The following is a 144,179-nucleotide window of genomic DNA, read 5'->3' on the forward strand; positions in this document are numbered from 1 at the left end:
CCAATAAGGTGGTGAAGAGAGAAATTAGGTTTTTACTAATTAAATCCAAAAACACTTAAAAAATTTAGAGATGGAAGGATAGAAAGTGCCACAGATGAGGGATATTGCAAGCACTTTCAGTTGAAATGAATGTATTGTTACTTTTGCTTAATTGTTCTACTTTGTTAAAATAGAACTCTCATAGAATGGAGGAGGATCTAGAAAGGTTTGTAATGTTAATACAAATCAGGTTAATACAAATCAGGTCAATAAAACTTTATAACACTTTGATGCCTTCCTTCCTTGTTGTTGCCAATCTTATCCAAATTTTTGATATTCTAAAGTATAAATAAATAACCCTTAATGAAATTGGCATTGCCAGTAGATTTTTTGTTTGTTTGTTTGTTTGTTTTGCTTTGTTTTTAGAGAAAGCATTTTTCTTCACATTTGGGATTCCATTTACAAGATATATGAAGGAAATTTTCCCTGTGTGAACTGTCATTATGTTTGCTCAAATAAGAGACTATCCTGACCTTCATTTACTGAAGGCCAAGAATGTTACATTTCAACTGCCTCTCAGAGTTCTTTAGTATCCTTAAGATGGCCTGAGGTATCTATGCTCTCTGCCACTGGCTGTACTCTCTACATATGGTATTCTTCCAATCATATGGGGGGAATCTCCTGCATCTCACTTCTGTTTCACCACTGAACAGTTTTTGCTTTTACAAAGAAAGTTTTACTTCAAAAATATAATAAGTATACAGAGACTCCCTAGTACATGAGACATACATCCCTCTCATATTCTGGTGACAACTGGGGGAGGGCATTAGGTTCCCAGTTTAGTTCAATTCTTATACAGCACAGTCCCAAGATCCAAGTCCAAAACCCTCTTTGGACTTAAGTCCCAAGCACAATGGCTACTCCAAGCTTCCCCACTGGACTGACTGTTTTTAATGTCTTGGAATTCTGAATCCAAGGTTGCCATGTTTTATGTTCTCAAGTTCCTGGAGATTGCTTTCTATACCTAAAAAAATCTCTTTCTCAGGATCATGGGACCAAAAGAGAAAGCAGGAGAAGGAAATCTTTTCCCTGACATCAGTTCATCAGTTTATGGCACTCTCACTGTGCATGATTTTCACTTTTCCTAGCACTCTCTATAATCTGCAGAGAGCATTTTGCAAGTGAGTGTCCCAATCTAGTAATTTTAAAAGATGAAACCTGTTCTGGCTAAAAGCTAATAGAAATGTGCTATTTCTCCCTATAAAGTAGGGGAACACAGGATGTCTTCTTCCAAAAGCAAGGTACTCCACATTAGGTGATCTAGGAATGATCCCAAGCCCCCATTATACTTATATAGTTTGTATATTTTTATGGAAATATCATGACATTCTAAATGAAAAGTAAACAACAAATTTTTTGTGGAACATGATGCTAGTGCAATTTCATTGAAATACTTCAGGCATATTACTTTGTGTATATTAAGGTGCTAAAACACTTATTTTGCTTTAATAAAATTAAACAATAGCAACAAAATAAAATAAATCTTGATAAAGAAATACACAGTAAGGCTAATTAGGTCATGGCATTTTTTTAATTTCAAAGGCATTTATCTTTCAATAGGAAAGAAGAAAAGACACTTTCTAAATTTCGAGTCTAATATCTTATTCAAAAAGCTCAAAAATTGAGTAATAAAAGCTAAATGTGGTAAGCATTATCATTTATGAAAAAAGGCACTGGCTTCCTCAAATATTATTTCTGGTCATGGATTATGATTAAAGTGATGGGTCATTGGGTTGTACAACAATTCTTAGAATTCCTCTCTCAAAGGCTTCTCTATTGGCATTTTCAACTTCCATATTCTCAATCTCATCTCCAAATAATTAAAATTCTCTTTGCTTTTTATTTTTTGATCTAGAGTGGTATTTAATTAGTTGGGGGCTATTTGTGAGGAAAATCCCTTTAACAGTGGTGATTGGCTACTATTCTTCAATGTATATAATCTCAGAAAAATAATTGGGGGCACTAAGAGGTTTAAGGGATGTGCCTTGGGCCCAGAATTAGTGTCTTTCTGACTTCAAAGTCAGATCTCTACTTTGCAGCACAGTCTTTCCAAAAAGAAAAACAAACAAACAAACATTACATTATGGGAAAAATAAAGAATTTGTATTTGTCTAGGGCCAAATTAGGTGCTTTAAAAATAGTTGTTGATTATTTGCTTATAGAGGTTAGAGTTAATGATTGTGTACTTTTAGTGTAACTTCTGGGTAAAGATAACTCTACTGTGTGGTCATATATACTATCATGTGCATGTGAAGTGTGCAGGGTCTTCTAGAGAACAGAAAGCTTGCCTTAGTCTGAAAGATCAAGTCTTGCCTCTGGTCGAAAATAGCTGATTGATCTCTTAAGCAAGTCGGGCCTTTTAGGTTAAACCTAGCTAAAAGTTGTAAAAGTTACTCATCTGTATCAGTATGAGAAGGCCAGAAATGACTTTTGGACACACACGAGTGTGTTATATAAGTGAAGACACACATAAAATGAAGAAATAACATTCAAGTCAATGAGAAATTGCTTAGCATATTGAAGGTATGCTGATGGGAATCATAGTTGCAAAAGAATTACTAGCCAGAAGAAATCAATATCAACATGGAATTTTGCATGGGATCAAGTGATTACACAGTCTCTCAGATAATAATAATAACTAGACATAAAATAACATGAGGAGAAAAGGCAAGGGGAAATGTTAAAAAGCAATGATACAATTGAATCATTTTATAATGCCATCAGCTCCATATCTAAGGACTGAATAAATAGCAATCACAAATTTTCTTCATTCCTACTTACTTCAGAGCAGTGTCACATATAAAGAATAAAAAAGGAATTTTGATCTAATTCCTATTGCCTAGAAATTGAATATCCTGAAAATAAGTGGGTTTTTGTATTTTTAGCTAAACTAGAATAATAATAATACCTTTGAAATAATAAGGCATAAGCCTCAAGTATAAGCTGTGTATCTGAGGAAGAAATTCTTCCACGGTTTTGAAAGCTGAAGAAGTCCACTGAAATCTAGTCATAAATATCTGCTATCCATTGAAAAATGTGAAATTTAATTTACTCATTAAAGTGAAATCTAAATATGTTTGTTTACTTTGGTTCTGATGGCTTATGAAGGGGGAAATAACTAAAGCAGATAAAATAAAGAAGGTTATTTATGTTTTTTTTGTGAGTGAATGTAAATGTCTTTAATGATAACTGGTTTAGAATTATTCTGGCAGGAATAATTAATAATTCAGAACTGCTATTTTCATGGCAGCACAGAGCCTGAAACTCAATTATAATATTTTGGTTTAGGACAGCTTTTTCCCCTTTGAGAACTGAAAGATTTACAATTAAGGCATAAGACATAGGAATTTGGAACATGGGGATCTGAATGATATAAAGCAAGAAAAAATGATTTGATTCTATAATATATATAGGAGAAAACCCTGCCTTGAAGTCCTTGTTGTGTTTTTCACTTAAACTGTTAGTGGTAGACCCTCAAATCCGTTGGGTCTGGATCAGGATAGTCATTTCCAGCGATGCTGGACTAGACATGATTCATCATTGACTAAATTACGATCTCGGGAGCAATTCAGAGAACAGAATGGAAATAACAATATGATTAATACAAGGAAGATAATTCCACACAAAGTCATAAGAGCATATGAGACAATCCACAAAATGGGTTCATTTGAAGTTGAAAAAGAGATGCAGCTGCTTGCTATGTCATCTGTTGAGAAAGGTCCTGAAATCTCAGACACTGGAACACCATCAACTTCTAGAAAGAAAAGGAATAAAAAAAAAGTTTATAGTATTGTAAAAGTCTATATTTTTAGGATAAAAAACAATGGGATGTTTCTTATCATAATAACAGTATAGACAGGATAGGGACCTTTGAAGTCAATAGCTAATACTATTACTTATTGAGTAATTAATCAGGTTAGGGATTATCCATACTTAATTTCATTCTTTCCTTGACCTTTTGGTTAAATTGTTATTTACTTATAATTGTGAACAGATTAAGCAGAACTAAAGTGAAATCATAACCTATTTCTAAATATTCTTTTATCCTGATATTAGTGGGTAAGTTTGATAGACTCAAGCTTCAAAAATATTCATGAAAGCAATCTTCTAGTTTCTTAGAATGAAGATGTAATGAGGTCACAATGGAAGCAAGTAATCTTAATTTTAGATTCCCCAACAGGTATGACTATTGCTTTGGTTAAAAAAAAAAAAAACCCAGAACTTACAGTTAAGGAACTAGGTCTTGCTCAATAACAATACCATGGGAAGGGAAGGGAGCAAGATGATGGAAAAAAGCCAAAAAGTTGTCTGAATTCCTTTCCTTAAAACTGTTAAATCAAGCCTCTAAATTAATTCTGGGCTAAGATGACAGGAAAAAATAATGATGAGTGTTGGAGGGGATGTGGGAAAACTGGGACACTGATACATTGTTGGTGGAACTGTGAACGAATCCAACCATTCTGGAGAGCAATCTGGAGTTATGCCCAAAAAGTTATCAAACTGTGCATACTCTTTGATCCAGCAGCGTTTCTACTGGGCTTATACCCCAAGGAGATACTAAAGAAGGGAAAGGGACCAGTATGTGCCAAAATGTTTGTAACAGCCCTGTTTGTAGTGGCTAGAAGCTGGAAACTGAATGGATGCCCATCAATTGGAGAATAGTTGGGTAAATTGTGGTATATGAATGTTATGGAATATTATTGTTCTGTAAGAAATGACCAGCAAGATGAATACAGAGAAGCTTGGAGAGAATTACATGAACTGATGCTAAGTGAAATGAGCAGAACCAAGAGATCATTATATATGTCAGCAACGATACTGTATGAAGATGTAATCTGATGGAAGTGGATTTCTTTGACAAAGAGACCTAATTCAGTTTCAATTGATCAATGATGGACAGAAGCAGCTACACCCAAAGAAAAAAAACACTGGGAAATGAATGTAAACTGTTTGCATTTTTGTTTTTCTTCCCGGGTTATTTCTACCTTCTGAATCCAATTCTCCCTGTGCAACAAGAAAACTGTTTGGATCTGCACACATACATTGTATCTAGGATATACTAGGACATATTCAAAATATACAGGACTGCTTGCCATCTAGGGGAGGGGATGGAGGGTGGGAGGGAAAAATCTGTCAATAAAAAGTTACTATAATAAAAAAAAAATCATGGTTGGGAGAGTCTTGGGGGACTCTCTAACAGGGGAAAAGTCATATTTACCCCATGGATTTTTACGAGGATCAAATCAGTGAATATAAAGGACTCTGTAAATCTTAAAACGCCATATACAAATGTTCACATTTGGACCAGAAAACAATCATACCTGGGTATTCTATGAATTTTTTTCTCAGTGTTATATTTTTCCTTCTCAATCTCATTATGAAAGAATTTAGAAGAAAATAACTTATTGACAAAAATAAATAAATAAATTCATTCTGGAATGACAGAACATACAAAAAAAACAAAAAACAAAAAAAAACAAACCCAAAAAACCCCGAGGTGAAACAATTTTGCAATCCAAGATAATTTAAAAGTACTACAATAAAGATCTGTCTTGCTTAGGTAAAAGGGTAGAGCAGCCCAATTCAGGCAAGTGGCTGGGAGGGCCAGTGGAAAGTCACAGCACAGATTAACATCTGGTTCTGCCCCAGAAGTACAGCAAATGAGCTGTGATACTTCCAGCCCCAGTGTAGCAGGCATAATGCTAGCATTGGGACACCTAGCACAACAGGTGTGACTAGCCTGTCCAGCTTAGCACAGTGGACAAGTCACCAAGCCTGGAGCAGAAAATCAATGGCCAGGCCACCAACCCAGGGCTAGAAACTTGGGACAGTGCCCCTGCACCCGGGAACAGAGTTGAACTTTAGAAGTTATAAAATAGCCTAGAAAGTAAAAAAAATTAAAAAATAAAAACAAACCCTTAAGTTACTATGGCAATAGGGAAAGTCAAAATCAAAATCAGAAGAGGATAATAATGTCAAAATGTCTACATGTGAAACCTCAAAGAGGAATATGAATGGGTCTCAAGCTCAAAAAGTCCACTTGGAAAAGCTCAAAAAAGATTTAAAAATCAAACAAGAGATATAAAAGAAAAATTGGGAAAAGAAAGGTGTTATTTAAGAAAATCAGTAAAAAAAGAGTTAACCAGTTAAACAAAATAAAATACACAAATTGAAGAAAACAACTCGTTAAAAAGTAGAATTAGCCAAATAGAAAAGGAAGTACAAAAGATAACTGAAGAAAATAATTCCTTAAAAAATTAGAATAGAGTAAGTAGAAGTTAAAGATTCTATGAGACATCAAGAGTCAAATAAAATCAAAAAAATGAAAAAAAAGTAGAAGAAAATGTCCAATATCACAATGGAAAAATGACTGACATGGGAAATAGACTCAGGAGAAATAATTTAAGTGTTAGATTATCTGAAAGCCTTGATAAAAAAAAAAAGCCTCAATAGTATTTTTCAAGAAATTATTATGGAAAATTGTCCTGATATCCTAAAACCAGAGAGTGAAATGGTCACTGAAAGAACTCACTGATTACCGCCCAAGAGAGATCCCAAAATGAAAACTCCAAAGAATATTGTAGCCAAATTTCAGAATTATCAGGTAAGGATAAAATATAGCAAGTAGTCAGGGGGAAAAACACAATTCTAACATCAAGGAGCCATGGTCAGGATTGTACAGAACTTGGCATTAACATATCAAAAAGATTGGAACATGATATTTTGGAAGGCAAAGAAGCTTGGATTACAACCAATAATCAACTACCTAGCAAAATTGAGCATAATCTTTTAGAAGAAAACATGAACATTCAAAGGAATAGGGAACTATGAAAAGACCAGAGCTGAATAGAAAATTTGATATTTAAATACAAGACTCAAGAGAGGCATAAAAACAAGTAAGAAAAAAATGTTATTCAACAAGGTTAAACTGTTTATATCCTTACATGGGAAGAAACCTGTAACTCTTAAGAACTTTATCTGTATGTATCAGGACACTTAGAAGGAAAATAAATAGAGGGTAAGAGTATAAATTTATTTTGATGTGATGATATAAAAAATTAAAGGATGATAAAAATATTGTACTGTAAGAAGAGGAAAGGGGGAAAAAGAATGGGATTATTTATATCATACATGAAGAAGTATGAAAGACCTATTACAGTAGAGGGGAAGAAGTTAGAGAGTAAGTCTTGTTTAGTTAAAAGAGAGAATAACATACATTTTCAGTATGAGCATAGAAATTTATTTTATCCTACATGGAAGAAGGATGGGAAAAGGGGAAAAAAGGAGAGGTGGTAGACAAAAGCAAAATCCTGGTGAGTAGGGACAGCGTGAAAGGAGAAAAAAGAACATAAAAAGGAGAAAAAGAGGATGAGGGAAATACATAGTAATCATAACTGAATGTAAATGGGATGGACTCTTCTATAAAAAGGAAGCAGATGGTAGAGTGAATCAAAACCCAGAATCCTACAATATAAAAAGACATACACAGAGCAAAGGTAAAAGACTAGAACAAAATCTATTATATTTCAGCTGCAGTTAAAAAAAATTAGGGGTAGTAATTACGATTTCTAAGAAACCAAAATTTAAAAAAAAGATTAGATTTTAATTAGATCTAATTAAAAGAGACAAGGAAGGAAATCACATCTTTGTAAAATGTAGCATAGATAGTGAAATAATATTAATACGAAACATATTTTTTCCAAAGATTTCTAAAGAAGTTAAATAACTAGGGTTGGAGCCAAGATGGTGGAGAGTAGACAGGACTTTCTGGCTTCCTTCATAATCAACACTAGATAACCTGTGAACGGATTTTGGAATGACAAAACCCAGAAATATCTGGAGTATAATAAATTTCCAGCAGAAGATATCTTGGAAAGACTTCAGGAAATGTCTATCTCAATTGGGCAGGGGTCAGGGATGTGGCCCAGCTCAGGTGCAACCCAGGGAAGCTAGGGAGGAGAAGCCCCCTATGGGGAATCTAGTGGGAAGCTCTTAGCTAAAATACAGTAACACTGGCTACTCTGTCATAAATATACTGAAGAAAGCCACTAGTTCACAAACTAGTTTGCAAAATGGAAAAAGAAAACAACTCCTTGAAAAATAAAAATGGTGAAACAGAAAAAAAAAATCCAATGAATAAAATAACTCCTTTAAAAGTACAATTGACCAAATGCAAAAGGAGGTAAAAAAGTTAACTGAAAAAAATAATTCTCAACCTTTCCCCCCCCCCCCCCCCCCCCCCCCCCCCCCCCCCCCCCCCAAAAAAAAGGAAAAAAAATAAAATACTTCATTGGAAAAATAATAGACCTGAAAAATAGATCCAGGACAGACAATCTAAGAATTATTGGACTATCTGAAAACCACAATGAAAAAAAGAATCTGGACATCTTTCAAGAAATCAATAAGGAAAACTAACCTGGTATCTTAGAACCAGAGGATATAATAGCCATTGAAAGAATCCACCTACCACCCCCTGAAAGAGACCCTAAAATGAAAACTCCAAGGAATACTGTAGCTAAATTCCAGAATTATTAGATCAAAAAGAAAAATACTACAAACAACGAGAAAGAAACAATTCATTTATTGAAAAGCCACAATCAGAATTACTCAGAACCTAGCAGCTTCCACTTTAAAGGACTGAAAGGCTTGGAATGGGACATTCTGCAGGGTAAAGGAGTTTGGACTGCAACCAAGAATTAACTACCCAGCAAAACCAAATATTATCTTTCAGGGAAAAAAAGGACATTCAATAAAATAAGGGATTTTCAATTATTTTTGATTAAAAGACCAGAGCTAAATAGAAAATTTGATCTTCAAACACAGAACTCATGGGAATCATAAGAAGGTAAAAAGGAAAGGAAACAAAAAAACGTGTTTTTTAAAGGTTAAAATGTATATATCCCTGTATGGGAAAATGATATGTGTAACTCTTAAGAACTGTATCTTTTCTGGGGTATACTTAGAAGATATAATTATAATTTGACTTTAATGAGATGATATAAAAAAGAAACTAGGAGTGAAAAAAAATGATTGAACTGAAGGAAGAGGAAAAGGGAGATAAAATGGGGTAAATTATATAACAGGAAGAGGCAAAAAAAAGACCTATTATAGTTGAGGAAAAGAAAGGAAATAGATGAGCATTGTAAGAAGCACTGTAAGAAGTGGAAAGGAGGAGGAAATTGACAGTGAAACTATACTAGTAGGGGATCTCAACCTCCCCCTTTCAGAACTAGATAAATCTAACCTCAAAATAAGCAGGAAAAAAAAGTTAAGGAGGTGAATAGAATTTTAGAAAAGTTAGTTATGACAGACCTCTGGAGAGAACTGAATATAGACAGAAAGGAATATACCTTTTTCTCAGCAGAACATGACATTTGCACAAAAAATAACCATGTATTACTGCATAAAACTTCCGCAATCAAATGCAGAAAGGCTAAAGAAATACTAAATGAATCCTTTTCAGATCATAATGCAATAAAAACTACATGTAATAAGTGTCATGAAAGATAAATTAAATGTTAATTGGAAAGAATTAGTGGGTCAAACAACATATAGAAATAATAACTTCATCAAAAACAAGGACAAAAATAAGATAACATCAAAATTTGTAAGATATAATAAAATCAGTACTTGGGGGAAATTGTATATCTCTAAATGCTTACATCAATAAAAAAGAAAGAGCCAATCAATGAATTGGAAATGCAACTAAAAAATTTATAAAAGAACCAAATTTAAAATCCCCAATTAAACACCAACTAACACATTAAACACCTGAAAAATCAAAGAAGAGATTAAAAAAACTGAAAGCAAGAAAACTAATAAAGTAAAAAATAAAAATAATTGCTGGTTTTATGAAAACTCCAATTAAATAGATAATTTTTTATTAATTTCATTAAAAAGAAAGAAGAAAACCAAATAATCAGCATTAAAAGTAAAAAAAAAGAGAGATGAAATCACCACCAAGGAAAAGGAAATTAAAACAATAATTAGGAGCTACTTAGCCCAACTGTATGCCAATAAATGACAATCCAACTAAAATGGTTGAATATTTAAAAATCTATATAGAAATTGCTCAGATTAACAGAAGAGAAAATAAAATACTTAACTATTTTAGAAAAAGAAATTGAATAAGCCATCAATGAACTCCTTAAGAGAAAAGCTCTAAGGCCAGATAGATTTACAAGTATATTCTACCAAATATTTAAAGGATAATGAATTCTAATCCTATATAAAGTGTTTGGAAAAATAGGTGGAATACTATCAAATTCTTTTTTTTTTTTGACACATATATAGTGCTAATATCTAAGCCAGAAGAGCCAAACAAGAGAAAAAAAAATTATAGACCAATTTTGGTAGGAAATATTGATACAAACATTTTAAATAAGACATTATTAGAGAGATTATAGCATTTTATATCATCAGGATTATACATTATAACCTTGAGGAGGGTAGGCTTCACCAGGAATTCTAGGCCTTTCAATATCTGGAAAGCTATCAGCATCATTGACAACATTAATAACAGAACTAACAGAAATCTTATGACTATCTCAATCATATAGGAAAAGATTTTGACAAAATACAGCACCTATTCCTATAAAAAACACTAGAGAGCAAAGTAATCAATGGGGTTTTCCTGAAAATAGTAAGTAGTATTTAAACCATAAAAAAGGATTATCTGTAATGGAGATAAGTTAGAAGCATTTCAAATATAATCAGGGGGGAATAAGGATGCTCATTATCACACCTATTATTCAATATTGTGCTAAAAATGTTAGTATTATCAATGATAGAGGAAAAGGAAATTGAAGGCATTAGGACAGGCAAAGAGGAAACAAAACTATCACTCTGCAGATGATATGATGATGTATTTAGAGAACCAATTAAGAAATTACTTGAAATTTATAATTAAATATTATATATATATAATATATATAAATGAAATAATTTTTAGCAAAGTTGCTAAAAGTTGGTCCGAAGGTTGTCTCTTTACTAGCATTGAGGAAGGACTCTGTTGCTTTAGCACACTAGAACTTAGACACAGTAAAGCAGAGACCCTTTCTACAATTCTAGGATATAAAAGTGTACTTGTGGTCCCTCATATACACTTCTTGGATCATAATACTTTGGGAGAATTGAAAACTTATAGGTCCCTAGAAGAATATTTGAAAACAGTTGTACAAGACTCCTGAAACTTGGGAAATTGCACCCTCTATCTTGGAAAAAAGTCCTACTTTAACAAAGAGTTAAAAACCAAGAAAGAGGTTGGGAAAACAACAGAAAAAGATTCTGACCATAAAGTTATGATGATGACAAGGAAGATCAAAATGCACACACTCAAAAGATGACAAAATCACAGGTCCTACATCCAAAGCCTCCAAGAAAAATAAGAATTGGTCTTAGGCCATGGAAGAGCTCAAAAGGGATTTTTGAAAATCAAGTAAGAGAGATAGAAGGAAAATTGGGAAGAGAAATGAGAGTGATGTAAAGAAAAATACAAAAAAAAAAAAAATCAATAATGAGAAAAATGCCTTAGAAAAGCAATACTGACTAAATGGAAAAGGAGGTATAGAAGCTCATTTGAAAAAAAATTGCCTTAAAAATTAGAATTGAGCAAATGGAAGCTAATGACTTTATGAGAAATCAAGAAATAATAAAACAAAACCAAATGAATGAAAAAATAGAAAACAAATATCTCATTGGAAAAGCAACTGATTTGGAAAATAGATACAGGAAAGAGAACCTAAAAAATATTGGAGTACCTGAAAACTGATTTTAAAAAAAAGCCTATATACCATCTCAAGAAATTATCAATGAAAACTATCCTGATATTTTAAAATCAGAGGTAAAATAGAAATTAATCCCCCCACATACACTAATCATCTCTTTTAAGAGATTTTAGAACTCTGAGATCAAGGAATAAATATTGCAAGCATAAGGAAGCCACAGTCAGGATAATATAATATTTAGTAGCTTCTACATTAAAGGACCAAAGAGTTTAGAATATAATATTCCAAGTTTATATCAGTATACTATATATCAAATATATATTATCTATATATTAGTTAAATATATTTGGTCTTTAGAAGGGAATATTTATTTATAGAAAGTTATTGGTATAAAACATTCCTCTCTCCCCAAAAAAAGGATGTGGCATAGTTTCCCAAAAGTACATACAAAGTTAAGAGAAAAGTACACTCAGTCTTAGAGAGTACATTGGCAAAAGATTATATTATATCTTTAGTTTTTGGAAATAATTTTCTTTCTTTTAAGGGATATTCATGAATTTTCTCTTAAGTATGATGTAGCTTCTTACTTTGGTGTAGCTTTCAGGATTTCCTTTCCTTAGTTTGCCTAGTTTATAGTTGGCTTCCAATGTTACAACTAGACACTGACATTTTGTGAACACTTCTTGGACAATGAGGAAAACTCTGAATCCCCTCTAAAGTTAACCAAGTCATATTAGGTTAAAGCAATGGTATGAATGGAGATTGAAACTGAAGCCAGGATCCTTCCCCCCTTACTTCAAGGGATTCTTTGTTAGCAGTTTGGTTTGAATGGTGTCCATCATTAATATGCTGGATAGTCTATTGAATACAAGTTTTCCCACACATGACATAACCAGGTATCCTCAACTAATCCAGACAGGTATCTTGTACAATCAAGCCATTACATCTAAAATGATTTAGGATTTTTCATGCCTAAGCTAAAGAATTTGAGTGAATCAATGTAAATGTTCTCACCTGGTTAAAATATCTGGCTGTAGCATCTTTTTTTAGTTATTTTAGGAAGAGCAGGGGACTGATTGATTCAATTGATCCTTACACAAAGGGATGCAGTTTTTCGGCTATTTTTTATATAGTGTTAGAAATGCTAGATACAGAAATCATAACAGAAAAAGAATTTGAGAGAAGAAGCATAAAGAAAGAAGAAGTAAAAGTACCACTTTTTTTCAGATGATATAGTATGCTTAGAGAAATCTAGGGAATCAACAGAAAAATTATCTGCAATTTTAACAACTTAAATAATCAGTCCTCAAAAATTATGATCTTTTTTTTTTTTAGAAATATTAACAACAAAACTCAGTAGAAATAATAAAAAAATTCCATTAAAAATAACCAAAGAATATATAAAAATTTGAGAATCCAACAATTGCAGTATATATAGAAACTAAACAAATATAACCTACAACATATTCTTTATAGAAATAAAGTTAGTCCTGACTAAATGAAGAACAATTAACTGCTTGCTGTTGAATTGTGATGATATAATAAAAATGACAATACACTTAAGTTAATTATGTGTCCAAAGACAGCATTTTGAAATAATTACATTGTAGAGCTTGAAAAATAATAAATTCATTCAGAGAAATAAAAGGTCAAGAATGTCAAGGAAAATAATTTTTTAAAAAGAAAAAAAGAGGGCCCAGCAGAAACAGATCTTAAACTATTTTATAAAATGATAATCATCAAAAATAATTGGTAGATTAAAGTATCGAGAAGTTGATCAGTGGAATAGTTTGGGTACACAATAGACAAAAGCAAAGGTAATACATATAGTGTTCCATAAACTCAAAGATCCCAACTTCTGGGGCATGGATATATTATTTGAAAAAATGTTCTAGAAAAACTGGATTGTGGCTTGGTAGCAATTAGATTTAATTAAATTCCAAATGGATAAATGCTTTGTATATATAAAAGGATTGTGATGATTGTGTTCCATCTTATCAATATTCCTTTTAAAATGTGATATTGCAAACTGAATAGAAAAGTACAAATTTGGTATAATCAGGACATTGGATTAATGTGGGTTATTTTTCACCTCTTAGGCTACCATGTTTTCACATATGTGAGATCCTTTCTTTGGTTTTCCTTATTTCCCTCAAATAGCTTTAAAACACATCACTCACCCTTTTTGTTGTCCTAAACTTTCTTTGCTAGCTTCACTTTATTCTGAGCTTTGACACTCCTGACACTTTTTACTGTGCTATGCTATTATCCTTAACATTTCTGCATAAGCCTTTTAAAAACATAAATTAGTTAATTAGTAGTTCTCTGTGCATACAAATATCTTTCTTTAAACAAAAATCTTACAAACTAAAATTTTCAGGAGGTTTTGAACCAATTTGGTAAGTATAAAAACAGGTGAATTTCAACAAAAAAACCTTGGTATAATTGGTAAGATTGAAAAATGAAGATAATGACTGTAAGTATAGTCAATAATGTGTTTTCCATGTGAAGATCAATTTGTGAGTTATTTTTCAGTTATCTCAGCCATGAAAATCAAGTACTGAAATAAACTGAACTCAGAAGCACAATGCTTTTCTTCTCCACATATGAAGACATGCTCCTCCCAAAGATTTACTAGAATTCATTATTATAATTTAGAGGTGAACTTAAGCTCTTGAAGGTTATACCAGTGGAGAACAAAATCTGGGAAGCAACACTTCGAGTGTTGCTCCACCAATAGACTGAGCTTGTTGTACAAGAAACAACCTGTTATGTATTTATTTATTTAAAATATTGTCTAATTACATTTTAATATGGTTCTGGAGAATTTGGGAGTGTTTTAGACAGTGTGTTTGACAACTTTAATTTAGGGCATTTTAAAAATATGATTGCTGATGCAATGGATTTTTTTTTTTTTTTTAGAAAACTTCTAGACACTATCTTGGAAGCTTCAAAAGCTTGCAAACTTCCAGAATTACTTCTGAAAAGAGCAGAGTGAAAAAATCTGAGGCTTATCACAGTCCTTCCCCACTCATAAGTGAGCAGAACACACCTTTAAAATAAATTCCAAAATCAAGAAATAAGCTGGGAAAATGAGCAAACAATAAAAAAGTATTTGAGAGTGATGCAAGAAAATGAAAAGAAAATCAAAAGCTTGGTAAAAGATTAACAGAAAATTCTGAAGAAAACAACACTTTAAAAAACAGAACTGATCAAAGGTAGAAGAGACATAATAATATACTGAAGAGAAGAATTCATTAAAAAAGCAGAATTGGCCAAATGAAAAAAAAAGGTATAAAATCTCACCAGATTCAGGCAAGTAGAATCCTCCTATGAGATGTCAAGAAACAATAAATCAAAGTGAAAGGAGTGAAGAGATAGAAGAAAATATCAAATATCTCATCAGAAAAAGAACTGGTTTTAAAGTAGATCAAGGAGAGGTAATTTAAGAATTATTAGAGTACCTGAAAATCATTATCAAACAAAGAGCCTAGATATCATGTTTCAAAAAACTATCAAGGAAAACTGCCCTAAAATCTTATACAGAAAGGAAAACAGAGGGTCACAAAAGATTTGGGAGCCTTTTACATTAAAAGAGTTTAGAAAGACAAGGAGCAAGGAAGGCAAAAGATCTACAATTACAACCAAGAATAACCAACCCAGCGAAACTAAGTATAACTCTCCAGGGGAAAAATGAATATTTATTGAAATGGAAGGCATTTAAGCATTCTTGATGAAAAGACTAGGACTGATTAAAAAAATTCAAAATTCAAACATAAAACTCAAGAAAAGCATAAAAAGTTAAACATGAAAAGATAAAGTTAAATTGTTTATATTCCTATATAAGAAGATGACTCATGTCACTTCTAAGAACTTTACCATTATTGAGGCAATTAAAAGGAGTTTACACAGACATAAGGGATGTGAGTCAATTATGCTAGAATGGCCTCCATAAAGGAGAAGGAATTAGAAAAAAAAGATGCACTGGAAAAGGAGTAAAGGAAAAAGTCAATGGGGGAAATCTCACATAAAAGATGCAATGAAGAGCTTTTACAAGGAAGGGGGAAGTAAGGATGTGGTACCAGGCAATATTTAAAACTTCTTTCATCAGAATTGCTTTAAAAATGGAGAATATACACCCAAGTTTGTGTATGTATTCATACACATGAGTTGAATATATATGAGTTGTATCTAGAAATGTAACTTACGCAGTAGAGAAATAGGAGGAGGACACATGTAGGGGTACCATAGTAAGAGGTGAAGATAAATTAAGGGAGGCAATGTTTAAAAGTGAAATAGACTTTTGAGGAGGGACAGAATAAAAGAGAAAGAGAGAGACAGACAGACAGAGAGAGACTGAGAGAGAGAGAGAGAGAGAGAGAGGAAATAGACTATGGTATGTAGGGAAGTATAGTATAGTATATTTTCATCTCTGGAAAACTGAATGAAATGAGATAATAGAATATATTAGAAACCAGAGTCCATCACTACATTGTTTATGAGTCACTCGAAACAGAAAAACATTTGGTTAAAATAAGGAGTGGTTCCGAATTTAATGGAAGATTAGAAGTTTGAAGTAAAGAAAAAAAAAAGTGAGGTAGCAAACATGATATCAGAAAAAGCAAAAGCAAAGATATAATTAAAAGAGATTATCAGGGAAACTGCTTTATATAAAAAAGGTACCAAAAACAATGTAGTAATATCAAAATTTACTATAGAAATTTTCCCTGATAAAGGCCTCATTTCTCAAATATATATGGAATATAGAACTGAATTGAATTTACAAAATAAGAGTCATTCCCCAATTGATAAATGGTCAAAGAATATAAAAAGGTAGTTATATATAAAAAAGTAGTTTTGATTTCAAAATGTTAAAAAAAAATTCCAAATCTCTATTGATTAGAGAAATTCAAATCAAAGTAACCTTGAGATACCTACTCACACCTATCAGAAATAATAAATACTATAGTAATTGAATAAAAAAAAATAACTATAATAATGAGCTATTAGTGAAGTAGTGAACTGGGCTAAACACTCTAAAGGACAATTTGAAGCTATGATTAAAGGGTTATGAAATTATGCAACAACATCACTAACAGAGAACTATATTCCAAAGAAATCAAAGGAAAATGAAAAGGATCTATATATAAAAAAATTTGTAGCAGTGCTTTTTGTGGTGGCAAATAATTGAAAATCAAAAGATGCTCATAAATTGGAGAAATGCTGGTTTCAGAAAAACATGACAAAATCTGCATCACCTGAAGAAGTGAGAAGAATTGGGAAATCATTGGATATAGTAACAACAATGCTTCAATGATGATCAACGATAAAAGATTCAGCTACTCTGATCAATACAATGACCTAAGATAATTCCAAAGGACTTATGATGAAAAAATGTTATATACTTTCAGAGAAAAAACTGATGAACTCTGAGTGCAAATTAAAGTATGAATTTTTTCATTTTATTTTTCTTGCTTTTTTTGAAATGTGGATATATGTATGCTTTGCCTGATTTGACATATATAATTGATATCATATTGCTTGCCTTCTCAGTGAGTGGGGCAAGTGGTCAGAGAGAACTAAGAACTTCAAGATTTAAAAAGAAAATAATATAAAAATTAATTTTTAAAACTGCCTATTTATGTTCTTTTATTCTTATCTAATAGTGAATGGTTTTCTTAGTCTAATAAATTGGAATCAGTTCCTTTTATAGCTTTGATATGAGAACTCTATAAAAGAAATGTTACACGAACTTTTCTTAGTTGTTTCCTTTTTAATTTTAGCTAAATTTTTTGTTTGTGAAATTATAAAAATATGTAATTAAAATTGTTTATTTTCCGTGATTTTCTCCAACTTTAGTTATTATTTCTTTACCTATTTATAAATAAAAAAGGTAACTTATTCATTTTCTCCCTATTCTATTTAAGATGTCACTCATATGTCTAAGGCATACAAATATTTGAGCTTACATTGGTATGTGGTGTGAAGTGTTAATTTAAACATAATTGGTGGCAATTGTCTTTATCCCAATAGTGGAGGAGAGGGAGATGGGATTTAGTAAATCTTAGATTATCAGGTTCATTTTCTTTTTATGTTCCATACCTAGTCTCACCTACCAATTGGTATTCTATTCTATTTTACTTTTTTAAATAGTAGCTTTTTATTTTCAAAATATATGTAAAGGTAGTTTTCAACATTCACCCTTGCAAAACCTTGTGTTCCAAATTTTTTTCTCCCTCCCTTCTTCCCATTCCCTCCCCTAGAGAGCAAATAATCCAATATAAGTTAAACATGTATAATTTTTCCATACAAATTTCTACAATTATCATGCTGCACAAGAAAAATCAGATCAAAAAGGAAAAAAAAGGAAAAAGAAAACAAAAAAGGTGAAAATAATATGTTGTGATCCATATTCAATCCTTTCTTTCTGGACGCAAATGGCTGACTCCATCACAAGTCTATTGGATAGTATTCTATTTTATAACAAATACCGAGCCATTTTCATGAATATTGCTTTGTAATATAATTTGAGATTTCGTACTGCCAGGCCCTCTTCTTTGATATTATCTTATTATTTCCCTTGAGAATATGTTATTATTTTGTTCCTCCATATGAATTTTATTTACTTTTTTCTAACTCTATAAAAATCATTTGATAGTAAAATCAATCATTTGATTGGTCTGGCACTGAATAAGTAAAAAAATAATTTGGGTAGCATTGTCATTTTATCATATTAGTATGAACTAATCAAGAATAATTAATTTCCAGTTATGTCTATTTTTATAAAAATCAAGTGTTTTTTCTTTTTTATATTTGCAATAATAGAGAGATGTATTTTATACAGTCTGTAACTATTTTGAATGAAATTTCTCTTTCTACCTCTTTCTGTTGAACTTTATTGAAAATATAGGAATGCAAAATGGTTTTTATAAATTTATTTTGTATACTGAAACTTTGATGAATTTATTGGTTATCTAATTTCAACTGGGCTTTCATTTTACCAATTTTCATTTTACCAAGACAATTCTTTTACTCCTCCTTAATTGACTATTTAACTCATTATAGTTGGTGTTCCAAATCTATTTTTCTCTTTGTCTACCATATAACCTTTTTTTTTTTTTTTTTTTTTTTTTTTTTTGTTATCCTTACAGTTGAGGACCTCACCTTCCTTATATTTTGCTATGAAAATTGAGGCTATTCTCCATGTTCTCATTGGGGAAACTGTTGATAATCCCTTTCTTCCCATATATGATTTCCTTCTTTACTTTAACCTGTGATCAAGAAATGGCATTTTTTCTCATTAGGATTAATTCCTATACCTGGATCCTGGATGCTATCCTCTCCCAAATTTTCAAAAAGATTGTTACTTTTGTCACCACTCATCTTTACTTTCCTTATGTCTAAGAATTTCTTTATTATTACTACATACAAACATACTCAAGCTGCCCTTATTCTTATAAAAGCACTCATATTATCATCCTTGCTTTGTAAAATCCATATTTCTCCTACCCAATCTAAAAGTTTCTTCCTAATCCTTTTGCAATGTAAGCATTTCTTACCAAGAATGGTCCCACTTTTCTTGCATATGTTTTTCCTATTTGAAATTTGGTGAAACTGTTCTCTTTTGATTTTCCTGATCATTCCTAAGTCTCCTCTGAATAATAATTGTGAGTATACCAGCAAGATTATCCTGAGCCATCTTCTCTTCTCTCTTTATATTCTCTCATTTGATAATCTTATTTACTTCTATGAGTTCATATCTATGAAAATGATTCCCTTATCTTGTGCTATTCTCTCTTCTATTCTCCAGTCTCATATTGTAAACTGCTTATTAGAAATTCTGGAATGAAGGTCCTATAAAGGTGTATGAAACTCAACTGTTGAAATCAGAACTTATTTTCTTTTCCCACAAACCAATCTTCCAATATTGTTCTTCACTTCCCAATTATTGCTGAAGGCATTGTCTTTGTGTCATCCTTGCCTCCTAATTCTTATCCTCCTGCCAAATCTTATTTCTATCTCTATTATATCCTTCACATCTATGTCCCTATCTTCATGTACAAAGACACCACCCAAGTCTGAATAATCCTCCACATAGGTACCAAAAAAGTGACTTTCTTAAAGTGCAAATCTGACCTTGTCACTTTAGTTTCCCCTACTCATTAACTTCTGGTGGCTTCCCCAATTTTAGAATCATAAATAAAATCATGTATACCTTTAAACATCTTTTCAATCTGGTCCCTCCTACCTTTCTAGAACTCTTAAACAATTATTTTCCTATAAGCATTCTTTGGATCAAGCATACTGGCCTAATTTTCTATTCTTCCATATAATACTTAATTTCCTTTTATTTCATGTCTCTGTGTAAGGGCTGTGACCTATTCCTAGAATGGTCCCCCAACTCACAAAATTCCTCAGAGAATTTTTTTTTAGCATGCAGTTCAAGCATTACCTTTGTCAAGATGTTGTTCATGATCCCCTCATTTGATAGTGCTTTTCCTTATAAGGTTACCTTGGATCTATTTTGTATGTTGCTTGTATAATCCTATATATGCATGTTTCCCCTTTTGGAACCCAGTAGTTGTTTTACCTTTATCTTTATATTTCCAATGTTTAACACAGTGACTAGCCCTGAACAGATACTTCATAACTGAACCAGAATTAGTTTAAATGACTTTATATCAGAAGTGTTTTATTATTATCCATGAAGCAAGTGAACATGTAGGCCTCTTTTTCTCCTTTATCTCAACAACTATATATTCTCTTCTTCTCTATTTTCTTTTTTTTTCTGAAGCAATTGGGATTAAGTTATTTGCCCAGAGTCACACACCTAGTAACTACTAAGTGTCTGAAGCTGGATTTGAACTCAGGTCCTCCTGATTTCAGGACCAGTTCTCTGTCCACTGAGCCATCTAGCTGACCCTCTATTTTCTTAGAAAATATAACTTTAGGGAGACTCAGGAACCAAAAACATCTTGACATTCTAGAACAATTGGTCAAAACCAATTTTACAAAGGTAAAATTTAAGAAACAGGTATAAGAAAAAATCAACTGCAAATTGATTCATGATGAAGTTCAAGATAAGTCCAAGATGTCAAACTATATTATAAAATAGTATCATCAAAAATTTGGTACTAATTTGCCAAATCAGCAATTTTATAGAAAATATTTTTGGTGAAGGCAAAACTAACTTAAGCCATTAGATAATTTAAGAATTACTTACTTGCACAAGAACTCAGTGCAAATCCTATCCTCTTCTGAGCTCTATCAAACACAACATAGAAACCTTCCATTACGGTAGCACCAATTACGAGAGAATTAGCAGAAGATGAGATGCCAAACCGGTAACATTCATAATTTGAGTCAATTCCCAATACAGGAAGAATATAAAGCTATAATTTAAAAGAGAAGAAATAAACAAGAAACCATATTAGTCTATCAGTAACAAAGAACTCATATATATATATATCACTAAGCAAGTTATTGAGGACAATTTCTTTTTAAAATAAAAAAAAAAATCACTTGACTATTCCCCCTAACAACAAACATTATTTTCCCTCCCATTTCCTCTTCTTACTAATGAACAATGAAATAAAACAAAAGAAAAGATAACCCATATAATAAATATGCATAGCAAAGCAAAATAAAATTTCTCACTGGTCATGTTCAAAATTGAATGTCTTGGTCTTCATGTTAAGTCTCTTACTTCTTTGGCCAAAGTGGTACATAGTGTACTTCATTTTTAGTCCTCTGGAATCATGGTTGGTCATGTTCATTTTTCAGGGTTCTCATCTTCTAAAGTTGTTTTTCTTTATAACATCATTTTATAAATTGCTCTCTTAGTTCTGTTCACTTTGTTCTGTATTAGTTTATAGAAATTTTCTTAGTTTCCTCTTATACTGTCCATTTAATAATTTATTTATGGCAGAATATATTCCATTTCATTTGTATGCCATGCTTAATTTATCCATCTCCCATCTGGTAGGTATCCCCTTAGTTTCCAGGGATTTTTTTCCCACTAGAAAAGAATGGTTGTAAAAAATTTAGTTCACATTTCCTTTTCCTCTTTCTTTGATTCTTTGGGGAACAAGTATAATAGTAATGTAGTTGGATGAATGGGTATATTCAGTTTGATATTTTTGAATGGCAAAGTTCCAAATTATTTCCAGAATGACTAAACCAAGTCATAGCTATATCAACTGTACATTGGTATGCCTGTTTTCTCAAAATTTATTATTTTTATCATCTTTAGCAATCTAATAGGAATCTAAAAGTTTTTTAATCTGAATTTCCCTATTTATTAATGATTTAGAGAATTTTTCTCCTTATGGCTATCCATAGTTCAGATTTTTTTTCAGTTCTTTATATAGCTTTTCTCAATTAATTTTGGCTCATTTGTATAAAACTTCTATGTTTCATGTAATCAAAATTTTAAATTTTCTTTCCAGTGACTCTATCTCTTTTTTATTCATTAAAGTTAATATCTTCTCCTAAGAAGATATTATACCAAATGATTTTGATGATACTATTTTATAAGATAGTTTGACATCTTAGATTTAGCTTAAGGAAAATTTCAAAGAAACAAGACAACAGTAATCCTATCATCTATAAGCTGATTGCTTGGTTATTTATACCCATGCCTAGGTAACTCTACCTTGAGTCCCTGATTGTGTTCTAGTCCTTATCATTTTGTTTTCTAAAAACTGATCAAGTGGAAAACTTGAGAAATGGATAACTTCGGAGTTACCTCCTCCTGAATACCAGTCAACCAAAATGAGATTTCTATAACAAAATACTTTCAGAGAAAAAGCATATCATTTACAATATCTCCATGAACTTGAAAGAATAACTAAAGCCATGCTTTTACTCAGCAGTTCTTTATTTTATAAAATGCCATAGTAATTGCTGAATTTCTAGAACAGTTATGCTCTAGGGTATGATATCTGCTCAGCAATCTCACAGAAGGCCTTTACTTTTTAGGGAGAGCATATGTGTGTGAATATACATACCTCACAACCTAGGAAACCAGATTGGATTCTCCCTCATTTTCTGCCTTTGTCTCATCCTCAGTATAATCCCAAGTAAATCTTCAAAATAAAGTCTACTTATTTCTAATATCTACATTTACTAGAAGGAGATAACAAATTCCCTTTTCACAAAGGTTGTCATTATACAATATAGAGATCAGGTAGGGGGAAGGTATTTTCTTTTTCCATTACTGAAACTGCCTAAGAAATCAAATATTCTCAGTTGTTAGTTGTTCATAGATAGCAGAGAGACTGTTGTAAGAGCCCACACAATCAAAATATTTATTTATGCTTCTATTATGTGAAAATCCCTTTGCAGAATGTGCAGGAATGTAAATGAAAACCTCTACTTTTTAATTGTATTTTATTCATGCTTAAATGTTATCAAAATTTATTTGTACAGCCTTCCAAAAATATATTCTAGGCCATTTATATGCACTTCAGACTGTTCTATTCAGTTCATTTCCAAAAACAAGAAAACTGGCTATTTCCAAATGAATTATTTTTATTAAGTGCTATAATGGATTTTCATGGCAAATTGATTGGTCTAACACTAAAATTATAAACTAAATTTTGGAGTATTATCATTTTTTGTTAAATTGGTATGGTTTAGTCAAGATTATTGAATATTCCTCCAGATATTTAAGTTGCTTTTAATTCTTTAAGGAATATTTTGCAAATGAATCTATTTGAATCTCTCATGTGCTCTAGTAGATTAATACCTAGATATTTGATGCATTTTATGGTTAGATGAAATGGAATTTCCCTTTTTAATTTTATTTCTTGGGTTTTGTTAATTTTTATGGAAATAAGGCTAATTTTGAGGATTTATTTTGTAGCCCGCAACTTTGCTGATTATTAATTTTCTCAAGTAGTATCTTTGTTGATTCTCTAGAGTTTTCCATCTTAGCAAATAGAAATAGTTTTATTTCCATTTTACCTATCTATATTCCTTTATTTAGTTATTTTTGTATGATAGCGGTTGCCAGCATTTCCAGGACTATGTATAATAATAATGAAAGAGTAGTATCCTTACTTTAATTCTAAATTTATTGAAAAAAAATTTTTTGTCTATCCTTGTTGCATATGATCCTTGTTTTTGATTTTAGATAGATGATTAGTATGATGATAAAAAGGTCTCTCTAGGTCTATATTTTGTGTGTGTGTGTTTTTTTTTTTTTTTAGCATAAAAGTATTGTAGTTTGCAAAAGGCCTTTTCTTCATCTATTGAGATGATCATGCAGTTTTGGATTTTTTTGTTTTTTAATATAATTATATGGATTGTTTCTGAATTGCTTTACTGCAAGTCTCCTCCTCTCCCCAAAACACACACACACACACACACACACACACACACACACACCCCTTTTCTTGGTATTCTGTTGCTCTTCTTGCTTCTTGATTTTTCAGTACAGCATATTTTCTTTTAATATTATTATTTTTTAAAAATTCTCTTTCTAGATTATCTTTTACTTCTGTATGTTTTCATTCTCAATCTTACTTCCTATTTTGAATCTTTGGTAAGACTTGTTATCACAGATTCCAGTTTTTCTCTTCCCATTATTTATGCTGTGTAGTCCATAATTTTTATTTACAATATCTCATTTGTCTTTTGAATCATCCAGAAACAGTGTGTTATGTTTCCATGTTCTCCTCACATTCTACAGGGGTTTCTGTCATCAAGTCCTGAATCATTTTCTTTTGTGTTGCTTATTCATAGATGTCTGAAGTAGTTTTCTAGATTGGGAGGCCATATTTCCTTCCTTTGTTCATGTTTTGCCTGTTGATTTATTTGCTTATGTTCAAGATTTTTAAGTCTTCTCTTCCTGAGATCTTTGGTAATTTTAGTCTCCTCTCACTCCCAATATTTGTCTATTCACTTTCTGACACTGTCCCCTCTGGTGGTGATTTCCTTGGAGGCTGAATCTCAAACATCTTCTCCTTCCTCCATGCTCAGCAATTCAATTAATGTCTCTGTCCCATGTGACTTTTGGAAGGTCAAAATGGCCCCATCTGGATGTTGGGTTCTTTCTCCCAGTTTAATAGAGTTTTTTTACAAGCCCCTTCCCTCCCCCCAAACACACACATATACACACACATCTTGTCTTGGTATCCTGTCCCTCTTCTTCTGTTTCTTGGTTCTCCAACACACCACTGGTAGTTGAAAAGCAGCTACACTGGTGCAATAGAGTTGTCTGGCCTGGCACTTGTAATTATAAACTATTCAATTCTGGTGACATGGTGATATGGTTCTTGAAGGGTTTTAGAGAGGATGGAGAATAGGAATCAGAAAGTTGATATCCCTCTATTTTGCTGCTCATGTGACCCAGAAGTGTGCAAATTAGTTATTAACAACCATCATGACAAATTACCAGCTTACTTTGCTTACAGACTTGTACCATTATGCAAAATAACTGAGATAAAGTTTATATTATAAAATAAATCTTATACATTTTATATCATATTTTTAAGTTACAGCTTTTGATATATAAGTCCTCCATTTGCAGCAATCAATTCCCCTCTTACCTTCCTCCCCACCCATGCCAATAATTTGGCAATCTCTTTATAAGATTTTGGTGTTGCTATCCAGTTGTTTTGCACTCATCTGACTCTTCATGCTCCATCTAGGGTTTTCTTGACAAAGATATTGGAATTATTTAACATTGCCTTCTCTCAATCATTTTATAGACGAGGAACTGAGGAAGACAGTTAGGTGACTCGCGCAGGGTCACATAGCTAGTAAGGATCTGAGATAGGATTTGAACTTATGAAAACGAGTCTTCCTGACTTTAGGCTTGGCACTGTATCCACTGTGCCACCTAGATGTCCATAAGTTTTTGGTACATATTCTTTATTATATAACCACATATCATAGTGGATATTGGATATATCTGTGACAACCTATTTTTCTAAGACATGAGATTTAAATAATGCAAATTCCTAAGCCATTGAAATATATTTATCACCATTCCCTGGATAAAATTCTTCAGCTTTGGAATGATATAAGGTCATGTCACAGTATTTCTTCTCTATCTCTCTAATTCTATAACAATACTTCTTGTTACATTCATATATTTATGAAAGTAAATCATTTAGATAATAGAGATAAGACTGATAAGGAATTATTAAAAGGCTAAGGCTTCTACTGTGTTGGATAGACTTTTTCTTGAAGCTTTTGGAAGGAAATGACATGAGAAAATATGAGGGAGCATTAGGGGTATGAGAGCATAAATGGGCTACAATTAGCACCACTGGATAGGATACCCACATCAATGGAATAACTACCCCTTAGATTTAATAAACATCTATTAAGCACTTATCACCATCAAGGCACTGTGCTACATACCATAGATAAATAAAGACAAAAATTAAAACAGTTCTTGTCATCAAAAACAATCTATAGTGAAGGCTAATACCTATTTTAATTTTAAATCTGTGAAACTTATGAAATGATCCATACATAGAAAAGTACATTATACAATACTGAAATATTTCTACAGTGACAAGTTGATTCAGAAAATTCCATACAAGCCTATGGACTTGAAGTGATTTTTGGAAACTTGCCAGTAAAACAGATTTTCCCAATGGGTCTAAGAACAATAAATTTGAACATGATCACAATTAACAAAGATAAAAATAGTTTTGTTTCACTTGTTAGAAGTGGCCATTTCAGGAGTTAATGCGGTGAGAAACCAGTTTACTTCATAATTTACCATTGTTTGGATTAATTTAAATAAGCTTCTTGTAGAGAAATGCTATTTATTAGACTTATTAAAGGTTTCTTCATCTCCTATTTTAAAATTAACATTAAGGAACATGAAATTAAGATGTACTGTCATGGAATATCTAGCAGTAAGGAAATGCTCCTGCTAGAAAAATTGCTAGGAATGTTTTTAGGTCCTAGACCCAAATAATAATTGGGTTTCTTGACTTGCTATGTCAGAATACCGAGTTCCTCAGCAATTTCATATTAAAGAACACCCTATATGAAGCTAGAAACACTGATGCTAGGAAAAGAACTAGTGAAGTTGGAGAAAGGACAATAGAAATAAATTGAAAAAAATCTGAATGTGGCAACTTGAATAGCAGTTTAAAAATTTTTTTATGTGAATGTATGAGAATAGTACAGAATATATATTAGAATTCCTCTCATTTCTTTATTTCTTCATCTGAGGTTTGTAGAATGTGCATATTTTTATAGTGTCTGATCCTATTTATAGTGCCTATCCTAACAATCCTGATTCCTAATAATAATGATAATTCACATAAATATAGAGTTTTAATATTTATAAAATATATTCTTTATCCTGGTGAGATAAGTAGTACAGATATTATTTCTTCTAATTTAAAGTTGAAGAAATTGAGGTTCAAAAAACATAAATGATTCAAATCATTAACAACTAGTACATAGTGAAGCAGGCACTCAAATCCTGGTCTTCTGACACTATGATTGGTGGTTTTTCCTATGTACCACTATATTTTTAGATTTATATTACAAATATATTTAAAAATATTTCTATAAATCACACTGAACAAATAACTGTTTATTATTTATTTATTATTTATATATTTATTATATATATTATATATTTATTATTATTTATGTTGAGTACAGACAGAGTAGGGGTACTGGGTTAGAATTATAACTATCTTCTTTCTTAAACATTACTAGTCTAGGGGAATGTTATTATCAGGTCAATATAATTTCTGATCATTGTTCATTATTGGAGCTTTCTTTTCAAGACTTCACAACTTTCCCACTAAATAAGAATTTTTCACTGAAATTGTAAATAGTAAAGAAACTTATTTAACTAAAATATAGTAAGACAGAAATCAGAGAAGACAAACATAGCAGAATATATAGTAGATAATGGGAAACTCATTGGAAATGAGATAACTGAGCTCAACCAAGAGAAAGAGAGAGAATCCCAGACCTCACCAAAGGAGAAATTCCTCAACATCTCTTCTGTGGCTAGCTGGACAGAGAGACATAAAGGAGAATGCATGCTTCTCCCATGTCTTCCTAGAATCTTTTTCTTAATCATCTTGAAGTGGGGCTGGCCTCTTCCATTTTCCCTCTTAAAGCTGGAAGCCAGAAGTGTCCAAAGTAACTGCAGGTCCTGAAGTAACTTAAAACTAGAAAGCTTGAGGAGACTGAAAAAGGCTGGAGCTTTCTTACTTTTGCCAACTCTTCCTCACTCCTTATGTAGGGCAGGATCTTCAATTACACTAATAAAGGGAAAGTCTCCTACCAATGGGCCTTGGAAATTGGAATTATACATTAAACAAAAATTCAAGTTCATACCTGAGGTAGGACAGTGATACGGAATGATTTGCTGGAGTTCTCATCTCTAAAGTATATGGAAATATTGGGAAAATATGACCAAGGTGTTTCATATTTCCAGCATGCAAGCTGCGAACCAGTCCAAAATTCTTCAGAAAATTCTGAAATCTAATGGGAAAAGAAAGACAACATGAAAAAAAATGTTTTAACTGAGTATTTTTAGCTGCTTAAATCTATTGTCTTTCTCATCACCTTGTCAATTATCTACATGACTTCAAATATTAATTAGTTTAAGCTGAGGATCAACCTAACTTGAATAGTTTGCCTTTAGTTTATGGTAGAAAGTAGGATATCCTGATTTTAAATCTATCAATAGGAATGTGTCAATACTGTAGACCGATAATGTGAAACTTACATAGAAATAGGCCTTAATCCAAACAGAAGTCTTCTTGCAGGCTGTAAACTGAGTTAGTTAAAAAATGTTTTATCTATGTTTTATTGTATTTTTATTTATTTTATTAAATATTTCCCAATTATATTCTAATCTGGATCAGGAATCACACTCCCATCTTGTGTTTGATAGATCTGCTTTAGAGGGTATTAAAATAATTATTACTAAGGCAGAATATGTCCTTCAAAAAGTCTTACAGCTGGATAAATAGATAAAACTTCTAATTGAACCGTATGGTACTGTAATATAGAGTCTGTATGTTTATCAGTTGTTTGATTTTTAAACTAATTTTTTCTAGGCAAAAGTTAAAGAACAAGTGAAAACAATGGAACCATTTTCAATGAATAGTCATACAAGCCAAATTCATAAAATTTACAGAGGAAATTTTTTAACTTCATCCCCTAGCGATTATCAGGTCCCTGTTTTTTATTAAGGTATGATACATATTTACCAGAAGCTAGCTCTGAAAGAGTTCAGAAATTCCAAGTATTCTAAGATAATTTTTAGTACATTGTCCAGAGGAGAACAAATGTAGAAATAGCATTGTACTTAGAGTCAGAGGACCTTGCAATTCATACCACCTCTCTGGGGTTTAGCTTCTTCGTCTCCAAAATGAAAGGGCTGTACTAAATAGTCCCCTAAATTCTTGCTATTGTAATTTAAATAAATATAGGAAGTGTAGGAAAATAAGAGAGAGCTTGTAAAAATATCTGGTGATCTTGGTGGACTTTGTCCATGAGAGGGTAATGAAGATGGTTGAGGGTAGATCAGGTCACATGAGGATAGACTGAAAAAACTAGATTGGGGAGGTCAAGTGGGGAGAGACTTTCAGGAGGAAATATACTAGCTGTTTCTACGAAGCTGAAGGATTCTGAAAAAAAAATCCTAATGCAATTCATGAAAATAGAATATTAAGTCATGCAGTCAAAGCAGTCATATCATAAAACAATATCTCTTTAACCACTTTGAAGAATGGACTGCATTATATTCTATATAAATGAAAATTTCTACTACAGCACAGTGACTAAGAACTGTTTTATAAGCACATCCTTGTAATATTCCATATGAATACAATTTTTTACATATCAAAGTACTATAGCAGTGCCAGTTGGAGGTATTAAGTGTAGAGTTTATTAAGTGTATATTTATTTATTATTTTTAAAATTGTGAATTTGTTTTTGTATTTATAAAATTTATACAAAGACAAAATTCCTTAAATTAAAAAAACAATTACTGTGTTTTTTATTCCTGTAAATTTTCCTAATGATCTGCCAAAAAAGGCAACACCCTTCCTTTCCCCAGGCAGTTCTTCCATCATTAAGTAGGTTTTACAGAAAAAAAACAAAGGAATATTATATGGAAATAAGATTATATTTGTTCTTTGGGTCCAAGCAATACCATTAGGAATAAAGGGTAGAAGAGTCAGAAAGGTAAATTTAGATCTGCTGTAAGAAAAAGGTGGTATTGAAAAATTGCCTAAGAAGCTGTATATATCAAATTTTTCTTCTTTCTCCTTCTCCTCCAATTATAGCAGCATTTATAGAGCACTTTAGATTTACAAATAATATCTCGTTTATTACTCATGAAAAACCAAGGAGATAAAGGCTTTTATTATTCCTTTCTTATAGATAAGAAAACTGAAGCCACCAGAAGTTAAATGGATGTGGGTTGTGGTCCTTTTAAAAAACTAGATTGATTTATTCCTTTCTGATTCCCAACCCTATAATAGCAATTCAGGAAGCTAGGGCCTTTGATTCACAAATCCTGGTTAAAAGCAGCCCTTAGAATTTCAATAGGAGATCTGGGCCTGTCCCAGCCCCCATGGGATCTGAGCCAACTTGGGCTGTCCCATCCCCCATTCTAATGATCTGTTCAGGTTTCCCAACCCTCACCAAGCAAACTCTAGTCCCCACTGAAACCCAGCGAGGAGCCAACTTGGGACTCTACCCACAGGCCCCTTTAGCTAAATCTCTCAATATAAAAGAGTCAAGCTGGAGCCCTCTCTTTGCAGAGGGTCAAAACATGTCAGCCTTATGCCTGGCATGCCAAGGAGCCTCTGTCCACTGGAACTCTGTTTCCAGTGCCCTCCTCTCTTTATTGTCACCTATTTCCTTAACTAGACTTTAAGCTTACTTCCAAACCCCATAATAAACCTCTTTTATCAATCTAGCTTTTCGGGCCTGTAAATTCCTTTACAAGGGACTCTTGTGCAACTTCTAGACCTCATTTAACTCGGCATTCTTGCGCTGAATCCAAAGGGGTTGCAGGGGAGCTCTATTTGACTCCCTGTACCCCAAACCTGCCACTAGACCTCAAATAAACCCTAACTTCATTTAGGTACCCCAAATCTAGAACTCATCAAAATGACTTGCTCAGAAACAGAGCTAGTCATTGTCAAAGATGGACTTTGAATTCATTTCAAAATTATGTAAAAATATTTAGAATTTACACACAATTGTGTAAAAATGCTAACAGTTATTGAATTCAGTGACAATTTTTTTTTTACAATGCTTTTGTAGACAAAAAAGAAAGCTACCTTTTTGATGATTCTCCCCTGATTGAATTGCAAAGTAACTGCTCAGGCTTCCTTCACTACATAACCTTCTGAGTTGATGTATCTATCAGCAGTGGAGAAGAGAATTATAAAACTGTAGAATTGGAAGGGAACTTAGTACTCACCTAGTCTAACTTATTCATAGAAATAATCTCCACAGTACTAAATCCAACAAGTGGTCATCCAGTTTCTGCATATCTCTATATGTAAAGAAGGTCACCATTTTGGGATATTTCACTTTTGGACTACTACAATTTATAGGAAGTTTAACTTGACATCTGTCCTAAATATGCCCTTTTTCAACATCTATCCTTTGTTACTGAATTTACTCTGAGATCAAAGAGAACAAATTTAATCTTCCTTCACATAACAGGTCTTCAGACGCTTAAAGAAAGCTATCGTGTCTACTCTGAGTGGATTAAACATGACTACTTCTTTCAACTGATGCTTATATGTCATAGGCTTAAAGTTTTTTTTTTTTTTTTTTTTTTTTTTTTTTTAAATTATCCTGGTTGCCTTCTTCTACATAACGGTTCAGTTTAAAAATTATTAAACACAATATTCTAATGAAAGCACAGTACAGTGGGACTCTCTCTTCCTTGTTCCTGGAAAATAAGCCTCTCTTAATGTTGTCTAAAATAACATTAGCTTTGGCTTTAACATCACATTGCTGACTCATGCTGCATTTCCATTAGAATCCCCAGATCATTTTGAGAGAAACTGCTATTTTACCATGCCTTTCCCATCTGGGAAGGTTAATTTTTTTTTGGCACCCAGGTGTAAAACTTCACATTTATTCCCTTTGGACTTCATCTTATTATATTCTGCTCAATCTTTTGCAAATATATGAGCATGAGCCTTAAAAATGTTAAGTTGTATGTGATTTTATTTTCTTAGTATTTAACTTACTTCCATTTCCCCCTTTTATCTAACCTGTTCAAGATGAAGTATATCTATTTGGAGCCATAGTCTGTTCATGGGTTTCATTACACCAAATCTTAGCAGAATCTATCATGTCAAATTAACCCCTTCATATTAGAACTTTAGTTCTTGATTACTGAGTAAACCTTGGGCATTTGTATATAGAAATTGGTTTTATTATTTCTTTCTTTCTCAAATTTTGTCTCTTGGTATTTCAAGCACTGTTTTTTCTTTTTTTTTCTCTGAAGGTACTCTCTTTGTATTTTCCCTAATCTCTGTGATTTGGAGTTAGTGTTAGTGGCTCTCTTGAGCCAAACAGAACAAAATGAATTTCTCTTTCATATAGTAGCTTTCAGATACTTGTAAACAATTATTTGTGTCTTCCACCCCTAAGTCTTTTCTTTTACAGGAATATGTAGCCAATGACAATGACTACATATATAAATGTAAATAAGATATGATTATTCATGTTAAATGTAATAACTAATCTTGACAACACTGAACTAATGACAAAAGTTTTCCCCCTGATCAAAGAGATAATTGACCACAGGTATAAAACATTGCCTAAATTGTCATATGAGGTCATTGTGTAAGTTTGTTTTTAAATGTTTTGATTTGCAATAAAAAAAAAGATTTTTATGGGCCTAGGAGATAAGCCATTTATTGGGAAAGAAGAGTGAGATTAAAAAAAAAAAAAAATCCAAAAGAATAAATAAAAGAAATTCCAATAGGCATTTATTTTAGTTTCTACATGATTCTTACAGAATTAATTTCTGTTTTCTCTAAGAAGATAATGGTAAACATTGATGATCACACTTACCAAAGATGTTTGGGAAATTGCTTTAACCACAGCATCAAAAACTTTCTGAGGAAGATGCAGCAGAGTAGTGCCACTATCCACGATAGCTTTATCTACATTGTACTAAAGAAAAGAGAGGGGAAAATAACATGAGGAACATATGGTATTATAGGTACACAAAATGATTCCTTTTTTCCAAAGGAATTGTCCAAATAAATTCCATTTTAAAAAATGAATAGCTATAACACATCTTGCTTCTGTAGATTTAAACAAGGATATGTGTATGTGTGTGTGTGTGTGTGTCTGTACACACACACACACACACACATACATTTATATATACACTAACACATATGCATAATTATATACATGTACATATATATTCATATACAATCTATGTAAGACTGTACTATTTTTTTTGTCCTGTTTCTCTGAAGGGTGATAATATATTCCTTCATAAGTGCAAGTCTTTCCATATTTTTCCATATCTAGCAACTTATTTTCTACACCACAGCAATAATCCATCCTTGTACTGTCTTGTATTATCCCATCAAGATTCCTTTTCTCATTGTAGATTTCAAGTAGTTTCTTTTTTTAATCAATAAAAATTTACTTTCTTTCCCCTTTTCTCAACTTTTCTCTCCCTCATTGAGAACGAAAAGAGGACCCTTATTACAAATATATACAGTCAAACAAAGCATTTTTTAAAAATAAGTCTTATTCTGCTTTCTGAATTATTTATTTTTATCAGGAGATTGGTGGTGTGTTTCATCATTAGTGTTTTGGAATCATGGTTGGTTATTATGCTGGTGAAAGTCGCTAGTTTTTCCAAGTTGTTTGTCTTTACTAAATTGCTCACTAAATAAATTATTCTCTTGGTTTCATTCACTTGACTGCATCAGTTCATATAAGACTTTCCATCTTTCTCTGAAACCATCCCCTTAATCATTTCTTAAAGCACTATAATCTTCCATCATGTTTATATATCATAACTTCTTGTTATTATTCTGTAATTGATGGCATTCCCTAACTCCTGCTTCACTGCTACCTCAAAACAAGTAATAAATATTTTTGTCTATTTTTAGATTTTTTCTGATTATTAATAACTCTCCTTAATTTTCACTCCCTCTAATTTTTCTTTCTCCTTTTCCCTCTTCTCTCTAATTTCCCTGTAAAGAAAAATGTATTTGTATAGTCACTTGTGTGTTTGGGGGTTCTTCCCTTCTTTGATCATTTCAAATGTGAATAAAGTTTGTGTCATCTATTCCTTCCATTCTCTTTTCCTTGTTTATATAGATGTCTATTTGGGCACTTTGGAAAGATAATTTTCTCTAATCTTCAGATTTAAGAGCTCCCAAAGTGGTCTGATACAGGGCAAATCTGTTTGTTGCCACCTTGGTCTGATATCTGCTAGTTTCTAATCTGGATTTTTGTCTGACAGTATATTGCTGCCAAGCACAGTTGCTGTTAGACATGCAGGGAAGTTCTGTTGATTTAGTGCGGGAGAAGAGCAAGTTCTCCTTGGTTTGGAATTCTTGCCACTTTCTCTATAGTCTTTAGAGTGGCTTGGATGCTGGAATTGTGTTCCTATTTTCCTCCTGAATCACAGAAGCAGGTTACACACTTGCTTCTGAATTTCTATGTGTCCTGTTTAGAGTGTAAGATTACTGATAAGGAGGAAAACTTAGGTTCCCTCATTAATCTGCCCTGAATCTGTGGCCTAGATCTTGGTACCAGGCAACAAAGCTGCCATTTTCCACTAGCCTCTATTATGGTACCAACAAGGGTTATGGAATCCCCTTCTTGCCCTGATTTATAGCCTCCTTCTAGGCATTAATGTGCTCCAGAGTAGATGCCATTCTTACTGTCCAGACTTTTCTCTCTGCTTCTGTCCACAGTTGGAAAAATAATATGCAGAATTTGTCTGCAGGAGGTTTTTTTTTTTTTTGGAGCAAGTTTGCTTCACTGCTTCCCACTATTCTGCTATCTTGAAGGCATCTATGATTTAAAAAATACAATCTAAGATAAAATTATCTTTTTTTGACTGCCATTCCATTTTGTTGTTTCATAATGAGTTCACCACTCAACAAAATTTCCATTGGTTTTTCAGGGAAAAAAAACAAACAAACCCCAAAATTATTGCATATCTAGAATTAGTAATTCAGACATCTTGGGTAAAAGACAGCCAAGATATCCTCAAAAAAAGGTGAAAGACAGAGCATGTAGAATGTAGTCAATGGGAGAGGAGGAGCTCAATATTATGAATAAAAACTGGGTTTTTATCTAAAGCAATCTAATTAAGTATTTAATACACTCAGTCCTTATTATCTGTAAAATTCACATTTGTGAATTCACTTATTAAAATTGGTATGTAGGCCCAACACCAATATTTGTAGCATTTTTGCAGTCATTCACATATATGTGCAGAATGGTAAAAATCCAACTCGTCAATATGCATGTTTTTAGCAGAGCTCATACAAGACAATACTCTATTTTGGTGTTTCAGCCTAGTATCCTTGTTGAAGCCTATTTAGTAGCAAATTTTTAATTTTTTTTTTTTTTGTGCTTTTTATCGATTATTTAGCTGTTTAAAATGGTTCCTAAGCATAATGCTGAAGTGCTATTCCTATATACATAATATAATTTTGAAGCTATTGTTAGAGAATAATTTTGTTAATTTGACAAACTATATGTGTCTAATGGCAAATCAAGAGAATTTTTCAATTTCGTTGACAGATTTTTAAAGAATAAAATTGCATAATCTGAAAGAATCACATTGGATGTGAGATCAATTTTTGTTAATATTAAATCCAGAAGAGCAGACACTAAGTTAAAATATGTAGATATAGATGAGTAAGGAGCTACTTGTAGTATTTCGAGTCATAATAAGAATAATCCACTTAATGAGGAATAGTTGATTGAATGGAAGGCTCTTTTCAATATCATGTGATGATAAAGGTACAGAATGTAGAACACTTTTATATTATTGATGACAATTTTTTCATGGCAATGCACTTTGAATGTCTTTGAATTAAAAGAATAGATAATATTGTCTTGTCTGATGTCTTCATAAGCTTCTATGGTTTCCATTACCATTACCAGATATCATGTTTCAGATCAACAAGCCCTAGTCACTTTCCAAAGAAGGGATATCCTCTAAAGCTTTTCCAGCTTTAAATCTGCCTATGGTTGTCCTTCTTTTTTAGATTTTTACCTTCACTATTCAGGTTATATATCTATTTCTGTGAAACAAATTTCTAGTTTTCCCAGCAATCAAAAAGAAAGTTTTTTGCCCAAGTAATTTATTTTCTTGGATTTGTTAAACCTGATACGACTTTCTATCATATCCTCTAAAACGGTTTTTCATATATTCTCTATTAACTTGAACCCTCTAATTCTACTTCCTTTTCCTCTCTCTTTCTTACACTGAACAGATTACCTCAATAACCTGATTAATTGAAAAAATTAGATCAACTAATTTGAGCAACATCAACTCAAGATTTTTTCAGCTTGCCTTCAGTGATCAGAATCAGGGGCAATGGGTAGAAGGTAAAAAGGCAAATTAGTCTTGATGTTGGGAGTAGGAGATAGTTCCTAGCAATTAGAGCTATCCAAAAGGAAGTAAGCTTAACTACAGGCTGTGGGTTCTTTTTCTTTCAAAATTTTGAAACTTATTGACTACTTATCAGTCTGTTATAAGGGAGTTTCTTTTTGTGTGTGGGTTAAATGAGATGGCTACTAAGGTCTCTTTCTACTCTCAAATTCTGTAATCAACTTGTAGAGGGCTGGAACTCTGGGAAAGTATACTTGAGACCAAGATACTTACAACAGGGTATTTACTTACTAAAATTGATGAGATAATGGCTCTCTAGTTCACATATACTTAGTACTTAATAGGTGATGCAATGGTTCTACAGTTGACACATGTTCAGTGTGCTGTAGTGATGTAATTGTACAAAGGTATTTAAGGGCTGAGAGAACTGGAAATAAGCAGACTCGAGAAAGAGAGAGACTCGAATGTGTGTGTGTGTTCAAGCTTAAGATCAGACTCCAGACTCTAGAGAAAGCTGGCCCAGGCATTACATCAACTCCCTCAACATCTCCTATTATTTTCATCTATATTTTCTTCTTTCTCTAGTCTCAAAGGAAAATATAGTCCTTCTTCTTACCAAAGACTAATTTTCTCCAGTTCAATACTGTCGATCCTATATTCTCTATTTCTCATGACTTTGCTTTTCATTGTCATACATATTTTCCATTCTTCTGTACTTGATTCTTTGAACATGTTCAAGTCAGATTTTCTCACAATGGTCTGCAACTGATGCACAAGGCTGAGAGAGGGAGTATTGTGCCTAAAGTACTCATGTCTCTTGGTCTCCCTATCCCTCACCCCTGAAAGGTCTTCCCATCTCTCTCCAAGTTCTGAGTGTGAATTTAAATACTTCATGAAAAACTATGCTTTTTTGTAATATTGCAGAGGAGTCTTTGTTGTCATGTATTCATTTTTCAATGCTTTTGTAAATGAGAAGATCTAGATTAAAAAAAAAAACACACAAAAATATTGAAGAAATTTGCTGAAACTTTCTCTGCCAAAGAGAAGAAAACATCAAAAAGCTGCTAACCTATATATGCAAGCAAGTAGGAAATAAGTAAGTAGAGACACCTTTTGTAGATGGATTTGAGCTAAAACAAGTCAGAAGAGATAGAATCATAATGAGAGTAGAAGGATCAAATGAGGGTTTTTTTGAGAATGGGGGAGATAAAAAAGTATATGTAGGAAGAAGACAAGGGACTGTGAGGGTAAGTAAAAGAATGACACAGAGGGGGCAATCTGGTTGGAGGAAATGATATGAAATTATAGAATTTTAGGCCATATCTAAATATAGGTGTCTTTTTTCTGGGCCCTTTGAAATTTATACTTTTCAATTAGACAATACATATCACCTCTATTAGAAATAGATTCTCAAAGATGACAAATAATGTTAGGAGTCACCTAGTTGAGCCTAGTTCTGAGTTGCAGTAGAACTAGAGTTGTATAGAAGGCTATGAGGAGTACAGGGTCAATAAGTTGCTTAAGGATGGGAAATCAGCCCATTTTAGAAACAGAGCAAGGCAGTTTCTCTCCCAAATAGTAGAATTACAGCTGTGAATGATGGATTTTACACTTCCAGTCACAATGACATAAAAAAAAAAAGTGTTCACATTTTGAAATGATTATTTTGTTCATTCTTGAGTTATTTCAATTTAACATTTGAGGTTTTTAGTGGAACTAAAATATTGTACTTTTCACATCAGCACATACATATATGTGTGTATATATACACACATTTAAAAATTACAGTTTCTACACTATTAAAATGAAGCAAGCTACACAATACAACTTATCTTTGTCGTGAACCTATGGTGATTGATTGTGACAGTGCATGTCCATGTGGATATATATGAAAACAAAAGTTTCTTCAATTGTATCTTTACATTAAATAATTTTGCTATATTCATGGTAAGAATACCATGGTATTCATGGTAAGAGACAATATACCAGATTATTCTAATTTTGGTTGATTTTTATTTTAACTTTGTTTTCATTAAAAACATTTTTAAAAAAGTGAACTTATGTGTTAATTGTACTAAAACTATGCAATATTTTGATAATTATTTTGTACCTCAGTTTTGAAGATTGGGGAAAAAGAAGCCATGACCCAAAGTTTAAAAATCTCTGGAATAATGACTTAAAAGGGTAAGGATAATCACATATTTGTGCATAAGGGCAACATATTTAAGGGTAAATGAGATGACATTTGAATGTCATATAATAAGATTAAAAATATGCCTTCTTAAATATGATTTGAAGAAACTGAGCATATTCAGTCCCTGATTTTCCAGGTTGATGCAGTAAATAAGAAATATGATCATTAAAAAAAAACAAAAAACAACCAAAAAACTATGCATATTTCTTTTGTAGGTAGTCAGACTTGATAGGAAATACTAGCCTCATCTTCTCTCCTCCCTCCCTTCTAGCAGATATAATTCATCTCTAATCCCAAACTATTATCAGCTACATAACAACTGTCAAACCATTTTAATTGGAATGATCTGACAAGTTTTCTGGAAAAAAAGAAGCAGTCTTTAATTGTTCTGGATAAATCATCCATAGAAAATGGGATATAGTATAACTATATGGTATGATTTATAGGATTATTTCTAATAGAAACAATAAAATAAGAAGGATTATTATCTATGGAAACTGTCATACGAATTCATGAAGACAGACTGAAGTATTCAAGTAACAATTTTTACTTCGAAAATTTTAAGTTAGATACAGGACATACTTGTCACATGAGAATAACATGTGTCCCCAAACCAGAGAAATTCTGAAAGCTGGAGGAGAAAGAAACTGACAATGGTTTTGCTTATTTCTTTTAAGGAGAAATGGTTATGTAACAGTAAATCAAAGACTTATAGCTATCAGTTGTTCATTAATAGAGATATTTCAAAACTGAAAATAAGAACTGAATCATGTTATTGGGTTCTCCAAATAATAATGATGAGAATTGATTTGTTAGCTCATCCTGCCTTTCTTTTTGGTTTTCTTTTCATAGGAATTGGTATCTATTTAGAAAGAGAGAATGGAAATTAAAGATAAATGAAAAATCAAATCTGAATTTCTGCATTTTATCAAACTTTTTAGAAGGTTGCTTTAGTCTATTTTTTAGAAGCCCCCAAAAGCAACTGGATAATTAGAATGAAACTCTTTTAAAATTTAATTTTTTAACTTACTTTATCTTTAATTTGTAGAATAAGATATTTCCACAAGATAATATAATTTAAAAAGCTGATTGTACATGGAACTGCAAATCTGTTATATACAACCTGCTATTCCTTTTAATTACATAATAAAGTTATCATCTTAGTTTTTTTCCTTTCTCCTCCTCACCCTAAAGATGGCTACCATTAGATACAAATATGTACATGTATATATATATATATATATATATATATATATATAGAGAGAGAGAGAGAGAGAGAGAGAGAGAAATACAGACACACACACATATGTTAAAAATCATTCTATACATTCCTTTTTCTGGAAACATTGCTATCAAATCAAATAAATATAAAAAACTTGCCTTTGTGATTGCTCTGATACAAAAGAAAGCAGCAAAATATTGATTTTGCAGTTTTTTCCCCCTTTGGGGGAAATACTGCAAAAGATAACTCATGAATTTTATAAATTTTTCATTTGCTTCCTTTTCTTTTAACTTTAGCAATCTTTATTTCTCTTCAATACAAATTACTTTCTAGAGGTGTTCTTTAATCCAATATTTAATTGTATTATTTATGAAATTAACCAAAACACAGTCAACTCAGGATCAGCTTTGGAGAAATAATATTAAAAAATCTCCTATTGCCATAAATAGGTATAGACATATCTCAGGAAACATCACTTCAAGATGAATATATAGCAAGTTGGCTTTCAATTTTCTTAATATTAATTATTAATATTAGGAAAAGAAGCAAGAAAGTCACAATTTCTCCTCCTCCCTTCATCTCCTTCAAATCTCTAGTTAATATATTCTATTCATTCTTTGATATAGACATATGTAAATAGAATAAATTTAGATTTCAGATCAAAGCTACAACACTTGAATGAAAATGGACAGATATATTTGTTCATACACAAGAGACCCTATTGCCCATACCTCTCTGCAATCCAAATTGAGGTTTTGTCCTCCGATTTCCAATTTCAGGATTTCAATTTGATAATACCATTCCCTTTTAATTGTTGTATACCATATATCACCTTTATATAAACTTGGTTCAATTCCTCCCATGACCTAGGAAGGAAAATATTCACAAATATAAGGAAAAATCTATAAAACTACCCAGGTAAAACAAATTAATTCAACAATTCAAGAAACTTTCATTATTCCTACACACACACACACACATATATATATGTATATATACACACACACACACACACATATATATATATACATATACACACACACACACACACATACACACACATAAAATTATGCTAGGCATGTGGATATAAAAAAAATGAAAATCAATACCTGTACATAATTAAATTAAATTTTCATATTTTTCTCTTATGTAATAAAATCACATTATATGTTTGTCCTTAAAAATAAATTTGGGTTTTATGTTGAAAATTATGTGTGCCACCTGTCAGATTGACTAGAATGACAGGGAAAGATAATGTGCAATGTTGGAGGGGATGTGGGAAAACAGAGACACTGATATATTGTTGGTGAAATTGTGAATACATCCAGCCATTCTGGAGAGCAATTTGGAACTATGCTCAAAAAGTTATCAAACTGTGCATACCCTTTGATCCAGCAATGTTACTCCTGGCCAGATTTGAACTCAGGAAGTGAGTCTTTTTTGACTCTAAGCCTAGCATTCTAGCCACTGCTCCATGTAGCTGCTCTGATGCATTTTAAAGTCTGAACAATAGAAAATAGTTTTTTCTAGCTCTAAATTTATAATCTCGTAATCTCCAAAATATCCCAAAGAGATTTTAAAGAAGGGAAAGAGACCTGTATGTGCAAGAATGTTTGTGGCAGCCCTCTTTGTGGTGGCCACAAACTGGAAACTGAGTGGATGCCCATCAATTGGAGAATGGCTGAATAAATTATGGTATATGAATATTATGGAATATTATTATTCTGTAAGAAATGACCAACAGAAAGGCCTGGAGAGACTTATATGAACTGATGCTGAGTGAAATGAGCAGGACCAGGAGATCATTATATATTTCAATAATAATACTATATGATAATCAATTCTGATGGACGTGCCCATCTTTAACAATGAGATGAACCAAATCAGTTCCAATAGAGCAATAATGAATTGAACCAGCTATACCCAGTGAAAGAACTCTGGGAGATGACTATGAACCACTACATAGAATTCCCAATCCCTCTATTATTTGTCTGCCTGCATTTTTGATTTCCTTCACAGGTTAATTGTACACTATTTCAAAGTCCAATTCTTTTTGCACAGCAAAATAACTGTTTGGACATGTATACATATATTGTATTTAACTTATACTTTAACATATTTAACATGTATTGGTCAACCTGCCATCTGGGGGAAGGGGGGGGGGAGGAGGGGAAAAGTTGGAACAAAAGATTTTGCAATTGTCAATGCTGAAAAATTACCCATGAATATATCTTGTAAATAAAAAGCTATAATAAAAATAAATAAATAAATAAATAAATAAATTTGGATTTCTCTCATAGGAATAGCTTCCTAATATTTGTCAAAGTTAATAGCAAGATCAAACTCACAACAAATCATATTCCACTATACTTTTCTTCAGAACAACAACAAAAAACCACAAGAAAGAATAGCACCATTTGCTCTCTGAAAATATGGAAATGGCTTTTGTGATGAGGGGAGAGACAACAGTTTATTACAAGCACCTTTCCATTCTATCCCTCATCTCTAGTCTGGTCTCTAGCATCCTACTGGGAAAAAGAGGAGAAATAACAATTCTCTCTTCCTAGAAAGAGAAGAAAGGTCATTCTATCAAGTTTCCAGCTCAGTCTCCCACTTTGGGGAAAGAGGAGTAACATTTTTTCAGCTTCCAGGAGTAGTTCTCTTTCCTAAACTGCCTATTGCACTGAGAAGACTTCACACTGAGGATAAACCTTCATGCATAATGAAAATTTATATGAAGTATTTATTCAATTGTTAACAAATGTCACTCCTCCCTGTTCTCACTATCCAAGTAATTCTGAATCCCTGGTTATCATTCAAATCCATTTATTCTCATTTCCTTCAGTACTATCCCCTCATATCCCACTCTCAAGTTAACCATCTTTTTTACTATATTTACTGGAATGTCTATTCCATAGGCAACAGATTCTTTCAGCTTAAAGCTTTCCCTTTTCTATCATCTGTTGAGTCTCTTTTGATGACACAGTCTCCCAGACTTTATAGAAATGGCTGTATTTTCACTCAATCCCCATCCCACCCCACCCCCAAATGCTAGTTGAGGTGAGGGAGATGGAACACTTTTTGTTCTTCATTATTACTTTCTGGTTCTCAATTTACCATTATTATGTAGTAACTTCTTCCCAACTGAGGTTCACTCAATTCATATTTACCAATCAAAATCCTGTGGGCTACCAGATCTATAAACCTCCAGGACATACAATGCTCCCTCTTTCTCTCTCCCTCTCCTTTTTCTTACCCCTCTCCCTTTTCTTTTCTCCCTCTCTCTCTCTCTTTCCCCCCTTTTCCCTGCTCTTTCTCTCTCCTTTCCTTCTTTTCAATCCTTCCTTTCCTTCCTTCTTTCCTTTCTTTTTTTTATAATTGTTTACTTTAGAAAAGTGAGAACATCAAAGGAAAATTTTCAAACATGATGACATTTACAATTATAAAACCAACAACAAAGGTATTTCCTAATGAACGAGATGAGGTGAGATCTTTCAAGACAGTTGTGAAAATCGAGTAATGCTTCATCTATTTCAAAGTTTAAGTAGGCCTGAAGGACTTTAAGCATCAAGTCAAGGGCATACTTAAGTCCCCTCCCAACTATCCCCTAAAGGCATACTTAAGTCTCCTTGTTATCCTCCTATGACATCAGTGTCTTTCTGTTTAGGTCAAATATGGGCAACTATGTACTTATTGGTCCAAGTTCAATTTTTTGGGTAGTTCTCGTGTTTAGAATGTAAGATCCTCAGCCAATGAGGATGAGGGTCAGCGGTGGGAGGGGGTATTTGCGTTAGGGATAAAAAGTGTTGATCCTGCTCCCTAGGGCGCTTCCTCCCTTCGATTGTCTGCTCGATGGGTGGGACGCCCGATTCTGGAGAACGTATAATAAACTTTGCTTTGCTTCTAGATCTCTCTCCAGCTTTTTTTATTAAATGCTGTCTGAACCACACACTAAATTTAAGAAAAAACACTAAAGGAAGCACATTACTTCCTTTATCATTTCCATTCTCATTTATCTTATGTCTACCTGCTACTTCCTTATTGCCTACAAACATGCTCATGCCTTCTTTTTCCTCAAACCCAACCCATTGCTTTATCCATCAGTCCCCTCTTGATTTCACCTCTTATCTCTCCTTTTGTGGCTAAACTCATTGAAAAGGTCATGGACAATAAGTGCTCCAACTTCCTTTCCTCTCATTCCATTTTCATTCTCTGCAGTACAATTTGTCTTCATCATTCAAATCAAACCGCTTTCTTTAAAATGTCTAATGATTGATTTCTTAATTGACAAATCTAATAGTTCCAATTCCCATCCTTCTTGACCTCTCTGCAACATTTAACACAGTTGATTACCCTCTTCTTCTGTATACTCTTTTCTCTAGGCTTTAGGGACAACACATTCTCCTCATTCTTTTCTTATCTATCAGACCATTCCTTCTCAATCTCTTTTGCTTTATTTTCTTCCAACTCATTTCTGTTATCTTTGTGTCACCAGACTTTAACTTGCTGCTCAGGTGGATTCAATTATCATCTTTATCCTGATACTTTTTAGATCTACTTAATTCAAACTTCTCTCAACACTTTCAATCTCACATCTCCTACTGCCAATTAAACATCTCAAACCAGATATCCTGTAGACATATTAAATTCAATATATAGAAAATCGAACTTAATATTTTTTCACAAAATAACCTTCCCTCCTTCCCCATTATTAAGAACATTACCATATTTTCAATTATCCTGGTTCTAAGCCAAGGTGTCATTTTTGACTCCTCACTCTATCATACAGCATATCCAATTATTTTTTTTTTTTTTTTGCAATAACCTGGGTTGTTTTGTTTGTTTGTTTTAACATTGGAACATTTAAAAAATAACATCCTCTTCTCTCCTCTGACAATGAAACCACCTAAGTGTCATCAATTATTAGTTAATAAGCATTTATTAAACTTCTATATTATATCAGGCGCTGCACAATCCTTCATCACCTAAAAACAGGACTATTGTAATGGATTGTTGAGAGACTGCAAGTCTCTCCTCACTCCATCCATCTTTCACTCAAAGTGATCTTCCTAAAGCTGAAGTTTGACCATGTCACTACCTCACTTAATAATTCGAGAGGCTTCCTATTACTTCTAGGATTAAATATCTTATAGTATTCAAAGTCTTTCCTAATCTGTTCCTTACCCTTTACTTTCCAGTTTTCTTATATCTTACTCCTCTATGTGTACTCTGCAATGCAGTAATCCTTGCCTCTTTGTTTGTTTTTCTTCCCACAATATACTTTATCTTTCAACTTCTTCCTTATTGCCTTATTGCCCCAGTGACCTGGCTGGTCCTTATGTCTTTTTTTTTTTTTAAACCTGGAATTATGTCTCCTCTTCTCTATCTCCTTGCTTCTGTCGCTTCCTTCAAGCTTTAATTAAAATCTCCTATTTTATGGAAAATCCTTCCTAATCACCTTTAAAATTCTAGTATCTTTTCTCTTTGGATAAATTCCTATTTACCCTATATTTAATTTGTACATAGTTGTTTGCAAGCTGTTCCCTCTGTGATCTCCTTAAGAAAAGGCTATTTTTTGTCTTTATTATATGTAATCATTTTGAAAGAGATTAAAAAAGCCCCATCCTCTCATTAATAATTTTCTCCTCTTTAAGACTAAAAGATACCCACAAGACTACCTCCATTGGTACCAGTTCCATCCCTTGGTAGTCCTGCACCACACATCTGTATGGAAAAAATGTTGGAGATCTTTGCTTGCTTCACAAGGGAATCAAAGAATGTCTCCAATGAACTTGATGGCTATGAAAATATTAAATCAAAAGTATGATTACTTCATTATTACTCATATTTTGGTTAAAAAGGTATTAAGTATACAAAAGAAATCAATATCTACCAAATTATATTTTCTTTATAATAAAAATAATGAATAAATTCAAATGAAAATATTTTAGAAATTGTATGCATAACTTCCTATGACTTTTAAATCTCCCTTTCTATGTAGCTTAAATAATATAATATTAATTTATATTTGTTGTAGACATGTCTGCCAGATATTATATCTACTATTACAGCTCATGTGTAAGGTAGATATAAAGAAACCCTGATGGATATGGTATATTTGTAATCTCTGAAACAAAGACATTTGTATAGAAATGGGACTGACCTCTACAGACTCTTTCTATCTTGTTTTTATTCATATATACATACACACACAATCATATACATATACATACACATGTATAAAGTATGACAAAGTTTTAGTCCATTTTAGAGTCTAAGATCTAATGATACACATCATTAATAAGTAAATCAATATAAATCAAATATATATGATAAATCAAATATATATAATATAGAATATAATATAGAATAAAGCAAATATATATACACATATATAATAAATCAAAATAATAAATAAAATAAGTAAATATCTGGAATTCAGTTCCTTTTCCTCTTTTCCTCCAAAGCCCTATTCAAGCCTAGTCTTTTCCTTAAATAAAGCCTATCTTCATCTGTTTGTTACCCTCTTCAATTATCTTGTATTTATTGCATAGATATTTTAAATTTGTGTACAGAACTGTTTATCCTATGATAAAATCTAGACTTCTTGAAGGTAAAAAATCATTTTCTCTGAAATACCAAGCCTAGAACATGGTAAATTATTTTAAAATATGTTATTAGTCTATAAGTATTTTAACTGACATCAATCACTATTCTCTAATCTTATTAGCTTCATTTGTTACAATTTGTTCTGAAAGCATTTCTCTATCTACTCAATAGAATCAGTACAAAAGTTAGCTCATCATATATACTTCTGAGTTTAGGGGAACAAAGTGTTAGTAAAGCTTAATTCAGATTTTGGCTTTGAAAAGTTGCTCACAATAGCCTTGGTTAATACACTTTGGGTTTTAGTTAGTGTTCAGGTTAGAGTATAGTAGGAGTAGAGAAGATGTTTGCCTTTATGCTCGTGGCAGGTGAGAGAATGGTTTTCCTTTAGAAAAGGGAATTGTTCCTTTTGGGGGGCCTTTTTTGGTAACAAGTCAAGTCTCCCTCTTGTACTTAACTCTCTATTCTTCTAGTCCTACTTGTAGGTCTCTCCTTCAATGCCATCAATCTAAAGACACTGGTCAGTGTTTGCCAATCCTATTTTTGATTACTCTCTGTTGTTCCAAAGATATGTTCACATTACTAAATCTCTCAAAACTCTTTGAAGTCCCCTTCCACTCTTTTTAGTCCCCTTTCTGTAAATTATCACTGTCTTTTGGATCCCAGTGAAATATAATTATGTATAGTATCTTTAAAATTTTGATGAAAAATGAAGTCATTATAGTCAAGCATATTAGAAAAATATATTACATATTTATACATACATGTTTGTAATATATAAGAATATTACAAAAGCTTTATATTCTTTAATTTCTAAAAATTATATATTATCCAACATTCTTTGCATTGGAGAAGCATAAAGCCTGTCAAACAAAACTCTTTTTATTTGTCTTGAAAATGAAGAAACACAGGAGAAAAATGTTTTTCTTAAGTTTATGTAGTCACACAAAACTTAAAAAAAAAAAGATAATTACTTGTCTTCAGATATGGAGACTCCTCTTTCTATGGCTATTAGGAAACAATTAGATCAATTATCCAATTTAATTCTATGTGGTCAATGTATTACATGAAGACATTGGCATGAGTGACTCTTCAATTTGCCCCTAAGGAAAGTACAACTTCTATCTCAATTGGGTGGACTTCCATATAAAAAGAGACTTTCTAAGTGATTTTTATTTAACTGGTATAAATGACTGGTTTAAATTGTCACAAGAAGAAAGTTATTTTTTTATTAATTTTAATGAACTCTTACAGAAAGATAAGATACTACCTATTTAATCCGTTTTAACATCTTACTGTTCCATCAGTAGTTTTCTCCTTAAGTTTTCAATTTGCTTGAAATTATATCAGCAATGATGTAAGAATTTTCCTTAATGATACTTTGTTCTTATGTGAAAGTAGTACAATAGTCTTTTAGGACTGTTTCATATTCCTTTTTAATTGATTGAAGTCCATGTTTACTGTAACCAGTAAGAGAAAGATTCCCCCCCACCCCCTTTTTTTAAAATTTTTCCCTTATAAGAGTACACATTCAAGAATTTGTGGTCTTTATCTTCATTGAAAAATTTTAATATAGATTTAAAAAATTAAACTAAAATTATGGTACTTTTTTGCTGTTAACACTACTATGTAACTGGAAAACAACAAATCAATTGTTATAATAACATAACATGACATTTATGTTATTTCTTCCAGAAAGCTTTATAGATATTCTACTTTACATTTCAAGAATACAGTGTATTTTCTTTTAAATGAAGTGTTTTTGTTCATTGCATTTTTTTAATTTCACAGATTTTGTTTTTTAATGAAATAATTTACATGGTTTTTTCCCCCATTTCATCAAGTCTATTTTTTAAGGAGTTTTCTTCAGATAATTTCTGGTTTTCCTTTTCCATACCCTCTTGCAAAGATCTCATTTCCTTTCCCCATTTTTCCTCTAACTCTCTTTTCAGATCCTTTTTGAATTCTTCCAAAAGAGCCTTGTGAAATGGGGACCAATTCATATCACTCTTTGGGACTTTATCTGGAACTGATGTGCCTTTAAGGATTTCAGGTCTGTTCTTCTCTTTCTCCATAAAAGCTGTCTACGGTCAGAGTTCTTTTTTCTTTTTTGCTCATTTTTTAAAAAAAGATTGAGGTCTGGTCTTAAGGCAAAGGGGTGACTGCTGCTTTAGTTTGCCCTGGACTGGTACTTCTGATTGACTTCTGGTGCTGGGTAGGCGGGCCCAGGTCCCAGTTCTTCCAGGGCTCAGTGGCTCACAATTTGCCTTTTGTATTTGTTTTATAGTGTCTCACAGAAAATCTGCTGAACCACTAGCTTGCAACTAGAACAGAGTAGCCTAAAATCTCAAGTAGATTACCTGAGATGCCACAATGCCCTGGCTCTCTGCCTGGGATCTCTGTCCTGTGTTCTGGGCTCAGCAGCCTCTCCTCCTACCTGATTGAAACAGGTTCTTCCAAAGTATCTTTTTCTGGAAATTTGTTGTACTCCAATTATTTCTGGGTTCTGTCACTCCAAAACCAATTCAGAGGCTTAATCTGCGTTGATTTGAGGGACCACTTAGAGGAACTCAGATAGAGACCTGTGTAATCTCTACCGTCTTGGCTCCACCCCCTCTTATAAAATGTATTTTTTAGATATATTTTTTTTCTATTACAATCACTTCTACATTTTTAACATCAAGAATTAATTCCTATCTGCTTTATCTTCAAATTTATAAGAACTATATATTTATTATTCTCATTATTTCATAGAGGCCAAGAATAGAGAATTAATTTATATGACAGTGGAAAGGCTTACCTTGGCTAATGTGGCATAGGCAAGTCCAAGTATTCCATTCCATTTAGTCTTTGGTAAAAAAAAATCTTCTGATTCAAAAATGACAGCAACATTAACAAGAAAGGTACTATTGAATCCCTTAGGAATAGTAACCACATCTTCACCAACTGATCCCGTCCAGCTTCCTTGAGTATATTTAACATTGATATTCAAATTTTTGGACTGATATGTATAAGACCTATAAATTAAATAAAATCAAACCACAGTTGATGCAGTGTTATAATCCCATTCATTTGGTCTTCATTCATCAAACCTTTTTTGAGAAGTGGGGAAGAGATAGAGATAGTCCTTCATAATACACACTAGCTAGGTATTGTAAGATAGTAAAGGCCACCTATATTTTTAAAATTATGAGTTAACAGTTTATAAACATATTCATGATAATAACTCATTTAAATTCATTGATTATCAGTTTTAACCTTTACAAAGGAAGAAACTGGAAATCAAGAAGGTTAAATTAGTTTAATCATTAAGATCATTTTCAATTCTAACATTAAATGTTATAAGTTACTATGAAACACTGTGAGTTTCCTTTCCATGCATAAAGAAGTGTTAAAGAATTAAAATAGGTCCTAGGGTTTCAGAGAATTGTACTATGGGTAACTGGCAGCCAATTAGCTATTTAAAGAAACTCTCCCAATTATACTGGGGCAGAATGAGATGGCTTCATTAGTTGATATTAAAAAACCACAATATAGAAACATATATGATTCATGTGTGTGTGTGTATATATATATATATATATATATATATATATATATATATACAACATATATATGTATACACAAAAACACAAAATTACACACACATATACATATATTTTGATGGATGGATGCACTTTAAAAAGAAATCTCTGAATCTGCTATAGCTTAAATGAAGCAGATGGAATTGCTTCTCTTCCTCTCTACATTTAGTCTTCAAGACTTCCTTTTATGTACATTTAACATATACAAAAATAGGATAGAAAGAAATGAGAATATAATTATTTTTGAAAGGAAATTAATATGATGGATCTAGGAGGTTTACTATGTCAGTATTATATGAGCTACTATAAATATTAAATTTTTAAAAAATCAGATTTTAACTTAAGTAACACTATTCTGAAGAGTACACAGATATTAAATTGATTCTTATTTCTAGGTCTTGTTGCTACCAAAAAACAGGAGGACATGAGTAGGGAAGAAAAAAGCAGATGATCCAAAAATATATTGGATGATGAAAAAAACTAGAAACTAATATTTTATAATAATTTTTAAAAATTATTAGTTGACAACTAAAAGTTATATCTTTCCTCATCTATAAAATGAGTGACCTAGACTTAATGATTCTGAAGATCTTTACAATACAATACAATATTATGTATTCTGTGTAATTATGAACATTCGATTAAAAAAAGATTTGTTTTTTATCAAACAGCAAAATTTCACTTTTCTTCTCCTATACCCATCTCCCCCTTACCCCTGCCAAAGTGAAAATGCAAGAATAAAATTACAGTTAAAAACTTGTATAGTCAAGGAAAACAAATTTCCACATTGGTCATGTCCCAAAAAAAGGTTTTACTTTTCACTCTGAATCCTTTACCACTCTTAAGAGGAAGTGAGTAACATATTTCATCATTAGCCCTTTGGAACTATTTGTTCATTTTGCCAGTAAGAGTTCCTAATGCTTTCAAAATTGATTGTTTTTATTATGTTGTCATCAGCTCCTTTCACTGCATTGTGCATTGGCTCATAGAATTCTCCCTAGGTTTCTCTAAAATCATAATAGTATCCTATCATACTCATACATACATACATACATACACAGATATACACCATACACACACACACACACACACACACACACATATATATATATATATATATATATATATATATATAACACCAGGTGGTACAGTAGATAAAATGCTGGCTGCTGGCTGGCCATGGAGTCAGAAGGATCTGAGTTCAAATGTAGCTTAGATACTTACTATCAGTGTGACCTTGGACAAATCATTTAACCCTGTTTGTCTCAGTTCTGTATCTATAAAATAATCTAGAGAAGGAAATAGCAAACCAATAAAGCATCAGTGGGGGCATGGAGAGTCAGACATAACTGAAACAACCCAGGACAACAACAACTACACACACATACACATACATATACATATACATGTATATTATGTATAAAACATGCATATATATATAAATATATACACTCTAGTGATATATAATATATACACATTTCCATATATATTATATATATTATTCATATACTATCGCCCAAAAAAGTAATGAATATTTTTGTTATTTAAGACTAATCCATTTCTTAATCTACCTTCCCAATAAATTCCCCTTCCCTTCTTTCCTTTCTATGTTTCTGGAGAATAAAATGTCTTTTTGTACATATCTCTGTGTGTATGAATATATATGTCTTTAATGTTCTTTGATCAGTTCAGATTGGAGTGAGGTTCAAGTGTCGGCCATCTTATCCTTCTTGCTTGTATCCTTGGGCACTGTGACTGTATGAGATAATTTTCTCCAAACTTCGTTTCCCTTTCTGCCCTTCCTTCTTTTCAGCATATTTCTCTTTCCTTCTCTTACTGTTCTTGCCTCAAGATAATCAAGACATAATAGAACCATGCCCAGGTCTCTCCTTCAATAACCCTGGGTGGTGATGGGGTTCTAAGGGCCCCATATCATCTCACTACATTAGGATGTGAGCAGTTAATCTCTGTTTTTTTTTTTTCCCTTTATGATTGTTCATTTGTGATTTTTTTTTTTTTTTATGTTTCTATTACTTCTACTTGCTTTAACTTCAAAGTTTCTATGCACCTCTGATTTTTTTATTCAGGAATCTTTGCAAGTCTTCTAAAAGTCAGTTTTTCCCCTATAGCATTTTATACATTTTGGAGGGGCATGTTATTCATGGCATTAAGACTACATCCTTATGGATATTTGTCAATAATGGGAAATGGATACACAAAGTATTACAGTCCTTTAAAATAATCAGGAACACTAAAGCCCAGAAGAAGCTGAGGTTGGTGATCTATGCTAAAAACAACAAAAAGGAATGTTTTCAGGTATGTTTGAATAAAAAAAAAAGCATGAGCATTCTATAACCACTGTGAGAACTGGATGAGATGGTAAGAAAAAAAAGAAAGAAGAACTTCTCAACTCTTATTTTGCTCGTTTTCTCTGTCAAGCATTAGGTAAGAAGAATAAAAATGTTAATAAGTACTTGAAACCCCGGATATAAAGAGACTGTAAAAGAATGTATAACAGCATGCAATGAATGCAAAGTGGTATTGTCAGTAATCTTTCAGAGGCCATGGAATATAAAATAAATGCCATGGCATCAAAGAAAAGTTAATGTCTCACTTTATAAAATGAGAATGTGTATATATAGATACACATATATATGGGAGAATGAGGTAGGGAAAGAAGGAGAAAAGCAAAGAGGAAAGAAAAGGAGGGAAAGAAGGAGAGAGGGAGAAAAGAATGGATGGAGGAAGGGATAAAGACAGGAAAGGATGTAGGGAGGAATGGATAGAGAGAAGGGATGGAAGGAAGAAGGAATGGAGGAAAGGAAGGAGAGAGTGCTTCACAGGGACATTGAATTTAACTTAAATTCTTTGCCAAATTGTAGACTATAATATTAAAAGGATAATTTATGAATATTTGTGAAAGACAATATTTTGCCAATAGGTAATATGACTTCATCAAGAACAGGAGCTCTTAGGCTAATTTAATATCTGGAAAATGAGTTGATATAGATTTAGCTTCCCAAAATGTCATTAAAGATTTCAGTAGTTTTTTAATCTTCTGTGGAAAAGATTGAGTGGTATGAGTTAGAAAATAAACAAAGGAATTCAAAACTGGATGAAGAGCTAATCTCAATAGTCACAAACAGGTAAATATCAACTCAATTCAGAGGGAGGCATTTAGTGCACTCTAAATCTATTTGATGACATCATTTTTTTTTTTTTTAATAGCCTTTTATTTACAGGTTATATGCATGGGTAACTTTACAGCATTAACAATTGCCAAACCTCTTGTTCCAATTTTTCACCTCTCACCCCCTCACCCCCTCCCCCAGATGGCAGGATGACCAGTAGATGTTAAATATATTAAAATATAAATTAGATACACAATAAATATATATGACCAAACCATTATTTTGCTGTACAAAAAGAATCAGACTCTGAAATATTGTACAATTAGCTTGTGAAGGAAATCAAAAATGCAGGTGGGCATAAATATAGGGATTGGGAATTCAATGTAATGGTTTTTAGGATGACATCATTTTCAAATATGTGGATGACATTAAGCTAGAGGAGACAACTAGTATGTTGGAATAAAGCCAAAATCCCAAATAATTTTGACAAACTGAAACACCGGGTCAAATATAATAAAATAATTATTAACTTATAATAGGCATAAATGTAAATTCTTGGGTTAAAATAAGATGTACAAGATGGAAGAGGTAGGGCTATATGCTTTTTATTTTTAAATTTTGGAATTTTTAGTAGGCTACAAGTTTATATAAGTTCACAACATGACATTAAGAAAAAAGGCTAATAAATGATATACTGTACTGCATTAAGAGAGGTACAAAATATCCATTATGCCATGATCAGATACTTTCTAGAATATTCTTTTCAGTATAGTCACTACATTTTAGGAAAGTGTAAATAAGTTACAATATTTTCAGAAGAAGATGTAAGGCTGAAAAGCTTTCCATTAGAAGATAGGTTGAAGAAAGAGTATGGGTGGAAAGGGAAGAATAGTGATGATGTTTATCTTATGGAATAGAAGATAGGGGAAGAAGATTGCTGTTTTCATAAGCATCTGAAGTGCTTTTATATGGAAGAAAGATTAAACTTATTCTGAGTTGGTCTTAGAGGAGACAAATATGGGTTTTTGAGGTAGAATTTGTAGAAGGGCAATTTAAGTGAGCAGAAACTGAAGAGCAATTTGTAATATAGAAACAATATTATAAAGACTTTGTAAAACTTAAGAACTGATAACAGAGAACTAATAACGAGACATTATTTACCTCTGGACAGAGAGGGTATGGACTCAGATCATTGTGTAAGATATGATTTTGTTATGTCTTTTTTTTATTTCACTAATGTAAGATTTTGTTTTGTTTTGGGCATATGTTAATAGGGCTTTCTTTTTCATTGGGAGGAAGTAGTTTGGGAAGTAGGAAGTAGAGAAGATAAATTTTTTTTCACTATTGAAAATAAATACAATTTATAACTATCTGTTGGTAATGTATAATATTTTAAAATAAACAAGTGAATAAATAAAGATTATTTGAGGGGAGAGGCACTAATAACTGGGAAATCAAGAAAGCTTTCATCTAGCAAATAGTGTTTAAGTTGAGTTTTGAAGAAAACAAGGGATTCTAACAAGATGCATCCACAGAATTTAAGAAAGACAATTCAGAAACTTGGAGATAGGAGAGGTAGTTTCATTTGTGAGGAAAAGCAAGAAAACAGTTTTGGTTGGAACATGGAGGGTAGGAAGGAGGGTAGAAACCAGCTGTAAATCCTTTGGAAGACTGAAGCAAGATGAGGTCACTTGGAGGACTTTGGAAGACTTGGCAAGGCCAGTTTCCCAGCTGATAATTCATATCTGAGTTTCTTCAGATTTTTTAAAGACAGTGTGAGTATATTTTTGAGATAGGATGGTTTAAAAAATGAAAACAAATATCAAGATGAACCTTGACTAATAAAATAAGGAAATGTCACAGCCTTATACTTTCTGTGGTTTTCTGGCACTTGTGTAATGTATAACAAAGAAAAATATGCTTACAGTGGATATAAAAGGGAATCTGTAAGAAATAAAAGTCAGTTCAAGATGCATGCTTGAACTTGCCTGGCCCCATTTATATTTATTTCACTCATTGCTTTGTCCAGTACTCACATCAATTGTTGGCACTACACGAAACTGCTTCTCTACTTTGTGTTCCTCTTTGGGACCTCATGAATGTCTTCTTGGGGAAATTTAGCCTTTTTTTACTTTGAAACAGTGACAAGTTCTTTTAATTCATTATTATACTTTAGAAAGGATTATAGTGTCACACTATTGTAATGAAAATCCTTTTAGAACTCCTCAGGTTGTATATCCTTTGGCAAATTAGCTCTTTACTCAACTGGATTCTGTCTGAGTTGCCATTCAGCTCTAGTGTCTGAGAAACAATTGCACAGACTTTTCCTTCTCTATTCAAACAGTAGATAGTGAAGTAGATAGAATGCTGGGCCTACAATTATAAAGCTTCAACATCCTGAGTTCAAAGCTGTCCTCAGACACTAATGACCCTGGACAAGTCACTTCACCTGTTTGCCTCAGTTTCTTCATCTGTAACATCATCTGGAGAAGAAAATGGCAAATCACATCAATATCTTTGCCAAGAAAATCCCAAATGGTATCATGAAGAATTGGGCATTACTGAAAATGACTGAACAACAACAACAAAATTCAAAGACCCAGCAGCTGAAATGCTCCTTCTAACATCTTCTGATTCATCTCTTATTGTCTTTTTATGTAATCCTATTATCTCTTTTCTGGGTTGAATGGCTCAAATCTAAGCCTCCTGGTTCTTAGTGACTCACTTTTGCTTTTATGAGATAACACACACAAAATTCATCTCACTGTTAGTTATGAAATTAAACAGTTCTCAGTTATTTCATAGTCTCTAAATAGTTATTTAGTCTGCCAATTTGTGAACTTTAATTTTATCAAAATTTTAAAAGAAAGTTAAAATGCAAATGATATGTAGCCTCAGTCATTTCTCTGGTCTGAAATAGGTCCCCTAAGTTTTCTATTTGGTCTTCCTAAAATTATGACTAACAACTTTTACTTGAAAAAGTATATTTACAAATTTGAATTTAATAATTTTAGGGTTTTTTTTTTTTGCTTTTTTTTTTAAATAACCAAATTGTTTACAAGCAAAAGGGAGAATACCTTACATTTTCACAAGTTGATTTAATTCTTTTTCTTTATTCAAAAGTTAATTTTTTTTTCTTTTACAACAACCAAACTACTCAAATGTGAAAGGGGCAGTACCCTAAGTTAGTAATGTGCAGCTTTCCAATTTCTCTTTTACTCAATCCTAAACCCAATTCATTGTCCATTCACAGTGCCTTTCCCAGATATTTATTCCGATCTATCATCTCTATGAGCTATTTGTACAACTGCCTATTACAGTCTGGCTAACAAGTATTTTTTAATAATATCTTTTTTCTTGTCTGAACAGTTAGGCTAACAGTCATTTGAAACAACTACTAGATCATTAAAAGAAATCTACTACAGATTGCCTCGCTACAATTTGGGTTAAGTGATGAAATGGAATAGGCATGATGATAGTAATTCTAGATAGCCTCTTGGTCTCAATACTAGCAAAGCCTGCTGATGTGGAAGAACTAGTTCTACTTGTGTTCACAATTTTCTGGATAATTTATGAAATGCTTCAAAAAATGAAAATCATAAAATAGGTATAAACAGTTTTGACCATTTGCTTCCTATTTCCTAGCAGTTCAATGAATACATTTATTATTTATTATTCATCACCATACATCTTGGCAAAAGGTACTTTGCCAAAGCCTTGCCATGCTTTTCATATTAATTAATTTTAGTGATGAGAATTGCAGGTTGGCTTCAAGTTATTTTCAGCTAACAAATCCTAAAGAACAATTAGAGATATTTGAAATTGCAGATACCTTTGTTAATAACAAAAATATAATTTCTAGCCATTTTAAAGTGATTTCTCACCACATGTTAGATTATGAGTGAATATGTATTTAAAAGTTCATTCAATTAAATTAAGGTGAGTTAATCTTAGGATTGTTTATTATTCTGAAGAAAATATAAGAATAAGAACTTGAAATATCTGTGTCTATTCAGATCAGATTCTACTATCCCAAACCAAAAAAAATCATTCAGAGACTGAAAGGTTTAATTCCATTCCTGGATTGCTTCTATTCCTAATCTCCAAATCTTAGATTTTAAAAAGATTCTCTGTAGTATTACCTCTTGTGAAAGGCCTTTCCCAGACCCCCAAGCTACTAATGACTTTTCTGCTAAGACTACTTTTCATTTATTCTGTACTTATCCTGTATATACCAATTCACATATATAGTGTTTAACACTAGATTGTAATATTGAAGGGAAAGATGATTTTTGTTTTTTCTTTATTCAAGGGGATTTAGCACAAGGCCTAGCATATAGTATGTAATAAATGACTGTGAACTGGCTTATCAAATTTCTCCAGAATTCTTAGTTCAACTCTAAGCTGTTGCCTTGTTGTATAGATTTTGGGAATACCAGGTTCTGTTTGTGAGTTCTAGAATCTTGGAGAAGTCTCACTCATTCTCCATTTTTAAAAAAATGGAATATATAGTAAGATGTTGGTCTAAACCTAATCATCTCATCAGTTCCCATGATTTCAATTATCTCTTTGAATAGGATTCTCAGATTAGTTTAGTCAACCACAAATTCTTTTATAAGTTCCAGTTTTATATCTTCAACTGCCTATTGGGCATCTTAAACTTAATGTGCCTTGGGTATCTTAAATTCATCATGTCTAAAAGTGAACTTATATTTACCTACAAACTCTTTCCTGTTCTATCCTTCGTAATTATTTTAAAGGATAACACCATCCTCCCAGGCATCTGGATGCTCAGCCTGTGACAATACCAGTGTCCTCACTCTCGCCTTCATAATTACAACAATGACAACAATAATAAACACCTAACATTTAAATAATGTTTATTTTGGGCCAGGTACTGCTCTAAGCATTTTACAATTATTATCTCATTTGATCCTCATAACAATCCTGGGAAATAAAAGTTATTATTATCCTTATTTTTCAGATGAGGAAACTGAGGAAAACAGAAGTTAAATGATTTGACCAGGGTTACATAGCTAGTATATGTCTGAAGCTGGATTTGAACTTAAGACTTCTTGTTTTCTTAAAGTATGGCACATTTATACTGCCTTGTCTTATAGAAAGTATTATCTCAGATGTAATTATGAAGGTTAAAACCAAAAAAAAAAAATACTTTTTGAATTAATCTTATTCCTTTTCTACAAAAACAGCAGGATAATTCATCCAAGACTTTTTGAAATGCCATTTCAATCAGCACATAAAAATCCAACTTAACTTCAAATCTTATATTCTATACTTACTTCTCAATGTCAAAGTATGAAGTTGTATGTGGATCAGGGACACCTGCCACAGCAAAGTTACTGCTTCCAGTATCAACAAGAATTTGGAGCTACAAAGAAAAAAAAAAGAGAAAAGAAAAGAAAAAAGGAGAGAAATCATTGACTTATTTTTGTTAGATTTAATTGAGCAAGGTCTATATCCCTAAAGTGGTAAATGGATAGAATGACAAGCACGGAGCCAGGAAGACTTCTTTTCCTGAATTCAAATCCAGCTTCAGATAGCTACTACCTATATGGCCCTGGACAAGGCACTTAACTCTGTTTCAGTTTCTCATCTATAAAATGAGCTGGAAAAAGAAATGACCAACACTCCAGTATCTTTGCCAAGAAAACTCCAAATAAGGTCATGAAGAGCTGAACAGAACTGAAAATCTACTGAACAAGAACATAAATGGGTTTTTAAGTTTTCAGGTTTTTTTTTTTTAGTTAGTAAAGATGAGTATCAACTTGAAAAATAAATTTACCCCACATAATTTAAAATATTGAAATACACTTAAATAATTATTTTAAGTTACCACTTATTAAACTGAATCTAACCTCTTTTTCCTTTTTAAACTAACTTGTCATGTAGGTGTAACTAAGAAATTTAAAAATTAAACTAAAAAACAAAAACTAAAGAAAAATAGAATCTAATTATGAAGAGAACCTTGAGATTATCTACACAATGATCTAATATACAAGTATACACATAATAGCAAGTTAATTATGCCTTTTAAATAATCAATATCAAAAACCAAAACCAAAATCCACCCCCTAAAAAAAACATTGAATGCATATATTTCTCCCTATAGCCCTTTACCTGCATGTTTAAACTTTCTGCCTATTTCTCCTAATACAGGATATGATAACTGCCTTGAATTGACAATTAGTAGTTCCCTATTAAAGGCGTAGGGACTTGCCAAAAATATCACAATTCACAAATATGTGACCTGTTAGCAATATCACTCAGGTTTGTTTTCTTCTTTGAATGTCAGTTTTCTAACTGGAATGGGAAAACCGATCATTTCTAGGTGTAATTAATCAAATTGACTATTTAGACTTGTGTTAGGTCACAGGAGACTCAAACTCTGCCTCCAAGGAGCTTAAACTTTAGCCAGAGAGAAAAGGTACATACACATACACACACACACACACACACACACACACACACACACACATACACATTAAAAACAACAACACAAGACTGTGCATTAAAGGAATATGGATAAGTTTATGGATGTTCAAATTAGGAAATCACTGAGGAAGCAGACATGAAGTTGAGCAGAACTTTGAGGAAAGGACAGAATTTAGACAGGACGGAAAAAAATGTGTCAGAATGGGAAAAGAGTATGAGTAAAGTCATGAAGATGTAAATGAGCTATTAGAGGGTTAGAGCAAAGATTTATATAAATTAATGGTAGGAAATTAATTATGGCAGTGGTATAGTTCCTACAGAGGTTTCCTAAATATCTCTGACCCTTTTCAAGTAATTTGTTTTTATTAATATTCCATACCAGGTTTTCTTGTATTAACTTAGACTTTATATCAGTATAATGAATGAGTTAACATACTCTTTAAGCGTGGATACTTTACAAAAACAAAATGGAAAACTTCAAACTGACTTGTGAAAAACTGTATCTGTATGAGAATTCTACTTTGTAATAAAGATCCATCCTCCAATAAATTCTTCCTCTCATGACTTTTAGATCTCAATACTAAGGAATACTTGATTGGATTTATATTCTGAGAAAAGAAAGTTCTTAGTCTTAACACAAGATACTTCATATGCTTTGCATAAAGTTTAAGAATGTGTAAAAGCATATTGCTGATGTCAGGATTAAATCAGGGAGACAAATGTGAATGGTGTCTCAAATGGAATTTTGTATTAACAAACAGATGTCAATATTACAAAAAGGATATTTTTTCTGCCCAACACATATGCAATCTAAAATAACATCAAACATACAATACATTCATTGTTGACATAAAAAAAATTTAGATTATGAGCTTAAAGACTTTGTTATTGTTGTCAACATGTCTCACATGAGGGATTGTCTTTTAAAAACACCAATTATACATTTTAAAAACAAGTATATTTTCTAATCACTAAATTCAATAATCTGAATTTTAGAAATCTTCCTCTCTATATCATTGTTAGTATTGAATGTGTCACTCTCATAAATATTTATCATATATAGATGGCAAATACATATAAAACAAAGCACAAAAAACTGCATGAAAATCACAACCCACTCTACATCCACACAAAAAATTGCTATTCAGATGACATTCTGCACCTACACTATGTCACGCATAATCAGACATAACTGTAGCAAACATTCTTCTATAGTGGTCATGTTAGCCCTGGTAGCTAGGAGTAATTTTCTATGCAGACATTCCTGATATTCTTTTCTTGGTATACAATTCCACCCACAATATTTACATCATACCATGAAGGAACCCTTTTATAATGCCTCATCCCATTGATGAATTATAGTCATCTATATAATGGAAGGCAATTGAGAAATAGGCAGAACCATTTCGATGGAGTGAAGGCAAAGACTAATTTGAGATCTACAAAGATTTCCTTCAAACAATCTTAAATTAACACCTCAACATTCAATTCTGGAGTGGCAGAGCCAACAAAAGATATGGGTGAATCAATTTTCTAACCCAGAGCAATTTAGGAGATTGGCAGGAAAGTCTGCCTTGGAAGTTAGACAATTTTCAGGAGATTACAGGGGATTATTTGCTAGTACTGAGAACTCTGTCTCATTTTTCATAATTAGGTGTAGGTCTGAATGCCAGAGCTAAGAGGAGTATTGGTTCACTAATGCTTGCTGCTTCAGAGGTGTTGGGGCCCTGATTATAGTTCTAGAGCACACAGAACAGAGCACAAATTAGGAAAGCACCTCTCCTTAGATAATACCACCTTAGAAGGATTTAATATTTAAAGACTCCAAGAATTAGCTGTTAAAAGCAAAAAAAAAGTCTGAAGTTAAAAGTGCCAAGGAACAGAGCTCAATTTTAATGTAAAGTTGTAAGTGAAGAAATAGTTTGAAAAATGAGCAAACATCAAAAACACAAACAACGAAACAAAACAAAACCAAAATACCGATCATACAAAATAATGATGGTAACAAAGAAGAATAAAATATAAACTCAAAAGAAAATGAAATCAAAATAAGTACATGCAAAGCTTCAAAGAAAAAATGTGAACTGGTCACAAATCACAAAAAAAGAATTCCTATTAGTGTGAAGACCGCGTATTTTAAAATCAGCCAGAGTCAGGAATTCAGGTTAGGGGAAAATCGTCAATCCTTATTCTCAGTGAAGAAAGATCGGAGGTGGAAGGGAATCAGGGATAGCAATGTGTGCAGCTGAGTCAAGAAGCTAGCTAGACCAGCAGCCACAGGACCAGCAGCTACCAGCATAGAACCCAGGCCCAATCTCTCTCTGCCTCTCTTCCTGTCTCTCTGACTCCACCCACCAAAATCGTCATTTCCTATATAACACATCAGGACTTGCACAGAGAGTGGGCGGGGCCATTCTTTATCCAATCATATATATTAATAGAGTATAGCCCAATTACTATTTAGCTTCACGTGCTTGGGACCTCAGTGCATCAACTCTAGCTCAGCCAATTACATATTAGAATTCAAAAAAGAATTTAAAAATCCAAAGAGAGAGACAGAGAGACAGACAAAGAGAGGGAGGGAGGGAGGGAGGGAGAGAGAGAGAGAGAGAGAGATTGGGGAAAAAATAAGATTATTACAAGAAAATTTTTGGGAAAAAGGTTAATAGCTAGGCAAGGGAGTTAAAATACTTCAGATGTGTTAGACTCTTTGTGACCCCATTGGGGTTTTAACCTACACAAAAATATTAAAATGGTCTGCCATTTCCTTCTCCAGTTCATTTTGCAGATGAGGTAATTGAGGTCCAGGGTCATATAACTAATAAGTTTCTAAGCCCAGGTTTCAACTCAAGAATGAGTCTTCTTGACGTTAAAAATGGAAAAAGAAGTACAAAAATTCACTGAAGAAAAGCATTCCTTAAAAACAAAATTGGCCAAATGGAAAGGTAAAAAGATCATCAAAGAAAATTGCTTAAAAATTAGAATTGGGTAACAAAACTAATGCTTCCATGAAATATACCTCCAAACATCATTAATATTTCTATAAGCCTATCAACAAAACTCAGCAGAAAGATATAGAAAGAAATTTCATTTAATATAATATTAGACAATATAAAATCCTTGGTAGTCTATCTGCCAAGACAAACCCAGGAATTATGTGAACACAATTATAAAATACTTTATACAAATAAAGTCAGATGTAAGAACTTGGGAAAATATTCATTGCTCATGAGAAAGCTGAACCAATATAATACAAATGATAATTCTACCTAAATTAATTTACTTATTCAGTATCCTACTAATCAAATTACCAATAATTAAGAACAATCAAGAGAATGAACAATAACAACAATTGAAGGAAGATGGCCCAGCAGTATCAAACAGATCTTAAACCATTTTATAAAGATTTAATTATAAAAATAATCTCATCCTGGCTAAGAAATAGTATGATGGATCAATGTGTGGGGTTCTCTTCTTTTTCTAAAATATGATTGTTCTTTGGGAGCAGGTTTCTTATTTTTTTTATTTTTATTCTATTTTTTAATTATTATTATTATTATAACTTTTTATTGATAGAGCCCATGTCTGGGTAATTTTTTTTACAACATTATCCCTTGCACTCACTTCTGTTCCGACTTTTCCCCTCCCTCCCTTTACCCCCTCCCCCAGATGGCAAGCAGTCCTATACAAGTTAAATATATCACAGTGTATCCTAGATACTATATAGGTGTGAGGAATTGAACAGTTCTCTTGTTGCACAGGAAGAATTGGATTTAGAAGGTAAAAATAACCTGGGAAGAAAGACAAAAATGCAAGCAGTTTACATTCAATTCCCAGTGTTTTTTCTTTGGGTATAGCTGCTTCTGTCCATCCTTGATCAATTGAAACTGAGTTAGATCTTCTCTTTGTCAAAGAAATCCACTTCCATCAGAATACATCCTCATACAGTATCGTTGTTGAGGTATATAACGATCTCTTGGTTCTGGCTCATTTCACTTAGCATCAGTTCATGTAAATCTCTCCAATCCTCTCTGTATTCATCCTGCTGGTCATTTCTTACAGAACAAAAATATTCCATAACATTCATATACCACAGTTTACTCAACCATTCTCCAATTGATGGGCATCCATTCATTTTCCAGCTTCTAGCCACTACAAACAGGGCTGCCACAAACATTTTGGCACATACAGATCCCTTTCCCTTCTTTAGTATCTCTTTGGGGTATAAGTCCAGCAAAAACACTGCTGGATCAAAGGGTATGCACAGTTTGATAACTTTTTGAGCATAGTTCCAAATTGCTCTCCAGAATGGCTGGATGTATTCACAATTCCACCAACAATGTATTAGTGTCCCTGTTTTCCCACATCCCCTCCAACATTCCATGTTATCTTTCCCTGTCATTCTAGCCAATCTGACAGGTGTGTAGTGGTATCTCAGTGTTGTCTTAATTTGCATTTCTCTGATTATTAATGATTTGGAGCATATTTTCAAGTGACTAGAAATAGTTTCAATTTCTTCATCTGAGAATTGTCTGTTCATATCCTTTGACCATTTATCAATTGGAGAATGGATTGATTTCTTATAAATTAGAATTAATTCTCTATATATTTTGGAAATGAGGCCTTTATCAGAACCTTTGACTGTAAAAAATGTTTTCCCAGTTTATTGTTTGGGAGCAGGTTTCTTGGAGGGCTTCTGGAGGCAGTCTTAGTTTCAGTTCAGAGTAAAATTCATCTCAAACACAGCCAGGGATTTAAGTACAGTCTTTTATTGTCTCTTCCAAAATAGCCCAGTTAGTTTTCTTAGAGGCCTATCTGTCTGCTTGGTTCCAAGAGCTCTTGCAGCTTGTCCTTTGTCATCTCCAGCAACTTTTGAATCTTGGTTCTCCGAATCCTTTGTTCTGTCCGACTGCAGTCTCTAGCTTGTCAATCTCCTGAACTCACTGACTTCTGGCTTTCAATCTTTTTCAACTGACTCCTCCTTACTGAACTCAGCTCTTTTTATGCTCTTTTAGAGGTGTAAACTCAAAGGTTGACTCCTCCTTCCAAAGTGGGATTATTGGAGGTGTGAATTCACAAAGTTACAAAGTTAACTTTCTGTATCACCCATACTTGTGAACTCCAATGTGTGAGCTCTAATGTGTAAACTCTTAAAGCTGCAAACACAAGCATTGTTTCTATAAATTACATTGAGTTATCACTTTGTTTCAAATTCTGGCTCATAACATCAACGGAATAGATTAGGTACATAATACATAGTAACAAATGCCCATAGTATTCTATTGTTTGATACATGTAAAGATCTAAACTTTGGGGATCAAATACACTAACAAAAAATGCTGGGAAGACTGGAAAGAAATTTGGCAAAAACTAGGGATGGACTAAAACTTCATTCCATATACCAAGATAAGGTCAATATGACTACATTATTTAGATAAGCAAGTTGGTGGAACATGGAATATTTTACTTGTAAGATCTAAGAATAAGGGAAGAAATTATGACTAATGAGATAGAGAGCATTAGAGAATGTAAAATAGATAATTTTGATTACATTAAATTAAAAAAAAATCTGTAGAAACAAATCCAATGCATCCAAAAACAGAAGGAAAGCAGAAAAACGGGGGGGGGGGGGAATTTTATGAGAAAATTGTGATAAAGACCTTGTTTCTCAAATATATAGAAAACCGAGTTGAATTTATAAAAATGCAAGTAATTTTTCATTTGATAAATGATTAAAGAATGTGAACAGGCAGTTTTCAGAAGAAAAAAATCAAAGCTATCAACAGTCATATGACAAAATGCTTTAAAGTCATGATTAGAGAAAAGAAGTTTTAAAAGAACTCTGAGGTTCTAGCTCACATCTATCAGATTGGCTACCAGGACCAAAAAGGGAAACAGCACGTGGTAGAAGGGATATAGGAAAACTGGGAAACTAATGCGCATTGGTAGACTTGTGAAATGGATCCAATCATTATGAAGAACAATTTGGAATCATCCACAAAGTGCTACAAAACTGTCTATATCCTTTGCTTCAGCAATACTATTACTAGATCTATATCCCTAAAACATCTTTTTAAAAAGGAAAAGTACCTATGTCCAGAAATATTTGTAGCAGCTCTTTTTGTGGTGGCAAAGAAGTAGAAATAGAGGAGATGCTCAATCTTTGGGGATTGGCTGAAGTTGTGCTATAGATTATGATAGAATATTGTGTTAAAAGAAATGAGCAGGTTTTCTGAAAAACCTGGAAAGACCTACATTAACGGATATATATGAAATAAGCAGAACCAGGAAAACATTGTCCAAAGTAACAGCCACACTGTACAATGCTGCATTGTGAATTTAAACTATTCTCATCAATATAAATATTTATATTGTAGAGACATATAAATAAGGTGTACATTTTATAAAAGAAGATAATGTGTATTTAATTATATAAAGACAGTTGCATAATAAATTCCCAGTAATTAGTGCTGAGGGAAACACTAACAGCTTGGGGTTTAGGGATAAAATCTCAAATCAGAAACACATGAGCTGATCTTTAAAAGAAACTAATGATTATAAATAGAGGTGAGGAACGAGTGAACCAAAGTATGACAGAGAAGTTAAGAGATAAGAGGAATGAAAAATATTAATTATTAAGAATCACTGAATTTCACTGACAGTCTGCCGTTCAGGTTTTATACAATACAAAATTCCCCAGATGTGATGGAGAAGCTTTCATAACTCCCTCCTATCCTTTTGCTCAATCCTTTTCTTAAACAGACACTCTCAAATGAAATTAGATCTTAGGGCGCAGGAACAATTAGCAAAAGCATTAAGAACAATTTAACAATCTAATGAGCTACTACATACATCTACCACCTGGTTTAAAAGTAAATGCAGACTATTCATTTGTTCCATTACTCTTTTCTTCCTCTACTTTTCCTATTTAATTTGGCAATAAAGCCTACTGAAAGCCATTTGCTAATTGCAGCATTAAGGCAAAATACTGTATTAAAAGGGAAAACTAGGTTAGACTTCCAGTGATTAGCAACTAGAGATCTTTCCAGTATCACTCTGTTGAGCAGGTTAATAGATAGGAAAATTAGCAACTAATTTAAATAATGACTCATTTAACAGATTATTGCTAATTACTTTACTAAGCCATCTGGTGAAAGCTGCCTGGAACCAGAATATACAGTAAAAGCACTGATTTTGTTTGTTAAATGGTTCCTTTGAGAACTACAATTCTAGAAATGAATCTCATTTCAACATATTTTTTTGAATAAAAACAAATTATTGTCATGCCATTTTCCCACAACTTGATATTAAACTTATTTTTAATAAGGAAAAACATGTTTCAAAATTATTAATTTAATATAAAAGTATAGAAATTAGCCAAAGAGCTTTCAATGTTACAAAAATACTATTAGATTTCCTATTTAGAATCAATTCATATTAGAGAAAAAATAAAAGTTGAGATAAAATTCTACTTGGTAGCCAATGAGCAAGCTGCAGAGATTAAGTCGTACAATCTTTATTCTCTTAGAATTTATATTCTAGTTAAACTGGTAATAAGTTCTAGAGACAAAACCTTGTTAGAATTCAGAAAGCAACAATTCCAATGCTGGCTACTGTTTGGGGGTTGATAGAAGCTTTTTTTTATTTTTAAGGAACTTATAAAGTGACCATTGAAAATTCAGAACCAGAGATTCTTAATTTAGGAATCTGTAAACTTGGATGGGAAGAAAAATGCTTTCTTTATTTTTGTTAAGCTCTACTGAATTTATAATTTCTTTTAGTTGTTTAAAAAATTTACTAATTACAATTAATTTATAAGTTAAACCTACTATTTTTTTATTGCTTCACTCTGAGTCATTGAAATGAGGCAAACCTAAATTAGTGTCAAGTACTGATCATGAAAACAGCCTCCATTAAAACTAAACTTCTACAATTTCAAACTTAATGCCCCATAATCACTTTGCAGCACAACATTTACCATTTTCCATTCAGATAAATAGGGGCTTCCTCAAAGTGTGCTGATGACTGTTTAACAATTAGTTGTCTGGGGTGGGGGGATGTACATAAGACACACTTTTAAATTTAATTGTTTACTGATAGAAATTATTATAATATTTCATTAACACACAATTCTCCTTTTCTCCTATTTTCTTTCAAGACCAGCTCCGATAAAAGATCAGTTCATCTCTGAAGGACATGGCTGATTGAACACTCAAGGAACATGCTCTTCAATCTTGGTGGCATACCTACTAGGAGATCTAATTTCTATTTAGAGTATAAACAGAATCCAATCTGGGCAAGCCCTTACCCTGGGGAAAGGAGCATTTGTCCTTGTATTCCCTCTATTACATATTAGGGTAACCTAGCTCATGAAGGAAAAAAAAAAACCAGACAAACAGGTCTGGATGGAGATGGATAACCCTGTCCAGATTGCTAGAGTGCTAAGTCTCATTGATCAAGTCATGTTCTTAGCAGGAGGAGCTGAAGATTTCTAGCCCATCTCCTCATTAAATGTACACTAATCAGGGCTAATTTTCACTTTTTGTGGGGCATATTCTTTCAGAAAAATTTGTAGAAAATGCCTTCAGGCTCTCCCTAAAGGTAGGGTAGGGGAACATGGGAGGCTGTTTTTGACCTTCAATTTGTTGATTGACTGCCTAATAAATTGATTGTTAATTACTCAACAACTCTAGTATCGCTAGGGTTTTTTAATTCCTCATATTACAGTGCAATGCCGGAGAAACTGAGGCAATATAGAGATTAGAGAATATTTAATAATTTATTTAAAAGGGAGAGATGTACTGGGACCAAATGGATCCATGGTTTGGTCCCAGAGCTGAATGAGACTGTTGTCTCCAAGAATGCAGCAAATAATGTGCATTCTCAATGACACATACACAAGTGGCTCAGATACAAGGGGGTAGATTGAGGCAGGGATGGAGTAAGAGTGCTGAGAGTGGGAACAGGACTCTGAGAGGGTGGGGCGAGCCACTGGAGATGGGATGACATAATGGAGGGAGGCACCCTGAAGATGAGGAGAGGCATCCTAATAAGATGGTATCTGATATTCTGCTAGCTTGGAATGGGGAGAGGCATTCTGATATTCTAAAATATAAGATCTTTTATCCTTATCAAATATTCTAATTAAGAGGGAGGGATGGTTTTGCAGGATTGAGCAGAACAATTAGGGAAATGCAATTGATGGGCATCCACTCAGTTTCCAGTTTCTGGCCACTACAAAGAGGGCTGCCACAAACATTCGTGCACATACAGGTCTTTTTCCCTTCTTTATGATCTCTTTGGGATATAAGCCCAGTAGTAACACTGCTGGATCAAAGGGTATGCACAGTTTGATAACTTTTTGAGCATAGTTCCAAATTGCTCTCCAGAATGGTTGGGTGTATTCACAATTCCACCAACAATGTATTAGTGTCCCTGTTTTCCTACATCCCCTCCAACATTCCGCATTATCTTTTCCTATCATTCTAGCCAGTCTGACAGGTGAAGCAAGGATATTTATATGTGTGCCACTTGTCCCAGGTTTCCAAGATTGCCAAATATGGTAGGTAGAGTTCTTATTCTAGCATACTCTTTGTTCAGATTCAGAATTGATAAAACATAAGGCATTGTGTGTCAATGAACTTTTAACAAAGAAGTATCCTATGGGGAAAAGTTCTTTTGGGATACTCACAGGGACATAAATGAAAATTCAGCAAAGAATGCAGAGCTGTCGGACAGGTAGGAGGAGAACCAGTATAGAGTAGGGTCACAGAAACCTGGAGAGGATTGATACCAAGGACAAACACTATCAAGACAATGAAAAGGTACATAAGAGTTAAGAAGTAATATTGAAAAAAAGGCTCAGATTTGTCAATCATATCATTGTTAACTTTGAAGGAAATAATTTCAGTTGAATAATGAATATGGAAGGCAAACAAGGTATATACCTAACTTTGTAGGATTAAAATAATGATAGGATTATAAGATTAAGTTTTTGTAAAGGTTAAGTTTCTCTTTCTGAAGCAGGAGGGAACTGTTTCCTTTATTAAAGTTGTGGTCCCTTTAAGAAACTCTATTTCCTTTGGATCTGTGATCCCTTCCAGAGTCTCAGCCCCTCATGGGGAAGTCATATCTTCCCTGCCCCTTTCCTCCCCTCCCCCCCACCTATCCCCTGCTTCACCTCCCCCTCCCCCCCCATAAGTTTTCTTTCCGGGATGCCAGAGCCTTTGAATCAATTAGAAATCCTGGTCAAAAAACACCCCTTTGAAGTGTTGTTAATTCCAATAGGAGATCCGGGTTGAAAACTGATAAGAATTTAAACCTGGGAACCCTGGCTCCTGAAGCTCCCACAAAGAATCCTGGTCTGATCAGCTTGGGCTGTCCCTGCCCCCATCAAGATACACAGTACAACAGCCTCCCTCAACCAAGGTCTTTGTAGAAGTCCCTAGGTAGCTTACTCAGCTGCCAGGACACTTCTGCCCACTGAGAAAGCATTCTCAGTGCCAAAACTCCATTTCCCACTAGAAACTGATTTTTATCCAACGATAAACTTTCATTTTGCAACTAATAATTCAGGAATCAGTGAATTCTTTCATTCCTAAACCTGCAGCTGATTTAAAGGCGGATATTTAACAACTCTCTTATTGCCACTAACCTCCTGACCACCAGGAATTGAGAGCATTCAAACCGAATCATTTCTAGCAGCTAGAGGAAGGGTTGTTGACTAAAGGTTAAGTTACTCTTTCCAGTCTTTATGGTTAAACTTATCTACTCCTTCCCTTATTATTTTTTTTTTTCTTTGAGCTAGCGGTTTAGTTCAAGTTGATTAATGTAATCTTGGAAGATGGGGGAATGACTTTTAACCCCATGTTCCCTTTTAGAGTGAGCCTGATGAGATGTGAGAAAGTAGAAATTCCTGAGATACCCTAAGACTACCCGACCAAGGAAGTACCACAAAGAATGCTAGCCAATCTGTTTGTCATTAAAATGTAGAACTCAAAGATAAGAACTACCCACTCCAACCATTCCTCAATTGTACCAATAAACCATGATATTAGCATATCAACCTAATCTTTGTTTTTCTTTCCAATAAAATTATCTCCTTGATTCTGCTTCTTTGCTCAAATCCCTTAGAATCAGTCCACTGTCAAGCAGTTTAATTTGTTGCTTCTGCCTTTTTTGTTAAACTCCCTCTGCTAAGCTCCTTGGAAATTAGCCTGCTGTCAAGTAATATAATTAATCTTTAACCCTTAACTTGGATATCCCTTAACTGAGTTTGTGAATTCTTTTGCCAAACCATGACAAGAATCAGAGGAATCCTAATTTTGTTGGGGTGTCTTTTTTCTTAACATTTTGGTGTATAACATAGGCCCCCCTTCCTTGTTAAGGTAAGCCTTTTTTATCTGATCCTATAGTCAAGGGATACCCAAAGTTTCTAGGAAAGTTTATCTGAGTTGTCTGAGCTCTATCCTCTGCAAATTTTTCTTGCCAGGAATGCCTGACTGGGAATCTCTTGACATTTCTCTGCAAAGTTCCTTTTTGACTAAGGAAAGTCTGCCACTTTTTTTCACCCTCCCTGGGATGCCAGCAGAAATAAAGGGGCTAAAGGTCTAGGAGTTCTAGGGCTCGTGGCAAAGATGGAACAATTCACCTTTATCATTATATCTACTGGAGGGCCATTGAAAGCAAAAGCCCAAGAGTCCCTTCTGGGACCATTCCTTTATGAAGATCTGGACCCTGTGTCCAGCAATATTTCTTCAACTCAATACCCTTCCTCTGAACCCTTACCTCTTAAGTTGGAGTTTGAAATCTCCTGGCCCTGCACCTCAGTCCCTCCTATACTAAGAGTGCATTCTCCTTTTCTTTCTCTAAGGATCCTGAGTCCTCCACCCCTTCTAAACTCTGCCCATTGAGAGAAGTTATCAGACTCTCAAGGAGGAACACTCAGTGTGCGTGTACCTTTTTCAATGTCAGATCTTTCCCATATTAAGGAAAAACCTGGCCATTACTCTGAGGAACCCATTAGATATATTGAGGACTTTAAAACCATCTCCCTCCAATTTTATCTTACCTGGGGAGATGTTAATGTCATTCTCTCCTCCTACTATATCAGAGAGGAGAAAAATAGAATCTAAGATCTAACCCAGAAATTTGGGGATGATATAGCCAAGTGCTCCTCTGATAGATACCTTACAGGGACTATTGCTGTCTCAGTTGTAGACCCTGGGTGGAATTATCAGAAAAGAAGCAGAGATAGAGAGAGAATGGATCATTTTCTAATCTACATCATTGAAGGTATAAAGGAATTAATCAGGTTAATTATGAAAAACTTAAGGAAGTTACCCAAAGAACTGAGGAAAATCTTGCTGTCTTTCATATGCCTTGTAGAGGTTCTAAAGAAATATACAAGCCTGGACCCCACTTTTTCAAAGGACCACTGTCCTCAGCATGCATTTTATTAGTCACTCTGCCCCAGACATTCAGAGGAAGCTGAGTTAGCTTTGGATCCTCAAACTCCCCAGACACAGCTGTTGAAAATAGCTTTTGGAGTTTTCAATAATAGGGACCAAGCTGAGGCAGAGAAGAATGAATGCAGGACCAGGGCAAGAATCAGGAAGCTCAAATTTTAGCTAATGCCATATCCAGGAGCCATGTGGGTTCATGCCAGAAATGCTATGGTCATAGACATTGATCTCACAATTGTCCTCAGAGGAAACCCCAGAACCCATGCCCTGAGTACAACCAGGAACCCACAATGGGATCGAGCTGATGTAATATAACTTCTAGGGAAGACAGCAATGATTTTTGAAGTCCCCTGACTTTAGGGGGCTTCTATTCTAACAACAAGTCAGTGATTTTAAATTTTCTGGTTTTGGAGTCTGCCTCAGAGAACTCCCACACCCAGTCTAAACAATCTGTCTGATTCTGAACAGACTACTCCTCAGTTCTTTGATAACTGTCTGGCCTCAGGATAGTCCCAAAACCAAACTCCTGAGACAATAAGTGATAATCTGTTGGTCAATGAGAACCAAATTGCAGAGACCACTCCTTGTCCTAACTCTGGGCCATAAAATTAGCATATCTATGACATGAAGAAGTAGATAAATGTGTCTCCTGGCTCTTGTTTCTTTGCTAAATTCTTTTGAAACTTAATCAGCTTCAATTGGCATGACAATTACGATAAACTTAGATCCTTGACCAGGAAATGAATTCAAGCCTGCAAATTCTTTTGAAACAGTTCGCAACACTGGTCTGTGACCCCAAACTTGTGGGGGTCCCTTTTCTAATCTCAACAGAGCCACCTCAGCCCAATGCTCTGTTCCCTGGTCTCCTCAGAACCAAGAGAGACAATGCCTAGGATTTGGCCAGCCTCCACCTTGCTCCATCATTATGTCTGAAACCAGGGTAACTGTAGATGTGCTAGGTAAGTCCACTAAATTTCTGTTTGATTTTGTGGAAGCTCTTTTTCTGTTCTATCGTGGTACTCTACTTCTATCCTATCCTATTCTCTTAAAGAGATGGGAATTGAAGGGAATTGTTTTGATTCCTTCTCTCTGCTTTGTCAGTTTAGTGACTTGTTATTCAAACAGTCTTTCCTTATCATATCCTCCTGTCCTGCCCTCTTGTTGAATGTGAGTTAATGGTGAAATTGGAAACCCAACTTTCTCTTCTCCGACCTTCCAGTGTATTTGAATAGGCACTTGCTAAAGATTTAAGAAATCTGCAACTGCTTAATAGCAGTCTCATTATCTATAGCCCGACCTGAGAGACTTCTCTGGCTGCTGTTATAAAAACCCTTAACTTTCTAGGCTCCTGAGGGTATAAAGTTTCTTTGTCTGAGGCCCACATTGCCTGTCAGTCTGTTAAGTATTTGGGCCATGAATTGGCTCCCATTTCCTATTCACTTACAGAGGAGAGGAAGCAGGAAATCGTGTCACTCCCAGAACCTGCCTCAAAGAAACAACTGCAATCTTTCCTGGGCATAGCTGAATTTTGTAGAATCTGGATACCTAACTTTGAGATTATTGCCAAGTCTCTCTGTGATTCTATTCAAGGCCCTGATACATTTTCCCTCGACTGGGGTCCTGATCAGACCAAGGTTTTTAGAAGCCTACAAACTAAACTGACCTCTGTCCCAGCATTAGCCCACCCTAATTTAGAAAAGCCATTTACTCCATATGTTGATGAAAGGCAGGAACAGGCCCTAGAGTTCTACAGCTTTGTATATTTGCTTGATAACTTTGTATCTAACTTTATTTTTCTTTCAGACAATTAATTTAATTTAATTTAATTTATTTATTTATTTTATTTAATAGCCTTTTATTTACAGGTTATATGCATGGTAACTTTATAGCATTAACAATTGCCAAGCCTCTTGTTCCAATTTTTCACCTCTTTCCCCACACCCCCTCCCCCAGATGGCAGGATGACCAGTAGATGTTAAATACATTAAAATATAAATTAGATACACAATAAGTATACATGACCAAAACATTATTTTGCTGTACAAAAAGAATCAGACTCTGAAATATTGTACAATTAGCTTGTGAAGGAAATCAAAAATGCAGGTGGGCATAAATATAGGGATTGGGAATTCAATGTAATGGTTTTTAGTCATCTCCCAAAGTTCTTTCTCTGGGCGTAGTTGGTTCAGACAATTAATTTTAACAAAGGAGAAAGAACTCTTCATTGTGTTAGACTGGAGTGAATAAGGGGACAGTGGCAGAAGGCATCTTGATGAGGTGAGACAAGGAGGAGGGAAAAAGAGGGAGCTTTCTGAGATTCACTTCAATTTTTTCAGTATAAATAGATGAAGCAAGATTCTCACCTGAGAGGAAAGAGGAAGAAGAAAGCATAGAAGATTTAAAGAGAGATAAAAATGTTTAGAAAAGCCATTGTGGAGAGTGGTAGTGAATTAACTGTTATCCTTCAATTGTTCAGTTGTGTCTGATTCTTTAGGACCTCATGAATCATACTGATCATGGGATTTTCTTAGCAAAGATACCAGAGAGGTTTATTGTTTTCTTTTCCAGTAGATTAAGGCAAATGCAGGTGAAATGACTTGTCTGGAGTCACACTAGTGGCCTGCTTGTCACTTGTATCTGAGCTTGGATTTGAACTAGATCTTTCTGACTCCACCCACTGAGTCACCTAACTGCCCCAATGAATTAACTAAAGTGAGGTAAAAGAATTAGTTTGCCACAATGAGGGGCTACTTGAGATTATATAACATTATTTTGTAGTGGACCCAGTCAGCACAAGTTCATGATTTTTGTCTAGCTTCACTCAACAGTATTTGAGTAGCAGTGAAGAAAGTGGACAGTAAGAGTAATCCAATAACGAGGTTTAGCAGGAAAAGATTGGTGACTGGATAAGGGACTTGAGAAAAAAATCTCACACATAGATGAATATAGCTAGTACAAGGATGATGGCCTGGGGGGTGGGGGTGGAAATCATGGTGAGCTCTCATGATACATATATTCTTCCACTTCAGTTATCCACATGGATGTGTCGTGTCCTTTATTTCATCATCTATCTCCAATATCAAAACTTATGTTTTTCTTTCTGATTACAACTTTCTTCTCTCTCCCTCTATCTCATTCCTTATGAACATTTTCTTCATTCTCACCTTGACCTAGACTCTTCTTTCCTCCTTTGCTGCAACACTTATGCTGAGACAACTTTCTGTTCTTCAAAATTTTCAATTTACATCATCTCCAATCCTCTACTCTTTTGCTTCAATTTCTGAGAAAGATATAGCCTTTCTAATTATGGCCAATCCTTTTATACATGTACTACTGATCTAATCCCAACTCATCCTGTCTCCTTCTGGGGCATGCTCCTTCAAACATTCTTCTATTCATTTTCTGTCTCTTTTCATTTACTGGTTACTTTCCTGCTGCCTTACCAAAATACTCCTTTTACTTATGCTTCTTTATGCTACAAATCAATCACATGGGAAGACATTGCTTATTAGAGGTTATCAGTTCGGCCATACAATGTCCTAACTATCAAGCCAAGACAAATGTACAAAATCCTGTTTAGCATATATAAACACATTCATACAGATCCTAAAAAACTTTGCTTCAATTGTACAGAAGAATTACTACTATTGTTACAATTAAGGTTTTCTCCTATCCTTAAGCTGGAAGAGAATTACCATTTCAAGAATGCACCCAGCACTGGCATGGAGGTGGAGTTTTAGAAACAATACTACTATTGTAAAGGCAGGTTCTTCTCTGGTAAACAGCTGAGTCATCAGTACTATTGCACTCTTACCCAAAATAAAGTTGGCAATATAGGAAGTGTTTCTAAAATCCATTTTCTAATTTGATTTGTTTTAGAGATAATATTGCTTTACTTCCTTGGATTTGTCCCTTTCTGTGATCCAAGAGACTAACGACAGAATGTTGAAATTAAAGTGACTTTAATGCTATGGGGAAAAAATTTCAAGTAGAAAACATTAAATGAAAAAATTCAAACCTGTCCTACAACAATTTCTAATTTTTAGTTATTATCTAGGAATATTTTTCTTGTAAACTCAATGTAATAATAATTTTTATACAGATGAAAGGAATATATTATTTTGATGGAGAGATTGATGAGATTAGATGGAACTAAAATGATTTTAGGGTTCCTGATGGTCAGGGAATTAAATAATGAGGTTAGTGGCAGGTTTGGGGTTAAGGGAACCAAATGAGGAGGTTTGGCTCCCCTAAATCCCCTTGTGATTCAGCGTATGGGTAGGGGAGTTTTGGGAACTTCCGCTTCTGATGGCACACAGTAAAGAAATTCGTAAAGAATTTTCATATGTACATTGGTATGTATATTAAAGAAATTTTTTAATTTACGTAAAGAAATTTACAAATCTGAAAAGCTAGACTGATAAAAAGAGGTTTATTATTGGCATTGGGAAGTCAGCTTTTACTATGCATAAATAGAAAGGCTGAATTCCTTAATGGAAAGGTCCCAACAGGAGAGTAAAGTTTCTAGTAGAGAAATCCCAACAAGAGAAAGTCTTGTTAGGGAAATAGGTGAAGGATAAAGAGAGGGTAACACTGAACCAGCAAGCAAAGTTTGCTAATATGACAGGAAAAGAGAGAGTTTCCTTGGCATGGCATATTAGCTCCTCTGCAAGGATTGGGTTTAAAATTGCCTTTTTTATAATAGAAGCCTTTGGCTACAAGCCAAGGCCTGCTCCCCCTCCCCTTGAGGCTGGTGGGTGAAGTTTGAGCTGGAATTGAATAGAAAATCTTCAATTGAATAGGACTGGAATTCTCCAGCTTAGGACTCAACTAGCCCCACCTAGAGACAAATGTCTCCTTGAAGGAGCATCTTAAGTGCTCTACCTCATGGCTTATTCCCAAAGTCAGAGAGAGAGAAAGAGAAAGAGTTTTGTGGATCCCCTCTTCAAAATGAGGGAAAATGCTAATATATTCAAAGATTTACTTATGTGGAGGGGTTACCTTTGTGGGAATACATACCAAGCATACCACCTAGAAGTTATATTGTATGGATTCATCTGTCATTTGGTGGGGTGACTTTGCATTGGCAGGGACAAGCAGAGTAATTTTCTGTCTGAGATTTCTTGAATCTGTAGGGATTACAGTTATTTACTATCATAAATAAGTAAAAATTTTTTTTTAAAAAATTAATGTCTGACTATTAAAATAATTTTGATTATTTGAATATTTAATTTGTTGATTTACTATGCTTAAGAATTATAAACATGAAGAATAATATAAATAATGCAGATGTGACATATCTATAGTATTGGCGCTTAGTAATGTGGACAGAAACACATAGAGCTAAGTCCTCTCACCTAAGAAATAAAGTATCAAAGATGTCTTATAAAATGATATTTAAATATAGGGAACTATGAGAATTTACCTAAACATATGAAGAAATTTTATTTTTTAAAATTTTATTCATTTTCTATACATTACCTAAATTCCTAGTACAGTGGTTTCAAAGAATGATTGGAAACTTCTAATAAAACTAATCACAGAGGTAGAGAGAATACTTTATAGAATCAAGTAAATGTAGTTAAGATAGAAATATCTAGATAGATATTATTAGAATTAACCTGAAATATAAATCCACCAAAAATGCTAGAAATAAATATAGATAGATATTAATAGTCTTTCCCTAACCACAGACCTAAGTTAGAGTTTTCCTCAGGATAAGAGTCATATTTCGGGGGGAGGAATAAACATGGATTAGAAATGGGAATAAACATTTGGATTAGAAATGTAACTGAAATGTGCATGAAGTCAACATGGCACAGTAGCAGGAAGCAGTATCATGATCTCTACCCCCAGACTTGTAAGAAAGATCTAGAAATTGCACCAGACTGAAACCCAATAAGGAAATTCAAGATAAAGTCACACTGAGTCATTTGTTTATCATAGTAGGCTTTGGGTATGTCTAAAAGTCCATTAGCTGTGGATTATTATCATGTATCAGAATAAACAGAGGCCTAAGACAGTGGTGCTAATATACATACCAAAGCACCTTGGCCACATGGAAACAGATTGCCAACTAGCAGCTTTGTTGCCTATTATCTAGTTCCAGGTTACAAATCCAATTCAGATTGAATAGGATTAGGACTAGTTCACTTCCCGGACAGGTTATGTATGTGTACTGTGGGAATAGAAGGTTCAGAAGCAAGTAGCAACTGATGACTGAAGACTGCAGAGAAATAACCAGGGCATAAATTCTAGACCAAAGGAAAGTCTATTTCATTAGTTCTGAAACAGCAGATATTTGTAGCTGGCTGGCAGGAGCTAGCAGTAACAGTTTACCCTTGCTTAGATCTACATCCAGGCCAAGAACTTGCAAAGCTTATTGAGGGCTGAGAGGACAGTGGGACAGCAATAAGATTTCCCCCTGGACCATTCCTGTGAAAGCTTTGAAAGCACACAGATTTCAAGCCTGAAATATCTCAGAGATCTTGAAATAATTCAAGAGTTAATACCCCAAGAAAGCAACACAAGGACCACTTCTCTCCAAAAGAGGATAGTGCACAGTCCTGATATTAAGTGCAATATTAGATAGAAAGCTGGGGGAAAAAAATGAATAAAATTTTTTTAAAATTTCATCATAAAAAAACTATCATGGTAATATATTCAAAACATAAATCCAGGAGAAGAGAACAACTTCAAAATATCTACACACAAAGCCTCAAAGAAAACAGTTTGGATACAATTAAATTAGAATTGTTGTTAGAAAAAAAAGAGTTTAAAGTGTTTCTGTCAGTGAAATGAGAATTCTTAAGAAAAAGATTGTAAAAGAAATGATCTCTATGAAAGGAAGAATTAGAAATGGCAAGAATTGGCATAAGAAGTAGAAAACTTTACCCAAGAAACAAACTCCCTGATAATCAGAATAGACCCAAGAGTAAGTAATGATTCTAATGAGCCCAGAAAATATTAAAAACAAAATCAAAAGCTTAAAAAATAAAGAAAATTTAAGTTATTTCATAGCTAAAAGAGTTGCCCTGGAAAACAGAATAAATAGGGGAAAAATTTAAGGATTATCTAGACTATTTGAATGCTATGATCAAAGCAAGAGTCTAACTGTTTTTTTTTTTTTTCTTCTCAAATATCTTCAAAGAAAACTGCTTAGAGTTTTTAGAAGCAGAGGGCAAAGTGAAAATTTTAAGAATCCATGGACTATATTCTTAAAACCACAACAATAAATTTTTCAGTAACATTATACCAAAATCCAAACCCTTTTAGGTCAAAGAAAAAATACCGCAACCAGACAGAAAGAATTTAAGTACTGAGGATCACATGAGATTTACAAAGAGTTTATAATATAATGCAGAAGCCAAAGGATATAAGTTTACAATCAAGAATAACTTAACCAGCAAAATTGAATATAATACTAAAGGGGAAAAAATGGATCTTTAATGAAATTGGATTCCCAAACATTCCTAATGAAAAGACCAGAGCTGTGTAAAAACTTTGAAATTCAAATACAGCACTTAAGGGAAATGTAAAAAAGTAAACATTAATTTCTTATATTCTAACATGGGGAGATGATACATGCATTCTCACTGAACTCTATCATCATGAAAATCATAAAAGGAGTCTAATTAGACACATCTTAGAGGGGGTTTTATATATTGACTATTTAATGAGGAAAATGGAAAGAAGTGGAAGAAAAAATAGAATGGTGAAAGGAAGGGAAAAGATAGTTAGGAACAATTACCTCACATAATCAGCATTTGCAAGTTGACATTTATACAAACATGAAGAAAGCTTGTGAGAGAGAGTGAAATTAACTCAACCAAATTGCTCAAAGAAGGCTACCATATACATTCAGAGACGTGAATACAAAGTTTTGTTTCACTTAACATGGAAATAGGAAGGAAATGGGAAAGGAGAGAATTAGTAGAAAGCTCAACGGTGGGATTAGTCTTAAGGAAAACAATTCTAATCAAAGAGATATAAAAATGTATCTCTTTTTTGAGATAGCAGGTATGCCCATCAGTTGCATGAATAGCTGAAAAAGTCATGGTATATAAATATGATGGGATATATTGTATTATATGTAATGAACTACATGGGGTTAGAAAAAACAGAGAAAATCATATGATCTGATACGGAATGAAATGACCAGAAGCAGAACAATTTACACATTGATAACAATATAATAAAGACAAACAACTTTAAAAGAATTAGGACATCTGATCAATAACCATGAACACTAAGTACTAAGGATAAAACATGCTACGCACCACCTGACAAAGAGGTGCAGGCCTCAAGAGTATGGAATGAGATTTTTTTTTTTTTTTTTAACATGGTCAATATCAAATTTGTTGTTCTTGAATGTATATGTTTATAATAGTGGTTTTGTTTTTATTTTGTTCTGATTTGTGGAGCAAATTGGTATGAAAATGGAAAAGACAGAATTTTTTTAATTAAAAAAAAAAATCTAACTTAAAAGACAAACATAACTAAAGCCTACCAACAATGGCAAATACCCAAAGTAGAAATATATGTGTAGATTATTTTTTAAAAGTCTTAAAAACATAGGGTTTTAGAATTAATCATAAATATTTATGACATACTTACTATAAGCCAGTGATTGTTCTATGCATTGGGGAAAGAAAAAGAGGTAAAAGATAGCACTTCCTTTCCAGCTTATAATCTAATAGGGAAGACAACATGCAAACAAATATCTATAAAACAAGATAAAAAATATAATACAAGATAAATAGGAAATGATCAACAGAAGGTAGGCCTGGGAAAGCAGCCAGGAAAAAATGCTCAGAGCTGAGATATAAGGTCTGATTCATAGAACAGCCAGGAGGCAAGTATCACTGTATCATAATGTCACTGTATATATGACTGAAAATAAAACATAAAAGATAATAAAACCTAAAAAGATAGGAGAGGGGGCTAGGATATGAAGGGTTTTGAAGATTATTTTGTATTTAATTTTGGAGGCAATAGGGAGCCACTGAGTTTCTTGATATGGCCAGATATATAGTTTAGGAAAATCTCATTGGTGGCTGAATGGAGGTTGGACTGGAATGGAGGCTGACAAATCCATTAACAGGCTACTGAAATATTCCAGGCATGAGTGATATGAAACATTCTTTGGTGTTGCATCCCTCCTGGCTCAATGACTATGTTTTACACTTCTAAACTAGACCATTCTAAGAATAATCAAGGATCAATGATTGAAAGACCTAGAACTGTTTCATGAAAGATATCTATCATAAGGGAATATAGAGATTTCTTTTGTTATAAATGCGGCTTAAATAGACATAAGATTGATGTATATATTAGGGAAAAAAAAGAATGTTTTGATGGATAAGAAGATGAAGTGCAGAAAAGTAATTTTGGGAAATTGAGATGGAAATTTTGTGAAATTAGATAAAGATCTCCTGTCTCAAATATTTAAAGAACTTTGTCAAATCTATAAGAATATGAGTCATTCTCTAATTGATAAATGGTCAAAGGATATGAAAAAGCATGTGAAAAAATGTTCTACATCATTATTAAATAGAGAAATGCAAATTAAAACAATCTTGAGGTGTTATTTTATTCCTTTTAGATTGGCTAAAATATTTGAAAGAGAAAGCAAAAAACCCTGGAGAGGATATGGAAAAACTGGAACATTGATTCACTGTTGGTGGAATTGTGAATTGATCTATTTGGGAGATCAATCTGGAAGCAGACTCGGAGAGCCATCAAACTAATTAAACTACCTATACCCTTTGACCCAGTTATACCACTTCTAGATCTGTTTCCAAAATTCATTATGGAAAAAGTAAAAAAAAAAACAAAACAAAACAAAAAAAAACTACATGTTCTAAAATTTTTCCAACAGCTCTCTTGGACAGACGTGGAAAATTTGTATAAAATGATGAAGAGCAAAATGAGCAGAACCAAGAGAACATTATATATAATAACAACCATATTGTTTTAAGACTGACTGTAAGTGAATAAGTTATTTTGACTATTATAAATAACTAAATTAGCTATGAAGAATGTATAAAGACACTATATGCACCCAAAGAGAAATGATAAATAGAAGTATATACAGAATAATTTTACATATCTATTTGTGTCTGATGGTGGCTATCTCTCTGCAGAGGGGCTGAGGAAAGGAAGAAAAAATTAATTTACTTGATAATTTTGTTATATATTTAAATAGAATAGCAAGTTGTACATAGATTTGCAATTTACTTGATAATTTTGTTATACATTTAAAAAGAATGGCAAGTTGTACATAGATTTGCTATTTCATGAGCAATCATCTTTTTTAATATTATACTATTTTATGAAAATTCTTATTTTATTCCATAAATTAGTAAGAAATGCAAGATGCACAAAGTTAGAGAAATAACCCCAACTGTTCAAAGAGGCTATTTGTGTATGACTATGGCAGAGAGCATTTCTAGCTCATACTGGTCTAATCAGCCACAGTCCAATGCATTGTAACTGGACACTAATAGAGTGAGGTTATTTTGGCCCTTTTAGAGAACAAAAGACAACAACCAACCATAAATTTAAAATTAAATTAAAAAAAGAACAATTTGGAACTCTGCCCAAAGGGCATATGCTTTTTTTTTTTTTTTTTTTTTTTAACACAGTAATAACCCCAAAGAGAGTGAAGAAAAAGGGAAAGGACTTCTGTGAACAAAAATATTTATAACAATTCTTTTAGGGTGGCAAAGCATTGGAGATTGAGAGGATGCCCATTAATTGGAGTCATGGTGTATTATTATGATGATGGAAATATTACTGTGTCAAAGGAAGTGCTGTAAAGAGAAGCAGGCAGAACCAGGAGACCAATGTACACAATAATAGCAATACTGTTAGGATCAGTAGATTTACAGTTGTGAATGACTTAGCTACTTTTGATCAAGACAAGAATTCATGACAGTTCCAAAGGATCCATGATGAAAAATACTATTTACCTCCAGAGAAAGAACTGATGAACTCTGAGCCAAGACAAGCATCATTTTTCATTTTATTTTTCTTGTTTGTGTGTGTTTATTTGCAATATGGCTATTAGGAGAAAATGTTTTGTAGGACTTCACTCTTATAGTTGAAATCAAATTGCCTTCTCAAAGAGGAGAAAGAGCAGAAGGGAGGGAGAGAACTCAGAACTAAATTTCTGTTAGTGTTAATTTTTTTTTTACATGTAATTGGGAAATAATTTGTGAAATAAAAATAATTTTTAAATATATTTATCCATTTGGGGAGTAAAAGAGTAGGAGATTAGGTGTGGGGAAGGAGGGGAATATACTGAATTTTACAAAATACTTCATATATTCTATAAATATATAAATATATTATATTTCACATAAGAACATAAAACAAAATTTGCATAAAAACATAAAATTCTTAGCTAAAAATTGTATAGTACTTTAATTTCAGATTCCTGCAATTCAGCTCCCAAATTTTCTTCTCCAGAACTTTTTGAGTCATAACTGAAAAGAGCTAAAGGTAACAAAGTCCCTGCGCAACGGGAAGATAAGTACTTTCATACCCAAATGATCAATTATGCAGAATGGCCTAAATACATTGCTCCCCAAAATTGTTTGGAAACTGAATGAAAAAAGCGAGTAGCAAGAATAGAGGTAAGTAATAAGAATGATCAAAGTGAATGTCCGCTTACCTTCTGTGGCGGGGTCCCAATAAGCATCTCCAGATAGTAGCCCAGGCCAGCATCTCCTTGCAAATTATCTATCATGGGTAAGAAGTTGACCAATCCCCTCGCTGGGTCTAGCGCTAACGCCAACCCCTCAGCATCCACATGCCTCAGACGTCCCCCAGAGTCATTCCTAAATGGTGCTGCTCGCGATACAGTTACTGGGGGTGGCCGAGGCAAATTTCCATTTAGCTTTATTGGAGAGACTTTCAGGGGTAAGATAAAAGGAGTTGGAGCCTGAGCCAAAGCCTGAGTGGTCCAGAGGAATAATAGCTGCAGCAAGACCAGTACTTGCTTCTCTCCTAAAGTACACATTGGTAGCAGCTACTTTGGCTACTTTGCTCGAAACAAAAAAACAGGAGGGAGGCAATCACAGCTAAGCTCGCGGGACTGTGGTGGGGAAGGAGGAGCTAGGATGGGAAGACTTCCCCCACTCCCTGCAAGCCAAAACTCACTCCCTGGCTTTACCTGGTCCCTGAGAAGTAAAGGCAAAGTTTTTTTTTGTTGTTGTTGTTGTTTTTGGGTTTTTTTGTTTTTTGTTTTTTTCCTCTTTCTTTCTCTCAGCTCCCATTAGAGACTGACGGTAATTATGAAACCAATTCCGAGCAGTCCTTCCCCACCCACTTTTGTTTGTCTTTCTCCTCCTTCTCTAAAAACAGTCCAGGAATTTCCCCTAGATTGGAACTAAGATTCCGGCCTGAAGAATGTGAGAAAACGTTCCAGATCTCTTAAAAAGATTCAGACCTAAAATTATGACAATTATTCCATTAACCTGTGATCTACTTCCCCATGGGGTTTGCGGATCTTGCACAACAATTCATAAAAACTTTCCGGAGGTAAGGCAGGAACACCTGCTGTGTCACTCTGATAGCAGGGGTAGGTCAACAGTCTTTTTGCGTTGTAGGACGTTGTTTCCGGCTCTCAGGCTTAGGCTGACTCCCAAGTTTTTGTCATAAAAGTAAACATTGTTCTGATGGTGAAAAAGATATATTTATAAGTATGGAATCTGTAAGACTGGATGTCAGATAAAGGGACTGGTGTAACAGAAACACTTTAGATACAGCTCATCTGGCCAGAACCGGCTTTTGGTGGCCTTAAGGTTTTTTCCCCCCTCCTCCCGTTATACAACATTAGCCATTTCTGGACTTGTTTTTCACTTCTCAAAATAACCTTTCCCTTACTTTTCATAAAATCAGTTATTGACTGCTATCCAATGTGTAAATATAAATATTTTAAATTGTGCATATGTAAAATGAGAGTAGACTGTGCTATCTTCAGCTCCTCTTAGCTAGAGAAGTTTGTAGCGACCCTTGAAACTAGAATCCCACCAAATGCATTCCTTAATTTCCGTTTTATTTAACTTATTATTAACTTAGTAAATGGGAGGAGCAATTAGAAAGATGAAAAACCTTGATTTCCACTGAGATGGGAACAGAAAAAAAATTTCACAATTCATTAATTGAATTATGCTAGTTATTTTAAAAACAGATGTAATGGACACTAATGTTTAGATGATTGATCAGAAGCTGGGCTTTCCAACATTTTCACTACTGCAGAACATATTTAAAAACTAAAAAGCACTAGAAGAATGATAAGAAACCTAAAGAGAAACACAAAGAGATACCAAGAAAAAGCAAGTGTTGGACTATAGATTATAAAAGACTTCCATTTCAAGGACCAGAGAAATTATAAGAATTAGAAAATTAGCACATATCACAGTTAAGGCCTACTATGTCTTACCCCAGACCAGAATCAGGAGCTTAGTCTAGTAGATGAATAATCTTTTTTTTTTACCCTAGGATGTTGAAAGTTTTCAGTTTGCTAGTTTAAGCTTGCTCCCAAACTTTTGAAGAACATAAACATATAATTCAAATTAGGATCATTCGGGATTCCACATTTATTTCTTTTGTTATTCGTTTATTTTTCAATTGTGTCTAACTCTTTGTGACCCTGTTTGAGATTTTCTTGCAAAGATATGGAATGGTTTGCCATTCTCTTCTCCAGCACATTATAGAGATGCAATAATTTAGGCAAACAGACTTAAGTGACTTTTCCAGGGTGACATAACTAGTAAGTGTGTGACCCAATTTGTTCTCAGGAAGATCTTTCTTACTCTAGGCCTGATACTCAATCCACTTTAGCACCTAACTGCTTTACCTTTCCTTTTAGAAACATGCCACGCCCTCTGCTGACACAAAAACACAATTAAGGAAATAAAGCCTAAAAATGAATAAAGATAGAAGAGACTGATGATAAAGCTATGGATGCAGAAAGACCCAAGATATAAAACCCCCAAATCATTACAGCTTTTACAAGGAAAACTTCAAAGAAAAACATAGCTTTCCTAAGGCACCTAGTAGAATTATTGGCAGAAATGAAGCAATGGTTTGAAAATGTTAACGTAAATGAAATTAAAGTTATGTAGAACAAATTTGTCAACTGGACTGGAACTGGCCTCTAACCTGGGAATGGCCAGAGCTAACCAGAGTAGGCCACAGGCAGGTGAATCAGGCATCAAGTAGCAGTTTAATTAATTTCAGAGTGAGGAAAACACTTGCAAGCAAAAGACACACTTCCTGAGATGGAAGGCTTAGCAGGCTGGGGCAAAGGCAGGGTTTATATATATTTTAAAAAACCATGGGAGGCCAGGACAACAACACAATTATTCTCAGATCTTGAGTAGCAATCCTCATGATAGGTTCATGCTTAGACAGTGAAGGTGTTCTTGGATCCTATGGGAATAGTTCCAGGTTTTTTGTTTCAATACTTGAGGGTCATTGAATCTTGTGATAATTTAGCTGGGTACAGAACCAGAATTAGAGGGGCAATAACAGGAGTTCAACAACTTTTAGTTCAGTTATACAAGCACAGGAATTCAGGAACTGTTAGCATGTCCAAAGATGTGATGGGTGGCTTTAGGCTGCATGTCACCAACTTTTGGTTCTTAGGTCCTTGGGAAATAGAGGGAGCTCCAACAAATATAAACAGTTTTTGATTAATATGAAAATCATAAATCCTTCAATGAACACCTGGTACTGGTCAAAGCAATACACTTTGCCAGAGGGTGAAATCATTGATAATGCAAAGGATTGTTGTTATATTAAGGTTAGGGCACAATCTGCTTATTGGGCCTTAGCTCTGGGAAATAATGTATCTCCAAATATCTTTTAAAAATTTTTTAATGATACCTTTTTATTTTCAAAATACGTGCAAAGATAGTTTTTAGCATTCACCCTTACAAAACCTTGTGTCCAATTTTTTCCCCTCCTTCACCCCCTCATCCTCCTCTCTTAGATAGCAAGTAATTCATTATCAGTTAAATATGTGCAATTCTTCTAAACATATTTCCACATTTATCATGCTACACAAAAAAAATCAGATCAAAAAGGGAAAAAAAATGAGAAAAAAAGTAAGCAAACAACAAAAAAGTAAAAATACTATGTTGGGATTCACATTCAGTTCTCATAGTCTTCTTTGTGGATATAGATGGCTCTCTTCATCACAAGTCTATTGGAATTGGCTTGAATCACCACATTGTTGAAAAGCCAATCTCAGCACTGTTGATTATCACATAATCTTGTTATTGCTGTTTACAATGTTCTCTTGGTTCTACTTACTTCACTTAGCATCATTTCATGCAAGTCTTTCCAGGGTTTTCTGAAATCATTCTGCTGACCATGTCTTATAGAACTATAATCATCCATTACCTTCATATATCACAATTTATTCAGTCATTCCTCAACTGATAGGCATCCACTCAGTTTCCAGTTCCTTGCCACCACAAAAAAGGCTGCTGCAAACATTTTTGCATATGTGGGTCCTTTCCGATTTTTTATGATCTCTTTGATCATGAATAGAAACAGAGACACTACTGGATCAAAGGATATGCATAGTTTAGCCCTTTGGACATAGTTCTAAATTGATCTCTAGAATGGTTGGATCAATCCACAATTCTACCAATGATGTTTTCCTGTAACCCCTCCAACATTTATCATTATATTTTCTTGTCATCTTAGTCAATCTGAGAGGTGTGTAGTAGTACCTTAGAGTTATCTTAATTTGCATTTCTCTAATCAATAGTGATTTAGAGCACTTTTTTTTTCATGCGCCTAGAAATGACTCATTTCTTCATCTGAAAAATTGTCTGTTCATATCCTTTGACCATTTAACAATTGGATTGTGGCTTGTATTCTTATAAATTTGAGTCAGTTCTCTCTATATATTTTAGAAATGAGGCCTTTATCAGAACCCTTGGATATAAATTTCCCACCGTTTTCTGCTTTCCTTCTAATCTTGGCTGTATTGGCTTTGTTTGTACAAAATCTTTTAAATTTAATATAATCGAACTTATCCATTTTGCATATCATAATGTTCTATATTTCTTCTTTGGACATAAATTCCTTCTTTCTTCACATATCTGAGAGATAGACTATTCCTTGTTCTTCTAATTTGCTTATAGTAACACTCTTGTCTCCAAATATTTTGACAAATTAGAAATAAAATGAGAAATTTGGAGCAAAGAAATGGGAGGAGAGTAAGCAGTTTAGTACAAAAGATCCAAGTCTTAATAAGAAATAGATTTCCTGAAAATTGGAATGTATCAAAGACAAATCAATAATTCCTTGTGATAGCAATGAATAATAGAAAGACAATGAAGATACTAAAAAGAAGATAACCATCACATTTCCTATCACAACCAACTGATTATAAAACAAGTCTAGAAGACATAGTCTTTGGATTCTCTGAGAAATGCAGTCAGAAACAAAAGTCTCAATACCATACTTAACAAAAAATATTAGAACAGAATGAAAAATGAAAATAGAAATAGTCTTTTCTTGAAAGAAAACCAAAGCATAAGCACCCAGAAATGTCATTGGCAAAATGATACCTCAGGTCAAAGAAAAGAGATACCAAAGGTAGCCAGCAAGAAAGAATTCAAGTTGGAGGGAGCCATAATCAAGATCACAAAACACTTGGCTTCTATTAGTATAAAGGAGAGAAGAATTGGAAATACAATATTCAAAAAGACAAAAGAAAATGGCTAACAACCCCTAATAACTTACCTGCAAAACAAAATAATACTAACACTGTGGGGAAAGAAAGGGGTTGGTGGAGGAAGGAAGAAGAAATGGATCTTTAATAAACCAGAAAGCTTCCAAGAATGCCTAATGAAAAGATCAAATCTGAAAAGAAACTTTGAAATGCAGTCAGATGAGTAAAAAACAAAACAAACCAAAACAAAGGAAAATGGATTTCAGTAATTGGAAGGACTATTTGGTGGTATTTTAATTCTACAAAAGGAAGAGGAAACAAATATCCCCATCAAAACCCTAATATCTTCATTAGATGTAAAGGGAGTTATATAAAACAAAATACTATCTTTCATGGTCACAGGGGAAATTAAATAAGACAGAATGCCAGGAAGTGGCTTTATTATGCTTTTATGATATTAAAGGAAAAAAATATTGAGGAGAAAGAAAAAAAGGGGAATGAATTTTCAACCATATATAATTGGAGCACTTGAGAAGAAGACTGAGTAATAGGTGTGCCATAAATCAAACGTACCTCATTTTCATCTGAAGTGGGCAAAAAATGCTTTATAAACAGTTCAGGTGAAATGTAAAATGCCTAATTAGCAGTCTTGTGAACTGCTCTGTATTCTAATAAGACTTAAAAGTATCAACCTCACAGTAGATTGTTACAGTAGCTAAAAATTTAAGTAACAAATTCTGTTAAAGTCATTCTATTAATGTATACTGTGAGTTTTTTATGTTTAGCACTTTTTGTGTGTTCTTTCTCATACCTATCCCACACATGATTCATATTTCATATTGAACACTGTTATTATTTCCTTCGTGCCTCTTCTGATGTGGTCTGGTCTATTTCTTTTGTTTAAAACACATTAAAACTGTTCTTGAGACTTAGAGTCAGGCTGTTGATTTTTGCCTGTTATTTCCCTGAGATCTAGTTTTTTTCTCATGCTTTACAGGTGAACATTCGTGGACATCTCAGAGGTTTCAGCTGTCTTTGCTGATTATATTTGTTGAATATCCTTCCCCTGCTTCCCATTCCCCTGTTGAATGGGCCAGGCACATTTCCATTTATTAACTGTGGATGATATATATATATATATATATATATAAATATAATTTCATTTCACTCTCCAACTTAATTACTAGGATTGAAACATGGAGGAACCCTAAACATAAGCCCTATTTTAAGCTTTGGATTTATGTTATAGTCAATTCAGTATTTTAGGCAGAGGTGGGAAAAAAATATGGAAGGAAGTTTCACTTATAAATACATTATATTTTCCAACTTGTGTCCTTAATCAAAGTTTTCCTCAAGAAAATAAAAACTTGGCTTCTTTTGCTAGCGTTCAGAGTTTCTCTTGAGAACATAAGAATTTAATATGTGTTTTTATCTCTGTAGAAAGTGTAGAAATGGTCCCAATCTTAGTGCAAGCCCTCAAACATGAAATGCATAAAATATAGGCTAGATTTTATTTAGCCCAACAGAAAATATAAAAGGACTTGGACAAGAGAAAATATTCAAAGTAACTTACATCTTCCAGCAAGCCTCACCTTGTATTCCAGGGACCAGCACAGTCCTCTAGACTCAGAATATTTTCAAGGATAAGTTAAATTTAATTAAGGTAAAACACTTGGGGTTGTTAGATTGTCAACCAACCCACTCTTCTAGTAAGCCCTAACTCCCCCTCCATGGACCTATGAAGTCCTCTAGACTTAGAATCATACTATCTGGAGGCTAAACACGATTATCAAACAGAAACACTGAAAATTTCTCCAATCATTTTTCTCCCCTAAATCTGAAGAATTAACACGATATCATATAAGTAAAGCTGTAATTTTGCCCCTTACTGCTTTTATACTTTATGTTTGGCTCCCTTGAGGATCCTAATTCCTCTTTTCTATTCAAGAATTGAGCAATCTAGGAACTATTTTGAAATCTTGCTAGAGGGATAGGGATTGCAGGGAGATGGCATAGTGAAGTCTGAAAAACATTCTGGTAAAACCCTAAAATATACCAGATGTTAAAAAAAAAATTCAGTCTGAGAACATGGCAGGATAGGTTAAAGGTGTATAATATCAAGAGAAAGGCCAAGGAAACTCAAAGAATCAGAGGATGAGTCTCAGCCAAGTGCCTACCATGTGCCAGGCAATGTACTAAGTGCTGAGGATACAAATAATGACAGTCTCTACCCTCAAGAAGTTAATAATCTAATGAGAAAAGACAACATATGAAAGAAGCTATAAAGAATGAGGAATGAGGTTACCACTTGTAGAAGAATGATGAAGTCCTCCAGCTAGGGTGGTAAATGATTTTGAGAAAATGAGAATTTTAGAGCTGATTTCATCTTGCAGAATGATGAGTTTCTGGAGATCATGAAGTCCAAAAAAAGTAACTCTGTGGGAAATTATAAAGAAAATTTCCTAAATGTCCTTTTTAGATGGTAGGGAATTAGGGAAGAGCTCTCAGATATCCCCCCCCCCAAAAAAAAAAACCTTCTCCCTACCTTTTTTCTTTCTTAATATAGATTTTGATACCTCCCATTTTCCCCTATTCCTAAAAATCATCAAAAGGAGCAAAATTATCCCAGACACTGAGATTCTAAGAACAGGTAAACAATCACCCCCATATAATTCATCACATAGTTCATCATAGTTCTGTTTCAAATTATCTATTGAGAACTGGATATTTTTATCAGGATGAGAGCTTGAGTGACTGGGATAATGGGTATGTTCTTGACAATAATAAGAGGATTTGGTAGAGGAGAATATTTTGGGATAAAGAAAATGAATTCAGTTTTGAAGACATTAAGTTTAAGATGTATGTAAGACAGCCAATTGCAGATATCTTATAGACAGTTGGAGATATGAGACTGGAGGTCAGCAGAAAGATAAGGACTAGATAAATTGATTTAAGCATTATCTGTATACCAATAACAGTTGAATCTATGGGAGGTGATGAGGATCACCAATAGAAGCAATATATAGATGGAGAAAAGAAAAGGACCCAGGACAGCGCTTTGGGAGAACCTGAATAAAAATACAGCAAAGAAAATAAGAGTAAAGGGAGGTAAGTGAAGAATCAAGAAAGGGAAATATAGAGAAGAGAATATCAAAATGATTGATATTATCAATGGCTGCATAGAAGTCAAGAAGAATTAAGAAAAGGCTTTGGATTCCAGCAATTAAGAGATCACTAGTAATTTTGTGGAATTGAATGATGAGGTGAGAAGCTAGGCTTCCGAGTTAAGAAGAGAGTGAGAGAAAAGAATTAGAAGTGACAATTGCAGACAACTTTCTCAAGAGTATCTTTAAAAGTAAAGAGAACACACTCCTCAGATTGGCTAGGATGACAGGGAAAGATAATGACAAATATTGGAGAAGATGTGGAAAAACTGAGACACTAATATATTGTTGGTGAAGTTATGATTCAACTATTCTGGAGAACAAATTGGAACTATGACCAAGGGGATGTCAAAATGTGCATACCCTTTGATCCAGCAGTGTTTCTACTGGGATTATATCTCAAACAGATCTTAAAAGAAGGAAAAGGACCCAGATGTACAAAAATGTTTATGGCAGTCCTTTTGGTAGAGGCAAGAGACTGGAAACTGAGTGGATTCCCATCAGTTGAAGAATGGCTGACTAACTTTTGGTATATGAATGTTATGGAATATTTTGTTAAGAAACAATCAGCAGGATGATTTTAGAGAGAACTGGAGAGACTTACATGAACAGATACTAAGTGAAATGAGCAGAACCAGGAAATCATTGTACATGGCATCAAAAAGATTATATAATGATCAATTCTGATGGACATGCCTCTTTCAACAATGAGATGATTTAAGCCAGTTCCAATGATCTTGTGATAAAGAGAGCCATCTACACCCAGAGAGAAGACTATGGGAACTGAGTTTAGATTACAACATAACATTTTTATTCTTTTTGTTGTTGTTTTCTTGAATTTTATTTTCTTTCTCAATTTTTTCTTTTTGATTTGATTTTTCTTTTGCAACAAGATAATTGTATAAACATTTATACATATATTGAATTTGACATATATTTTTACCATGTTCAACACATATTGGATTGCTTTCCATCTAGGGGATGAAATGGAAGGAAGGGAGGAGAAATTGGAACACAGGGTTTTGTAAGGGTTAATGTTGAAACAATATCCATAACATATGTTTAAAAAATAAAAAAGCTATAATAAAAAAAAAAAGAAAGGAAAGAAAGATATAGGATGATAGGTAATGGGGAATGATGGATCAAGTGAAGATTTTTGAGGATAGGTATGTTTGTAAGCATCAGGGATTCAGCCAGTAGATAGGAAGAGATTGAAGATTAGTAAGAGATGATAATAGATGAGGATAATAGATGAATCATTGTAAGGAAGATGATGCATATTTGTTAACTGATTGGTCAAGGGGACACTCACTACCTCTTAAGATGATAGTTCTTCTTTTAAACAGTTCTCATAGAAAGGTTTTCTTTATGTTAAGAGGAAATTGCCTCTCTGTTGCTTCTACCAACTGATCCCAGTTCCTTTGTCCAGAACTAAGTAAAACAAATTTAACCTTTTAGAATAATAGTGTTATATAGGAGAAAGTGCACTGGATTTGGAATCAGAGGTTTGAACATTGACTCTGAGTAGTGCTAATTTTATGACATAGAGTAAATCATCTCTCATTTCTATTTTTCAAAAGTTTCCTCATGTGTAAAATAGGGAGATAATCTTTGACGTCCCATTTAGGGCAAAACCCTATATTTTCATGTTCCCTTTTTGACATGATAACTCAAGTACTCAGAAGTAGAAATCAGATTTCCTCCAATTTTTCTTCTACAAGAGAAATCACAAAATTTTCTGAGCCTACTTTTCTTTATCTAAAATGGAGATGGTAATACTTTTTCTATCTGTCCCCTTAAGTTTTTTGTATCATGAGCTCATATATTTAGGACTGGACACAAACTTATTGTCATGCAAACCAAACTTCTCATTTTATATTGGGAACTAAAGAAGTTAAGTTACTTTGTCCAAGTTCACAAATGTAATAAATGGCTAAAGAAATATTCCCTATTCCTGAGTAAGTTCACTCTGTCCTTTAGTTGACTTCTCAAGGAAAGTTCACTTTGTCCTTTAGTTGACTTCTCAAGGAAAGTTTACTTTGACTTCTCAAGGAATGTATCATGAATGCACTGGCTGCTTATCTATGTTGCAGGAACTAGCCCCTCCTGAAACTCAAGGACAGTATTTGGGAGAAATGGCTAATCTCCCATGTATGTCATTTATTAATTACAACCTCGCAGTCCCTCATGGTTATCTCCTTGATGAGCTAACACATCTATCTGTATTCCCATGGTCAATAGCCAAGAAGGTGGGCTGAAATCCAAAGCCCCTGGTCCATGCATAGCCCAAATCCTTGGCCCAAAGCCTTCCTTGTCTGTAACCCTATAAAACCACCTGCTCTGAAGGGGCTCATTGGAGTCTCATCCATGGAGAGGACGCTCTGCCTTGGAAAAATTCCCAGTTCGGGACTTATAGGCTGAACACAGGATCCTCCAGTCACAGTGAATCAGTGAATCAGTCACCAAATTGGTGATATTTTCTCTCTCTTTTTCTTCTATCCTGATTATTATATTAATAATTGTAGTGTGCTTAGTTATTATCTTATATGCTGCTTTTGTTATTGCAAAAAGTCTATTCTTTGCTGCTTTTAGTTATTATTATTAAAGTTCTTTTATATTTGGCTTCTAAAACACATTCATCATTTGTGATAGCTAATTCAAAATTTAAAATCTCACAACAATGGCAAAGCTGGGATTTGAACCCAGATTCTGTGACTCTAAATGCAAAATATTTTTCACTGCACTTAAGTGCTCTGTAACTTTAAATTATTGTATAAACATCAGCTGTTATTGTAATCATTTTGTGGGTTCATTTTTAGAAAACATGAATCATTTTCTTAGATTCCTATCATGTTATAGATGTTTAAAAGACAACTGCCTAACACTTTGTATATCTGTAACAGTGCTATATATGAACAGAAACATTTACTCATGATGATAGTATGTTGCTTGAAATGCAGAATACAAATTAACACAATTTGTGTTAACAATTTTGTTATTGCAAAATTTATTATCATACTTTACTAACTGTAAAACTAGACAGGAAAAAAGCAACTTTTAAAAAAATTTTACAAAATTAAATATATATATATATATATATAAACATATGATCAATATATAATATTGATAAAATTGATATAATATATCAATATATAATATAATCATATCATTTGACATTGTCATCATTGTGATTTAGGCCTTTATAACCTTATATCTGGACTATTGCTGTAACCTGCTAGTTTGTTTCCCTGCCAGTATCTCTTCTCCCTATTTCATTCTCCACTCAGCTCTACTCATCTTTCTAAAGCTAAGGTCCAATTAAGTCACATCCCTACTCAATAAACTCTAATGGCCCCCTTCAGGTTCAAATATAAAAATTTCTACTTTACATTCAAAGTCCTTTAATCACTCTGATATGCTCTGGGATTCAGTTGATTTCTGTTTATAATCCATACCCTTACTGGGCATTTTCATTGGATATTCCCCATTCTTAGAATTCTTACCTCTATTTCCCAGATTGCTTGGCTTCTGTTTCAAGTCTCAGCTGAAATCGTATCTCTACAAGAAGCCGTTCTTCATCCTCTTTAATAATAAAATTTTTAAAAATAAATTATTAGATTATTAATACATAAAATAATAAAAAATAAAATAAAATTATTAATAATACATTTCCTTTATTGCTTATCTCCAATTCATGATACACACACACACACACACACACACATACACACACATAATGTTTATAATCTTGTTTGTACATAGTTGTTTGCATATTTAATTCTCATTAGGCTCTGAGCTCCCTGAAAGTGAGAACTGTATTCTTTTCTTTTTATCCCCACATTTAGCAGTTCCTTGCTCATAGTTGCCAAATAAATGTTTGTTGACTGATAGATTAATGGTTTGCAGTATAATTTAGATCTAATACTGCTATGCCTTTTTTCTTTTCACTTTTTTTCATTATTTGTTTTGAAATTTTGAGCTTTTGTTTTTCTGGATAAATGTTATTATTATTTTTCCTAGGCTGATAAAGCAAACATTTGAAAGTTTAATTTGTATTTCACTAAATAAATAAAATAATTTAGTCAGTACTGTAATTTTTATTATTCTGACTTTGAGAATTATTAGCAATATTTGTGTGTTTTTATTTCTGTAAAGATTTCCTCCCTATTATGTTCATATAGTCCCTGTGTATATTGGTAGGGAGACTTTCAAATGTTTTATGGATTTTGAAGGTATTTTATTTTACTTTTAATTTTAATAGCAGCTGTTTATTTTTAAAACATATGCAAAGACAGATTTCAGCATTCACCATTGCAAGATCTTGAATTCCAAATTTTTCTCCCTCCCTTTCTCCTACTCCTCACTCCTAGAGAGCAAGTAATTTAATTTAATATAAGTTAAACATGTGCAATTGTTCTAAACAAATTTGCACATTTATTACATTGAAACAAAAAATCAATTTCAAAAAGAAAAAAATGAGAAAGAAAAACAAAGCAAGCAAACAATAACAAATAACAAATGCTATGATCCATGTTTAGTTCTCATAGTCCTCTTTCTAAATGCAGATGTCATTCTCCATCACAAATCTATTGGAATTGGTCTGAGTCACTGCATTGTTGAAAAGAGCCAACTTCATCATAGTTCTGATCGTCACATAATCTTGTTGCTGTGTATAATTTTTTTCTTGGTTCTACTCACTTTACTTAGCATCTGTTCATGCAAGTCTCTCCTGGCCTTTCTGAAATCATCTTGCTGATCATTTCTTATAGAACAATAATACTCCATTACATTCATAGACCATAACTTATTCAGTCATTCCCCAGCTGATGGGCAGCCACTCATTTTCCAGTTCCTTGCTACCACCAAAAGGGCTACTACAAACATTTTTGCACATGTGCGTCCTTTCCCCCTTTTTATGATCTCTTTGGGATAGAGACCCAGTAGAGACACTGTTGTATCAAAGGATATGCACAATTTGATAGTTTTTTGGACATAGTTCCAAATTGTTCTCCAGAATGGTTGGATCAGTTTACAACTCCACTAACAATATATTAGTGTCCCAGTTTTTCTACATCTCCTCCAACATTTACATTATCTTTTCCTGTCATTTTAGGCAATCTGAGAGGTGTGTAGTAGTACCTCAGAGTTGTCTTAATTTGAATTTCTCTAATCAATAGTGATTTAGAGCATTTTTTCATATGACTAGAAATGGCTTTAATTTCTTCATCTGAAAATTTTATGTTCATATCCTTTGACCATTTATCAATTGGAGAATGACTTGTATTCTTACAAATTTGAGTCAATTCTCTCTATATTTTAGAATTGAGGTCTTTATCAGAACCCTTGGTTATAAATATTTTTCTCCAGTTTTCTGCTTCCTTTCTAATCTTGGCTGCATTGGTTTTGTTTGTACCAAACCTTTTAAATTTAATATAATCAAATTTATCCATTTTGCATTTTATTATGTTCTCTAGTTCTTTGGTTATAAATTTCTTTTGAAGGTATTTTAAGTGAAATTTCTCCTTTTGTCTTTGCTGGATTTTGTTGGTAACATATGGCTTTATTTTATATCTTCTAAATTTAATGAATTTATAATTTGCATTAATTTTAACCAGCTCTGAGATTTTAAAAATAAATCATAATATCACTTGCAAAACTAATCATTTTATTTCCTATGTTTTATTCTTTCCATTTTTTTTAATTGTATCATTTTTATCACTAGCATTTTAGCACCATCTCAAATTTTAGTGATAATAGTAAAAATTGGTGATTTTATCCCCGCTCTTACTGGAAAGGTTTCTAGTTTCTCTCTTATAAAAAATGCCCTATATTTACTTTTAGACAGACTATTTCACATATAAGGAAAAGTCCTTTTATTCTTATATTGTTAAGTGTTTATTATTTTAAAAAACGCAAAACTAGATCCTTTGCTTTTCAAAAATCTTTTATGCATCTATTATCATCTATAAAATAGGCTTTTTGTTTTTCTTGTTATTAATATGATTTGTTAAGTTTATATTATTCATAATATTGAACTAATTGTACATTGATACAAATCAAAACTGATCATTGTTTATAATTTTAAAAATATGTACTAAATATTTTTTGCTAATATTATATTTAAAACTTATCAATGTTCATTAGAGGTATTAGTTATGTAAGAGACAAGCATCATACCATGAACTCTAGAAATCTGCTGATAAAACCAGGAAAGGAGTTTTTTCCCACAGTCTTGCAAGACCAGGTATCTGGAAACTACCACATCTTAGAATCATCTGGGCATGCCTTTTTATACTGTATCCCTGAAGCAAGTCTCTCCCCTGATTCCCTATTGACTGAGTACAACAGAGGTTATAACTATCTGGAGAAGTTGAACTAGCTAACTTTTATATATCCAGTCAATGAGGAATCAGGAGAGGGACTTGTTTCAGGGACAGAGTATAAAAAGGCATGCTCAGATGGGAAATATAAAAGTTATCTAGTTCAACTTCTTTGATTTCATGGCCCTGCAAACATCTAGATCATTGTCTTGTCTTTGTAAAAAAAAAAAAAAAAAAAAAAAATTATAAAACATTCTTTTTTGAAAATTTCAAATTTCAGATTCTTTCTGTGTGGTACAGTGTCCCTTACCTAAATTAAAATCAAAGACTCTTAAGATAAGAAGAAGAAGAAAAAGAAAAAGAAGAATTTCTTATGATCTCGTGAGAAAGGGCAACTCCCACCAGACAAGGGGTCAGTGGAGGAATGTAAAATGCAAACTTTAACCCTAACCAAAAGATTCCCTCCTCCCCTCTTTTTTCCCTCTACTGGGATCCATCCTCTGTTGAAATCCCAGTCATGTCCCTGAGGTTGAATTTTCCCTATAAAACCTATTGTGGGCCATCCAATGGCTGCTACCTTCATTTAGGTTAGTCCACCATAGCATTCTGCCTTGTGGTATCTTTTCCTTTCCCCCATGCCACATGGTATCTCCCCTAACTCCACTCTACTTCCCAACCCTACTTCTCCCCTCCCACAGTAACTAACTTTTTAGGTGCTAAATCCCTTTCAGGATTTAGTCTACTAGCTAAGGGCATGCCCCAACCTCATGGGGTACTCCCTTTATACTGGGAAATTGTGAATTCCACTGAAGAACTTGTCTGTCATATGCTCTCCCAACTTCATATTTACCATCCCTTCATTTTGTCTGTAACCTATTCCCTCAAATAAATCTACCCTTTGCCAAAGAGAATGGCCATTATAAATTCTTCATATGACCGAATGTTTGGTGCCTGCCAGTATTTGGTGACAAACCCCAATAATAGATCATATCAGTAGGTAGCGGGTCTGGAATGTGACATGAGCCAATTTTGTGATGTCTTTGGCAATTTCCTCACTACTTGTTCATTATCATCAATTTTCACACAGCAAAAATCTAATTTCATACACACTCTACCTTCTGAAGCCAACAAATAGTTTAATACCAATCTGTGCTAGAGTACTCCTTCTCTAGTCTGAGTGACCTGGTGTGCTAACAAATCCAATGCCTTTGTAGTCTGGTTAATAATTATTTCGACCATGACCTGGTGTCTAATGAGCCTATTCAGTATCTAAATTAGGGTAATTACAGTAGGTAACTCTTTACAAATAAAGATGCCTATCAAGAAAGTCAGAAACAATAGAAATGCTAAAAGAAACAGATAGACATATACATCTAGCAACAGATAAATGACTAGGCTAAATATTAACTCATCTACTTATTTAGGATATAATGACCACATATTTTAAGATAGAAAACTGCAAGATCTTATATAGTTGAATTTTGCCGATAGCTTCTACTAAACACTGCCCTGATTATAGAAATTTGCTATGAGGAAAAAGACAAGACATGATCATTATCAAAAACTGGTCATTTAGGCCCCAGCCTGAGAGCATATATTTGACAGGATAAAGCTTAATAACAATTACACCTTATAGCCAGGAATAATCAGGTAGGTTCTTATTCAAAGGAATACCACGGGGAAACTGAGTCAGAAGTATCACATCTTAAGCAGACACCAAGATTGTCCTTCTAACTCTTGCCCAGATAATAACCTAACAATTCAGGATGAAGCTCTGAATAGCTTGTGGCATAGTCCTTTCAGATGGATTACTGGTTTGTTTATCCATTAGACAATCATATTTGAATTCAAAACTCCAAATAATATTAGCTATAGTTCTAAGAGATTTTATCTCAAATAAGTCACATTAATCAAAGCTTTAGGTGAATTATAGTATTGATTATAATTTTTACATCGATAACAATGAGATTCATCTTAGAAAGTTGACACCTTTTTATATCTAAGTAGATGGGTTTTAAATTCAACATTACATAAATCATTTTACTTTAAGATGCTCAATAGCCAGTCTATATCAAAACATGTTCAGGTATTAATTATGTTCAAAGGGACAAAGACATAGACCATTATTCTCAGAATCTCCCTAAACAATGGGAACAACTTTAAAATGACTTTATACCACTAAATAAAACTCACATAAAATATAGAATATATTGTCCTAATTTACATTAATGAACCTATCATAATTTACATTAATACTTCTTTCATCTTAAAGAATGTTAATTCAACTTCTCCCAGTGATCTCTGTGATTTTTCTGGAAATATAAGTAACAGATACAACACCAAATAATGTTAAAATTCCTTCTAAGCACAATTAATATCTCCTCCCATCAAAACATTCCTAATTGCAAAGTCAATTTTAGAGGTTATAAATTGTCCTTAACATTCCATTCTTTTTTTTTAATTAAAGGTTTTTTTTTTTTTAAATTTTCAGAACATTTGCATGGATAATTTTTCAACATTAACCCTTGAAAAACATGTGTTTCTATTTCTCCCACCTTCCCTCCAGCTCCATCTCCTAGATGATAAAAATATATAACATTCCATTCTTGAAGTTCCTCCACAGATCCCTATCTAACCCTGGTATTCTCAGTTTCCAGTCTGCATTCTCAGTCATATGTAAAGTCTGGTAAGGTGCTTCTTCCCACTTTGCTTCTTCCAAGACTTAATAAGCACCCACTCTTCTAGAACTGCAAACTCCAAAAGTGTTGTCTGGGCCAGCAGTCCTTGCTTCCTAAGAGCTAAAAGAGACAAGGACTAGCATATAATTCTTTAAATACTTATTCTTTATTTCAATAGACGGTCTTTCCCTTTTCTCTTCTAAATATGGGGAAAGTCCCAGATCACTTTTGGAGACAGTTCTAATTCTTTAACAAAACAATAGGCAAACATTTGGTTCAAGGCAATTTAATTTCTAACATTAATTTAGTAATCTGTTCCTTAAGAATCTGATTCATTCTTTCTACTTTCTCTGATGAAAGCAGATATCCCAGTTTATGGAATTTTCACTCAATTTGTAACCCCTACTCATTATTTCTTATAAAACCTTACAAGTTAAAAAAAAATGCTCCTTTATTAGAATCAATAGTCTCTACCAATCCATACTTAGGTACAATTTGTTCCAATGTTATTCCACTAATCCCTTTTAAAATAGCAGAGCTCAGGGAAAGCTTCCATCCATCCCCACTGGTGTCATTTCATTAAAGCCTAATTTGAATACTTTGGGGCCAGACTCCCTCCCTCCAGAGAGACACCTCCTCAATACCTTCTTATTTATGTTTAGACATATCACACACTATTCAGATGCAATTTGTTTTATAATTACACATATCCCTATATGCCAAATTTTCTTGATTTTACTTCTTTGTTAAAGGGAGAAAGCAAAAAAATCTTAAGATTCAGAATATAGGTAATATCTAAATAACTTTGGACCAAATTTCACAAAATTCATACTATAGATCCAGCAGGACTGACAAAATGTTAAAGCTCAGCTCATAAAATTTTTACAAATTACTTCATATGCAATTTAGAAAGCATCATGATCTGATTAGGAGGTATCAACATGTGCTCTCTTTAGGTAAGTTACCAGAGAACCAAAATTTTTAAACTTCAAATCAAATATATATTTAAATTTCTGGTAGTATTACTTCAATATTAATGCACACAGATTTCTAAAATCTTATGCCAGAGCCCTTTTTGTAGTGGCTAAAAACTGGAAACTGAATGGATGTCCATCAGTTGGAGAATGGCTGAATAAATTGTGGTATATGAATATTATGGAATATTACTGTTCTGTAAGAAATGACCAACAGGATGATTTCAGAAAGACCTGGAGAGACTTACACGAACTGATGCTGAGTGAAATGAGCAGGACCAGGAGATCATTATATACTTCAACAACAATACTATATGATGACCAGTTCTGATGGACCAGGCCATCCTCACCAATGACATCAACCAAATCATTTCCAATGGAGCAGTAATGAACTGAACCAGCTATGCCCAGAAAAAGAACTCTGGGAGATGACTAAAAACAATTACATTGAATTCCCAATCCCTATATGCACACCTGCATTTTTGATTTCCTTCACAAGCTAATTGTACAATATTTCAGAGTCTGATTCTTTTTGTACAGCAAAATAACGTTTTGGTCATGTATACTTATTGTGTATCTAATTTATATTTTAATATATTTAACATCTACTGGTCGTCCTGCCATCTGGGGGAGGGGGTGGGGGGGGGGGTAAGAGGTAAAGAATTGGAACAAGAGGTTTGGCAATTGTTAATGCTGTAAAGTTATCCATGCATATATCCTGTAAATAAAAGGCTATTAAATAAAAAAATAAATAAAAAAAAATTAAAAAAATAAAATCTTATGCCAGAATGAACACGTTCACAATTTTGACACACTAGTTAGTAGTAATAATCTCATACAATTTCAGAATCAGAATTCCAATTTAAAAATACACAGCCACAATTTAAGGTGGCAATAAAGTGATCTTTCAAGACTGTCTACAGGGATTTAAGAAATTGTATATTTTAGGACCCCGGGGGAGAGGGTCAGAGAAATTTGGACCCCAGTGTCTGCTGCAGAGCTGTGGTCCAGTGACTAGCCCACCCTCCATGCTAAAAATTCGGGGGGGGGGGAGGGGCGCATGTCAGATGTTGGTGCACTAATGCAAAAATTCCCCATTGAGGGATATCAACCTATCCAGGACAGATACTACAGTCCTCCCTAAGGGACTTCCAAGAAAAACTTGGAAAAATCCCAGAGAGGGCAAGTTTTTTTTTTTTTTTTCTCCCTTTTGTAGTTTTTGTTTGTTTGTTTTTCTGTAAGCCTCAGGTTCAGGACCTCAGAATGTTTTTAGTGATTAAATTAGGCCTACTTAAAAATATAATAGACTAATTCAAGTTAGCTGACTGAGAAATAGTGCAAAGCAATTTAAAATTTAATTTAAAACTCAAAACCCCCAAAATCTGCTAAAATGTTCAGCAGTTTTGTTAACTTTAGCTAATTATTTTTTCAGATCCATATTGGCCAGTTCTAGGTCAATTTTTGGAAATGTCAATTTTTTTTTTTTCTGTTTGGTGAGGCAATTAAAACTTTTCCCATCTCACAACTATTTCTTTCTGTAGTTAAAAGCCGTTTGCATAAGTCCAATTATTTACAAAACAAGCTCTTTTAAATCCCAAATAGCCAGATCATTTCCTTTATAATTCAGCTGACTAAGAGAAACACAGAAGACAAAAGACAGGCAAGCAATCTCTCTCTCTGTCTCTGTCTCTCTCTCTGTCTCTCTCTCTCTCTCTCTCTCTCTCTCTCTCTCTCTCACTCACACACACACACACACACACACACACACACACAGAGTTTTTTAAAAATCAATCAAACTCCTGTTCTGGGCCCTGTAATGCCAGAGAAACTAAGGCAAGATAGCGATTAGAGAGTATTTAATATTTTATTTAAAAGGGAGAGATTTACTGGGACCAAATGGATCCATGGTTTGGTCCCAGGGCTGAATGAAACTATTGTCTCCAAGAATCCAGCAAACAATGTGAGTTCTCAATGCCTATGATACACATGGCTCAGACTCAGGGGGTAGACTGAGGAGTCAGGATGCTGAGAGCAGGAACACAGAACTAACTATTCAGTTCTGACAGGGTGAGGGGGGGCATGGGGACATCTGATAACTGGGATTACAGAATGGGGAGAGACACGCAACATTCTGATGATGCCTAAAATAGAAGGTCTTTCTCCTTATCTGGATCATCATGATTAGAAGGAAGGGGTGGTTGAGCAAAATGATTATAAACTGAGGCAGAACAATGAGGAAACTGAGTCAGGATAATAAAAGAGAACTGTGGCACAACAGACCCTATCTTTGGGTGTGAGTGTGGAGGGAAGTTCTGGAGCCAGGGTCCTAGGAGCTGACTGGCTGAATTTTGAAGATTTCTTTGAATTTACACCTAGCCCTCCTCAACAGTTCCTCTGAATAGGGCCCCTGTCCAAATAAAACAATACTATTTAATCCCTATACTTCATCCCCATTATTCCTAAAGTATTATCTTCCTTGGACACTATGTAGGTTTTTAGAACCAGCTATCTTAGATTGTGATGAAGGACTCACCCAAACTTACCAAAGGAAAATGGGTAACACTTATAGACTCAAACCACTTAGAACTTCCCAATATCATAGGGAAATAGGAGCCTTTCACAGATTCTAACCACTTAAATTCTTTCAATCCCAATTCCAGTTATCTAGGCAGCTCACCAGTACTTAGCAAAAAGAAAGTTCTCTTATCCACTTAGAGTGTCTCTCCCACCTCTACAGTTGCTTGCTTATCTGGGTTATTTCTTTCCTAAGTTTCACAGTATCTTATCCTCTTTTCAAATTTTTCTCTGCTATCTTATCTCTTGAGCTGAATTAGTCCTCTATCTTTTCTAACCCACTTTTGTTTTTATTTCTTCTGATTATTTCTCTTTGGGAATTTACTCAATCAGAGTGGAAGTTTCCAAATCTAGTTCAAGGACCACTGGAGAACTCTCTGGAGGGCACCTATCCAAGCAGTCAGTATTGGAGAGACTCCTCACAAACAGGAAATGTCCCGGAACAAGCCCCCAGAACTGTGTAGGACAGCAAGGCTTACCCAAATTTAAGTCAAGATACTTTCAATGTAAAAAGGAAAACAAAAAAGGATTTATTGTGATCTTGTGAGAAAGTGCAGCTCCCAACAGATTAAGTATCAACAGAGGAGTGCAAAGAGCAAACTGCAAAACACGAGATTATATAAACCCTAACCAAAAGCTGCTCCCCCATCTTCCCCTCCCCCCCCCCATTTTTTCTTCTATTATCTGAGGGAGTCCAGGCTTACTATCTAAGTAAGGAAATTTATCCCAGAAACAAAAGAATACTAATAAATAACAAACTCTTTGCCCATTAAGTACTTAAATGCCAACTAATGAATGTAATGGGAAACAGAACTTCCCAAGAAAGACATTTTGAAGAGAACCCCAAAACTTAAACCTCTCACTTGATAATTCCAAATCCAATTTCAAGGGTCTGTTAATCATTAAGACTCTGGAAAGGAGAACAAAGACCTGCTCCTCTAGTAGAAATATCTGATCTCCTGGACTTCTACTTAACTTCTTAGAAGAAGCTAACTAATTAATGAACTGGAGACATTCAAAGGGATTTGTAAATGGGGTAATCTCTATTTGTTGAGGAAGCCTGAGGTAAAGGCCTCCTTGGTTATCCTAGTTTAATGGATTACTTACCTCTAAACAAATCTCTTTATGAGGGGATTATATGGTTTCTTATAAAATCGTTAACTAAGGGAGAGTGAGATTTACTTTATCTGGGAAATGAAATAGGGTAAACAGTTGTAAAACTGACCATCATAAAATTCAAGTCAAAATTTAACAAATTCATATTACTTCCAACCATTATTCTTGTGGTCATGACTTTATATACTCATTTCAATCTCTGTGGAAAGTAACCTCTCTAAACTGGTCTGGAGTCCAATCTGGAGATGTTTGCTTCTTGTAAATTGCTAAGAATAAATGTTTCTTTGCTTCAATTGAGATATCTCTGAGTATTTGTAAATTGGATTTGCCATACCACACACTAAGAAGTGGGGGGAGGGGGAGAGGAGGAGTTCATCCAAGACAATCAGACACCTGCAGCTTTTTAGCTATAACTCAACTTGTTATTGCAAAATCTCAAATCACAATTAGGGCACAGGTCAAAGCCATATTCCCATGAGAGGTCTTCACTAACTTTATCCCATTCATTTCTTTCCCTCCTGCCCATTGAGAAATCAAACAATATAATACCCATTTGTTATATAAAGTCATGTAAAACATATTTCCATATTAGCTATGTTACAAACAAGAAAAATCCAAGAAAAATGAAGGAAGAGAAAAACAATGTGTTTCAATATGTATTCAGAGTTCTATTGAACTCTCTCTCTGGAAGTGGATAGCATTTTTCATCATGAAACCTTCCTTTGGAATTATATCAGATTGGTAAATTGATCAGCATAACTGAGTCTTTTGGACTTATCACTACAGTTAAACTTTTTATTCTGTACAGTGTTCAAATTCAGTTCATTTTGGGGGGTTCAAGGAGGACCTCCAAAAGGTTGGGGTTCCAGACTTCTGTCTTGAGGTGTCTCAAAAAAATTTTCAAGCTCAGACCCATCTCCAAGTCAAGGGGCAAAGTTAATTATAATTGTAATGCCAGTTAAAGCAGGCTAAGTTTCAAAAGAAGTTAGCAAAGAACCAGAGGGAGAAGATAAATTTATAGGAAAAATTAGCAACCAAATGCTTCATGTTACTGTAATGCTAATTTTATGACTTCGAAGTGCAATTGAGGAGTGGGTTGGTATGCACCTCATTATTGTCTCAGAAACTTTATCACTGACCAACATATGGTTATTCAACAGCCAGCAATGTTTGCAGAACTACAGCACTCCCAAGGCCAAATGGCCTTAGGGTTATTGCTATATCCTTTCTAGAAGCTATACCACATCAACTTCACTTTTTATCAAATTGTATACATCTCAGGTTTTTCTGAAAGCATGTCATTCATCATTTTGTATAACACAATGGCATTTTATCAAAATTGTGTACCACTGCTTATTCAACTATTCCTCAACTGAAAGGCAAACCTTCAATTAAAAAAATCAATTTATGATTTTTAGTATGCTACTTTCTGAGATATAAAGCTCACTCATATATTTCAGCAGTTGTCTTTCCTTTACTCTAATAGATTGGTAAATATGGCACATATACAGAAAATTTAAGCAGGGAGGGACTCTTTGGCCCAGCTTTAAAATTCACTCCCTCTGTCCCTGTCCCTACTTCAATATACTTTTTTCCTATTGTAACATTCTGTTTAGTTTTAGTTTGCTTTTTTCCACAAATTCTTTCTTTACATTATAATTTGGAAATGAATCTTACCTTCCTTGAATCTCTCTCAATACTGTTGTGAATTTTATTCATTTATTTGTATATATTTTGTGTTATAATTGTTGTTAGAGTTGCTCCAGAAGGCTTAATTGGAAAAGGTCCATATTTAAGCACTGATAACACCAGACTTCCTCCTGCCCCTCTTCCCCATTCCTTCCTTTTGCTTTACATTTGTCTTAAGGAATTACCTCTACTGGGTCTAGTGATAAATTTACATTTAAATTATTTATCTTCATCAGTTTGTAGGCTTTTTTTTTTTTTTAAAGGAACTGAAGAGCAGAATTCAAACTTGTGCCTTCTGATTCCCAAATTAAATCTTTTTCCCCCCACAATATTATTGTTAAATAAAGGCATCCTGTAAATACTAGTTACATACTGAAGCTTGGAATCAGAGAATTTACTAGTTTTTAAAATTTAAAAAAAATTTTAAAATTCAATTTTAGATGTCACTCCCCTCTCACACTTTATGGAGACTGTTTAATGTATTAGATAGGTTTGTTTCTTTATGGTGTATAGTTTTCCAAGGCAGAATATAATTTATAAGGAAGAAAGAATCTATCACATGTCTCTAACCAAAAAAGAATATAAAGGGGGAAACAGCAGAAAGGGGAAACAATTATTATATAGTCTCTTCAGGAACTCCATTTATAAAACTGATGAGGTGAAATCTAGTTTTGGGGGTTCCTGATATGGGAACCAAAAATATGAGATTTAGGTTTTGAGGTTCCTTTTAGTAGGGAACCAAATGATAAGATCTAGATTTAGGGAACCAAAATGAGATTAGGGTTTCTGGCTGTCAGGGAGGTCTAGTGGCAGGTTTGGGATTCAAGGGATCAAATGGAGAGGTTTGGCTCCCCTACACCCCCTTGGGATTTGGCACAAGGGTAGGGAATTTTGGGGAATCCCCTTTTGGCGGCGCAGAGAGTCTCTGTAAAGGAATTTACAAACCCAACAACCTAGACTGATAAAAGAGTTTATTATAGGGATTGGGAAGTAAGGTTAGAAATCCTGACAGAGAGGCATAAAGTCTTATTAGGGAAATAGGTGAGGGTAAAAAGAGGATAGCACTGGAAAATATTTTCCAGTGGGAAGAGGCCTCCTTGGCATAACATGACATGTTTAGAACCTCTGCAAAGAGAGGATTTTAGATTGACTCTTTTATAATAGGAGTTTTGGCTACAAGCTGAATGGGGGCTAGTGGGTAGGGTTCCAAGTTGACTCTATCTACAAACTGCGTTTCAGCTTAAGCTGGAATTTGAGTAGAATTGAATGAATTTCTTTAATTGAATAGAGTTAGAATTCTTTTAGCTCAGGACTGAACCAACCCCACCTAGATAATAGAATGAAGTTGTTTTATCTTATTTCCCTGGGCGGGGTCCCTCACTGAGACAGAGTTGAAGATTTTTGCCTTCAAGGAATTTTAGAGTTTTGGGGTCCCTTCTTCAAAACCATATCCATACCCTGAGTGGATCTGATAATGCAGAAGACAGTCATGAGTATAGTAGATCTGCATAGGTTAAATTCCTCAGTTAACTTGAGGTCCCCCTTGTTTGGGGGAGGAAAGTTATATGTGAGGAAATCCTGCACTTAGTAAAAATTTGATGAGAACAATACCATAGAGTATGTGAAACCAGTTAGCAGGCTGATATAAGAATCAAGCAGGCTAGTTAAAGTGACTTATATAATAATCTACATGAGAAGTAATAAAAACTTGTATAAGGACTGTATTTTTGTTGTTGTTGTTTGTCCTTTGTCCTTGAAGGGGACCATGATTTCAGGGAGGTGATGACATGCAAGAGAATTGGATTTAAGTGAGAGAGAGCTGTGCAAAGTCACTTGCCTCACTTTCCCCTCCAAAGCTATTTGGGTCCAATGGCAAGATGTAGATCAAGACAACTGGAGATTCCTTGGATGAAATGAGAGACCTAGCCCTTTTTAAGTTAAGGTCTTCAACAGGTCTCAGTTTGTTTGAGGTTGATCCAGTGAGTGATTGAGGTTAGATAGCATTTGAGAAAAAGAACCTCCTCTTTTACCTAATCAAAAAAAAATCTAAATAAATAAATAAATCTGTGAGGGGAAGACCCTTAGGGTTTGGGCAAAATCAGAAATGACTGCTATTTACATTCAATCTGAGTCAATCAATATACAAACAATGTGGAAATGGGGCTTGGCCTCAGACCTATTGATGGTCAATTAGAATCAGATTGGTTTTGACTGTAATTGTAGTAGTGTAAAGAAATTCTTTTGTATAATTCTTCAAGTCTTGGAATTTCATCATATTTTTAGGATCATTTTTGCAAAGAGAAGAATAGTAATTTATATCCTTGTAAATCCAATTTGCTACATGGCACATAGGATAATGTAATTTTAGTGAAAATTTTTAGGTAAAATACTGATAGAAAATACGTAAGGAAAAAAAATGTAGGCTACTACTGAAAAGATGAGGAATTTCAATAAAAAAGGAGTAATTTTGTAATACGATTTAGAAGAATAAACCAAATTGTATACTTATAGGGGTTCAAAGGAATCCCCCAAAAGGTTGGGGCTCTTGACTGGTATTATGAGATGTCTCAAAAGAATTTGCAGGCTTGTCCTCATCTGCAAGTCAAGAGGCAAAGTTTATTATAATTGTAATACCAATTGAAGTGAGCTAAGTTCCAAAAGAATTTAGAAAAGAACCAGGAGCAAGAAAATAAATAAGATAGAAAGAGCAGGTGCTTCATGTCACTGATATGCTAATTTTATGATTTAAAAGTAGAATTGCAGAGTAGTCTTAGAGGTGGAGTTAAGAATTGAATCTTGGGCTTAGAGGTAGAGTTGCAACATACTATTGAATTTCATGGCTTAGATTGTCTCAAAAACTTCATTATTATTGACCAACAGATTGTTATTTGACAACATTAAGGCATTGTGGTACTCCAAGGCCAGGTAGCCTTAGGATTATTGCTATCTCTTCCGTAGGAGTCATACCACATCATACTGAAATGCTTTATTAAAAACTTTAGTATATATCAAAATGACCATTTTACTTATCTCCAACTTCTACCCTTTACCCCAGGAAAGGAGAAGTAATTAATCTAATGTAGTACAGAATTTATAACTAAGTAGCAAAGTAATGAAACCAAGACAGGGAGAAAAGAGAAAATAAATCCAAAGAGATTTTAATAAGATTTTAAGAAAAGCTGCCCAAGGAAAATGGTAGATGTTTTAGTTATAGCATTGAAAACTAAAATGAAAAGGAATTGTTAAGTACATAGTTGTAAAGTACATAGTCAAAGCAGTCCTACAAGCTCTTTTCCATTAAAAAAATTATCACAAGGAAAATTAATTATCTGTCCACCAGATGTCAGTATAATGTAAATGATATCATATTGCACTATACTGAAAACTTAGGTTTCATTCTGATAGACTCTATCCTCTTTTTAAATTAAAAAAAAAAATCTTTTACTTCTAAATTCTCCTCCTTCCAATTCTCTTCCACTCATTGAGAAGGTAAGAAATGGCATATCCAGTATATCTATTAAGTTATGTAAACCATATTAGACTTAATCTTTTAAAATTTTTATGTTGCAAATAGAAAAAACAATTCTATGAATACATATTATGATATTAGCCACATTATGGGAAAATTTTCAAGAATAAAGGTATATCATTTGAAAGAAAATATAAGAACTATGCAAGGGCAATAACTATAGTCTATCTTGTATTACAGTTATTTATATATGTGATTATTACTAGATTTTAATTCTATTAGTAAACTTTTGGAAGACTGGAATTATATTATTTCATCTGAATATGTCCAATATCTAGAAAATTGCTCTGTAAATTATGGAACCTTATTAAAAATTTGTTTAATTATAGCCAATTTTTCAAAAATAGCTAGTGAGAGTAAAGGAGGTAGCTAGAAAGTTTGTTTTTAAGGTTGACCTAAAGAATTAAAATAGTATTAGCTTTATTTTAAGTATCTTAAAGAGACACCCAGAAGGCTCCTCTGTAATCAAATATTTTTTCATACAACTGGAAATTCATTTTTGTGTTAGATATTTTTCTCTTTCTGCAGGCCTTAAAATGCCCACAATGCTGCTTTCAGTATAATATTAAGGGAAAATAGATAGAGCTATAGAAAACATCCTTTCTTTGAAATTTTACTGAGCTCCAGGTCTTTTGGTATGGTCATAAATTTTTTCTGATAAAAATACCAAGATTAACAGAGATCAGCAATCCAGCTCCTCTATTTTTTCTAAGACAAGAAAAACAATTAGTAAAATACTTGTTCTTGATGCTCTGTGACTAGTTGATATTGTTAAACATTACCTTATCTTCCAGAATATCCTAGGAAATGAAGAAAACTAATTAAGACTGAGGTAATGTATTTTAGATCTCTAGAGTGTGCAAGTTCTAGTGTATGTGTGTGTGTGTGTGTGTGTGTGTGTGTGTGTAAATATATATGTATATATAATTTAAAATCCTGCCTAACAGAATATACTATAGAGGCTAGTGTGTGATATTAATATCAGAGGTGAAATAAGAGGTAAGGAGACAGAATATTTGAAAATACTACTGAGCATAACTGAAATTTTTTTAAATAGTATATTATTTCCCCCCAGTTACACATCAAGAACATTTTTAGCATTCGTTTTTATAAGATTTTGAGTTCTACATTTTTTCCTTTCTCTCTGTTCCCTTTCCTCTTTCAAAGATGGTAGGCATTTTCATTTAGTTTATACATGTGCTACCATGTAAGATATATTTACATATTAATCCCTTACCTCATCTGTCCAATCAGTTGTCAAAGTCATTTCTACATCTATAATATTTATCATTAATTGTAATAATGATCAAAGGCTATGAACAGGCAGTTTTCAGATCAAGTAAAGCTATCTATAGTCAGAAAGAAAACAAAATGCTTTAAATCGTTGATTAGAGAAATACAAATTAAAATAACTCTAAGGTATCACCCTATACCTATCAAATTGGCTAATGTGACAGAAAAGGAATATAACAAGTGTTGGAAGGTATGTGGGAAAACTGAGCTATTAATGTGCTCTTGATGGAGTTGTAGACAAATGCAATTATTTTGGACAGAAATTTGGATCTATTTCCAAAAGGGCTATGAAACAATACATATCCTTTGATCCAACACTGCCACTCCTAAGTTTGTATCCCAAAGAGAATTTTGAAAAAAAAAAGGGAAAAATGTACAAAAATATTTATTACAGCTCTTTTAATGGTCATAAAGACTTAAAAATTGAGAGGATGCCAATCAGTTGGAAAATGGCTGCACAAGTTGTGGTATGTGGAGGAATACTATTGCACAATAAGAAATGACAAGTAGTATGATTTCAGAAAAGGCTAGAAAGATGGATATGAACTGACATAGATGAAATAAGTAGAATTAGGAATACATTGTAAGCAGTAACACTAATATTTTATAATATGTGAATAACAGTTATTCTCAGAAATACACTGATTCAAAACAATTTCAAAGGATTTATAATGAAAAATGCAATTCACTTCCAAAGAAAGAAATGATGGAATTTGAGTGCAGTTCAAAGTATACTGTTTTTAAACTTTGTTTTTCTTGTTCTTTTTTTTTTGGGGGGGGGGGTAGGGAATTTGTAGTTTCTTTCAAAACAGGACTAATATGAAAATGTATTTTGTATGACTCCAAATGAATTGCTTTTCTTCTTAAGGATAGGAAAAAGGAGAAAGGGAAGGAAATAATTTAGAATACAGTTTTTTTGTTTAATATTTCATTTTTGTCCAATTATGTGTAAAAACAGTTAAAACATTTTAAAATCTTTTGTTCCAACCTCTTTTATTCCCTCTTCCCCCACTTCATTGAGAAGACAAGTAATTTGTCATAGGTTATACAGGACCATAAAAATTTTTTAAATGAATGTTGAAATTATTTTTACCTGCAATTGGGAAAATAAAACATAAAAAATGATAATAATGATGATAATAAATGCACAATAGAGCAATTCAAGGATAGTTTCCCTTTATAATTTCTTGAAAGAGAATCCAGGTTGTTGTTGTTGTTGTTTTTTTTTTTTTTGATTGTAGCTTTCAGGTAATCCAATAATTTTTAAATGATCTCTTTCTGGCCAGGTCAGTTTGTTTTTTCCTAGTCCATTATTTTTCCAATGAGATATTTGACATTTTCTTCTATTTTTTCATCTTTTTGATTTTATCTTTTTTTTTTTTTTTTTTTTTTGTAGAGTCATTAGCTTTCAGTTGCCCAAATCTAATTTTTAAGGAAATCTTTTTCTTCAGTGAGTTTTTGTACCACTTTTCCCCATTTGGATTGTCCTACTTTTTTTCTTTTTTCCCAGTAAATTTTTGTACCGGTGGTTTTTAAGGAATGTTTCTCATCAGTTGATTTTTTCTTTTACAGTTTGACCTATTTTGCTTTTTAAGATATTATCTTTCATGTTTTTGTGCCTCCTTTACCAAGATGTTGACTTTTTTTTTTCATATTTTTCTTGCATCCCTGTCATTTCCTATTTTTTCTCTGTCACTTTTATTTGAGTTTTAAACCCCTTTTTGAACTCCTTCAGGAATTCTCTTTTAGCCTGAAAAGTAATTCACATTTTTTTTTGACGCTTTGAAAGTACCATTTTTAACTTTGTGGTCTTCTGAGTTTTTCTTTTGATCTTCCCTATCACTAGTATCTTTTTATGGTCAGAGTCTTCTTTTTTTGGTTGTTTTTTGCTCTTTTTTTTTCCAGCTTATTTTTGACTTGTAACTTTCTTATTAAATCTGCTCCTGGGGTGGTAGTGGCACTTTCCCTAGCTTCTTCTAGTGGTCATAAAGACTTAGAAATTGAGGGGATGCCAATCAGTTGGAAAATGGCTGCACAAGTTGCAGCCACAAAACTTCTTTTTTAAAAATGCAACTGTTTTTAGAGCTAGTTCTGGGATTTCATAAGCTTTCAGTTCTTCCAAAGCATTATTTTCTGAGGAGAGGTTTACTTCTGTTCTGTGCTCTGGTCTCTGAGTGACCTAGGATTTTTTTCTGTTCTGCAACTGTGATCAGGTTTCTCCCCTTTTCCTCCCCCCCCTCCCCCTCTACCATATTCATAAGCTCTGGAGATGCTAGTGTTCCCCCTTCACCTATAACTGTGACCCAAGACTTCTTCTCAGATTTGTATATGCACAGTGCAAAAAAGGGATCCCATATTTTTCTTCTGACCAGTTAGTAGTCCAATACCCTTACTATCTGTAGGCTGAATTCTCAGAAGTTGCTAATAACATCTGCTGCTAGCTTGTCACATATTACCTGCAGCTAGACTGAAGGTTATTCTCCCATTCATGTGAAAGACTTCCTGCCTATCTTCTAAATTGTATTGGATTGGAAATTATTTTGCCCCAACCTACCCTCCAAATTTCATTTGAGACATTATCTTAAGGTTTTTTGGAAAAGAATTTGGGAGGACTCTATGAGTTCCTGCCTTTCCCCCTCCACTTATTGTCATTGTTATTTAAATTTTTATTTTATTTCATTTATTTATTTATTTATTTTTGTAAAAAAAGATATATATTATGGTATATATAGAGCTGGCTAGATAAGGAGGATGATCTGGGTTTGAGTTTTTCTGATAACTTGCAGAATGAGTATCTCTGGGAAAGTAATCTAATTTCCCTGTGATAAGGACAACTCTGTAAGATTATCAATTGCAAGGAAGGTGTTCCCACAATAGAAATCTGTAAATGAGAGAAAGTCAAGCAAACACCTGTGAGCAATAATTAGCATTTGCTAGCAGCTTGCCAATAAAGGGTTCTTGACCACCTCAGTTAGTGTAAAGACCCAGAACACAACAATTTTGTGGAACATCAAAATGGGAGACATAATAATAAATGAGGAAGTTGAATTCTAAATTGAGAAATATAATAGTAATTTACATGTCTCTTTTCACAATGGCATGCTTTACATTCTGATTAGTTGGGGCACCTTTGAATTTTCCATTGTCACCTTGGAAGCCCATCTCAAATAACCATCCTTGACAAGAACAAGGAAGTTCCATGGGAATGGGGAACTTAGGTGAGAAAACCTCAGGATGTTTTCCATCATCATGTGATGGAAGAATAACTTGACTGTGAAATAATTATGACTATAATACAGTATCACCTAGAACTAAGCCAACAGGGACTTTTAATAGAAAAGGCAAACTTAATCTGATAGCTGAGTTGCAAAAGTTTAGCTGTGTAGATAAAAAGAAATTTGGTAGCTAGGAAAGCTTAGCTGAAACTAACTCTTGTAAGCTCTACACAGAATCTCACTCACACTTCTTAATCTATTATAATTTATTATATTCGATCATGATGGTTTTTGTCCTTTGTGCTTGAAGAGTATCAAAATGGCATCATTATGTTGGGGTCATAGTGTATGATCAGAGCAGTATGAGCTCAAAAGAGTCTGTTATAGGTTATGTACAAATAGTTGATATAAACATTTGGAATGCATAATCTTCTGTAAACAAAAAAATGATATACTAACTCTCCCTGCTCCCCTTTAGTCTTGACTTATAGATTTTCCAAATTAAAAATTTAAAATCAGCGTGGTGAACTTTGATGCCATTTTCATCTTCCTTAAAGGTGTCTGACAACATTGTTGAAAACATTATGCTAAAGACCATGGTAGCAAACACACAGAACTACTTCATTCTATGACTGGGAAAGTACAAGACCATCATGTATTACATACAACCCATACAAGCATGTCATTCTGGAATGGCATACAATTCTGATGAACTTCTCTGGGAAACCACATTTTAGGGCTCATCAAAGGCGTTGGTCAAATCAATGAACATTGTATACAGACCTCTGTTTTGCTCCTGACATTTTTCCTGGAGTTGTCAGGCAACAAACACCATATTGATCACTTCTTGGCCTTTTCTGAAGCCACACTGTTTTTTGTGAAGCCACACTGGTCAATAACCATCCTTTAGGTGAAGAATTGACCTATTAAGGAGGACTCTGGCAAAAATCTTGCAGTCAATGAAAAAGAGAGAGAGAGAGACCATCTCTTTGTCTTTTCTTTTATAGAGATGGACAGCAGAGATATATTTGGACCCCTAGGGTATAATCTTCTCTTGTCACATCATCTGAAAGATTTCATTCAACTTTTGAATGAAAAGTGAGCCTCCTGCCTTATAAATCTGAGCTGGAATAGAATCAGCACCTGGAGGTTTGCCATATGACAGAAGCCTAATGGCATTCCAAGCCTTTTCTTTATTTGGAAATTTGATTAGTGAAGAAGTGACTTCAATCTGAAGTAAGTAGTCAATGGCTTTGGCATTAATTGATGGCAATCTGTTGAAAACACTGTGGAAATGTTCAGTTCATCTTTCCAGAATCATGTTTTTCTCACTAATCACTGTGGCTTCATCAGCATTGAATAATTGAGATATATCAAAGGTCTTTGGCCCACTAATAACTTTAAGGCATCATGCTTTGGTTTGTTACTATTCATTTGCCCTCTTATTAAGCCCCAAATCCTGTATCTCTCTGAGCTGTGCTTGCACTTCACTTTTGATAAATTTAAATGCTCTCTTCTTAGAGATGAATGAATTGTCCTGTTGGTAAACCCTCTGGAAGTCTTATTTTATTGTTTAGCATCTTCTGAATTTCCCCACCATTTTCATCAAACCATTCTTGATATTTGCAAGTGTTCTGGTTCGGAGGAGTAATTGTGTTATTGCACACAAAATCTTTGAAAGCTGCCTACTACTTTTCTGCTGCATTTTTGCCAACTGTGTGTTGCATCAGCCTTTCCTCCAAGTTAGCAACAAACTATTCATCACAGAGAAATACTCTAATCTGTTGACAATCAGCTTTTTGGTAGTCATCTTGCTTTGGGGCTGCCACTCTTGTTGAATGAGAATGTTTAGCTTGAAGAGGATATCTATGATCTGTCCAGCACTTTGTGCTAGACATAGCCTTCATCACTCTCACATCCTCTCTATCTCTTTGACTGGGAATTCATCAGGAGTTCACTAGAAGCAGCAAGAGGTCAGCTAGGGACAGGATGTGAACACATGAATAAAAGATCTTGAGTTTGCACATAGCTGTTCTTGAGTGCTCTATTATGTATTTATACCATTGTTCTATGAAACAGTAGCCAGAGAGCTCTGAAGACTTCACATACAGGTAAGCTTGGTAAAATTGGTTTAAGCACTGCAAAAGACAGTAACCAGAGATTTCTCTGAGGGCCTGGGAATTAGGAGAGACTGACAATAGTAAATGAAGAGTGGGCATTAACAAGAGGGTTCTCAAGTGGCGCCCAACGTGGGGCAGCATTGTAATTTGTCAGACCCTGTTAATTGGGAAGGTGTGGTGGTTCCCCACCCGGGAGGGAAGGCAGAGAAGCATAATGGATTTAGGTATAAGTCTATCTACTATCAAGCTCGAGGATACAGCTGTACATGCAGCTCAAGTAAATAAGTTAAAGAGCCAGATGGATGATCTTTTAACAAAGATTACCTCTGAAGAACAGCAGGGAGCTTGCTTTCAACCTCTGAGGTGTTTACTCCCACGCCCATTAAATACAGCTCAGCAAGGAAAAAATAGAGATGGTTGAGAGTATTTAGCAAAAAATATAAGAATTAAAGGTTGAGTTAGAAATAAAATGAAAAATCACATTACAGACAATAAAAAAAGGAGATAAAAGAATTACAGGTTGAATTATAGGCTGACTTAGAGAAAGGACAAAAAATTAGATTACAGCAGTTAGAGCAGAAAGAACAAGAGTTCAGCCTACTAGCTGAAACTGAGAAGGAAGAAGAAGATACTATACAGCAATTAATTATGGAAGAACCAAGTGAATACTGTAGATTAAAGAATCCCACAAGTTTTAAAACTAGGGAAGATTTTAACTTGAACAGTCAAACCAAGAAATATAAGAAATAAAATAAACAAGTAGAAAGTTGGTGAACATACCACAGGGAAGTTAGCCAGAGAAATACTCTTTAGCGTTTTATTAATTTATCTCATCTGCTACTGCTTAAGGGGGATCTTTGGGGGTAGTCATCTTACTGAGAAAAGAACTAACTACCCTACTAATGGGAAGGGGCTTGGTTCTTTTCATATGCAAAATTGGTTTCAGCTTTAATTCTGGCTACTACCAAGCATGTGTCTTTGGAGAATTTCCCATTTCCTCACCCTACTCCCTCAACTCCATCTTCATGGGCAGGAAGAGGAAGAGGAGAAATGGGAGGAATGATGATATCATCAGCACCGCTCACTAACCAGTTTCAACCCTTTATGCTGTCATTCCAAAAGGTGGGATTGGGCTTCATGGCCTGAAGCAAAAGAGAATTGTGATGCCTTGATGGCAGTAATTGTTATTGTGCTCAGAGAGTCTTTGAAAATGCAGCACTCCAACCTGCTGAGTTAGTCTCTAAGCAAGCCTGCTAGAGTAGGAGATTCCATTTAGAGAAAGTAGAGTTTTATACCTATAGGACTACAAGGAAATTCTCTGGGGAGCTGAAACTTGTTTTTGTTCACCTTATAGATCTTTTGCTTCCACAGACAGTTTGCTTGATTGCCTTACTCCCTGAGTATACTTATAAGACAATGTCTATTTATATACTGATTTGGGAAACTGAGGAATGTGTAGCTATTGTCCCAATCACTAATATAGATAGACAATGTATGATCTGTGACCCAGGAGGAAAAGTAACATTAGGTTTATTGATTCACACTTCTGGAATGCAATTTGGTGATAGTTAATCAAACTTTGACTCCCAGCAACAGAATTCAGGGGTATTATGGACTGCAGCTGTTATAGCTGAACGTCCTTTTCTCATTATCTATAGGAACGGCAAAACATTGAAAAGTGGACAGATACAGGTATAGATCATATAGCTATTAGAGGTGCCAGCTGGTCTAGTAATTGGCTAAAGATTACAGCAAACACCTATATGTCTGGCATAAAAGGATCTATAGTAGCTGAAATTAGTGCTACCTCTTTGAGATGGGATTTTAAAAATAAGACAAAAGTTTTTATTTATTTTACAGTTGAAAGGTTCCCCATCAATCAATGGAGAAGAGACATCTTAAAAAGTGAAAAAATTCAGACTTCATTAGATATAGGACAGGAGCAATTTAACTAAGGACATTTATAAGCTTCTCTAAGTCCTTGGAATTCCCCTGAATTTGTTATAAAAAAGAAATTTTGGGAATGGAGAATGTTGATTGATCCAAGAAAAATAAATGGACAAATAGTTGAACACCATGTTATCCATGCTTAGTTTTGGCCCCTCTTAGGCCTAGTTCTCACAGTCATACTTTTGTTTGCCTTTGTTCTGTTATATACACTCTGTAATCTCATTGATGCTAAAGTTAGTGTGATGTGATAAGCGGTTCCCGCTTTACAAGAGAGTGGAATTGTGACCTCATAGACCCTATTTAGGCTTTTTTGGGGATGAGAAAGTAGGTCTCTTTGACCAGGAGTTCATCAGGAGTTCACTAGACATCAACAAGAGATCAGGTAGAGGCAGCTTGTGAACACATGAATAAAAGATCTTGAGCTTGCACATGGCTGTTCTCAAGCATTCTTTCATACATTTAAACCAACATTCTATAAAATGGTGACCAGAGATCTCTGAAGACCTCAGACAGAGGTAAGCTTGGTAAAATTGGTTTAAGCACTGCATGAGATAATGACGGAAGATTTCTCTGAAGGCCTGGGAATTAGGAGAGATTGATAATGCAAATACAGAGTGGGCATTAACAAGGGCATTCACAAGAGTAGTGAATGCCATCATGGGCATTCACAAATATTAGACTTCATGTTGTCCATAAGTGTGTGGACATCACATCTACCAATGGCGAGGGAAATAATTTTCACAAAAGATTTTGCACTGTGTGTGTCTTTGTCGTTCTTGTCTTTGTGTTTTGACTACAGGGCAGGATTCTTGTCTGTTGCTATAAGTAGATTTTGATTAAGTTAGGTAAAGCAGACAATTTTTAGGGCTCCTTTTGTAGTCCCTACATGGGATGAGCATGCCATGGGATGAGCAGTGTGGTCCTTCAAAAAGGTCATGCAGACATGCAGAGCTCTCAAATCCCACTGCTGCTGAAAAAACCTATGGCCTGTCACTATGCATAATTATGATTATAGCTTCTAATGTATCTTCATCTATTGCGTTGTCAATTGCTCTTCACCACAGGACTTTAAGGTAAGTAAAAATGGTAAAATGATATGGTGACGTTTTTTGGCTCATGCATAAAGTAGAATTAATTGAGAAAGAGTTGTTTGAAGTCATGACTCTTACTCTATTTTTCAGAGTCACTAGAGTCATGGCAGAACAAAAGTCAATACAACTAATGATGGGTTGGGAAACTGTGGGTGACCTTGGAGTCCAATATCTAACCAAACTCTAAAGATCTCAGGGCTTCTGTTTCAGCCACTTCACTGACCATAAGAACAAATTGTTCTCATCTAACCATTCTGGTATGGGAAGTTTTCCCATGTTTTTGTAGGTACACCTCTCCTAACTCACCCATGGATTTGAGACCCGCCAGTTATTTTCATCTTGGTTTAGACTGTCTGCCAAGATTTACCAGTGTGGCCACTGTGTATCCTATAGCTTCTCAGAGCCACAAGTGAGAATCGGGTGACAGATTAGACACCAGAGGTAGAAAACAGCCCTGAACAATACTTGGCAGCCCTCACACTAGAGATGCTAACTTCCCCTGAAGATCGTATACCCTTATAGATCGAATTACATATATTTTGAAAGAATAGGATTAAATGTAAATGGTGGGTCTATAATTGATTAATATCCTACTAATCCTTTTATTTTAAGTCATATGTCTTTATTGTGATCCTTTTGTAAAAGCCGGAGAACTTAAGTATCATTTATATACTTTATATATATATGGAAACTTTCTTGAGATTTGACATCACTTATGAACTTGTTCTGTAGGTGTGATAGTGAAAACAATTTTTTGTTTGTTTAAGAACAGCAAAATAGGTCAAGGAGTACTAATGATAAATTATATTATGTGACCATTAATATAGAAAACTGAAATTTTTTTCTGAACATCACAAAGTTTCAGAAATCTGAAATATAATATTTATGCAGAAGGATAGCAATCATATATGTCTCCATGGGTCAAGAACTAAGAAGTCTAATGAAATGACAACCTGACAAATTTACAGGAGAAAAAACCCATCAATATTGCTCAACCCTTTATTCCCTCATTTTGTATAGCGCTGGCAGAGGGACAGGAAAGAAGAAGCTTATTTAGCCTGGGATAGTAGCACACTGTGAATAGCAGTACTCATCCAGAGAACTAAAGAACAGTGGGAACTAGAGTAGGGGGCCAATTTATGTGGGGTTGCCTAATTCTTTTTTTAATAATGCTTTTTCTTTTCAAAATATATTTATCCATAGTTTTCAAAATTCACCCTAGTTGTGTTCCACATTTTTTTCCTTCTCTTACCCCTACCCCCTGCTGTCTCTAGACAGCAAATAATCCAATATATGTTAAACATGTAATTCTTCTATACACACTGACACAATTATCATGTTGCACAAGATAAATCAGATCAAAAAGCAAAAAAGAATGCAAGGAAACAACAGTAAAAAAGTAAAAATACTGTGTTGTGATCTATACTCAGTCCCCACAATTCTCTCTCTGGATGCAGATAGTACTGTCTATCACAAGACCATTGGAACTACTTGCCTAATTCTTTAAGGAAAAAAGACTGATATGCAGCTAGGGTCAGCTCTGTTTTTCTAAATGGTACTTGGAACAGGAACTGAGGTTATTAAAAAGTGTATTCTGTAATACAAGAAAGGGCTGAGACAAATTTGAAGCCCAGTAATGTGGGATATGCCAATGGAGGAAAAAGAATCAAAGTAAACAATGGATGATGATAGAGTCAAAAGATTAAAACCACCAAAAATCTCATTAGGAAGAAAACACAATTAAAAATCTTAAACAAAGCTGATAACTCATTGGGAAAAGATATTAAAGCAGGGAAGGTGGCCTCTAGAATATCTAGATAAGTCTTAAAATCTTTGTATAAATATTTCAAGATAAAGTAGAATGAACCAACACCTGATGAGACAAGAGACCATGTAGATTCCCATGAAAGCACAGAATCATAGCAGGATGTTCTTGAGTGGTTCAAAAAAGAAATAAGAATCACATAGAAATAGAATTTATGGCCTACATAGCAAAGTAATTTGCAGAACAGCAAATCTCGAATCTACCATGTCTCCAAAGAAATAAGACAACTAACTGGCAATACAAATATATAGACATTCAGGACAATATGAAAAAGAAGTAAAAACAACAACAACAAAAAATACAGTTAAAAGAGCACATGATCTTTATATAAGCAAAAGATATTGATCTTAAAGACAGGACAAGTAATGACAACTATTCCCAGATGGACAAAAGTTGAAAAAGAAAATTAAACAGCATAATTTAAGAATCAGTTTAACAACACTTCTCAAAGCTTCTGGACACAAAAAAACCCAATGTCATTGGTGTCATTAATTAAAAGACTCCACAGATTTACTGCAAGGGAAAAGTAAACAAAACAAAAACTATGCCATAAACTCCAAGACATATAGTAATTTAATTTGGCATTTCTAATGACAAACAACAAATTCAGCAAGTTACTAGGGAAAGATCTTAAAATACAAAGGAAAGACAATTTTAATAACACAAAATTATTCTGCCAGCATACAATATATACCAGAAACCACAGAAAGGAATGAAATGTGTTCCAAAAGAGCAAAAGAGCTTAAGATTAAGCCCAAAGTGACATACCTTGCATACTTGAGCCCTTTTTCATGAAAGAAAAAGACATTCAAAAAGGAGAATAATTTTGAAGCATTCCTACAGAAAAACAAAGACATGTACATATTATTTGTTTTGTAGACTCCCCAATAAAAGCAACATAAGAAAGACAAATACATAGAATCACAAAAGAAAAATTAAGTAATGAAATGGATTGCTTCAGAAAGAAGGAAGGAACACTTGAGAAAGAGAACATGGGGTTAAAACACAACAAAATGAAAACAAAGGGAACATTAGGTGATTTCTAAGTGCAAAAAGGAAATAAAGATGAAAGCAGAACTTAAAAATAGAAAATAAGGTTTGTTAGAAAAATGAACCTGAAATATCATGGATTAAGCCTCATTAAACTTGCCTTTAAGTGAATAAATTGTTTGTTTTGAATTGCAGAATGAGAGTGCAAATAAAAGAAAAGACTGCAAGAAATTCTAAGGAAATATGTATTCTATTCAAGCCAATGACAAATAATGAAGGGAAAATAATTCCTGTAGTCTCCCAGGAAGAAGAAAACCTATAGCAGAATGGGTTAAGTGGTAAAGGGAAGAATTAAAACAAGGAAAGAAAGGGAAAACCATCAATTCAGTAGTAGGGATTTCTACTAAAGATCACATGAGAGAGTGAAATGCTTCTATAAACAGCATCCTGCTTCAGGAGAAAAGGAATGAAAATTTCTAAGTAGATCTGGTAGACAAAAGAAAGGGAGGATCCAGACATAGAGGATATTTCATGACTAGTGAGGAAAAAAAAATGATAATAGGGAAAGGAGGTGGTAAAAAAAGAATTACACAATCAGGGATAGAGGGAAATTTATACCATGGGGAAAGTTTCTCTATCCTCTCTATCTTATGCAAAAATGAATACTTCAAAAAACACAACAAAAAATAGGGGAAGGCAAGAACATCTAAAAGGCAATAATATAGACACTTTTGAAGTAAAACTCAAAATAGATACCTAAACAGCTTTAATTCTAGGAAAAACACAAAAAATAAGGAAGGAATTAATAAGTGTAAAAACAACAAATTAAAGAATAATGGTTTAATATATTCAGAAAAGAAAGAGAATTAATGAAAAAAAGAGAATGAAAAGATGAGAAAAAGCCACATTTTAAAAAAGTAACAAAAAAAGTTGAAGAGAGGAAAGAAAGGGGTTGTTTTATAGGAATACTCAACTTATAGAATAAATAAGGGAAGAATTATATGATTGGATAAAAATGAAAAAAAAATTATTAAGTAAAACTCCAAAACTAGGGAAGAGAATAAAAAGTGGAAGGGGAAAGGCTTTAGGATGGAGAGTAGAAAATTTTTGGAAATAGAATGTCTTTAAAGTAGAATAAATAAAAAAAATTATAAAAACAAATATTGTTTTTAAATAAGAAAAAAGAAAAAAATCATCAAATCAGAAAAAAAAATCATGACATTAGATACAAATGAAGGGAATATATGATCATACACAAACATGTGCATACTTCTACACACAATTCAAATGTGAATGGATTAAACAAATAAAATGAGAATGATAGAATGAATAAGAAAATCTAACCTTTCAATCAACTACTTTAGAGATCACACCTAAAAGTCAGAGAAATATAAAGAATAATTTTGAAAAAGGCTGCAACAAAAATTACTATGTGTTAAAGGTATCTCAAAACCAGGAATTGCAATCATGCTATGAGACAAAGCAAAAAATGAATAAACAAAAATTCGTGAAATAAACATAGATAAATATAGAAACTATGTTTTATGATTTGTTGATGGAGTTGTGAACTGATCCAACCATTCTGGAGAACAATTTGAAACTATGCCCAAAGAGATACAAAACTATGTATTCCCCTTGGTTCAGTAATGTCTCTATCAGGTATATATCCCAAAGAGATCATAAAAGAGGGAAAAGGATGCACATGGGCAAAATGTTTGTAGCAGCTCTCTTAGTGGTGGTAAAGAATTGGAAAGTGAATAGATGTTCAGAAGTTGGGGAATGGCTGGATAAATTACAGTTTATAAGAGTAATAGAATATTATTGTTCTATAAGAAATGATAAGTGTTCTGATTTTTAAAAAGCTTGGAAAAGCTTACATGAACTGATACTGAGTGAAGTGAGTTGAACCAGGACAACATTGTACATGGCAACAGCAAAATTGTGTGATGATCAGTTATGATAGACCTCTAACCAACCTGATTAAAAAGAAGAAAACCCAAAATCATATTAACAAATCAGCAAATGAACAATGTGAAATCACAATTAAATAACAAGACATAAAAAAGAATGATCAGAACCTATTAAGGATAAATATATGACAATATTGAGAAAATGAAATGGAGAGGAATTTTTATAAATGTATGAACTACCAAAACTAATGGAAGACCAAAGAGAAATGTTAAATAATAAAATTTCAGTAAAGGAAATATACTAGCTGTAAAGCATTCGAGAAAAGAAAAAAAAAATACTGGATCTTGTTAATGCACAGGAGAATTCTATCAGACTTTTAAAAAACAATTAGTTCCAATACTACACATATTTTTTGCAAAAATGGAAGTAGAGAGAGACAGACGAGAGTAGCTTTTTTTTTTATGACAAATGTAATGCCAATGCTTAAAGGACTAAATGTAGAGAAAAGCATAGAACAATAATATTATGGAATATTAATTAAAATTATTAATAAAATTATGGCAAACACATTATAACAATTCATCCAAGAGATCATTAATTAGCATACTTTAGATAAATTCAAGAGTTGCAAGAAAAATAATATAATTAATCACATAAAACACAAATACATTTAAAAGGATATAATTCTCTCAGTAGATGCAGAAAAATCCTTTGACCAAGATATTCATGAAAAAAAAAAAAACTACAGCATTTTACTATCACAAGATTATCTATTTACAATCATATAAAATGGGGGAAATTAGAAATTTTGCAAATAAATATGAGTAAATTGGAGGATGTCTAATATCCTCACTATTATTTATATTGTTTTTAGAAATGGTATCTGTTACTTCAACAAAAAAAAATCCTTGATGAGTTCCAAAAGATGTGGGATATTTAGAATAAGCAACAGGTTATCATAGATGATTCTGTTGCAGCAGATTGAGGCAGATAAAGTAGAAAATAACTTAATGAGTAGTCACCCCTTTAAGAAGAAAGGGCTTGAAAACAAAGACTAAAGTATCCCCAAATCAAAGAAACAACATTACAGGCAACATTGTCAAGTTACCTGTCAAGAGTAGCTCATAGGCAACAAGTATCTATGAACAGGTTAGGTACATGAGTCATATGTTCACCTGAGTGAAAAATACAGAGCTGATATACAAGGGAATGAATTCCAAAGAGTCCTCCAAGGACAGATGTCCCAAACACTCACAAGTAAGTTTGACTGTGTCATTATTTGCTTATGAGTTTGTTACATCAAGACTTGGAAATGATATTGAAGCAATACATGTAAATGTACTTCTATAATTTTCTAGCATTTTCCCAGGAATCAATATCAAACTCACTGGTCTATATTTGTGAATTCTCTTATCATTTTAAAAAATCATGTGTTTCACCTCCCATTTTCATTATCTTTCAAATTCATTGCCAGTTTCAGCAGTTTTATCTGTCAAATTTCTGTAATTCATATGGCTAAGATAAAGCATCACAAATGTTAAGGAGGATAAGCATTAAGAAAAGATATAATAATTAAGAAAAAATCAGAAGATCAGAAAACTCTCAGAAAAGAGTATTTTTATGGAGAAATGAGGCAGGAAGCCAGACTATTCAGAATTAGTACCAGAGAGGAAGCAGAGTCATTTGAATATAGATGGATTAATGAAGGAGGTTAGCCATGAAAGGGAGAATGTATTGAATTCATCAAGAACAGCTATCTCTATACCTTGTACATAGATACTTGTTAATTTTTATTGTCATTTCCAGTGTGAAGTTTGTTTTTCTGTGCAGAGAAAACAAAGAGACAAACAAAAGATTTGTAGCAGTTCTGTCTTCTCTTCATTGTTAATTATTGCCATTTGATCTGTAAAGTTCAAAGGTCTTAAATCTTCTTTAAGCCTCCTTTTTTTCCCTCCCAATATAGTTTTAAAAATGACTTTTGAATTTCAATTCAAATTCTGAGCTTTAGCATATGACAAGATTTTTACAGGACTATGCCACTTTCATGTCATACCTTCTGTAAATTTCATTTTTATTATTTAATATTTTATTTCCCTCCCAATTATAAATAAAAACAGTTGTAACTTTTTTTTTTTTCAAATTTTGAGCTTCACATTTCCCCCCTCCTATTTAGAAGCAAGCAGTCTGACATAGGTTATACATGTGCAGTCATGCAATTTCCATGTAAATTTTCCATGTATCAAAGGAAACAGATGAAAAAATGCAAGAAAAATAAAGTGTGATTTTAAATGACTATAGAAAGCTTTGATTACTTCATCTAAAAACTGCTCTTTCATATTATTTGACCATTTATCAATTGAAAAGTGACTTTCACTTCTATAAATTTGACTTAATGCTCTATTGTAGAGAGCTACAGACAGTAGGGGAAACTCTCAGTGAGGTAAAAGACTCTTCATCCCAGAGGGAACCTGCTGAGGACCCTTCAGCTCAGAAGGAACCTGCTGACATGTCTGGTTCAGCTCTTATCTCTCCTTGGGGTATCTCTCCCTACCTGAGAAGTTGGGAGGGAGGGGGGAGGTGTGACAACCTGTGTTGTACTTGAAATGGTAGTAGTAGTAAAAAAGCAGCAAAAAATGCATTTACATATTAATACCAGGGTGCTTATAAGTAGCACATGCTATGGTGACCCAATGGTACTTTAGTTGGCACTTGCTCAGTGTGCTGTGATGATGTAATGGTACTATAATTAGCACATGCTCAGTGTGCTATAATAATGTAATTGTACTAAGGTATTTAGAGGTTGAGATGACTTAAAATAAACATACTTAATCTTTGACCATCCTCTTGGGTCTGTGCTTCATCACTCCTCCATGAAGACCAAGGTCTTAGACTGGTCCTGAGATTCTCCAGAGAGCTGGTCCAGAGGGCATATTTTGGCACTCCCACGTGGGGACTCTAGAAAGTATAGTACATTCTGGCACTCCAACTTGGGGGTTCTAGAAAGCACACTTCATTCTATATATTTGGGAAATTTATCAGAGAAACTTTTTGTGACTTTTTTCCCCACAGTAATTATTTCTTATTTCTCTCCTTTCAGTTTTCCCTCTGTTTTTCCTCTGTTTTTCTTTTACCCTATCTATTCTCAAAAATGTTTTCCTTCTAACTTGTACCTCCTCTCAAGCCATCTTCCATTCTGTGAGAGCCATCCCTGATCTTCCCCTTCTACTTTCCTGTATGATAAAAGATTTCTAAACCCAACTAAGTGTACATGTCATTCTTACTTTAAGCCAATTCTGATGAGAGTAATGCATATGTGAATTACCCCCTCCCTACCTTCTCCCAGCTTCCAATGCACTGTCAAATCTCTTTTGTGCCTCTTTTATGTCAGATAATTTCCCCCAATCTATATTTTCCTTTCCTCTTATCCCAGGGTATTCTTTCTCATCTCTTAATTTTATTGTTTTTTAGATAATCATTCAATTATATTCAATTCCCCTTTATGTCCTTTGAATATGTAGACTTCTAATGCCCTAATGATGAGAAAATTTTTAGGAGTTACAAGTATCATTTTCCCATGTAGGATTGTAAATAATTTTAACCTTGTTGAATCTCTTATGCTTTCTTTCCCCCTATTTAATTTTTAATGCTTTTCTTGAATCTTTGAAAATCAGCTTTTCTATTCAGCTTTGGTCATTTTATTAAGAAGGTTTGAAAGTTCTCTATTTCACTGAAAGAATTTTTTTACCCCCTGAAGGATTATATTGTTTTGCTGAAAAGTGATTCTTGATGGTAATCATACCTCTTTTGCCCTTCTGTCATATTCTTTGGAATATAGCATTTCAAACTCTTTGATCCTTTAATGTGAAAACTGTAAATCTTGTGTTATTCTGTCACTACACAATGGTTGAATTGGTTTTTTCTGAATGCTTACAATATTTTTTACATGACCTGGGAGCTCTGGAATTTGAGTATACTATTCCTAGGATTTTTCATTCTGGGATCTTTTTCAGAAGGTGAGCAATGAATTTTTTTCATTTCTGTTTTACTCTCTGGTTCTAGAATATGAAGGCAATTATTTTTGATAAGTACTTGAAAGATGCTATCTAGGTTTTTTTTTTTATCATGACTTTTAGGTAGTTCAATAATGCTTAAATTAACCCTCCTGGTTCTATTTTCTATTTTCTAGTTCAGTTATATTTCCAATGATATGTTTCACACTACTTTCCATCTTTTTCATTCTTTTGATTTTGTTCTATGATTTTTTGATATCTTATGGAATCATTAGCTTGCAGTTGTCCAAACCTAATTAAAAAAAATTTTTTTTCCTGTGAACTTTTGGGCTTCTTTTCCCCATTTGGTTAATTCTACTTTTTAAGTAGTTTGGTGTGTGTGTGTGTGAACTTTTGTACCACTTTTTCTTATTTGGCCAATTCTGCTTTTCTTGGAGTTTTTTTTTTTTTTTTTTAGTCTATCTTGAGGTGGAGAGTAGTTTCGTTCCATCAGATTCTGTTCAGAAGCTTGGTTTCACGTGGTTTTTGAGGGAAACTGTGAGAGCTCAAGCAGTTTCTTGATTTTACTATCTTGACTCCATCCCCAGAACTTCCTCAGTAATTTTCTAATTCTATCAACTTATCATTTCCCCCAACACAGCAGTGTTCCAATCATATAACATTTAGTTATTTTAAATATTCTAAAACAATGTTGATTATTATGGTTGCTATATATTGACGTTTTCTTGTTTTTTTTTCTTTTTCTTTTAATTAAATCTGAGCTTTAACTTTGTATGAGATCATGAGTTACATAATAAATTCCATTTCTAATCTTTATTTTATGTTTGTGGGTATCTCTCCCAATTATGCTTTTCAAGGCATTCTTCTCATTAGATTTTTGTGCCTTTTTAAAAAATGTAAAACTTTAAAAAATCATTATTAAGGTATTATTTTCATCAGTGCTTTTTGTGCCTCCTTTATGAAACTGCTGAGTTCTTTTTCATGATTTTTTTTCACATCACTTTCATTTTCTCTTTCCAATTTTTTCCTGTATGTCTCTTAATTTATCTTTAAAATCATTTTGGGGGCTTTTTCATGGTCTGAGGCCAATTAATATTTTTCTTTTAAATTCTGGATATGAGAACTTTGACTTTACTGTTTTCTTCTGGGTTTATGTTTTGACCTTCCCTGTTATCATACAAACTTTTTATAGTCAGGATCTTTTTCTGCTGTTTTCTCATTTCCCCAGCCCATTTCTTGACTTTTAACTATCATGCTAAAGTGGGTTTCTGCTTCCAGAATGAGGGGACAACTTTTGTGTAAATGTTTTCAGAGGCAATGCTGGGGATTGTAAATTTTTGGTTCTTTCAAGGTGGCAAGATCTTGGGATAGGTGAGTTTATCAGGTTTCTGGCCTGTGTTGGATTGTATTCTATTCTTATCTAATGCTACATATCTTTTCTGTTGACCTTGTAAGGGTCTTGAGCTGAAAAATTGTTTCATCCTATCCTTTTCTGGCTTCTGCCTCTCCTAGAATTTTTTTTGAGACATCACTTAAAGGTGTTTAGAGGAGTTTGAGGGAAGATTCAGGCAAGTCCCTCCTTTTTCTCTGCCATTTTGGTTTTTCCTCCTTTCTATGTTCATTTATTTTTTAAAATCTAAGTTGGTTAATGTTCCCTGAGTTCAAAACCTTGAACTCTTTTTTTTTTTTTTTTTTTTAATAATTATAACTTTTTATCAAGAGAACCCATGCCTGGGTAATTTTTTACAACATTATCCCTTTCACTCACTTCTGTTCCAACTTTTTCCCTCCCTCCGTCCACCCCCTCCCCGAGATGGCAAGCAGTCCTATATGTGTTCAATATGTCACAATATATCCTAGATACAATATATATGTGTAGAAGAGAGCAGTTCTCTTGTTGCAGAGGAAGAATTGGATTCAGAAGGTAAAAATAATCCAGAGAAGAAAAACAAAAATGCAAACAGTTTACATTCATTTCTCAGTGTTCTTTCTTTGGGTGTAGCTGCTTCTGTCCATCATCGACCAATTGAAACTGAGTTAGATCTTCTCTTTGTCAAAGAAATCCACTTCCATCAGAATACATCCTCATACAGTATCGTTGTTGAAGTATATAATGATCTTCTGGTTCTGCTCATTTCACTCAGCATCAGTTCATGTAAGTCTCTTCAAGCCTCTCTGTATTCATCCTGCTGGTCATTTCTTACAGAACAATACTATTCAATAACATTCATATACCACAATTTACCCAACCATTCTCCAACTGATGGGTATCCATTCATCTTCCAGTTTCTAGCCACTACAAACAGGGCTGCCACAAACATTTTGGCACATACATGACCTTGAACTCTTAAAAAAAAATCTATTTCACCTCTCCAATGGAATTTTATTCCCTTATCACTTAAAAATTCCAATTTTGAGTATTTATCTATTTTGTGCGGAATTCTCCTATAACATTTTTCTGTAAAAATTTTGAGATCTACTTTTCCAAATTCTAGGGTGAATGTGACACTAGGATTATATTTCTACTCCTTCATCACTATTGTGGGGTGGAGTGGTTATGTCTCTCCAGTGTTTTTGTTATTTCTGTCTTAGCACCAAACTCTTCCTTAATGAGAATTAGACCCAGAATAAAATTTTCTTTTTTATTTCTTGCCTCTACCCTTTGAGGGATAAAATTATCATTAAAATAAGTTGAGAAGTTATTAATTAGATGATTTATTTTTGGCAGAAAAAGAGTTCCTTCAAGGTGTTTAAATAATTGAAGTATCCTATCACTATTATATAGTATCTCAGTTCTAGGCCTTTGATCTTTTTGTAGATTTTCTGATGTTTATGGTCGAGGGAAGAAAAAAAAGGCAAGAGGCAAAAGACTTGTTTGATTGTTGTTGAAATTTCCCATCAAAGAACTGATGCAGATGGTTCTATTTGCCTTTTCTCTTGCCCTTTTTCCTACTGAGACAGCATATGTTGAATATAAAGTTTATCTTTTCTCTAGAGATTGTTCATATTTTTTGCTTAATTAGTATTTTAAATGCTTGCTTAAAATAAAATGATAGATCACAGAAGTTTATAATTTGTGTGCTTCATTATCATGAATTGGAAGTCAGAGAGAAGTGGATTGAAACCAGCAGAGTACAGAAAGAATGGGACAGAGTACAATAGAATCTGTGTTGGGAAATTTTCAGAAGTTTTTGGATCAGTTTTGGAATAAAGTGAAAGAAAATCTATTAGTTTTTATATTTTTTATAACCTTTCCAAAATTAGGTTATAAAAAATGTTTCCCCTTTTTTCTTAAGCAAAATGCAAAGTCAGTAGTAGTTGCTGTCTAGGGTGGGCTAGAGGTCCTAGTGAGTCACAATGCCTTCCCCATTGTTCTATTCCAAACATGGTCACAGAGAGTAGGTCATGACTCACAGATTAGAAAAGGAATGAGTGAAAAATACTAGGGATGATTACATTTCAAAGATGTAAGCCAAGGGAGATGTGATGAGAATGCTGCCATTCCCCTTCTACAACAATTTAGAAGGTGAAATTTTCACTTTATATACATATTCTCTAAAAGGCACATTGTTACAGTGTTGCCCTGATAAAAAATTCTTTTCTCCATTTACATATTATGATAAAAGAAGATGATATTTTAAAATCTGCTTTTCTACCAAAACTTCCTAGTCCTTCTTGCTTGTTGGATTTCTGAAGACCACATGAATTACCAGTTTTTTTTTTTTTAAACCATATTCTCCCCTGATGACCAGATGCATTTCCATGTGAAAATTAGGGAGCTCTGACTAGAACTGCCAGATTCCACTGTATCCCTGTTGTGTATTCTACTGTGTCAGGACAGCAGGGAAAATTGAACCTTTTTTTGAGGGAGGGAGAATAGTTAAATGACTTTTGAGTACTGCCTTATTTCCTGCCAGCATTGAATCTAAATTCAATGTGATTGAGTTGTGACTGAGCTGGAGTAATCTCAAAAAACAAAAGAGGTCGAGTTGATGTGATGATGATGATGGTTGGTTTGTAGTTACAAGTGCCCTTCTTTATCAAATGTGAAGTCTTTTTTTGGAGGGAGGCAAGAGAACTGGCTCCTATTCAGTTAGGACAATTAGTTTAGTTAGTGCTTGAAGAGGCTGCCTAAAAGGCAAAAAAAAAAAAAAAAAAAAAAAATGCTCAAAGAGAGCATTAAGTCCAGTGTTCTCAGATTGTTGTTGATTATATTGCATAAGTTGAATTGCCAGCCTCATAAGATTGCAAAAAACCTGGTCTAGTACATTCAGTACCTAAAAAGCTGAGCTCATTGCTTTCAGGGATCATGTAAGGAAAACTTATTATTCAGTCTTTTTCAGTCATGTCCCACTTTTCTTGACTTCATCTAAGGTTTTATTTTTTAAAAATCAGTATCCATTTATTAAATATGATGTGTCAACAACTATATTGGGTGTTGATAGTACAAATATGAAAGTAAGACAGTTCCTGCCCTCAGTGAGTTCACATCCTACTGGGGGATATGAAATATCAAGAGAAATAAGTATAGGATAAACCCAAAAGAAAGAAGAGGGACACAGATAAGTCAGGGAATAAGAAATATTTGGGAGGGAGGGGGAAGAGAAAAACATTGAGAGACAGAGACATAGATAGTAATGATTGCTTGTATTTATGATGTAGATTTTAACCAAGTTCATTTGGTCCCCATTATTAGGATAATGAAACAAGCCTATCCTGACTTGTTTGCATAGAATGATATGAAGTTGGAGTTCACTTAGCTTTCAATCCATCCTGCTTCCAGCTTTTAAGATTGTCTAATAAGCATCTTTAAACAACCTTTCCCCAATTTCAACAGTTCAACCTACTCATTCCTAGAGCCTATCCCCATTCCTCCAACTCCCTTGGCTATAAAAGATTGGGTTTCCCAAAACCATTTAGGATTTTCTTGACAAGCATACTAAAGTTTAATGATTTGCCATTTTCTCATTTTATAGATAAGAAACTGAAACAGACAGCTTTAAATGACTTGCTCAGGATCCCTCAGGTAGCAACTTACTGACATCAGATGAATTTTCTTGACTCTTGACTTGGACCTCTATTCATTGTATAACCTATCTGCTTAATGAAATCTAAGAGGCAACTTGTAAGTTATGGTAGTTATGCAAGTGAATGGATCTCTCCCAATGGAGGTAGGGAACTGAGGGACTCAAGTTAGAAATTTACTCTATAGCCTTTAACCCAGAGATTATACTTCCTGCTAATATCAGAGTTATGAAATAGAGGAAAGCAAACATAGGATAAAAATCTTGGAATTTATACCTTCCTTAAGAAATCTCTAGTCTTATTGTACATTACTTTGAGGAAGAACTAAGTTATTATTCTGAGACCAGATAATAGGAAAACCTCTGCTAAATAGGCTTGGTGATTGCAAACAAAGTTCAAATGGAAACAGAAGGAAAACCTGGAGCAATGGCTCCTAAGGACTTGGCCTAATGAAACCAAGCTGACTTAAATTGACTGGGACAGTTACCTGATGATACATTTTTTAAAGTAAACTAAATTTATTACAGCATCCAGATGTGGGAAAACAGTTTGTCCTCTAGCAATGTGATCCTACACAAGTCACTGAAGCTTCATTTGTTCGCCTACATTTCTTAATCTATAAAATGGGTCACACAGTAAGTGTTTGAGAATAATTTTGAACTCAGGTCTTCCTGAATCCAGACCTAGTGTTGTACCACCTAACTACCTCACTGAAATTAGATTTATAATTTTCCAAGTGTGAAATCACACATTATTAATCAAAGCATCAAACATTATCCTTTAAAACAGACCACCTAAAATCCTGAGATTTTAGAATTTTGATAGGCTTCCCTTTTTCTTCACTAGAACCCAGTTTCTTAAACTGGTTCATGACCCCATGAGGGGCATCATAACTTAATATGGAGAGTTGTGAAATTATGATTCATTATTAGTAAATAATAAATTTGTATACCTATTTATATATCTAAATTCACTATCTATATAAATTCTATATATTCACATAAAAACTTCTTGGGCAAAGAGAGGTTGCAAGTAGGAAAAGTTTTAAAAATTCTGGACTGGAGGAGGTTCCTTCTCTGTCTTTAATGTGTGCAATGGTCTTCTGACTTGAACCACTCAAACTTGTTCTTCCCAAATGTAAGTGTGTGTGTGTGTGTGTGGGGGGGTGGTGGTGGTTCTGATCTACCCATGATTTAAAAACAAGTTAATAACTGGGATCTTAAGTGGGTTTTATGTTTTTAGTGAAAGTGGTTTATTACATGAATTGGATTGGTAGTTTACTTCAAAATACTGATAAAGTTGTTTATAATATAGTCTTATTTTTGATGTTTTATTGGACTGTCAACATAGATTTATCGGTTTATATTTGTACAGTATGTATTTAAATTACATCGTGCTACACAAATTCTTATCTTTTTGTTGAAAAACAACTTAGATCCAAATAATTTACTTGATAGCTCATTCGCAAAAGGGAGATTTAAAAATGATATTATATAAAGTTTACACTATCTTACTTAAGTAAGATATTTTATCAATTTTATTTTATCAGTTATACTAAATTGACAAACATTCTGTTTTATTGAGGTATAAAAACTTACTCTTACTCTTACTTACATTCTCTTTGCATTTTTCTTTCTTTTTTTGATACTTGCTTTCCCTATCTCTCCCAGTTGGAAGTCAATTAGACCATTCAGAAACCTGATACTATTGCTTTATCAGTACAGAAGCTTTGCCTATTTTATTTCGGATCTGGGAATGTTTGCCCCTCCTAAGCAGCCTAGTAGCCCTTATGTTCCCAGAAGCTCACCACATTGATGTTGGACTTAGTTTGGACACCAGTTCTGTTTTAATCTATTGTAGCCAGACCTCCAGAGTTCACTATTAGCCTCTTCTTCTTACTATTTTGAATTTGTGAGCTTTATTTTAGGAGGGAGGAGAATAAATACAAGTTTATTTAAATCTCCAATTATCTGAAATTGCCAGTTATTTAGAAATGACACTGATAACAAAAGGTCAAAAATATCAAGGGAATTAAAAAAAAAAAACCACCTAGCAAGGTGGCCTAGAAATATCAGCTCTAAACTATATTATAAAATAGTAACCATCAAAACTATTTGATATTATCTAAGAAAGAGGGGTGGCTCTGTGGAATAGAAGGGGTACAAAAGAAATAGTAGTCAATGGCAAAAATAGCCAAGTGTTTGATAAAGCCAAAGACCTCTGCTTTGGGGATAAGAGCTCACCATTTGACAAAAACTGGTGGGAAAACTAGAAACAATAAGACACAAGCTAGGTATGGATCAACATCTCACACTGTATACCAAGATAAGATCACAATGGCTGCATGAAATAGATGTCAAAGAGGATAGCATAAGCAGTTTAGAAGAGCAAGAAATAGTCTACTTATTAAACCTATGAGGAGAATAACAGAAGAGATCACATTACAAAATGCAAAATAGATAATTTTGATTATATTAAGTTAAAAGGCTTTTGGACAACACACCAGTGCAACTAAGATTAGAAGGAAAGTAGAAAGCTAGTAAACAATCTTTATAGCAAGTGTCTCAAAGGTCTCATTTCTCAAATATATAGAGAACTGAGCCAAATTTATTAGAATATAAGCCATTCCCCAAATGATAAATGGTTAAGGGCTATGAACAGACAGTTTTCCAATGAATTAATGAAAGTTGTAGGCATATGAAAAAATGTTCTGATTAGAGAAAAAGTGTTTTGATTAGAGAACTACAAACTAAAACAACACTGAGGTACTTTCCCCACACTTATCAGATTGACCAATATGACAAAAAAAGGAAAGCAATAAATGTTGGAGAGGATGCAACAAAATTGGGATGCTAATGCACTGTTGGTAAAAGTGAAATGAATCCAAACATTCTAAAGAACAATTTGGAAGTATACTTACAGGGCAACCAAAGTGAGTATACTCTGGGTCTAGCAATACCAGTACTATGCCTATATTCCAAAAAGATCATAAAAATGGAAAAGGGCCAACATGGTCAAAAATATTCATAGCAGCTCTTTTTGTGTTGGCAAATAATTTGAAATCGAGGGGGTTCCCATCATTTGGGGAATAGTTGAATAAGTTATGATATAAGAATAAAATGGAATATTGTTGTACAATAAGAAATGATGAACAGGAAGATTTCATAAAAACCTGGAAAGACTTATATAATCTGATGCAAAGTGAAATGAGCAGAACCAAGAAATCATTGTGCACCATGTCAGCAACATTATGTGATGATCAAGTATGAATGATTAAGCTCTTCTTGGCAGCACTCTGAAACAAGACAAGTACAAAGAACTTAGGAAGGAAAATGCTATTCAACTCAAATAAAGAATAGATTCAGGATTTTGAATACAGATCAAAGCATACTTGAGCTGAAGAAGAAAATGGCAAACAACTTCAATATCTTTGTCAATAAAAGCCCAAATGTAGTCAAGGTGAGTTGAACAACTCTATCTATTCGAAAAAAAAATTGCTGTATAGTTAGTTAATTATAAATACACTGTGTGAATGTAAAAATACTTTTTATTTCCCAAATCTAAATATATATATACTTGATAAGAAAATTATCCAGGCTTTAAGGACAAGAGAGAACATTTTAGATACTCACATTTTGGAATTAAAATCTCTAATTCTTTTCTAAATCCAGTGAACCTGGGTTGAGAAGTGTTGTAGCCAGTGCAATAATTTCTGGAGCTATAATGCAAAGAATGCTGAATATAAGATACCTAGATACTAATCCCAGGCTTGCCATTAATTAGATATATAATATAAACAAGTTGTTTCATCTCTATAAGTCTCAGTTTTGTTATCTGTAAAGTGAGGTAGATGTCTGCTAAGGTCATTTTTATCTTTAACATTTTATTATCTATGTTAGGCTAATATAATAATGAGAGTGAAGAGGAGGAATTCAATAGAGTTTCTGATACTTTCCATGGTAACATGGGACAGGAATTTTTCAAATGTGTGAGGCATAAGAATGGTCAATCTAGAGCCACTGTTCAAAACTTATCTGTATAATAAAATCATAAATTTAGAGCTAGAATGGATCTCAGAGACCATGACATCCAGTCTCCTCATTTACACATAAGAGAACTGAGGAACAGTGAGGGGAAGGGACTTATCTAAGGTTATGCAGCTATTTGATGTGAAATTAAAAACCCCAGATCTTTTTAAACTCACATATTATTCACTATTAGTATAGCCAATCAGTGGATTACTGGTATCTATCTATTTATTTAGCCATTTGAGAGTCTATTTACAAAGTTTCAACTATAATAAAGAAGGAATTAACCTCTATCCCACGTTGAAGTATAAATTTATTGATCAAAACCAGAATGAGATAAAAGTGAAGGGGTCACTTAATTTCCTACTTTAGGCACTACTCTTAAGTGATTTCTTATATTCTCAAGATACTCTTCTCTTCTTTTCTGAGGTTAATGATCATGCCTCTCTCCCTCAGCTTGATACATTTTATTAATTGTTTCCAAACATTGACAAATACAAAAAGTAGTGAAAGGAGAATCATAAAAAACATTTTCCATTTACCTCTGTACTGAGAACTCCAACCCGGTCTCTAATCTTAACATTGATCTTTTATTAATTTCTTATTGATTCTTTTACATATTCTGAATTTGAAACACACCAACAAATTAAACATTTACATAATCAAAGGTGGATGTTTTACCCTCTTTTCCTCAGTCTCAGTCCATCCATGGTGAGATATATTGGGTGTTCAAGAAAGACTAGGAATTCTGGTTTAATGGCTGCCAAGCCCTTTCCAGATCTGCTTTCCATTTTGGGTATGCATCTGCTACTCAATTATCATTTGTATCTCACTATTTGACGAAAACTGCTGGGAAAACTGGAAAAGATAGGATATAAACTAGGTAGCATGTACAGTGGCCACACTCCAGGAAACTGTTTTAGCAAACATGGACTAAACTAAGTTGAATGTAATCAACAGACCTCAAACCAGTATTTGAAGTGGTATGGAGTTTGTGTGTCTATACCAAATATGTGAGGACTTTCCCCAGTGGAATAAGCTAATGAGAACACTTTGTTCCAGTGAAAAAGAAGGTGGCTGAAGCAGGCACCTAAGTTGTGCTTAGAGATTGATCAGATATTGATAATGCCAAGGTTGTCCTCTGCATCTTAACCCATTTGGCTTTTTTCTGTCACTGAATTTTGATGACTCAGAAAGAGAATGAGACCAAAATTTCATGCAACACTGCTTCAATTAAATCCAATTTTGCATAACTCAAAAGACGCCATCTATACTGTTTTTATCTGTCTCAAAGTCCAGTGGCTACTGGCCAATGATGAAGTAGCGGGGGATAATGCATAGGAAGCTATAGTCACAATTCTGCACACAGTTGGCACAGGACATAGGATCTTCTTCACACTTAAAGCAGCAGGAGGATTTGGCTACCACCTGCATATCTGAGCAGCCTGTTTGAAGGACTTCCCTGCTCACCTTTCAGCATGAGGAAAAGACTAGAAAAGATGCCTATAGCTGCATGACATGGTTGATAGAGCACTGGCCCTGGAGTCAGGAGGATCTGAGTTTAGACCAGGCCTCAGATACTTAAAACTTATTAGCTATCTGACCCTGGGCAAGTAACTTAACCCAAATTGCTCTGAAAAAAAAGATGCCCGAAAAATTATCTGCCTCACCTAACCTGTACATTAGCTTTAATTGAAACACACACACACACACATACACACAATGTACAAAAACTTTTGTGAAGATTTCACTCACATGGAATGTGCACATAATTATGGATAACATAAAATTCAGTAGACTTGAAAGATAAAAACTCTTGTTGTGAGAGAACTAAACAGGTATCACATTCAAATACAGCCTTCACTGAAATAATTGACAATTGAAGCCTATCTTATTGAATGAAGAACTGGATCCATGTTTTTCTGGAGTGGCAAGCAATAATGGGAAGTACTGTGAAGCTGTTATAGGTTTCAGTTTTTACAATCAAAACTAATGTAGTCCACTGTCTTGTATGACTCTCCAAAAAAAAAAAAAAATAAAGGATATGCTCATGACAACAGGATTGCCACTTGCAAGAAAGTTCTGGACCACTATCATCAATCAGTCCATATGTTCCTACCATGCAAACCCTGATGAGGTGAAATAACTTTTTTTTTAATCAAGACTTGAAGATCCTCATTGTCAATGTATCAAAAGGGGACAAGTTTGTAATTTTGAGTGACTTCAATGATAGAGTCAGTCTGTCAGACATGACAGGGAGTCCTTGGAAGTAATGGAATCAGAAACAGCAAAAGCAGTGGTCACTTAATATTGAAGGCATGTATGTCTCATAAGCTTCTCCTCACTCTACTGTTTTCTATTTACCTAAATGCAATAAAACTTCATTGATTCCCCCTCAAAGGAAACATTGGCATTTAAAAGATTATGTCATTGAAGAAGAGACAGAGAGGATGTGAGAGTGATGAAAGCAATATCTAGCACAGAGTGCTGGACATCCTCTTCAAGCTAAACATTATCATACAACAAGAGTGGCAGCCCCAAGGCAAAATGACTACCAAAAAGCTTAATGTCAACACATTGTAGTGCTTTTCTTGCATGAACAGTTTTTGTTGACTTGGAGGAAAAGCTGATACAACACACAGTTGGCAACAGTGTGCTGGGTATTCTTGTTCTTTAAAATATAAGAGTTCTCTATGGGAGAAAGCAGGTTTCTCAGGGAGGTTTTCTGGAGGCAGCTTTAGTTTCAGTTACAAGTAAATAATCACCCAAAATTGCAGCCAGCTGATAAAAGTTCAGATCTTTTATTGTGTCCTTCAATATAGCCCGGTTAGTTTTCTTAGAGGCCTCTCTTTCTGCTTGGTTCTAAGAGCTCTTGCAGCTTTGTCCTTTGCTCCTGCCTCTGCTTTCTTCAGCCTCCAGCCAGCACCAAGGTGGAAGATGAAAATGAATGTCTCTTGCCTCAGAGAAAGGGCTTGTGGGCTTCCTCCCAGAGTTCTCCTCTCCAACCCCAGTCAATGTTTTGAAGTAAGACTCCCAAGCTCTAAGAGCTTCCTCTCTATATATGATCTCCCAAAGGTTAACTCCTCCTTCTGGAGGCAGGGATTAAGGGAGGTGTAAATTCAGATATCTCTTTCTAAACCTTGAAATCTCCCAAACATGTGAACTCCAATGAGTACTGAAATATTTCTTGCTTCTATGAGCTCTCTAAAGGTGTGAACACAAGTATCATTGCTATCAGTTGTACTTAGTACCTTGTTTCAAGTTCTGGCCCAAAATATCTCCTTCTAAGATCAAATCAATCATATTGAACCATGCTAAATTAGATAATTATTGTCTCTATCAACTCTAATGGCTTAACACTTTGTAAAGATTCCAACAACAGTGGAGCAGAAAAAAGTGAGTAGCTTTCAAAAATTTTGTGTACAGATCCACATTTAGTCCTCTGTACCAGAACACTTACAAATATCAAGATTGATTTGATGAAAATGATGGTGATATTTAGAAGCTGCTAAATGAAAAATAAGAACTCTACAGGGCTTACCCACCGGGTAGTAAATGATCTCTAAGAAGTCATCATTTAGCTATGTGAAAAGTGAAGTGCAAGCAAAACTTAGAAAAATGCAGGATTATTGTCTCAATAAGAAGGCAGATGAAGGTTATCAATGGAGTTCTTTCCTTTAATCATTGGTCTAGATTCTTGCCATAGTCTTTCTTCTTAGGCTGATCCTTCATCTAAAGGATTGTTATCTACTTGAGAGCCAGTGCGGATTCTGAAAGGACTGAGGAGTGGTTAATATGGTGTTTATTGCCTCACAACACCAGTAGAAATTCCAGAAGTAGGATAGAGGTCTGTATACAATGTTCATTGATGTGACTGAGGTTTTTTATGCTATTAATTGTGAGGATTTATGGAAGATCATGACAAATTTGGTTACCCAGAAAAGTTCATCTGTATGGTATACCAGTTCCATGATGGCAAGCTTGCATGAGTTCTGGATAATGGATGATGTTCTTACACATTTCCAGTTGTCAAAGGAGTGAAGCAGTTATGTGTGCTTACTCCTATGCTCTTTAGTATGGTATTTTCAGCAATGTCATATACCTCCAAGAACAATGAATATGGCAACAAGTTCAGCTACTGCACTGAGGGTAAATTTTTTAACTTGGAAAAAGCTATAGGCAAAGACTAACATGAAATTGGTGCATGATTTTTTGTTGTAATGGTGTGCTTAGTGTGTCCTCTGAGGCTCAGAAGCAACAGTGTATGGGTGAATTCATTGCCAATTGTGCTAATTTTGGCTTAATAGTTGACACCAAGAAAACAGAGATTCTCTACCACTCACCCATACACTGAATCAGTTATAGCAAATGGGGAAATTTGGAATGCTATGAATAAGTTCACTTATCTGGGCAGTATACTTCTCAGAGATGTACACATAGATTATGAGGTTGATACAGGCATTGCCAGAGTTAGTTCAGTGTTTGGGAGGCTTGAAAGGAAAGTGTTGAAAAGATGTATTAGATTGACACCAAACTGAAGATTTATGTAACTATTGTTATATAACAGCATCATAACCAAAGAGTGAACTGCTTCTATTAGAATTATAGAAAAGTGCTGAAGATAACCTGGCAAGATAAGGTACTGGACACTTAGGTCTTTTCTCAAGCTGAGCTGCCAAGTATTCAAACTTTATTGCAGAAAACAAGTCTGATGGATTTAACATATTGTTCAAATGTCAAAGGTACATTTGCCTAAAAGACTATTTTATGGAGAATTCACACAAGGCAAGTGATCATGTGGAGGTCACAACAAGTGATACAACAATATTCTCAAGGTCTTGCTGAAGAACTTTGGAAGCAGTTGTGAGACATATAAGACACTAGCATAGGACTGATCCCCATAGTGTGCATGCACCAAAGAAGGCTTTATCTTCTATGAACAAAACAGGGTTGCAATAGTTCAAAAGAAACATGAGATGAACAAATTTAGAGACATCTCCACTCTAAATACTTATACAGATTATTTGTATTTGACCTTTGGAGCTCATATTGTTCTGATAAGCCAGAATCAGACCCACCATACCTTCATCTCAACATAATGATATCATTCTGTTCCTTTTTGAGTGTGAAGAACAACAAGCAACCAGTTCTTCAGAACAGTTCCTGGCCTTGTTTATACCAAGTATTCTTAATCTTTCTTCTCTCTCCTTATTTTCCAATGGCAATGAAGAAAGCTGAAGCAGATGCTGTGAGTTTGATCAGACTTGGAGACATCAAGGTCCAAGGTCCTTCCACTGGACTTTGATGACTCTGAAAGAGTGAGTAAAGCTTTCTCGCCTAAACCTAATTTACAAAAGAATTAAAGCCCGCCTTCCCAAAATTAAGTGAGCTATTGCAGAATAGTTGTCAGAACGAACTCATCTATGTAGCAAAATAGTTAAATTAGCAAAATTAGCAAAATTAGAACTTTTCTAAATAAAAAAGGGCCACATTGAGCTCCTAAACTATTATTTTGGTAACCCTGTCATACAAAGAACTATCCACAATATTCCATGCCATAACAAAACATGAGTTCCTTCAGCCCTGGGTTATATCACATGGTTGGAAACAGCCATGGAGTTTGTCACCTCTGACATATACATTCCTAGAGTTTCCAGAAGTTCCTAGGGAAATATTATACTTGTCCCATATAGGACAATTCAATATTTACTGCACTTAGATTTTTCTTAAAGAAAAGTATAAGAGAAGACATTTCATGTGTTAGGTGCATACTCTGTAGAATATTTATGGAGAGATATGGACAACGATTGTATAAGATGAATGGATTACCATCCTCCATCACTGTTTAATTTAAGTTTTGACTTATAAGAATTATAGAATTAGTTAGCTGAATAGGAATTTAAAATTCATCCAGTTATAATCCTGAGCTTTCAAATAGGTGTCACATAAATTATCCTATAGTTGGGT

The 144,179-nt window shown here is 33.7% G+C and overlaps 1 protein-coding gene across 1 annotated transcript; it reads right to left on the reverse strand.

The window, feature by feature from the left end:
• Positions 1–707: 707 nt before the first annotated feature.
• On the reverse strand, positions 708–84,331 carry BACE2 (beta-secretase 2). Its single transcript, XM_031959190.1, has 9 exons — positions 83,686–84,331; positions 58,392–58,480; positions 49,177–49,393; positions 45,441–45,569; positions 40,502–40,636; positions 32,823–32,924; positions 28,098–28,244; positions 20,989–21,157; positions 708–3,793 (listed from the first exon to the last, which is right to left on the reverse strand). The coding sequence occupies exons 1-9, from the start codon at positions 84,031–84,033 to the stop codon at positions 3,543–3,545; spliced, it is 1,587 nt and encodes a 528-aa protein (XP_031815050.1). The 5' UTR covers positions 84,034–84,331; the 3' UTR covers positions 708–3,542.
• Positions 84,332–144,179: the final 59,848 nt, after the last annotated feature.

This window comes from Sarcophilus harrisii, chromosome 3 (genome assembly GCF_902635505.1).
Source record: "Sarcophilus harrisii chromosome 3, mSarHar1.11, whole genome shotgun sequence".
Taxonomy (NCBI): domain Eukaryota; kingdom Metazoa; phylum Chordata; class Mammalia; order Dasyuromorphia; family Dasyuridae; genus Sarcophilus; species Sarcophilus harrisii.

Excerpts from the sequence above, each read along its gene's own strand:
- BACE2 (XM_031959190.1), bottom strand. The coding sequence starts at position 84,033 with ATGTGTACTTTAGGAGAGAAGCAAGTACTGGTCTTGCTGCAGCTATTA. Across the intron at positions 49,394-58,391 it reads TCATACTTTGACATTGAGAA|GTCTTATACATATCAGTCCA; the intron begins GTAAGTATAGAA and ends TTTAATTTATAG. Across the intron at positions 40,637-45,440 it reads GTACCAATGGAGGTAGTCTT|GTCATGGGAGGAATTGAACC; the intron begins GTGGGTATCTTT and ends TTTCCTTCCTAG.